Raw genomic sequence first — 144179 nt, 5'->3', positions numbered from 1 at the left:
GCCGAGTTTTCAAGAAAGGAAGCGCGAGCAAGCTGAATGATGATTTGATTGATTGGTATGTGGTGTTTAACGTCCCAAAACCACCATATGATTATGATAGACGCTGTAGTGGAGGGCTCCGGACATTTCGACCACCTGGGGTATTTTTAACATGCACCCAAGTCTGAGCACACGGGCCTACAACATCTCTGACTCTATCTGAAATGCAGCCGCCGCAGCCGGGATTTGATCCCGCGACCTGCGGGTCGGCAGCCGAGTACCTTAGCCGCTAGACCACCGCGGCGGGAGCAAGCTGAATGATGGTTACTGTTGTGAAACAAAAAAAAGACACCCTTTTAACTCGATTTTATTACAGTGTAGATAGACAAAGATACTCTCCGAATACTCAAAACTGACCAAAAACATGCACCCAAACTCGCAAAAGAAATTCTGGCTTAAAAAAAATTTGGTATGTTTAATTTTCACATTCAAATAAAACAAAACAACTAATAAAACCACTAACATGATACTGCAAAAAATTATGAGAAATTTTTTTAGTTTAGTAGTTGAAACTGTCGTCGCTAGGGGACTGCGATGCGCACGCGTTGCGGCAAGCATAAAAGAACGTGCGTTTGTTTATCTGTGGAAACTGTCAGATTCTCGATTTGACCTGTTTGATCGTGTTTGCAGGTATTTGTGACCGGAAAAGGGCTATTTTGTGTTCACAGGCTACGTGGGAAGTTACTGCACTACCTCGCTTCTTAGCCGATTCTAGAAGAAAGCGCGAACTTTTGCGGCACGCCGGTTTCGTCTGTGTGTGTGACCATATCAACGTGATCATGTCCTCAGCGACAGCAGGTGCAGACGCCGCAAAAGAACGGTGACGTTGAGCACAAATATTATTTTTACATTGCTGATGGCAAGTGTAATAGAGCTTAATGGTGTCACGCGGACACTCTTTGTCGCTATTTTGAGATTTAGTAGAAAATATTGCGAAAGGGCTCCAAGATAGATTTATGTCAACTGTACCACTGCACATTGTGAACCCAATGGCAGGCGAGGATTTCGAGGAGGTTACTTTAGATGAGCTGGCAGGGATAATAAGGCACTTATCTCCTTCAGCGCCTGGACCAGACGGGGTAACAAATGCAATGATAAAAGTTATATTCGAGATTTGTCCATCTGAAGTACTTAATCTGGTGAATTTTTCTTTGACAAAAGCTTGGATACCTGGGGAATGGAAGCTGTCTAAAGTGCCACTTCTTCAAAAGCAGGAAAAAGGATTCGCCTTGGACAATGTAAGGCCAATATCACTCACGTCGAATCTGGTTAAGCTGATTGAAAGAGTTCTGAATGCCCGGGTAATGAAATATATTGATAATAATGCAATATTACACCCCAGTCAAATTAGTTTTAGATCCGGTTGCTCAATATGGTGTGCGCAGGTTGATTTAGAGAGCCGAATACAACTGGCTCGGCGTCGGCGCCAATATTGTGCTTTAGTTACTCTAGATTTGGCTAAAGCGTACGATAGGGTTGAGCATTCAATTTTATTAAAACAGATGGAATATCACCACTTTCCCAACTACATCACTGCGTGGGTGTCGGAGTTTCTAAGAGGGAGAGAATATTACTGCTTTAAAGATGGGTACTCGTCGAATAGATATAAGCAGACACGTGGCGTACCACAGGGGGCTGTCCTGTCGCCAGTTTTATTTAACATTTTTTTAAGCTCCATTCCATCAACTAAGGATATTCAGTTATATGTGTACGCGGACGATATTGCTTTCTTTGCAAGTAATACCGACCTTCAATCCCTATACCAGAGTCTACAAAATTATCTTAATATCATAGAAAGATGGCTTAAAAACATTCATATGACCCTGAACGTAAAGAAAAGTGGGCTTCTTGCATTCTCTTTTCTGCAGCCTATCAACATCTCGTTAATGTACAGCAATGAGCTCATTCCGCAGGCGAATTCCCTTAAATATTTGGGCATCTTATATAATGACACATTAAATTGGAGAAGTCACATTGATGATGTGCACTCCAAGGCAACACGGGCCATGGGGTGGCTACGGAAGCTCGCAAACCGTAAAGCGGGTTTAAGAAGAGATGTGCTAATAATGATATGTAAACTTTATGTGCGGCCCATCATGGAATTCGGATGTATTATTTTCTGGCAGCGCAGCTTATAAAATGAGACCCCTAATACTGCTGGAAAGAGAAGCGTTGCATTTGTGTCTGGGTCTACCAAAGTTTGTTGCAAATAACGTGTTGTATATGGAAGCTCGCCTACCTTCTCTGCTAAATAGGTTTAAAATTCTTACTGTGCAAGCATTTTTAAAGATATACAGTTCACACCAAAGACTCTCATTTTACGCTTTCATTCAAGAACCGGCTTTATTTTTCGAAACCCATTGGTCGCGACTACACACCCCGCAAATAGTATTTGCACAAGTGCTACTACAGCAATTGAATGTAAAAATTAAGCATATTGGTCCAATACACAACCTAAAGTCAATGCTTAGCATACAATTTGATGATATATTTCCTCATAACGCGAAACAATTGGCACATAGGTATTTAAATGACCAGTTAGCAGATTATCTAGCTCACCTAGAAATAAGCAATATCATTGCGACTGATGCATCTGTGTCAAAAGAAAAAGCTGGGGTTGGCATCTTCTCTCCTTCTTTGGACTGGTCCTTTTCGATTCGACTCCCAGATTGTACCCCGGTATTCATTGCAGAATTATTGGCCATTGTTCTTGCCCTACGCAAATTGCCCTCAAGCGAATCATTAGCAGTTATCATTACAGATTCGTTATCAGTTTGTAATGCACTTTCTGCGGCAGTAAATGTAGAGCTGATGAATACGTTTCGGCATTTAGTACCGAAAAACGTAAAAAAAACTGCATTTGCTATGGGTACCAGGCCACCGCGGATTATATTCGAACGAAATGGCGGACTCTTTAGCAGCAGCATCCCTGGGAGGGCCCACCATCTCAGTTTTGCCAGATACGGCTTACGTGACAGCACTAAGGTTCCGAAACGCTTGCCTGCAATGGGGAAAAGGTAATTTGGATAAATTCAAAGATTTCGAGCATTTGAGCTATTGCTGGAATAAACAGTGGTGTGTATCTCGCCAGTTAGAGGTCTCTTATATCAGATTGCGCTGTGCAGTTCCACAACTAAATTATTACCTTAACAAAGCTCGACTCAAGGCGTCACCGCTATGCATTTGGTGCAACGAAATTGAAACAATTGAACATTTCTTCTTATTCTGCCGTCGTTATTCTTATCAGAGAAAAAGATTTTTAGTAGCCCCATTACAAAAGCTAGGAATACAAGTAAATCTACCAGTAATTTTATCACTTGGCGGAACTTCATTTGGTTACTGCCACAGCGATGTATGCTCCACTGTGTTTGATTACATCAATGCAACTAAAAGATTACTGTGCTAGTGAACCCCAATCTTTTCAGATTTTTAGTTTATAATTCGTAGTTATGTCTATCAAAAACAAGAGATGGTGTGACCGCTTGCTCAGCAAATAGTTTTTTTTTTTTTGGGGAGTATTATTTTTGAACTACTTTTTCAGATTGGCTTCATTTTCATTTTAGTTTCATTTAAGTATCCTGCTGCCCGGTTCTTGGCCCATCCCCCTCTGTGGGTGAGCGCCATCTATAAGAGGTCATCATCATCATTTTGAGACACGGCGTCCTTGTTTGGAGACACGACTGGACTTGACTTTTCATGGCCTCAAGGCAGCGCGTTTGAAAAAATTTGTGCTGCAGTGGCAAGTCAAGTTCAAGTCGACGAGCGTATCCGAATGCGGGGGTTAGGTTTGCCATTTATGCGCCCCTAATAGCAAGTTAGAGGCTGTGAACTAATGGTAAATCAAGCGTTCTTGTTGTCCTAAGTTCTTTTGTGTCATTTCTTGTGGGAATATCTTGCTTGTAGAAATATCCGCTACACATAATTGCTTTAGTGAAGGCAGTGCCGTGTTCAAGCTGTTTCACGTGCCGCGATTGTAGCAAGAAAAATTGCTCCGTTCGCTCCATTCGCAACCGTTTGTAATGGCGGTTTCGTTTCACCTGGGCTGAAAACGCTCCGCGATTTTCGCTGGCGAGTTCTTGCCACCTCTCTTTGTGGCAGACACTGCAGAATTTTCTTTAACGGAATGTAATGATCTGTGCATTATAATATCATTATTTTTATGCACGATAACGAAGGGCATGCTTGTTTTGTCATTTTAGAACACTCTCCTATCAAAATTCATTTTAAAATGCACATCATCGGCCATTAGTAAAACAAACACGTTGACCCGATTCCGAAAGCTTGGCAGGCCCGGCGCGGGTCACGACCAAAAATCGCTCCCGCCGCTGCGATCAAAGCGAAAAATTTTGACACGTTAGTAGCTCGCCGCAGGCCGCTTTTGCGTTTTCATTGACTTTTTGTGTCATGTGAAATGGCCTTTACGAACCGTTAGACGTGTGGCGTTTCGGCGGTAGTTTCCAATTAGTTTTCTACCTTTTTTTTTTACGAATATGCGCTGGCAGCTGATAACTATTGCATGTAAAATGAGGCGTTTAAGAGCGGCACTCTCTTATATAACAGAAGAGTGGTCACGACAAGTGAAGCGGCAATGGTGGAACCAGCCTGTGCACCGATGGTGATGGTGATGAATCCACAGCCACGGCTCGTACCCACTCAGGGGGATCGGCCAAGAATGAATGACTTAATTCAGTAACACTCCCCCCCCCCCCCCCCGAGCTAACCAAACGTCGTCGTCTTCACAGACTAAGTGATACCCTCTGCCCACGACCTGCTCTATAAACTTACGACCTGCTCATCGGCGCCACCTCTATGAAGGCGTGTGGGCCCAAAAATTGGTGCGTAGGGCCCGGAGATACCGTGAGGTGCCGCCACGACTTACCCTCATAGCAGATGACGTGCTGCCGTAGTGGTGCAGTCGTGTGTGCACGTTTCTGCAATTTTTATCTTATTTATAACGAGCCGATCGAGCAACCCACAGATTTAATGAATCGAAGCAACATTCTAGCTGTGAGAAGCACCATAGTGATTGGCTCCGGGATGTTCATTACAGGAACTCAATTTGCGTGAGCACTTTGTGTCCTGTTCTAAGCGCAGGCTAATGCGAGCAATATGCGACACACCACCATTTTGTTTTGTGCAGTGCGCCCCACCTAACCCCTGTCTAGAAGGTGCTGAGATAATTCGTCCGTGTGCAAAACAGCGATTTCGTAATGAATTGCAACCTGAAATCAGTGTGTTTCTGCGACGTAATAAAGACGCATACAGTACTAAAAATGCATGCGATGACCCGTGTAAGTTTTCATGCCCTGCATATCGTCCTTCAATGATACTGTTCACGGATAACAATAGAAGGGAGTAGTTGTGTTATCGTCTGGCGAATGTCTAATGATCGATGGAAGTGCGCGATAAAACCGGTGGATCACCGCAATGTTGTTACAGTGATTTCTCGCACCTGCAGCAGTTCGTTACAGCACTGTTCGAGCGCTGCTGGCGTTTTCGTGTGTGTCTCACCGGCGATGGCACCAAGCTTTTATCTCTGAAGCGGCAAAATACAGTGCATTAAGTGACAACAGCTTTTGTCACGCTCCATTTTTGTAAAGGCAGTAATGTTTTCTAGAAATGCGAGTATCAGTCTATACCATGCATTCTAACTGGCTAAATCACTTTGAACCGTCTCTGTTCTATTCCTCGAGCTTTTAGCATTGGCGCTGTCGAATCTAAGTGATGGGAAACTTGTGAAACGATACCCCAGTTGACCGCCGGCTGCTCGACTTGCAGAATGGAACGCAGCAGTACACAATTATGTGAATGGTGCTGTACCTGTCGTACCCTAACGCTCTCGAGTCTTGAACAAATATTCTGATGAACGCTAACCTTTAAATGGCACAAAAACGAGTCAACGCACGCACCGCCCAGGAAAGTGCTTTGGCGGCTGCAGCGATGAGGGTTAGTTGTGGCGCCATAGCGTGCTGCGGCACTTTTGAGAACTAAAAAAATTGAACAAGCAAAAGCAAACCTGGCGACATGGAGAGCGGTGGCATGAGCAGGTCGTAACTTTATAGAGCAGGTCGTGCCTCTGCCTTGCTGAATAGCACTCATCTTCTTCACTACATTTTCCTCCCCTCCGAAAAAGAGCCATCCTGGCGACTCATGGGCTGGAGACAGCAGAGGGATTGTAATACAGTTTTAGGTGGTCTATGTGGACGGTCTCACGTCCACGGCATCGTTGATCACGGGGCTGCTCAAGAGGTCCCACAATTTAATTGATGGGGGATGTTTGTTTAACCACACGATAAGGGCCGTGATACTTGGACAGAAGTTTCGTTGAGAGACCAGTACTGGTTGAAGGGATGCAAAGCCAGACAAGGTCATCCTATGCATAAGAAGCCAGAGGCGCCGGGCTATCGCGGTGGTGTTTCTGGCGTTGCTGTTCAGCACTTGTGAGGGAGCGGGCAAGCTGACACTCCTCCGCGTATTTAGCAGCTTGTGACATCGTCGTCGACTCAGCAACATTCGGGTGGTAAGGAAAGATGGTGTCTAATGTGCAAAAGGGCTCGCGTCCATAAGGGAGGAAGTACGGTGAGAAACCAGTGGTTGTCCGGACAGCAGTATTATGCGCGTACGTTACAAAAGTGAGAATGCTGTCCCAGTTGGAGTGACCGGTTGTGACGTAGATTGACAGCATATCTCCTAATGTATGGTTGAATCGTTCTGTAATGCCGTTAGTTTGAGGATGATACGTGGTGGTGGTGCAATGAATGACTTGGCATTCCTTGAGAAGCGATTTGATGGCATTTGACAAAAACACACGCTCTCCGTCACTCTGGAGTTCACCTGGTGCACCGTGACGTAAAATGATCTGATGCAATATGAAACGACCGACGTCTCTTGCTGATGCGGAAGGGAGCGGTGAAGTTTCTGCGTAGCGCGTAAGGTGATTGATAGCGACTATTATCCAGCAATTTCCACTCAGTGTAATCGGAAGAGGTTCAAACAAATCGATACCCTCACAGTCAAACGGTCGAGCAGGACAAGGTAAGGGTTGTAGTGGAGCTCGAGAACATGGATTGGGATTCTTCTGGCGCTGGCAAGCGAGACAGGAAGGTACATAGTGACGAACGAAGCGATACATTCCACGTCAGTAGTAGCGGGAAGACAGGTGGGTGTAGGTTTTTAACACTCCAGCACGGGTGAATTGTGGGTCGGCGTGAAAGGAGGCACATATATCCGGGCGGAGATGTCTGGGAATGACTAGGAACCATTGACGTCCTTCGGAGAGAGAATTTTGTCTGTATAGCAAACCATCTTTGATAACAAAGTGCTGTATTTGATGGCACATACCTCTAGGGATGTGTTGCGAGGGAGTTCGACTCAACAAGTTGATAAGTGAAGCGGCCCCGCCGCGGTGGTCTAGTGGCTAAGGTACTCGGCTGCTGACCCGCAGGTCGCGGGTTCGAATCCCGGCTGCGGCGGCTGCATTTCCGATGGAGGCGGAAATGTTGTAGGCCCGTGTACTCAGATTTGGGTGCACGTTAAAGAACCCCAGGTGGTCGAAATTTCCGGAGCCCTCCACTACGGCGTCTCTCATAATCATCAGTGGTTTTGGGACGTTAAACCCCACATATCAATCAATCAATCAATCAATAAGTGAAGCGATCCAAGGATCTTGTCGTTGCTCCTGTAGCATGTCGCTGACACAAAATGCAGATATGTTGGGTGCAGGGGAAGACGACGACTTGTCACCACATCGTAGAGGCGATCGGGACAAAGCGTCTGCGTCGGAATGTTTTTGTTCAGATCGGTAAACGATATGAATGTCGTACTCTTGTAGCCAAAGCGCCCAACGGATAAGCCGGCCGGTGGGGTCTTTTAACGAGGAAAGCCAACATAATGCAGGATGATCTGTAACTGCGCTGAATGGGTGCCCGTAAAGATAGGGTCATAACTTGCCTATGGCCTGTATGATGGTTAGGCACTCTTTTTTGGTGACTGAATAGTTGGCTTCTGCTTTTGTGAGTGCAAGGCTGGAATAAGAAATGACATACTCATCAAATCTAGGTTTACGCTGTGCGAGCCCAGCACCGAGACCAACTCCGCTAGCATCCGTGTGTATTTCCAAGAGGATCAAAATGGCAAGAGGATCAAAATGTCGCAGATTGGAGGTGGCGCAGTGTGGCGAATTCATCATCGCAAGCTGACGACCAACAAGAAAGGTCACTGTTGTCGGCAAGAAGGTCAATCAAGGGTGATATGATGGAGGCAAAGTTGCGAATAAAATGATGAAAATATAAACATAAGTTGAGGAAGCTCCGAAGTTTATGTAAGGTCTTCGGCTTAAGAAATTCGGCAACAAGAGGGTGACGCAGAGCAATCAACAGCGTCAGTAAGTAGCGTAGTCGAGTGGTCAGGAACTACACGTGCACTCAAAGGATTATCGTCATCGGCAAAGCCCAGGCACTCTCCGCACAGTAACTTGGAAGGCGAGGGAAATGGATTTGAAACATAAATTGCACTATACCATCGTGAATGTTCACAACGGTGAAAAGGATCAGGAAGCACTTGTGGCGGACAGCGGTTTCAGAAGGCGTAAAAAGAACAGTTGAGCCTTTAAGATGTCGCAGGAAAGCAGAACTATGGCGGATGAGAATGGGGGTATCGATGTGTCAGCGGCAACGAAAATTTTCGCAGGTGAAAGGGGCGAGTCGGGTGAAGCAGAGTCACATAATGGCGAGAACTCTACTTCGGCACCAGCGCAGTCGATGACGGCATGATGAGTGCAGAGAGAGTACCAGCCTAATATAATGTCATGGGAACACTGCGGGAGCACTACAAACTCGACAACATAAGATCGTCAGCAATAACGACACGTGCTGTGCATGCAGCTAAAGGGCGAATTCGTTGCTCGCTTGCAGTGCTCAAAACAAAGTCGTGAAGAGGCATTGTGACTTTTTTTAGTCGACGGCAAAGTTTATCAGTCATTACAAACACTGTGGCGCCAGTGTCGACCAATGCAACAACAGGTATACCTTCAACAGAGACAGCAATGACATTGGACGGCGAAAAACAAGGTCTTGTGGAGTTTGAAAGATCCGCAGTTCTTGCCCCCGGAACTGCGACTCCTAGTTTTCCTTAGGGACAAAGCGAGGTCGACGTAGCATAGAGGAAAGGGAACGGCGTTGAGGTGAAGGCGACCGGTGTCTGTTGAAGTTCGGGCGAGGAGAAAATGTGTCCATGGTGGCAGACTCGCCAGATACAGCAGGTTCAGGTCGCGGTGCGAAATCATAAGTCTTGGGCTGGACGTCGTCACACAGGAAGAACTCACGTCGTCGATGAAGCTGCGCCACGTGACCCGCAAATCCACAGGCGAAGCATATGGGGCAGTTGTCTTCAGTGCACCATAGGTTCTGAAAGCATGGTGGTTGTCGGAAGGACAGGCAGCCTGGTGCATAGGCTCAGGCTATACGACAAAGGGGCGCGTGGGCATAGGCGTTCGTGACAGGTGAACGTCGGGTTTGTTCAGTGCTGCGGCATAGGTCAGTGGGGTAGCCACAGGTGATCCGTGAACTTTTGGTAGAACCTCGGACACTTGCTTCTGGACGACTCACTGTATTGATGGCACTAAAGTAGATGGGGCACCTTCAAAGTTATAAGGCACGAGGGACAACCGGCGTGCGACCTCTTTTCGTACAAATTACTTCATCTTGAGAAGCAAAGTAGTGTGGTCTACAGCAATTCCAGCCGACGTTAAAGCGGAGATCTCTGCACATGGTGCGCCGGCACAACGAGCGGTGTCACGCTGTTTCCAGAGCTCGTCATATCTCTGACAAAGTTGAATCACTTCCGCTACCGTTTGCGGGCTCTTGGCGACAACCATCTGAAATGCGTCGTCAGTCACGCCTTTCAAGATGTGTTTGATCTTCTCGGCTTCTGTTATGGCTGAGTTGACACGTCGGCAAAGGTCGACCACATCTTCGACATAACTTGTGTGATTTTCACTATTCTGCTGGGTCTTAGTATGCAAGTGCTGTTCGGCCAGTAGTTTACGAAACGCTGGACGGCCAAACAAGTCCGCAAACGCCGATCAGAAGGCCGACCAGGTGGGAAGGTCCCTCTCGTGATTACGGTACCACAGACTGGCAACGTTACTTAAATAAAATTGGACGACAGTAAGCTTGTGCGCATCGTCCCACTTGTTGTGCTTGCTCACCCGGTCGTATTCGTCGAGCCAGTCTTCCGCGTCCTTGTCATCGGTTCCGCTGAAGGTTGGTAGATCGCTTTGCCGAAAGGAGCCGAGACAGACAGAAGCTGCAGTTAGCTGAGGTGGCCGCCTGCTGATCGTCGTCCGTGGACATAGTAGCAACTGGAGGCAACGTACAGTTTCGCAATTCCAGGATTATGCGTTACCCAGCACCTCCACCAATTGGTGGAGGCGTTTAAGAGTGGGACTCTTTTTATATAACATAAGAGCGGTCACGACAAGTGCAGTGGTAATGGCGGAACCAGCCTGTGCACCGAGCCAACCAAATGTCTTCTTCGCGGACTGAGTGATACCATCTTCCTTTCTGAGTAGCACTCATCTTCTTCACTACACATGCAGTTTTAATTTGTTGTTGAATTTGTGCAGTGGACACGTCGATTCCTTTGTCCTCCCATTTGTACATGTGAGCAGTTGAGTTTTTATTGATGTGAACATTAAAAAAGATATTTGAAGTGTAGTCTGGTTTAGCTACGCATTGCATTGCTTATATCTATTTTCCTCTTGGTTCACACGTCAGTTGTTGCACTTGTAGTGAATAAGAAAGACGCTGATACCATCAGGTCAGCTATCATCAGCACAAGAAGAAGGCACGAGATCGGCGATCAAGCACCGTCATCTGGGTTCGCCTGTGTGATGTTTGTTGGTGAGGTTCGTCGCGCCGCAGAGCGTGTGACGCGTTGCGGATGGAGGAGACGGTATCTGACGTTAACAAACCACACTACAATTGTATTTGACAGCATACACACACGAAATACATAAAGCGGCAGCGTACACTACTAGTCAATTGTCTCACGTGGCGGTGCTTGGGGACCAGGAGGCTGTGGGCTGGTTGAGTCCCTGTGATGACGTAATCGTCGTCGGGTAGATGTCCGGTGTGGCAACGACGTAGCAGCAGCAGGGGTTAAGGGCCGAGTGAACGAACCGTCGCTCGGTAGCCGGTAGCCAGACAGGGCTCGTCCGCGCCAGGCCAGGACCTTGCGACGCTCGTCTCGACGGCGGTGGACAATCTGGAACCTCGCGCGTAGGTGCGGGTTCTCCGAGAGCAGCAGGCCGCGTCCCAGGTCTTGCCAGGCGAGGACCGTGAGGCGCTCGCTGTCCCGAAGACAGGCGCCCTGTGTATGCGAACCTCGCGCGTAGATGCGGGTTCTCCAACAACCTGCCGCCCGTTCTGCCGGCGTTCCAAAAAAAAAAAACTGTCTCGCCTGCGCGCGCCCTTCTTAATCTTCTCTGCAGCCCGAGCTCCTTCGTTTTTCTCGCCTTCCAGCGATCGGCCACTCCGTCGTCTGCTCTCGCTTTCCCTGCTTCGTCACATTACCCCCCCACTTAAGAAGGTTCTTCGCTGTGAAGAACTTGCAGCTGCCACTGGATCCCTTGGGACACCGTAGTACACGCGCACTCGGAGCACTGCACTACACTTCCGAGCCCCGCACACTCGGCACACATAAGAGACACAAAAGTTGTCACCAGTGTTCAGGGCCCCGCACACCCGACACTCTCAAAGGTACTCGCAAGACGAGATGAAAGTTGGTCCGTCACGGTAAGTAATGTGCACCGAAAAAAAAAAATTCCATCAATTATACCCGACACTGCGAAATCCTCAAGCCGTGTAGCGATGATGTTCATGCGCTTGGCAACCGGCTCATATAGTCTGCTCCTACATTCTCACTGCCTTTTATATATTCAACGCTGAAGTCGTACTCCATGAGTATGAGGCTCCAACGTAGAACACGGCTGTTGATGTGTTTGGCGGAGTTGATGTAAACGAGAGGCTTGTGGTCGCTTTGTAGTATGAACGTTCGCCCGAACAAGTAAATATGAAATTTCTGGATGGCCCACGTGAGTGCCAGGGCTTCGCGCTCGATTGTCGAATAGGCAGTTTCTCGTGGTTGCAGTCGTCGGCTAGCGTACGACACTGGGTGTAGCATAGCACCATGCCGCTGCATAAGTATGGCACCTACGCTTGTTGACGAGGCGTCGGTGCGAAGTACAAAAGGCTGAGCGAAATCGGGTGCTCTCAAGACAGGTTGTGTAGACAGCATGGTCTTGAGTGCATCGAAGGCTTTCTGTTCCTGCACTCCCCAAATTACTTTGTTAGGGGCTCTCTTTTTAGTCAGTTCAGTTAATGGTCCTGCTATCTCGGAGTACTTGTGGACGAAATCTCTGTAATAGCCCGTAAGTCCAAGGAAAGAGCGTACTTCTTTTTTCGTCTGTGGGCGCTTGGCTGCCCGTATTTTATCAAGGGTTTCGATCTGGGGTTTGATGATGCCATTTTCGACGTGATGACCGAGGAACTTTACTGACCGCTGACCAATCTCACTTTTCGTTGGTCGAATCGTCAACCCGGATTCGCTAACTCGTTGAAGAAAGGCTTCAAGTGTGGCCACGTGTTCTGTCCACGTCTCGGTTGCAACGAGCACATCGTCGAAGTAAAAGTAAATATGGGGTATATCTGCTACCACCTTCCTCATTAGACGGTTGAAGACAGCTGGGGCGGTTTTAATGCCAAACGGCATGAAACGAAACTGATAAAGGCCTGCTGATGTAGAAAACGCTGTCATTGCTTTGGACTCTTCATGCATCGGGACTTGCCAATACCCTTTAGCAAAGTCGAACTTAGAAAAATATCGTGCCTTCCCCAGTTGTCCAAAAATAACATCAACTCGAGGTATGGGCTCATTGTCGTTCAGCAGTATCTTGTTGAGTTGCCGGAAGTCAATGCATAGACGTATTGTCCCGTCTTTTTTCTTGACAACTACTATCGGCGACTGGTAGGGAGACTCAGATGGCTCGATGATGCCTTGCTTCAGCATGTCTCTAATTTCTTGTTGAACTGCCTCTTTGGTAGCAAACGGTAGTGGATACGGCCGTATGTTCACTGGTGTATCCGTTGCGACATTCAACTTGCACTGGGTGAGATGTGTTCTGCCGGGAATGTCGGTGAATACATTCTCGTAGGTATGCAGTATTCTAGCGATCTGCGTGCGCTGTTTAGTAGAGAGTGCTTCCGATATGTTCACATCGGCAGCAGATTCTTTTTGCTGAAAAGGTACGCATGGTAGATCGTCGTGCTCAGTATCATCAGCCAGACACGCGACTGACGCTTCTTTTGTTGGCTGTGGTACCGATGGTCGTTCTTGATATTTTTTGAGGAGGTTGACGTGAAACAGAGATGTTCGCGTTCCTAAATCAATAACGTAATCCACGTCATTCTTCCTCTCTAGAACTGTGAAAGGCCCTTTCCATGTTAGAATCAGTTTGTTGTTGTCCGACGGGAGTAGCAGCAGCACCTTGTCTCCAACAGCTAAACGCCGTGGTCTAGTCTTCATGTCATAGTGCTTCTTCTGCACAAGTTTGGCTTTCTGCAGCTCCTCCTTGGCTAGACGACAAGTGTTTTCAAGACGTCTCCGCAGGTCAACTACATAGCCGTACGAGGTCTTCGTCTCATCATCTAGATGATTACCAGTCCACATCTCTTTCAATATTGACATGGGCCCTCTGACGTAACGGCCATACAGTAAGTCAAACGGGGCGAAGCCCAAACTTGACTGCGGAACTTCTCTATAGGCGAAAAGTAAAGGCGCTAAGTACCGGTCCCAACTTTTCGGGCACTCTTGACACATTCGTCTTATCATTCGTTTAAGTGTGCCATTGAACCTCTCGACAAGACCATTTGCCATGGGATGATATGGTGTCGTCGGCAACTGTGTGAAGGATAGAAGCCTGCTGAATTCGCGCATTAGGTGGGACGTAAAAGACGTGCCTCGGTCGCTGATGATTTCCTGAGGTACCCCCACTCGCGAGAACATCTCCAACAGTGCTTCAGCGATCCTTTCTGTTTCAATGCTTGGCAGCGCCACCGCATCAGGATACCGCGTTGCCATGTCCACCATTGTCAAAACGTATCTATTCCCTTTTTCTGACTTGGGAGATAATGGTCCCACAATGTCAATGGCCACTCTCTTAAACGGTGTATCAATGACGGGGGTTTTACCCAACGGTACTCGCCCAACTAAGTGTTTTGGGAAAGTTCTCTGGCACGTGTCGCACGATTTCACAAATCGTGTGATGTCAGAAAGTACCCCTGGCCAATAGAACTCCTCGAGGATACGGTCTGTTGTGCGTTTTATACCCTGATGGCCCGCAAGAATTCCTTCATGAGCCATTTGCATTACACAATGGCGGAGGGCTGTAGGTACAACAAGTTGTTCAGTTTCTCTCTTCGATCTGAGCTTGTACCTCCTGTATAGAATTTCTTCTTTTGTGAAGAAAAGAATCTCGGCAAACCTGGTCTGGATGGGTTTATCGACGGCCTCAAAGCATTTCTGTAAGCTAGCGTCATCCCTCTGACTTTTCTGCAAGTCACGTGCACTCATATCTAGGGGACTTATTGTTGGTACCGGCAGGCGACGAGAACTCCGTCCGACTGTCGCGGCGACTTCGTTTTCCTTTGATTGCCTCGCAACCGAAGTGAATGCATCTGTAGTATAAGATCCAGTCAGCGATCCGTCGTCCGCTCCCACCCTAGATGATATTTTCATCGGACTAGCTGGACGTAGGTGTCTTTTCCAATCTTGATCAGGATCGGAGGCGTCACGGACCCCTTGGACGTTTCCCAGAACGACGTCATACAGTGGGTCATCCATGCAGATCGCGCGAGTCTTGCCTGAGAAAAAGGGTGAAATAATTCGCACGTCTGCCTCCGGCAGTTTCAGTACCCTTCGATCAAGAAGACACACAGAGGAAACTTTCCCCGTCAGATTGCTGACTGGTACAAGGGACCTTCTCACAATAACCGAGTCGCATCCTGTATCCCGTAAGACCGTAACGGGCTGGTTTTCAAGGACGCCTTCGGCCGTAGGCATAGACTTGTCCTCCCACTTGATTCTCGTACGTTTCGAGCAATCAGTACCTTGCCGGGAAGCCTGTGTCTCCTGGTTTGATGCTTTCGGACCTTCTGCTTGCTCTTTCAGGCACGAGGCTTTACCGCTTCCCTTGTTAGGGCAGTCCTCTTTGCTATGCCCACTACGTCGACATTTTCCGCAGAAGGCTGGTTTTGTCCTTGGCCCTTTAGTATTTGCCCAGCAATCTGAGGCCTTATGACCGCGCTTTCCGCAAAGCAAACAATGTGGTTTGTCCTTTTCCTCTTTCCGTAGTGCGGCCTGCGCTCGATCTGGTGGCTTTTTATGGTCCTTGTCGTCCTTACCTTTACCAAGGTTGACGAAACCCTGCGCCTCCATATAATGATCAGTAGCTTCTACTAGCTTTTCAATTCCTCGGCAATCCCTTTCCCGCAGGAAGATTGCCAGCTTCTCGTGGCACTGCGTGATGAATTGCTCTGAAACAATAACGTCTCGTAGAGCTTCGTACGTCCGTTCGGTCTTGGCCATCTCTTGCCAATGGTCGAAATAACCTAGTAATCGCCCAGCGAACTGTCGACCCGTTTCGCAGTCCTCAGGCTTCGCCGACCGAAACTTAGTGCGGTAGCCCTCCTCTGTAAACCGGAAGCGCTGCAACAACGTTTTCTTTAACGTTGCGTAATCCATGGCATGGTCAGGTGCCATTCTGCCAACAACACTTAGCGCTTCACCTGTCAAACAAAGGCTCAGTGAAAGGGCCCACTTGTCTTGCGGCCAATCCTGGCTCCTGGCGACGCGTTCAAAGCGCTGGATGTACGCGTCCAGCTCGTCGCGAACTTCGTTGAAGGGCGGCATGAGTTTGTGCGGACTTTCGTAGCTTTGAGGAGAACCCATGTGCGGACCCTCTACTGATTGACCTGTAGTCACGCTACCCGTTGTCGCATCTAACTCTCGGAGCTTCAACCTTAGTTCGAGAACCTCCTTTTCTGCTTGTAGCCTCGCCAGTGCCTCGGCATCAGCTTCTTTTGCCGCATTGCGTTCGGCTAAACGTACTTCCCGCGCTTCTCGTTCACGTACGCGCTCCTCATCGATCCACTGCTTTAGCCCTGGACCGCTCAACCCCAGTTCCTTTCCAATTGCTGTGAGCTTGTCCGTCTCCATCGTCAACCGTCAGACCCGCATAAGCGACGCGCTGCTCTTTTATAGGATAAAAGCGGTCCTGTCGCGCGGACGCCAGATGTGATGTTTGTTGGTGAGGTTCGTCGCGCCGCAGAGCGTGTGACGCGTTGCGGATGGAGGAGACGGTATCTGACGTTAACAAACCACACTACAATTGTATTTGACAGCATACACACACGAAATACATAAAGCGGCAGCGTACACTACTAGTCAATTGTCTCACGTGGCGGTGCTTGGGGACCAGGAGGCTGTGGGCTGGTTGAGTCCCTGTGATGACGTAATCGTCGTCGGGTAGATGTCCGGTGTGGCAACGACGTAGCAGCAGCAGGGGTTAAGGGCCGAGTGAACGAACCGTCGCTCGGTAGCCGGTAGCCAGACAGGGCTCGTCCGCGCCAGGCCAGGACCTTGCGACGCTCGTCTCGACGGCGGTGGACAATCTGGAACCTCGCGCGTAGGTGCGGGTTCTCCGAGAGCAGCAGGCCGCGTCCCAGGTCTTGCCAGGCGAGGACCGTGAGGCGCTCGCTGTCCCGAAGACAGGCGCCCTGTGTATGCGAACCTCGCGCGTAGATGCGGGTTCTCCAACAACCTGCCGCCCGTTCTGCCGGCGTTCCAAAAAAAAAAAACTGTCTCGCCTGCGCGCGCCCTTCTTAATCTTCTCTGCAGCCCGAGCTCCTTCGTTTTTCTCGCCTTCCAGCGATCGGCCACTCCGTCGTCTGCTCTCGCTTTCCCTGCTTCGTCACAGCCTGCGTTCCTTTAGAGCTACCACCCGCTTGCTCAGTCCTTCAATAAACCCCCTTTACATTTGGTGGATCGTGCTGGGTAACTGCATCACCTACACCCTGGAACTCCGATCCCGCACGCTGCCGTCGACCATGCAAGTTGACGCTGCCCAACAGACAGCACCTCTCGCGGCTCCTACTTGCCCCGGCCCGGTTCACCAGCGAGACCCCCCGATCTTTTCGGGCGCCGAAGACCAGGACGTCGAGTACTGGCTGTCGTCCTACGAAAAAGTCAGTGGACCAAACAGGTGGGATGACGCTGCTAAATTGAGCACCGTCAACTTTTACTTGGCTAATGTGGCGAAACTGTGGTATACAAACCACGAATCCGAGTTTGAGAACTGGGCCACTTTCAAGCAGGCAATATCCTCGGTTTTCGGTCGCCCTGCCGTGCGGAAGTTGCGCGCCGAACAACGCCTGCGCTCACGGGCACAAGAACCTGGCGAAACGTTTACCGCCTACATCGAAGATATACTCGATCTCTGCAAGCGCGTCGATGCCGCAATGAGCGAAAGTGCCAAGATCCAGCACATTATGAAAGGTGTTGATGACGACGTCTTTCAAATGCTCGTGGCGAAGTCTCCTGGCACGGTGTCTGAAGTGGTAACTCTGTGCCAGAACTACGACGAATTGCGACGGCAACGAGCTCTCACCCGTCGTCCATTTCAGCCTAACCAACCACTCGCTGCACTGGACGTCGTACCTGACCACTCCCGCCTTCTAGCACAAATGAAAGACTTTGTGCGTGAGGAGGTCGCACGTCAGCTTTCCCTCCTGCCGTTTTGTCAGCGCCAAGAGCTCCCGCAGCAGCAGCAAGAGCAACCACCGACACCGTTAGCTCCCATGCTCCGACATGCACTTCAGGACCAGATTGCCGAGGCTATGCCAGTGCCCTTTCAGCAGCAAGTCGTCGCCGCGCCTCTTACTTATGCTGACGCAGTAAAGAGGCAGCAGCCACACCAGCCCTCGCCGTTCAATGGACTGCCGCATGTCACCGCTCCTACTCAGTCTTCCGTCGCATGGGCTCCTCCCCTCGCTACCACAGCCTCGACTCAGCCGTATGCCGCGTGGGCGGCGCCCCTTGCTACAAATGCCTGGCGAACGCGCGATAACCGGCCGATTTGTTTTGCGTGCGGCGGACCTGGCCATATCTCCCGATACTGCCGTCGTCGCGTGCCCGCCTACACAGACGTCCGACCACGAAGCAATTACATGGACCGACCACCTTTTGGTTATGAAAGTTCGGATCGTCAGTCAAACACGTCTTCCCGTGACTATCCGGCAACTTCGTCTCGTCGCTCACCTTCACCCAATCGACGCTCCTTGTCACCCATGCGTCCACGACCAGCCCCTCAAAATGAGGGAAACTAGGCGTCGCAGTTCAAGGGGCAAGAACTGCGCTATTGAAATGTTCAAGTCCTCGCACCTTGCCGTCAAATATCGTCGAAGTTTTTGTAGACGGCGCCCATGCATACGCTCTTGTGGATACCGGTGCCGCTGTGTCTGTTATAGACGCCAAACTTTGCCGCAAGCTCCAAAAGGTGACCACGCCGCTTGATATGTTCTTACGTGCAGCAAATGGAGAACCTGTTCGACCTATAGCCGCCTGCACTGCCCGACTCAAAATTGCGGAGGACCACTACATTGTTGAGTTTATCGTCCTTTCCTCGTGCTCTCATGACGTCATCCTTGGCTGGGATTTCCTATCCCGTAATCGTGCCGTTATAGATTGTGCCCGTTCCGAACTTGAACTGCTTCCGTTCTTCGAGCAGCCCTACGACCACACTAATCAAGCCGCGCACAAGCTAGTTGTCCAAGAAGACACTGACATTCCACCGACAACAGCTGTTTTGCTCCCTGTGGTATCCGACGGCATGCGTGATGAAGTAGCATTTTTCGAGCCATCACGCCTCTTTCTAAGTCGGAAACCACTTCTGCTCCCTTATTCAGCCCTCTCAATTTCTGATGGAGCCAGTGCTCTCTGCCTTACCAATCCCTTTCCGCATACCATCAAACTGTTTAAAGGCGAGTCTCTTGGATGCGTACAGCCCATTGATAACGGACAAATTTTTACAGTGCCGCAAGAATCATCCCAAAGTGACCTCGCCACCGTCAGTGCTCTTAACCACTCTCATCTACAGGCTTCAAAAGTGTTCGATTCGGAGATCGCAGACGGACTGTCACCATCTGAACGATCTGAACTCCTCCACCTGCTGTACCAGTACCGCGAATCTTTCGATGTTGTTCAACCTTCACTTGGCCGCACTTCTACCACTCTACATTACATCGATACCGGCTCCCATGCGCCACTACGACAGCGACCATATCGTGTTTCTGTGACGGAACGCCAAGTTATTACCGAACAGGTGAACGATATGCTGCAACGTGGCGTCATTCAACCTTCACAAAGTCCATGGGCATCACCTGTAGTGCTCGTTAAAAAAAAGGATGGTTCCGTTCGCTTCTGCGTGGATTACCGGCGCCTAAATAAGATCACTCGAAAAGACGTGTATCCTTTACCCAGGATTGACGATGCCCTTGATACTTTACAAGGTGCCGAGTTTTTTTCATCATTAGATTTGCGCTCAGGGTACTGGCAGGTCCCCCTTGCCGATGCGGATCGACCAAAAACAGCCTTCGTGACACCGGACGGTCTGTATGAGTTTAATGTCATGCCCTTCGGCCTCTGCAATGCGCCTGCCACCTTCGAGCGCATGATGGACTCGGTTCTTCGGGGTTTGAAATGGCAAATCTGTCTCTGCTACCTCGACGATATAGTCGTCTTTGCGCCAGACTTTGGAACACATCTCGAGCGCCTCAAACACGTCCTCACGTGCCTGAAGAATGCTCAGCTCCAACTCAACCTCAAGAAGTGTCACTTCGCTGCTCGCCAACTTACGATTCTCGGGCACGTCGTATCAAAGGACGGTATACTTCCAGACCCGGCTAAGTTACGTGCTGTCGCCGACTTCCCCAAACCAACGACTATGAAGCAGTTACGGAGCTTCGTGGGGTTATGCTCCTACTTTCGCCGGTTCGTGCGCAACTTCGCCTCTATCATTGCGCCTTTGACCGAACTTATAGGCAGCACCACTGATATTTCGGCATGGTCTTCTGAGTGTGACCAAGCCTTCTGTACCCTTCGTCGTCTCCTCACTTCGCCACCAATACTGCGTCACTACGATCCTACGGCAGCAACTGAGGTCCACACCGACGCCAGTGGTGTCGGCCTCGGTGCGGTTCTCGCGCAACGCAAGCCTGGATTCGCCGAGTATGTCGTCGCCTACGCCAGCAGAACTCTTACCAAGGCTGAATCAAACTACAGCGTCACCGAGAAGGAATGCTTGGCGATCGTTTGGGCGCTTGTCAAGTTCTGCCCATACCTTTATGGCCGTGCTTTTGATGTAGTAACGGACCACCACGCATTATGCTGGTTATCGTCGCTTAAGGACCCATCAGGTCGTCTTGCCCGTTGGGCTCTTCGGCTTCAAGAATATGACATTCGCGTGGTATATCGTTCCGGCCACAAGCATGCCGATGCTGATGCACTGTCACGATCTCCCCTATCCCCGGACATCGCATCTATTTCCTCGGACAACACGTTGTCAGCGCTTGACGAGGACACCATCTCTTCTGCACAACGTAATGACCCATGGATCGCTTCGCTTCTTGACGCGTTATCTGAGGCACCGACACTTCCAACCACTCGAACCCTGCGCCGCCAGGCTCCGCACTTCAGTATTCGGGATGGCCTCTTGTACCGGCGCAACTATTCAGCAGATGGTAGGAAATGGCTACTAGTCATTCCCCGAACGCTGCGCTCTACCATCTGCGCGTCGTTTCATTCCGACCCGCAATGTGCTCACGCCGGTGTTTTCAAGACCTACGAGCGCCTACGAAAAAGGTATTACTGGCGCGGAATGTTTACCTTCGTCCGCCAGTTCATTCGCGGCTGCCACGAATGTCAGCGGCGGAAAAGCCCGCCACATCCTGCAACAGGTTCATTGCAGCCACTTCCATGCCCAGACCGCCCATTCGACCGTGTAGGAATTGACCTCTACGGACCACTACCATTAACAACAGCAGGCAACCGATGGGCTATCGTGGCAGTGGATCATCTAACACGGTACTCTGAAACTGCTGCTCTCCCCACAGCTACAGCACAAGACGTCGCAACTTTCATACTCAATCGTTTTGTGCTTCGTCGTGGTCCTCCTCGAGAACTTCTCAGTGACCGAGGGCGCGTTTTCCTCTCCGATGTAATACAAGCACTTCTTCAACAGTGCCATATGGTTCACCGGAAGAGTACAGCCTACCACCCACAGACGAACGGCTTGACTGAGCGGTTTAATCGTACTCTGGGGGACATGCTCGCTACGCATGTCGCTTCTGATCAAACAAACTGGGACCTCGTTCTCCCATTTGTGACATACGCGTATAACACCGCTACGCAAGTCACTACAGGGTTTTCCCCATTTTTTCTCCTGTACGGTCGCGAACCATCACACACCATCGACACTTTACTCCCATACTCGCCAGATCCCTCCGAATACAAGCCTGTCTCGGAAGCCGCTCGTTACGCAGAAGAGTGCCGCAAGCTAGCCAAGCGGCTTACTACATCCGACCAACAGCGCCAGAAGGAGATCCGTGACGACGACCATCGTTCTGCACCGACGTTCGTTCCTGGAGCACTTGTATGGCTTCATGTACCGCCCTGCGCCCCTGGTGTATCACCCAAGCTACTCTCCAATTATCATGGTCCCTACCGCGTGGTCGAGCGTACTTCACCCGTGAACTACGCCATTGAACCCCTCACGCCACCGAGCGACCGTCGTCGGCGTGGACGTGATATCGTTCACGTAAACCGTCTGAAGCCGTACTTTGACCCGCTTGTCCCCACGTGTTAGATCGCCAGGATGGCTTCAACTTTTTCGCCGGGGGTAATTGTAGTGAATAAGAAAGACGCTGATACCATCAGGTCAGCTATCATCAGCACAAGAAGAAGGCACGAGATCGGCGATCAAGCACCGTCATCTGGGTTCGCCTGCGTTCCTTTAGAGCTACCACCCGCTTGCTCAGTCCTTCAATAAACCCCCTTTACACACTTAATGATGGGAACATAAGCTTTTGTAACTTACTTTTTAGAAGTTCCATTGGTTTTAGAATGAAAGTAAATTTTATTAGCTTATCTCTAGACTTTAGTTTATGTCAGCTATGGTGTAAACTAAAAATTCTCTTTCATCACAAAAATTCTGATGGTTTTGACTAGACATTCAATACTGATCGACTGAACTGGCCTACCACAAATTACATTACGAATTATATGTACAGTAAACTCTCAGTAAACGGAGCCTAAAGGGACTGGGAAAATGTGTTCCATGTAACAGGAGTTCCGTTTACAGAGAAGCGAACATGGGTGCACAATAAAAGCCCGAAACCAAGCAGTGCAGAAGCAATAGTTCTGTTTAAGCAGTAGTGCCGTTTAACAGATCTCTGTTTACTGAGAGTCTACTGTATATCATACTGGTAATATATATGTGTATCATATCAGGTTTATCCTTTTGCGACAGAACATCTTCATTGTGAGACTCCACTTTTGTCATTTCTGTAAAGTGTTGGCAAGGAAGAGACTACGGACACTGAACTTGTGGTAAATTAAGTATTCTTGTTGCCTGTAGTTATCTTATATCACTTATGAATTAAATATTTGTATAGTAAAATATGACTCGAGTCACCTATCTCGTTTTCTTTTATGCAGCTTCAGAGTCTTTCGTTCATCCGGCACCTACGGATTCCGTGAAGTCCTATCGGGGATGCTACCGCCGCTGCATCTTTTGTGACTATGAGATCGATTTCCTGTACCTTCTTAGGCAACCATAAGAATTCATTATGGATGAGCGACTATATAAATGTCAGCTTCTCACTTAATGACACACTGAAGAAACACATGCACGGTTACACAGGCGAGCATTCGTTAGCATGAAAAGTGGTAACCGTTTGAGTGCGAGTTTTTTTTTCTTCTTTTTTGTAGAGGCACATTTGTCTAGTTGATCCATGGGGAACTGTGGTGGCGCCAAGATACGTTGGATACCAAAAGAACTGTTGTGCCAGCAGATATGCTTGCAAACGTATGGAGAATATCATCTATTCATGAGTATGATTCGTAAGAGTGGCACTGTATATTCCCCAACATAGAGGTGCATAAGTTTTAATATTTCACATATCTACGTTCACACATTATACGGAACAGTCATGTAATTCAGTCACGTTGCTGACTAAGCAGCTGCTTTCGCAGCAGTAAATATGTAAGTGTGAAAGAGTGCAAGATGTATAAGATCCTGTAAAACAAATGTTTTTCATTGTGGGCACTGCTATGCCTTAAGGTTTTATATGTGAAGGAAAATCTGATAACCAATGAGACTATATACTGCTTATGCATACACAGTCAACGCTCTAAAAATGGAAAGCAGCAGGTTCACTGATACCGGAAAGAACTATTAAGAACGACTCAGAAGCAATATTTGTTATGACTTGTTTGAAGAGTAACTAGCATAACAAATGCAGTCTTGTACAAGTTAGTGCATATATTTCAGTTCTGACTTATTGTGTAGGTATTCTCATTTGGCCCAGATAAGGGCGAAAGGTCACTTGGAGACGATAGTTATAGCCCGAGAACAAAACGATGACACAGAGACGAGGACACAAAGGACTCTGTGTCTGGATTCTTGTCTCTGTGTCGTCGTTTTGTTCTCGCGCTATAACTATCGTCATGTCATACCAACTAGCCCAAGCTGCCACACTTCTAAGTCACTTGGAGGTCACCGACAACGGGTACTTGAAGCATTTCATGTTTACTGTCCGTCCTGAAAGTATGAATTGGTTTTTAAAATGTACCTAATTCAAAACTCAAGTTCATTTTATCTGAGCTATAAGCTCAAGTACATTTTATATTGTACCATAGAAATATTTGTTTGCCTGAGAATATTGTTCGTGATTTAATTCACTGTTGGTAATATTATGTGCCATTTTCTCTCCCGAGATGCATTTGACAAAATATTGAAGCATTCTGAGGTCACTGTTGACTTGCAAACATCATAATACTGAGTATATGTGCTGTTTGCGTTTCTTGAATGTGTTGTGCTAATATTCATTAATGGTTGCATATTTAATAATTTTACATGTTTGTAACTGATGGATATTATGGTTTGCTTTCTGCCGATTATCATTTGTTTTGTGCTTGAGATGCTATGTTTCTTCTAAGTTCTGGCATGTTCACTTGTTGGAGTTTTCTTATCATTGCTTTGTTGTTTGGGTGCTCAAAGACAATGGAGTTCATAAGACTTGAAAATTTCTGTATTGCAAGCGTTACTACAAAAACATTTGCTTAAAGGATAGAAAATCACTTAAACGTGATTCTGATTCTGCTGAGTGTTTGTTAAACTCTGTCTTTTTGTTTTGTTTTTCACTGTGTCATATTCAGTGTAAAAGTACACATTTTCTTGGTGTTCAATTATAGCACAGAAAAAAGAAAATATTTCTTACCTCTGTTATTGTACTTTAGGTTGGTCAGAGTAGCATTTATACTGGTTTACTGTCCTTTTATGAAAGGCTTATGCATATGCTACAGAGATTTCAAAAGATAAGACATCGTAGCAACACTGCATAGAATAAAAAAATTATGTTGAATATATTTTCTCAGCAAAAAAGCTTTTTCCTTTCTTGGTGTTCTAGATCTTTTGTATAAGGATATCGAGCAAATGTTAAAGGTCGACCCCCTATTTATTGTCTGATTGCCTTGAAGCCATTTGAGTGAGGAACTAGGGTCCATCAACATTAGTCTCTTCTCATTTCTTTGAGGTTTCATTACTATGGTTACAGTGGCTACATTCCTCTAGGGGTGAACTATAACAATTGTGTACTTGGATTTTAGTTCACGTTAAAGAAGCCTGGGTAGTCTTAACTAACTCTGGTTACCCCACTATATCGAAACTCCTAATCGTAGAGCAGTTTTGCCATGTATAGCCCTGAAATTTCAATTCCAATTTTATTCAGACAAAAGCATTACTCGAGCAACCTGTCTTGTTTTCTTTGTGCAAGTTTGGCATATTCCAGACGTCCAGTAGCTAGGGATGCCATGACGCCACATAAGGGACGTCACCACCACTGTAACTTCTGTGACTACTGGATCGGAGGCGACAAGTCAGAATCTGTACAGGTGATCGTCCGTACAAATGCCACCTGTGTCCCCGAAGCTTCTCGCAAAGCCATATCAATACTCTTCGTGCCCCCGGACATTTAGGCATCGGCCAAATCTCGCAAGACACATGCGTCAGCATAAACAACAGTGACCGTTTTGGTGGTAGTTCTGCTGTCCAAGCTTTCTTTTTGGATAGTTGCATTTCACTAGTCGCACTGCAGCACTGCTGGATTGCATAGGACTTCAGAACCGTCGGCATGGTAGTGACAACATAGCTTCATTATAAATGCAGTAGTAATGACTGGGGAAACATGGGAGAGGCTTTTTTTCCTGCAGTGGACGTAGTCAGGCTGATGATGATGATGATGATGTATGACATGTTCTAGCGTGTTTCTAGTGCTTATCTGTTGTGTTCTTCACTGACCAATGCAGTCTTTCACATCTTAGGATCTCAGTGAAGAGGTGTGTTTATACTGTTTAGCAGCCACACCTCTGAATTGTTGCCTTCACTCCCTTTGTACAAGCCACTCGCACGATCAAATGTTGTGCATTAACAGCATGGGCTATTACTATGTAGTAACTGCATATACGTGTGCTCATGTTTGCAGGGAGTCATGGAAAATACCTGTTTTGTGATGTCTCACCAACGGATTTTGTTTTAACATTCTCGTAAATCAAACGTTTTTACACGTTTACTCGAAAAACATGACTGTATGGGATTTTTCTGAAGTGCTAATACGTTTAGTTGTGGGGAGTTTGTGTGTGTGGAATGAAAACCATTCTGTTAGCCATGGTATGTGGGTGCCTAGTGCAATTTCCTAGCTTTTAGAAACATTATCAGTGCACAAATACTAATGTAAGTACATGTGCAATTTCCTAGGTTTTAGAAACATTATCAGCACACATGCACCAATCTAAGTACATATTTCATTATGCTATTCAAATCTCTTTTTTTCAGCCTTCACAATGCTTCTTAAGTCTATATATGCAATGGATGCTTCTCTTTCTGTTCTGTGATTTTATCATTAATGTATAGCATTTTGTTAAATAGCCCACCGGAACACTTGTCATATCACTGCAGGTTCACCTAATGTTTGTGTTATGCCTCACTTTTCAAATGGAAATTCGTGAGCTTGCCGCTGTGACGGTAGAGTAGTTATAGTGTATCAACTAGTATTTCAAAAAGTGGTGTTTGAAAACCGGCCACAGTGGTCACTTTGATGAGCACGAAATGCTAGAAGCTTGTTCTCTAAGGCTTAAGTACAATTTAAAGAATGCCAGGTATTCAAAATTCTTGGATCCGTGTACTATGCTGTGGTCCTTGTAATCATGCCATGGTTTTATTTATTTTTATTTTTTTTTGTTTCATTTTTTAATTTTTTTTGTTTTTTATTTTTTTTATTTGTTTCATTATATGACTACTGTGCATAAAGAGTCCTACAGCACCATCTCGCAGTGTAGCCTTGCTCATTGTTTTAGATGTGCAGCATAGTATTAAAATCTCATTTCAAAGGAAAGCTTTGCGAGAAATGCTTGTTTACGAGACATAAGCAGTGCACAGAAATTTCATTTAATAATGCTTGAGCTGTACTGTAAATGCTCTCAGAAAAAATAACTGCAACGAAAAAGCATAAATTGGTTTTTGAAACGCTCGTAGCATAGAATGAAAGTTCGATTCATAAATGCATATCGTGTTGTAGCAATGCTTGATTATCTTTTGGTGGCTATTTTGATCACTTTTGGTGATACTCTGTTCCCTTCTTTCTCTCTGTAGGTGCATTTCACAAAATATTGGAGTATCCTGAGGTCACCGTTGGATGTAGAGCATTATACAGTGAACCCCCTGCTGTCTACCTTTCATTAAATATTTTGTGTTACTTGCTGTCAATGGATATGTTTCAAAGTTACCTTAATTTCCTGCAACTGATTTTTTCAGCGGTTTGCTTTATACATGTTATCATTTCATCTTTCTCTGTGATGTTGATGTATTTGTTCTCTCTAGGTTCTGGCATGTTCACTTCTCGGAGTCTCTTTATCATTACTTTGGTGTTTATATGTTTGAAGAGAATGGAGTACATTACACTTGAAAGTTTAGGTATTGCAAGCATTACTACAAAAGAAAGAAGATTATTGAGAGTAATTTTCGGTTCTATGTATTTGTTAAATTTTGTCTTTTTATTTTCTGTTGAAAATTCCTTCATATTTGCTACCCTCTAAAGTAAACATCTTCTTGATCATCATAATGTTGAATGAATTATCGCACTGAAGAAAAAAGTGCTATGTTTTTATTTTTCATGTTTTACAGAGAAGCATACATCCTAGTTCAGTGTTATTTTTTTTTGCATGCTTAGGCATTAAAAGCAATGTCAAATTATGTTACGGCAGTATAGCAAGATGAGATTATGATCAATATATTTTCTTTTTAGCAATGTACGAAGTCATTCACCTATTGCATGTACATATATAAAGCCTATGTAAAAGATTAACAAGCTGGGTATTTTCTGAAATTGCCATGAAGCCTGTTTGAGTGAAGAGTTAGTGTCAATCAGCATTAATTAGCCTTATGTTATTTTTTGACATTTATTAACTATGATTACAGTGGTCGAGTTCACTTGGGGTTGCAACGTAAAAAAAAGTGTGTACTTGTATTTTGGTACACGTCAAAAAAGCTTATGTTGCTAAATTTATTAAGATTTCATTGCTGTGGCATGACTGATGATTATAGACTGGTGGTGTATTGTGAACTCGGTATTTAAAGGGGCACTAACGGGAAACATTAAGTTGAGCTAGATTTAAAGATTGTGCCTGTGTAATTAATCGCTCATCATTTTTCAAAACAACAAGGCATTTGTTTGCAAGGAAATGATAGAATTGAGAAATTAGAAAGTTGCCTCCTGTCATGCCATGCGCTCTACTTACCTCAGAACGTGATTTCAGATCCTGTGTTTTGATTTATTACTGGCTTACAGATAAAAAGTGACGTAAATATTGTCAATAAGTAAATGTGCAGTAAGCTGGAGCTGTTGCCACATAACACGGCCGTAGATTCACAGGAACTGGCAGCCAAGGTGTTGATGTCAAGTTCTTCACTCAGTACAGGCGATTGAAATTGAGCTGGGGCACGAAAAGGTTTCGTTGAATCTTTTTAATGTGAAAATAATTTATTGGTGTGCAGAAGGTGATGATACACTCCAAATCAAATTTTAAAAAAAATCAGTCTAACCAAACTTAATATTTTTCTGTAGCGTCCCTTTAATTTTCTTCTCTTAAAACAAAAAAAAAATGATATATGAGTAAACCATCTCATTTTCTTTGCGCAGCGTCACAGTCTTTTAGCCATCCAAGACGTGTCCACCACTGCGATGTGTGTGGCTTTGAGGCCGATCGGCTTTCTAAATTGGAACGACACTCGAGGGTTCACACAGGCGAGCGGCCGTTTCCGTGTCCTTCATGCCCCCGGCGCTTCACACAGAAGGCATCGCTGAAGACTCATCTTCGCATCCACAGTGGGGAGCGGCCGCACGAATGTCACTTCTGCCCTCAAAGCTTCACGGTAAAAGGCACACTGAAACAACACTTGCTTATCCACACGGGCGAGCGGCCAATTCAATGTCCTCTATGCCCACGGGCATTCAGGCGGAGACCCCACCTCAAACGTCACATGCTCCAGCACGGACAACAGTCATTTCAGTGCTAGTTCTGCAGCTTGAGTTCTTTAATAAAGGGAGTTTGACTGATGATGCAACTGATTATTCAAAAGCAGTGTGGCCTTGCTCACTCAAATATTGGAACAACAATAAAGGGAAACGTAAGCACTTGAAAAAAAAATGCATATAAGAGTGTGTGATAATGGTTTGACCTCTGCGGAATTTGAAAACCAATGTAGGAGTTCTCAAAAGCGGACACAAATGGCATTTTTTTTTTTTCAAAAAAGAGCAACTGCAGCTACGGTGCTTCCAGAGATGCTGAGTGGCTGCAGTGCCGTCATCTTTGATATGCCGTGCCTGCTTCAATAGCAGCACTTTTGAAGTGTCGCCTCCACAATAGGCTCTGGCTATGGCGCCGAGTTGAAACTTGTCACGGAGGCCACGCTTGATGATACGAGAGATGCTCATTCGTGTTGCATTCTGCTGTTTGTCAGTACGACTGAGGTTCTAACCTAGCTGTGGCATATTCAGGCTCTATGTACTTCAGCCTCCAGTAAATAAACAGCACTCCTGCAGTTCGGATCAGTGTGCAGACAGAACCTTCCATCGAAGTGTAGCGTAGCTCTGCCAAAGGAGCCAAAGATCACATACGTCTACACGTACTGAAACTTTTGCGCACACAGCACAAGGACACAGACAAAAGGTTCACAAAAACCAGTGCAGATATCAATGCACTATCGGCAGAAGTTTCAGTGTGCAGCCAGACCAACTAGAACGTATTATTATGTTACATATTATTATGTTTACATGGTCACACTTCCGGCGTGCTTGCGTAGGTGGAGTGAGACAAACTTTTCTTTCACCTATTGTAAATCTCCTGCTGCAACAACTGCGGGAAAGATTACTACATGGTCGGCAATAATGTCCGTCCTTGTTACCACGAAGCTTTACCTAGTTCTAAAACCACTTCAGCTTTGGGCCTTGTCGTGACAAGATTGTGGTTTTGTCAACTTTTGGTAATATGTTGTTCCTCTCTTTCTCTCCCTAGGTGCATTTCACGCATTCTGAGGTCGCCAGTGCATGTTGAGCATTACATAGTGAACCCCCTGCTGCCTACTTTCCATTGAATATGTGATGCGGCTTTTTATTAATGGCTGATATTTTGGCGCAGTGTGTGTGTACTTCTCTGTACAGGCCGTGGCCGTGTTGGACTATGCCATATGAGTCGCCTTCTGGGTAATCTGATCTCATCGTTTTCTGTGATGCCCATCTAGTTGTTCTGTCTAGATTCTAGCATGTTGAACTCTCGGGTTCTTTTCATTATTAGTCTGTTTATGTACCCAATATTATTGGACTTGAAGGTTTACGTATTGTAAGCATTGTTGTACGTGCAGATGCTTAAAAGAGAGTAAATCACTAAAAAGTGCTCTGTGTTTGCCTTACCATTGCTAAATATTACTCATGTTTGACTCGCTGTGGCAATCCAATGAAGTTATTCTTGATTCCATTAAGTACCTATTTAATTCTGTATTTATTTCTGTTTTTCCACTTGGTTTTACTTGGCATTCTTTACAATATTCATCCTTCCGGTATTTTAGTAATATTCGTAAGAGAATAATAAGTACTACGTATGTCCAGATTTTTTGGAATAGCATTGACCCTAGTATGGTTTTTTTTTTAATGGCATGCTTGTGAGAGCATGTGAATATGTTCAATATATATTGTTTTAGCAGTATACCTCAGCAACTTAATCCTAAACAATTGCATGTACGGAGCAAATGTAGAAAACTAGCCAGCTGTGTAATTTCTGAAACTGCCGTGCAGCCTGTTTGAGCGAATAATTAGTCACAAGAAGTGTTGGCCTCATTTCTCTTTTTTGACATTTTGTAACTACGGCGACAGTGGCTGCATTCAAATAAAAGTAGAACATGAAAGTACCCGTGTACCTTGACTTCGGTACACATTGAAGAACTTCGTATGTTTCTTGACCAATCCATGTTTCACTGCTAAGGCATGACTCGCTATGTAAATTTGTGCAGCAGTGTAAACCTAGTATTTGAAGGGACACTAAATATAAGAATTATGTCGAGCTATATTGAAAAATAGGCATGTGTCATTATTGATTCGCCATTCCTGGTGATAACAGGGGTTGCCAAGATCTTTTGGTATGTCACTAAGTTACGCCGGATCATCTATTCTGATTACTTGACGGCTTACAGATGAAAAGTGAATTGCATAGACTCTGACAATAAGTAGATTTGCAGGAAGCCAAAGTTGTTAAATATTATGGCCGTGCAGCTCTTAGGTGCCTGCTGATTCACATGAACCAGCAGCCAAGGTTGTGACGTCGGATCCTCCATTGAATTCTGGTGATTTAAGTAAAGTAACGTCTTTAGGAATTTTCGGTAAATTTTCTGACCTGAAATTTAGTTTACAGGGGTGCTAGAAGAGGTGATGCGCTCCAACCCAAGTGAAATGTTGGTATGACCAAACTCAATAGTTTCCTTTCGTGTTCCTTAAAATTTTTTCCTTTGAACAAAAAGCGATAGTAATCAGTCTCATTTTCTTTGTGCAGCATTGTGGGCTTTCAGCCTTCCCGCAACTGCGGCTGCCGAGAAACCGTTTCCGAGACGCTGCCACCAATGCGACTCCTGCGCCTACGCGACAGATTTTATTTCTAATCTGAAACAACACTACAGGGTTCACACGGGCGAGCGGCCGTTTCAGTGCCCTTTGTGCACCCAGAGCTTCACACAGAAGGCATCACTGAACACACACCTGCGCATCCACACCGGCGAGCGGCCGCATAAATGTCACTTCTGCCCTCAGAGCTTCTCGCAAAAGTGCTCACTGAAGGTTCACCTGAGCATTCACACAGGCGAGCGGCCATATCCGTGCCCTTTGTGCCCCCAGGCGTTTAGGCTCAGACACCATCTCAAAATACACATGCGTCAGCATGAATAACGGTGACCGTTTCTGTGCAAGTTCTGCTGTATGAATTTTTTCAACAAATACAAATTTGACTTATTATTCAACCAATAATTCCAAAGCAGTATAGCGTTTCTCAGTTAACTTTGTGGAACAACACTAAAGGGATAGTGTCACCAATTTTCAGAGCCGAATTTACTCCACCATACAAATCTCCTGTACACGGGAGCTCACTTATGCTTTGAGCATACGTGAAGCTGAATAAATGCTGATAAGATTTTGTAATGATATTAATGTGAATGTTTGTTTAATGCAATCACCCTCTAAAATTGAAACTAGCAGGTCATCAGGCAACAATGTCAAATTTAGTGACGTTACGCACCATTATGGCTAGTTGTGATGACATCAGGCACCAAAACGGAAAAAATGGCCGCTTGCACGTTTCTAATGGAGCACCACACCCGCGTGGCCATCGAAACATCACGCTGTCTTGTGCAGGCACATGACGAGAAGCTTGTATCATTTTGTGGTGTCAGGATACAGTAAGAACCAAAACTAGTTTTTAATAATGTGTTTCTAAGTAATTTTTCATGGTACATTCATGCTTACCAGTATGTTTCCTGGTGTCTTGAGGACCTGGTCTTTCATTTATCACAAAAATACACTAGAGAGCTTTTTTTATCGGTACTCTTTTGAAGCTGCCAGCCCAGTCATGACAAGATGGTTCAATTACTGTTACTAGAGCACTGTTATGAACGTATCAGTGATAATCTGTAGTTTTTTTATTGTTTCTATATAGTGTTCCTCAGTGACCGGTGAAATCTTCCTCATATTGTAGCTCGATGAAAAGTTCTCTATTTGCTGATAAACAACCATACATCTATGTTGTCAGCTTCTCAAGTTCTTTGCGGAAGCCTCTCACATGAACTCGCACGATAAGAGTACCATAAGGTGCACACGGTTCACGGATTGTAACACGACACAAATACTTTTAATGTAATGACTGGTATGTGCATTCGCTTGAAATAACTGCGCTATGTTGCTGTGAATCTGGTTGCTGAAAATAATGTTGGCTCTGATGTAAGTGTTCGAGCTCAAGTTATGTCGATATGACATGAATTGAGGATAGGCGAACCGAAAGTATGTGGATTACTTGGCTCTCGGCTGTTATGTCTGAATCCACGAGTACTGCACTTTTTTTTTTTTTTTTCAATTGGGGTCTGATTTGGGAATGTACATGTATACCATCATATATATGGTGTTTAATATCAATTCCAGTTGTGATAAGATGTTGTCATGCTCTTTACATTGTGGTGTCTTGATGAAAAGCATGTAGAAGAGCAAGCTGCGATTGTGCATGCACCTAAGCATGGGTGAGAGTGGAGGGAGAGAGGGAAGTGGGTCATTCAAATTAAGGAAGGCTGTGTGCACAGCTCCGTAAAAATGGAGAGTGTAGGCACACAGCATACTGGGAGAAAGTTGGAACCGAAAGCGTGGTCATTCTTGGAATAGTTTTGTTGCCCAAATACAAAGGCAAAATCAGTGCATGCACCTTACTAGTCAATAGCCTATGACCCATTAATTTTGCTGGTTGCGTCACTTGTGCTCTCTCTGCCTGCTTCTGTGGGTCTCTACAGTCTTGTAACACGAGTATTTTGCAACAGCGCAATCTCAGTAACACTGTTTTTTCACTTCTGTTACTCTATTCATCGTAACATCATTGCAGAAGCCAGAATTGACAGTTGTTGAGCAACTTTGGTGGCTGCTTGTACATGCATCACTCCATGTTGATTCTCAATTTTATAGCACAGTAGGCGATTTGCACAATATACAGTACCAATAAAACCTTCAACCTTTCCTTGTCTATGTGACTGATTGCTATTTGTACTGAGGCCTTATCTTTCAGGTTCAACTGTGACTATTGGTATGTTTTTTTTTTTTGGTGAAATTTATGTTCGAGCATATTGACACATATAGCCGAGGCCACTCGCATTGAATGCTGCTGGTTTTTATATTAAAATTAAAGTCATAGTGTCTGATTATGTGACATTACTTTGTAATGGTGCTATATATCTATGAACTCTCATTCATTAACTGCAGCTTCAAGCATATGTTGGCGTATCATTTATGACTAGTCGTACACAGTAGTGGTGATGTTCAATTCCTATGGGGCAGATGCACAGAGTTTCACTTTGCTTGTGCCAATTTTCTCCAACATTTGAGGAGCTCCTGATTTTTATAGTATTACATATTAACCACTTTGCAGGGGCAGCCTTGTAAAGCCGGTTGTGGTGGTGAAAAGCATAACATTCGAAAGCATTGGTATCACTATTAGCAATCTTTTGCCCAGTAGAAACGGGAAGCAGTGCGAGTGAAACATTGGCAAAAAACAGAGTTCTGGAAATATGACCTACAGAAACTCATCAGAGCAGTTTTGCACAAGCTCAAGACCAACTAAGCCCCTGTACCTGACAGGATATCTAACAAAATCCTCTGAAACCTGGACGATCAGGCAATAAAACGCCTCACTGATTCAACATATGTTGGAAGAATGGAAACATACCAGACGAACGGGAAAAGCTGGTCATGGTCCTCATTCCCAAGCCCAGAAAGCCGCCAGCCATTCAGCATATGAGGCTATCATCTCCTACCTCGTGTGTCGGCAAAGTTATGGAGCATGCTTCCCAACTAGAATCAACGGGTATCTGTAGGTAACTAACACATATCCCGGCTCCATAACAGGCTCAGACCAGGACTCTCAACCAGGAGTGTAGCCGGAATTTTTTTTCGGGGAGGGGAAATTTTTGATTTCAGCGAGGGCACTCCCTTTCACTCTATATGCTATGGCGATTAAAAAAATGGGGTGGGGGGGGGGGGGGTGTTTGGTGTGCTACCTCCTTGCTGCTTCGCTACTCTCCACCCACTGTGCCATGATTCAGATAAGAAAAGAAGTGATTGACGTTCACGCACGAGGATGAGAGGTCGGCAGTGTTCATCCCTCGATCATGCTAGAAATAGTGACACAAGTCGATCTAGGTGAACACTTTCTCACGGATAGAGAAGCCAGAATTTCACAAAATGAAAATGCAAGCGCGGGGACCCCACAAGGCTCCGTCACCTCCCCACCGCTGTTTAACCTCATAATGATTGGACTATGCCAAAAGCTCAACAACGTCGAAGGAATCAATCACACGAGATATGGGGCGGACTGTTCCCTGCAGATAAACAAAATATTTTGAATTTCGCGCGCTCATAAAGTTTGGAAATAGCTCATTGTGGGAGTCAATTTTCTACAAAATTTGTGCTCAGTTTACTGTTTATTGCAAAAGCGCATATTTTAGGGGGGGGGCGTAATTCAAAGTTGTGCAGAAATTTGGTTTGACAACTGCGGACTGAGAGTCTAACATTTTGCTTCCCGTCCCGCACAGGCAGGTGGCAGGTCGGGTTGTCGAGAAGTGCGGCAGCTTATAGTTGTATGGCATGACGATAGTTATAGCGCGAGAACAAAACGACGACACAGAGACAAGAAGGACAGAGTCTTGGGCTCGAGCTTTCGATCAACGACTGACGTTTGCCTGCTTTGAGGGTTTGGCCAAAAATTGAGTAGTTGTGATTGATTTTGTTTATTCTTTTTTTTTTTTTCGTAAGCGTTTCTATAGTGTCCTAATTGATTAGCGAGTGTATTTTCAGATAGTACGACCAGGCAGATGCCGTTTTCCTCACCTGGACCAGGGGCTTTCCTCTGGTCTGCTTCTCTTCCTTCGCAGGAATTGCCAGTAGACTTGTTTTTACGCAATGGCATCTCATCCGTTCTTGTGGCGTCGGTCCCAAGCAACGATGGTATTATACGGATGAAGAATCCAAAAATGATTCAGGCGGAGTTGAAAGCCGCTACAACTCACTACCAAAGCATCACAGAGGTCAGGCAGTTCGGCAAGGGTGGCATTCTTTGCTTCTCGTCTGACCAGCTCTGTGTTCGAGACCTACTAAAATGCTCGGTATTCGCTACCAACCCGGTGAGCGCATTCATTCCACCTCACCTAGCTTGCGTCAAAGGCCTCGTTCGGGGTGTCGATGTCAACTTGACCCCAACTGAGATATTAGATATGTTTTCAGAAGCAGGTGTGATAGCTATCTATAGATGTAGTCGAGTTGTGGACAAGAACAAGGTCCCAACGGAGTCCGTGATTGCTACATTTGCCGGGTCGAATCGCCCAACCGAAATCGAAGCGTGGCCTTTAATATACAGAGTGGAGCCACTATCACCTCGTCCCCTACAGTGTATTAAGTGTTGGCGTTATGGGCACACAGTGAAAGGGTGCAGGTCAGTACCTAGATGCAGAATTTGTGGTGAGACGCACAACTCGAACGACTGTAAAAGTAATGAAGAAAAGTGCTGTCTTTGCCATGAAGCACACTGCGCTGATAACCCAAACTGCTCAGCCAAGGCACGTGAAATCCAAATCCTTGAAATTGTAGACAGAAGGCGATGCTCCTGAAAGGATGCCATTGCTGAAATCCAAGCCCGAACTCAAGGGTATGCAGGAGCAGCTGCCCGCCATAATATATCAATGGAAGCATCCTTTTCCCTATCAATTGCGGACATGATCGAGAAGGCTGTGGATAAGGCTATGCAACGCCTTGCTACCACCCTATGTGAGTCGCTGTCGCACATGGTGAATAACCAAATCGCACAAGTCTATGGAGCACAGATATAAGTACGGCTGTAAAAAATGTTGAGTCTGCACACCCGACAAGTGAGGCAGAATCTGAGATAACTCCACCGGATGCACAGTCTGCAGAGCCCTCAGGAGAAGGCGTTCAGAGGCAAAGCGAGGGTGCACAGGAAGCTTCTCAGGACACGCAAGATATGGACATAGATCTCAAATGCCTAAAGCATTCTAGATCCCCTGCATCGAAAAAACCTAGCTCGCCGAAACATGTAAAAAGCAAGAAATACCAGAAAGACAACCTTTCAAAAACCGATGTTCTAAAAGAAAGTATTTTGCCCCGCCGCGGTGGTCTAGTGGCTAAGGTACTCGGCTGCTGACCCGCAGGGCGCGGGTTCGAATCCCGGCTGCGGCGGCTGCATTTCCGATGGAGGCGGAAATGTTGTAGGCCCGTGTGCTCAGATTTGGGTGCACGTTAAAGAACCCCAGGTGGTCTAAATTTCCGGAGCCCTCCACTACGGCGTCTCTCATAATCATATAGTGGTTTTGGGACGTTAAACCCCACATATCAATCAAAAGAAAGTATTTTAGATAAGGTGATTGCCGAAACCATTTTAACGAAATCATAGGGTCTCTAAAAATTATACATTGGAATTGCCGATCTTTTCACTCAGCCATAACAGATCTGTTATACCTGTCTTCCAAATTCGATCCGGTCATTATTGCATTACAAGAAACTTGGCTATCCACACATCATGTATTTATTTCACCTACCCAACTTCCAAACCTTTCGTCTAGACCGTCCATCCAAAGGTGGAGGTTTAGCTTTCTTTATAAACAATAAAATTAGTTTAAAAGTCAAAAACTCATACAAATGTATGTCTTCTGAATGCGAAATTTTCGCGTTAGATATTACCTTGCCAGGATACTTGCCTTTCTCGCTAATAAATGTCTACTTTCCTGTAGGCGTTCAAGACACGAGATTGTTAGATATGGCTGCTAATTCAGGCTGTAAAGAAAAAAATTATAGTTGGTGACTTCAACTCTCACCATACCTGCTGGGGTTTTAGAACAGATCAGTGTGGACAACGGTTGTGGGACTGATCGGTAGACAACAACTTATTGTGCCTTAACGCTAGAACTCCCACATTTATTCGAGGTCATTCACGCTCCGCCTTAGATTTAAGCTTTGTAAGCTCGGCCATTGCTAGTACATCGTGGACAGCCCTTGATTGCGCCTCCAACAGTGACCACTTTCCAGTAATGTTCAATATCGCTTGCCCCGTCAAACCATCATGCTTCCATGTCCGAACCTATATAAATTATGCAAAATTTCAACACGACCTAAAAACTGCTTTAGACGCTCCTTCTCAAGATGGAGATGACACTAAAGCTATGAAAATAAGCGCAGTAATCAAAAGGGCATACAAAAACGCTGAATTTGCTGTTAAATCGGCGAAGAGAATACCCTATAGCCCCTGGTGGAATTCCAACTGTTCACGAGATCAGACGAAGACAGGCAGCTTGGAAGAAGCTAATACATAATCAGTCCCCTAAGAACTGGTCAGATTATAAATTTCTTGCCGCTGTATTTAAACACACGGTGGCCCAAGCTAAAGAAGAATATGATAAAAGACAATTCGATTTTCTCTCAAAATCCAAAAATAAGAAAGCTTTATTTCAATATATGCGATCTCGCAAAATCCTGCCGTCTTCATTAAATACTGTTTATAAAAAACTATCATTGGAAGAAACGAAGAACTCATTAGAGTCAATTGGCAGAGGTCTAGAAATTAGATTTTCTTCGATTATGGCTTTCAACTGGCAAAAGTCTAGCATAAGCACTGACTTCGAAAACATAACGCTGTCTGAAGCCTCAAAAGTCATTCGAAATCTACCATCGTCAGCTCCTGGTCCAGATGGAATCACAGTTTCTATGATTAAAATTTTATTCAAGCTATCCCCCGGCGACGTCCTCAATCTTATAAACTACTCTTTAAAGAATGCCTGGATACCGTATGACTGGAAAACAGCTAAGGTAATCCCATTAATAAAAAAGCAAGGATTAGGTTTTACCATAGAAAATATCGGACCCATCTCGCTAACTTTGAACATGGTGAAACTCGTAGAGAGGGTTCTAAAGGGCTGAATAAACTCCTGGATGACGAATAAGGTCATATTAAAGCCAAATCAAATTGTTTTTTGTTGTGAATGCTCAATTTGGTGCGCCCATGCGGATTTAGAGAGTCGAATACAGCTTGCTCGTAAAAGGAAACAGTACGCCGCATTAGTAACTCTCGACATAGCTAAAGCGTACGACAGTGTCGAGCACTCTATTCTACTGACCACCTTGCAGAGTCTAAAGTTTCCTCAGTATATTATGAGTGGATAGCAGAATTCCTAAAATCAAGGGAATTGTATTACGTGAAGGATGGCTGTTGTTCGCATAAATTCAAACAGAAACGTGGTGTTCCCCAAGGGTCCGTCCTATCTCTAGCATTATTCAATATACTGATGAGCTCTATTCCAATTGTTCAGGATGTCAGTGTCTACATTTATGCAGATGATATCGCGTTCTTAGCTGCAGAGAGCGACATTTACTCACTACATCAAAAACTGCAAAGATATATTAATACACTAGAAGTTTGGTTGCAATCCATTTCATTGTAATTGAACATCAGTAAAAGTGCGCTCTTGGTGTTTCCTATAGCAGATACAGTTTCAATTTCTGTATTGTATAATCAGGAACCTATTCCACAAGTTGATTCAGTCAAGTACTTAGGAATGATTTATAATGAAAAGCTAAATTGGAGCCCACACATTGAATATATAACAGCAAAGGCACAACGGGCGTTAGGTTTATTACGCAGGTTAAGCAACAGAAAATACGGACTGCACAGACACACGATGTTAATGATATATAAAATGTATGTGCGACCAATATTGAAATTTGTGTGTGTATTATTCTCGGGGGCCGCTAGTTATAAAATTAAACCGCTAATAATGTTAGAGCGAGAAGCCCTGCGAATATGCCTGGTACTTCCCAGGTTCGTGGCGAATAATGTATTGTATCAAGAAGTGCGATTGCCAACACTCCTCTGTCGATTCCGCATTCTAACGGTTCAAACCTTCTTAAAGTTCTACAGTTTACCAGCGCGAAGATCAGAGTACGCATTTATCAGCGACCCTGACTCTTTCTTTCTTGCACATTGGCCTCGATTTCATACCCCTCAGATAATTTTCGTTAAAAAGAAACTGGATTGCATGAATGTAGACATTAGCACAGTAATTGAAACTAATTCCTCAACCATCAACATTAGAATAGAGTACGATGAAATCTTCCCCCCACAAGCCAAGTTGCAATCTCTTAGATTTTTGACCACTACATTAAACGATTACTTAGTACATGCAGAAACAAAAAATGTAATAGCTACAGATGCTTCTGTCAACAATGAAAAGGCAGGCGTAGGAATTGTCTGATTTCCTCGGCTGGTCTTTTTCAGTAAGGCTTCCAGATTTCACTCCTATATTTGAAGCCGAGCTAGTAACTATTATTTTAGCTCTTCGTAAAATTCCTACGACCGAGACCAGTGCAATCATCCTAACAGACTCACTTTCGGTGTGTGCAGTTCTGACAACCTCTGAACAATCTCGTGCCCTAGCAGCGTTCCACACATTAGCACCGCCGCATTTAAAACTCCTCAAATTAGTGTGAGTCCCAGGTCACTGCGGATTACAATTAAATGAAAAATGAATTGGCAGATTCTTTGACACGAGCATCACTCTATGGACTAGTAATTTCAGTACTTCCCGAGTTAGAATAGTTATCAGGGGTTAGATATAGGATATTCGCTATTTTTACAGATAGTTTAGAAAATATTACACAATGGACAGATTATCAGCACCTCGAACTTCCATGGAAAGCCCAGTGGAGACCGTTAAAAAAACTTGAAATTATAATCACCAGATTCCGGTGCCGTGTCCCCCCATTAAATTTTTATTTACACAGAGCTGGTCTGACACTTTCCCCCCTTTGTCTGTTCTGCGAAGAATCAGAAACTATTGAACATTATTTTGGCTCATGTCGTAACTATGCATTAATTAGGAAACGACTTTTAGATATTCCATTTGCAAAGCTAGGTTTAAATTTAACCACAGAAAATGTTCTAAGTTTTGGTGCCTCTGTTTTGGGAAATTGCCACAGAGATGCATTCGATGTGGTGTGTAATTTTTTTCAAGACTCTAAACGTTTTTCAACATAAAGCCCACGTTAACAGATACTCAAAAAAAAAAAAAAAAAAAAAACGGGTCGAAAAGTAATTTTCTATTCTGGATAAATCCGTGACATACCAAATTAATCGGGTTTGGCAAAACCAGCTGTCTGGTCGGCTCCCAAAACCAAGTTGTAGCTATTAGTGTCTACTTTGTTGTTGATTCTTTTTCTCACTATCTAAAACTTTGGTTTCTTTCTTTTTTTTTTTAACATACTGTCTTCACTATACAACTCCCCCCCCACCCCCTTTTTTTTCGTTGTAAGCAACAATGCAGTTATCGTCCATAGACTATATGTTCTCTTGGCCAATCCCCTAGAGTGGGTACGAGCCATGGATTAGAGGATACAAACAAACAAACAAACGAAAGACACGGGCGCTCGTGTCTTTCGTGTCCTTCTTGTCTCTGTGTCGTCATTTTGTTCTCGTGCAATAACTATCGTCATCGGGCTGTCGAGTTCGTTGTAAATGAGTTCGGCAAGTTTCATATTACGCTTGCGCAGTTGCGAGGTGTTCTGTGGTTGCGCTGTGTGCTCAGTGGGCTCGTCTCTCGCGTTTTGTCAGTGTGCTGTGGTGCTGCTTATTGCAGAGGCCCGCTTGTGGAGCATCCATGGAGCGGAAAGCAAGTGCGTATGCCTTCAGCACTTTCAATTTTCATGTGTAGCGCTCCATCGAGAACACGCGATTAAAAATCCGGTGTTCGTTTACTAAGGCTAGGGCCCTGTGTACTTTGCGAGAAAGATAACGTGGTGAAAGACCGGCGTGCAGTACACAAAAAGCACGTGAACCGCAAAAAAACCACGGCGCACATCTTCAGGTGCTCGAGCTGCGCGGGGCGTTCGCGTCACTAAAAAAAAAAAAAAAAAGAGAGAGAGAGAGAGAGAGCGTCATTTTTGTAACCACTCGAACTGTGCGTTCACTTTGTTTTCGCGTCGATCGCGTGATTAAAAAAATTACACCATAGCCCGCTATTGAGAACCATGTGTGGATACGAAGCAACGGGTGCTAACGCTTACACTCATCGCGGCGTAGGGCAGAAGAGAAACCTGGGGAGGCGTAGAGCGCGCAGCAGTAGTGATGGACCGGTGTTTGCTACTGGAACAAGCCAATGGCTGCTAATGGGCAATGAGAGACTGGAGATGCCGATCGGACGCAGACCCCCCCACAGTCAGCGTTCAATTCACGCGCACGCTGCGAATTTTTATTGTTCAGTAACGCACAGGAGAAATCGCCCATTGGCAGTACACATTGGAGGTCAAGATCTAGTGCCTATATATACGGGGTAGCCAGTGAACGGTTGTGCAGTGCAAACAGTCAGATCTTAAAAAAAAAAAAAAAAACTCGCTAGCATACGCTGCCGGCTTCGGCGTTGTGAAGTGTGGGAGAGGAGAAGGATACGCGCATGGAGATGGATGGATGGATATGGCTGTACCCTTTAGATCGGGCGGTGGCTAGCGTCACCAAGCCGTAATGGGGGCGCTCAGTCAACGCCACCTAGGTGGTGTTGGCTCAGTAGGGGTGGTCACGCCGCACACCGAATTGAACTCGATCATAACATACTCCGCATCTAAAATCAAAGGCGACCTCAATCGTTCCTTGACTTGGACACCTAGTAATGACGCGCGTTCGTGTACCATTGCGTCTTTCTTGGGTTTAACTCTGTGTCTAGGGTTTTTCGTTGCGCTGCTGAAGCAGATCTCTGAGGCCGCGCACGATGGGGTGCGTGGTTGGGATCTGGTCTGGTGGGTGCCACAGTGATCTCAGCGGCCTTGATGTCCCTGAAAAATTTAAAGTAGTGCCGACAGCGTCCCTTAGCCTATCTCTCTTCTCCTAGCAGTTACAGCGGCACCTCTGCAGGAAACAAATTTTTCCCATCTGTAGTTGCAGCTTTTCACTGCTGTGATTTTTGCTATTACTGGCACAGCAGGTTGGCTTACGCATCGAGAACCACTGTACGAGCAGGCTTAAGTGCAGTTGACCATGCACCAGGCATCGATCAAATAACACAGACACGTACGAACATGGTGCTCGCAGGGTCGTATAAACAGCTAGTGCAACACTCCTACAAAACAAACGATTTTTTAGTGCCATTCAGCTTTCCCTAACAAATGCTTCATTTACTTGTTTGAAGGACACATTTATACACAAAAGTGTGCACGTCAAAAATATTAAATCTGCAGCACGAGCAACATGCAAAGCGTGTAATTGAGGCACTTGTCTATGAATTGTAGTTAAACTCGTTCATGTAGTGACAGAGATGGGTGGCTGATAGCCTCACCCCTGATCTGCATACCCAGAAACGTCATTTGCTTCAGAAATTTCACACATAATTTGAACAGGATGCTGGAACAAAACAGCTGTTTTTTCAAACAGCAGTTGGCATTGTCACTACATGACTATGAGTTTAACTTAATGGATAATTCATAGACAGGCACCTTGAGCCACCGCCCGATGGGGTGCGTGGTTGGGATCTGGTCTGTGCATGTTGCCTAGGTTGCCGTCATAATCATCTTGGCACGCTCACTTTTCGCACGTATATGTATAAATGTGTCCTTCAAACGGGTAAATAAACCAGTTGTTAGTGGGCACTTGTGTGGTTTTTTCTTTGTCTGATCTCAGTTACTGTACTCCCAGTTCACTTAACGAAGATGAATTACCAACTAGACCACCTTTTAATCTTTTTGATTGCTATGGGTCTTGATGACTGCTATGACTCAAGTGAAAGGGACTATAGTGAAGCAATGTATCGTCCATCAACAATTTCAACTTATCTGCGATAAAACATGAAATCTAGGGTTTAGTAATAATTGGTGCTCTGTGTCCAAAACCTACTCTGTGTATGAGCCTGAAGCAAAAGGATTCTGTCCACGAAGTGCAACGGCAGTTAGTACTTCACCACACAATTTGGACGCTTGGGTAATACTCGCAATTTCTGTTGCTGGAAGTGAACTATCATGCTGGGTATTTTGAATGGTTAGAAATAACCTATTGTACATGATTGAAATGTACTCAGTGTGAGAAATTTATGTGTTTAAAACTTGTTAGAGGGGTGAAAAAGACACCAATTTGTGCATCACAACTTCAATTTCTCTGCAAGTGACATTGTTGGCCCTATCAAGCAGTCTACACAAAGCAACATACCTTGCACTTTTGCCTCTGGGCAGAACCATTCTTTTCTGTAGAGGCACAGTGTAGTGGAGTTTTTCAGAGTAATTGCATCACCAGAACGGACAGCCTAACGGGGGGAAAAAAGAAGCAATATTGAATTGAGGTGGGCCTGGCTAAAGTGGAATGCGACGCTTAAGCCCGTCTACCTTAGTGATGAGCATATTGTAACGGTAGGATGATTCCCGTAACAATATTTTCCCCCGTCAAGAGTGTGTAGTCTGTGGCCGCACTAGAGCGCGTAAATGAGCGCACATTTAGAGGGCTACAGTCGCGCACGTCTGGAGGCATACAGACACGTTCTCCCAGCAGCCAATGTCAGGGAACTTGGGACGGGCCCTGAAAAGTGATGCAGCTTCTTGTAGTGCTTATTGCAAAACTAATAATTTCCTTGTACTCATCATTTCTGACCCATTGAAACCTCTCGTTTGTTAGCATAGAGTTGTATGTTGACTCCTTGGCACTGAACCCATCAAAAATGGGCAGTGGCAACTTGTTGCAGAAAGGTCACCATGTGCTGCAGGGTGTGGCAAAAAGTTCATGTTCAAAAACTTGTCAAGATTAAGTACAAAGCTTCCATTAATACGATTAAATAGCATGCGGAGTTTAGTAGTTAATTGCTCCTTTGCATTTGAAACTTACTGCGTGCTCTACGAATTTGTTCACGCGTAAGCCTGTAGTGTTAAGGATTCTGTCCATATATCACGACAAAAGTTAGTACTTCACCACTCTATTTAAATGCTTAGGTTGCACTGACAGCACAAATAACAGCTCATTTAGATAGTGTACGAACACATTGCACTGGAAATTTATGCTACTTGTGCTTCTAGTATAGTAATCAAAGCATCATCGAGCAACAAATGTCAAGTATATTGCAGTCAAATATTAGCTGGCCTATGATCATTAGGCTAATGAAAGTTAACTACGTGCTCTCCACACAAAAAAAATAATGATGAGCAGGAAGTAAATTGCATCTTTTTAGACATTCTAAACATGCACATGTGTGTATATATCTATTTCATTAAATACTGCCACTAATATAAGATGGGCTAGTATTGTTACTTGCAGACTTGTATGTGCCACTGTCGAGAGGAAGATAAACACGAGCTTGTGGAAAAGATGATGCTGTCGTACTGCCGGTGATCGGACCAGCCTGACGTCCTTCTGTACAAATAGCTGCACGTTTCTGTTAAGGTATAACGTGACACTGGAAGGGCTTTGGAAGCCCCATGGAAGGGCTTTGGTGTTTGAAAAGCATTAAAAGGCCATGAAACTGATAGAGTCGTGGTCTGTTCAGTCTGGCTTGCCGTTGTCGCGCTTGCCATGGTTCTGGAGCGTTCTCGAAGAGGGCCAAATTGACTGGTCGGCCTAGTTGCCACTTACTCCATTAAAAGTCAGCTGATTCTTTCAAGGCATCAATGTTGAGGTCAGGATCTTCCTTGTGGTACCCTGCACTTCCACCGGTGTCACGTTATGCCGTAACAGAAACCTCTACCTAATGGTACAGAAGGATGTCAGGCTGGTCCAATCACCGGCTATACGACATCGTTTTTTCCATAAACTCGCCCTCATCCTCTTTTCAACAGTGGCACATACAATCCTGCCAGTAACAATACTAGCCGATCTTATACTAGTGGCATTATTAATGAGAACTCGCAGACAATGATGCCAAAGAAAGTGTAGGAGATGTTATAATGATAACTGTAATGTAAATATAATGGGGATGTAAAGGGGATGTATTAAATGTAAAGGGTATGTTATTATGATAACTGTAATGTAAATGTAATATAAAGAAGGCCTTATATTTGCACTTATTCCTCTTATTTCATCAAATGTGACAGAGCCACTTCAGCTTCGACTCAAATATTTGTGTTCAAAAATGTGTTACTGGTCACTGCTCCTTAAAGTTCAGTTCCTGCTCCGTGGTTGAGTTTAGGTGCTTCAGAAGCTCTGCAAAAGTGACTTTAGTCAAGTACATTGCTGCATAAGTTAACAGAAAATTAAATTAGTGAGTGTTAATTATTTGGTATGTGAGCAAATTAAGTGAGCACCGAGTTAATGTAGTGACAGTTGTTCAGTGGACATATGATGTCAATATTAAATGCATGGTAAAGTTACCACACCAGATGGATTTTACTTTCATCTTAGGCAAATGCATAATGGACCCTACGAGTTCCTTTTTCTAGAATGTGATAGGCAAGCCTTTGTAAGCATAGTGATGTGTATGTGCATTGCCCGCCATGTTGAACTATGGGGAGGTTTGAGCTCTGGGATCCAGTGTTCTGCGGAAGACTATCAAAGTGATTGTGTGCGAGGAGCTACGAAAATCATTACCTTCGTCGCAGCCCCAAATAAACTCGATTGCCGATATTGTACGCTAGGAAATTCAGCAATCACTGGGAGCGTCTCGGCCAGTGTAGCCTGAGCCATAGGTGATGAGCTGTGCTGCTGGTCTGCCATATTGCTTCTCTTATGCGCTTACAACAGGACGTTGCTGCCCTTCAATGCCGACACCAATCACTGCCAAAACCATTCCCCCATAGTGTCAGTCAGTGCTACATTCTGAGAAAAACCGACATGTGTCGTGTGCCCAACCACTGTCCACTCTGCTATCGCTGCGGAGAAGTCAGTCATACTTACCGCTGCTGTCAGTAGTGCGAGATGGCACTATGGAGTTTTAATTGATCATTTTTTAATATTTTATTTGATTTTTTGTTTGTTGGTTTGTTTGTCTATATATACTGCCATCTTGCATATAAAGATATTGGAGGAGTGAGTATGTACATACACATAAAATACAATATGAACAAGAGTTCATATATTCAAAGAACGAAAACTATATCAGGAAAGTATGCACAGTTGATGAGCGAACAAAGTTTAGCGATTGCTCCACAAATTTATCATTTTACAACCCACACAGGGAGCGCTAAAGACCATTTCATATGTCAGTAGTATAAGGAAAAAAAAGAAAAGCTTGTAGCAATCAACGGATGACTTCAAAGGAACCACGTTAAAGTGGTGACTTCTTCTGATCAGTCAAAAAGAACGTTTAGTAAAGACAATAGGCGCACTGATATGTTTTTCTGTGGGCAATTTTATGTAGCCGAACAAGTAGGTCACAAGTATGTCTGTGGGCCAAATGCTTTAGCTGCAGCTTTTTGGCATATAATGTTGGTGAAAAAGGGCAGCCTTAAAGGGGCCCTGCAACACTTTTTGAGCATGGTCAGAAAGCGCTGCCTATCAGTAGTTGAGGCTCTCGAGAACACGCGAGCCAAATATTGTAGCGCAGCGCACGACCTGAAATTCACGATAAATTGTTAGTCTGCCAAAAATGGCTTTCTCTTCTCTCGACAAATGAGATATTTGGCTGATTTGAACATGGCACACTCTGTCTTCATAGGGATCGCCATGAGAGACCGCCACTTGTCCACGTGGCGTATTCGAAGAAAAAAAAGTGTGTGTGGGGGGGGGGGGGGGGCTCAATGTCACGATGCACGTGCTTTGTTTGCCCGTGCCATCCCTTCCTGCCTAGATTCCAGCGCTTTCGTCGGGACGAAAGGAGAGAGAATACGATTGCAGCACGCGGCAAATTTTTGTAAGTCTGCTCATACTAGACGTATTTATTCTAAAAATTTTTGCAGCGTTGGATTCATGAGACAATGAGCTCTTTTAGTGAATTCATTCCGTAGCTACTTGAAAATTGTTGCGGGGCCCGTTTAACCATGACATATAATCAATCTAATGGCTTGCGCCCTTTTCTGAATAGACTTGAGCATATTTATATCTCTGGTATGATGCGCTTCCTACATGACGGACACATACTCAAATAGAGGCTTTGTTAGTGATCTGTACACCACTATCTTGCATTGGAATCGTAGTTGCGTCTTGGAGATATTTCCAAAGACAACCCAGCTTTTCTTAGTGCCTTGTTGGTTGTACAGTTGAACCTTGATTCAATGAAGTCACTGGGACCTGTCAGTCAGTTTGTTGAATCGGGGACTTTGTAATATTGAGAACGGTATTTCTGGGTCCTGCCAAATTTGAAATTGTATCACAGAAACTCACAAAAGCAACCAAGTCGGTGTATTTGCCATTAAATCTTGCCTACATGCTTTTAATATGCGCTTTCTCCATGTGTGCCTCTCCTGTGTGTTTTCTTTTTGCCATCTAGTGGAACTTATGCAAAGCCCAGAAAGAAATGAGCAGTCTGTCATTCCAAGCAGTTTTAAGTTTGTAGTTTCGTAAAAACCAAAACGAAAATGCCTCTCCTGCGCCGACTGTGCCACTCCTATGCTGACAGCACCACTGCCAGACATCCTAGATGCCATGAATTTGTAAAAACCTTTTTCCCTGCATGTTTTTTTCCCAAAATGCTTCGTTAAGTCTGATTTGATTGCAAAGTTTGTTTCATTATTTTTGGTTTGTAAAAGCATTAAGGCTTATTGGCAGTTACGGGGGGTAATCCAAATTTGTTCATTGAATCTGGAAATTCATAAAAGTGAGGTTTCGTAAAATCAAGTTTCAATTGTATGCCTAGTGTGAGGATGTTAATTCAGATTACGGGAGAAAGTAACACCAAGATATTTGAGCGTGTCGTGACTGGTGAGTTTGTGGTCCTTAACATCTGCTTTTCATTTGAAAAAGTCGTTGAGACTTGTCTCTAAGTTCAGTGACATCTGCCATGTTTTACTCTATTAACAAAGGTTGATAAAAATTGGTTTACCTCCAACTGTTCTTCAGCGTTAGCGACAGCAAAATGAAGGACGCAGTTGTTGGCACAGACTCGTGGTTTAACAGATGTCTCAGCAGTAGCTATCTTAACTATGTCATTTATGTAGATGATGAAGAGTAATCAACCTAGTTCAGCTCTGATTCAAGTGGTACTCTGGACATAACAGTGAAATGTAAAGAGTGAACATGTTTAAATCCAACAACTTGGACTCATGAGCTTAGGTAATACTGTATAGAGGCTATAAGTTTAGGGTCGTGAATTATTGCCCTGAGTTTATTATGACATACTGTGTCGAAAGCTTTACTGTAGCCAATAAAAATGTCATTAAGCTGTCTTCGAGCACCATGCGTAGATGCAATATCACGGGAAAACTCGAGTAACTGTGTTATTGCAGAAAAAGCCAGGGAAATCAGGTTGAGCATGGGACAGAATATTTAGAATGTTCAGACGAGCCCTCAGTGATATGTTTATGGATGACATGCTCCAGGAATATGCAGGATGTTGATATTAATGAAATTGGCCTATAGTTGCACACCAGCTGTTTATTGCCATTCTTATGTATGGGAACAACCTTGGCACACTTCCAGAGTAATGGAACAATAGATATCCCAACCAGCTAAAAAAGTGACTGATAAATACCAAGCAGTCCATTCAGAATAACATGTTAAAAATGTATCAGGTATATTATTTGGCCCTTTGCTTTTCATTGTATCAATTTTGTTTATTATGTTACATACTCCAGTAGCAGTGATTAGCATGTTGGGAGAAGGTAGTGGTGAAGAGTTGGTGCAAAAAGTAGAGCTGCGCCCATCATCACAAGTGAACACTTGTGAGGTATAGTAAGGTTATCCAAGTATGGTTTATTTATCTAAAATAATAAATGAAGGACAGCTCTGACTTGTTTGTCTGATGGCATTCCATAACTTTGATAGCTTGTCCTTTTGTGAACAAGAGGGTATAATTAAAATATAAGCTTTTCAAACTCAATATAGCAGATTTTAAGCTACTTTTGATTATAGTTGATATAGAAGATTCAATTAGATTGGCAATATTAGGTTGTTTGCAGAGATGCTTTGTATGAAAAATTGAATGTATATTATCAAAAGTGTACCAGGGATACTTGGAATTGTGCTTTATACACCTAGTTAGAATGTAATTATTAATACATTGATTAAAAATTGTATTAAAATGGTTCACTAATACATCAGCAGGATAATGGCTGGCATTACTGAAAAAACTCATCAAAAGAGGATGCTAGCATCTCGATCACAGAGTTCTCATCAGCGTGCTCTTAAGTTCAAAACAGTCTTCATGCTGAGATGGCTTAGGTACAGTCACTAAATTAAAACCGGCTGGTGCCCTTGTGGTCTTACAGGCCTTGGATAATCTCACAATAATAACCACATTGTCTGCGTTGCACATTAAAAAAAACAATACCAAGAATTTCATTTTTGCAGGTTACAGAAGAGAAAATTTGCGTCAGGGCAAAAGGAATAGCTACGTCAATCAAATAATCACAGGTAACTGTGCGATGACCACGTGCTGATAAATTTCACCAGTCTATGGCGAGTGTATTGAAGTCACCAGTGATTAACAATTTGGAACGGTTTACTTTTTGATTGGCTATATAATTGATAAAATGAAAGAAGATGTCGAAACCCGCATCAGGTGGACAGCTCCAATAGCCAACATGTGACCACAAATCCTAAACACCATATAGATTCATAGTTGGTGACGTCGGCTTTTGGCATCAGTGCGCCTCATTCACAGCTCTGCAAACGGCCACTTAAAGGAACACTAAGGTCAAATAACAACTTACATCAGCATGAGAACTCAATGTACGACAAGGTCTAAAATGACAATATTATGAATGGCAGTGCCCTACTTACCGAAACATTAAGGTAAGTGCATAAGAATATATTCGCCGCAGTAGGGTATTATCCAAATAATCCCGATGATGTCGAACAAATCGCCTATAATTAATCACTAGTAATTGATCTAGCTGCACTATATAAAGAACCTTCCATGCATCAAGAGACGTAATAAAATGCTGCTTGTTCGTTTCTGTTTGATTCATGGAAAAAAGAACTGCCAGACTTTACTATGTGGAATGATGCGAGTTGTTTAAAAATTCAATTTTCGCGTGGTTAAACTGTACAGATCGTGCCATCTAGCGGGGCCAAGTTGAACCAAACACACCTGTAACTTCGAAGACCATGGCTAAAAATTGTTCAATGGCCAATGTTGCTACTGTGGCTTCCGCTACTTTTCCTTTACTGCTACTATAGTGTCTGCAGCAGCGCATTAAAGCCGGGCAACATTGTGCACGGCTACAGTGATGTCATACGTTTCATTGAGGCAGGTAAATTGAAGTGCGCTAACCCAATGCGGACCACTAAGATGCAATTTTATATCATGATAAGCCCTTCCTCAGCTCAAAAGTAACACTTTGAAATTTCTGGACCGCTATTTCAACAATCAGCACCAACTTAATAGTTGCTTTTAGTGTCCCTTTAGCATAGTGGACCACTTTGCAGCATCTGAGGTGGTACGTTGATGGTTGTCGTGTTTTTCAACTACAGGGCTATACCTCTTTTAATTGTCAATGAGCAAAGCTTCAATTCAGGTTAGTTGGTATGGCATTGTAATGGGGTTGCTTCAAGTCAAATCGGACTGGACACGATGTCCAGTGTCGATCATACACTGGCCCAACCTGTGGCCGGTTGCATTGTGTATAACTGGAAAGCTCAAAGCAGCAGCTGATGGAGGTCCAATTAAAAGGCCTCCTGACACCTAAATTGCAATCTCTAAATTTTTATGTTGGCTAAGGTACTTCGCTGCTGCCCCGCAGGTCGCGGTATCAAATCCTGGCTGCGGCGGCTGCATTTCCGATGGAGGCAGAAATGTTGTAGGCCCGTGTACTCAGATTTGGGTGCCCCAGGTGGTCGAAATTTCTGGAGCCCCCCCACTACGGAGTCTCTCATAATCATATGACGGCTTTGGGATGTTAAACCCCACATATCAATCAATTAAAATTTTATGTTCTTTTGACTGTCCAGGTTACGTGAAGACTTCTGACTTCTTGATTGTCATCAGGCTCAGCATAAAAAAAATGCACAAAACTTTTTGCAAGTGTGTTGTGGGTACCACGTACCACGGTTCTGCGAAGAAAGACAAAGAATTGGATAGTGGAGGCCTTTGTTCTACAGAAAAATACTCTTTGTGGTGTAGTGGGTGCCCTTGAAGTGTGCTTGTAGCAGTTACCCAAAGAATGTATAAAAATGGCTCTTGAAGGGCTTCTTTTCCAGCTTTCATTGTGACAGCGTGTGCATTCTGCACAGGCCTGACGGTTTTTTTTTTTTTTTTTGGTTAGATTGGTAGGGAAATGGTGTCATTGAATTGGGAAATTCTGTGTTATAGTTGCTATGCATGATACTTCGGCGTTATGTTTTATTTGGAAATACTCTACATGAAAAGTGCTACAGTAGCACTGAATTATTGAGCCTTCTGAAGTGCATTTCAAATATTAGGCATAGACGTGCAGCAGAACTACAAGTTGTGATTTCAGAAAAAAAAGGGCTCTGAAAGGGGTGTACTGTATGAGCAAATATATTGTGCACAGTTTTTTTTTTTTTTTTGCTGTAGTTAATGCAGTAAATATAGCAAAAAGAAGCGACCACCTTAAAAGCAGTAACTATTTGTGTCAGCATGGTTAGCTCATAATTCAGTAGCAATTCAAAAGCTACATTTGATGTTACAAAGGTATTTTTAAGCTTGATAATATTGCTTGTCATATTGACCATTAATATCTTTTGCCCCTCTTTCTCTTCTTAGGTGCATGCCACGAATAGTCAGAAGATTCTGAAGACACTGTTGGATACAGAATGTTATATCGTAAACTGTGGCCTACATCCTGTTGAATATGTGATGTTAATTTTAGTAATTGCCATGTTTTATAATTATCTATGCATCTCTGTAATCAATGCTTTTGGTGGCTTTCATAGTACACAATAATATTTCCTCATTTTCTTGTTTTTCTCATGTACTTCGTCTCTATGTTTTGACATGTTCACACTTTGTATCATTGCTCTGTTGTTTGTGTGATCCAAGAGAGTGAAGTTGATTGCACTTAAAAGTTTACATATTGCAGTAAACATTTATTATTAACGAAACAAGTGAAATCAGCGAGAATTGGTATTTCTTTCAATAGTTCACCAGGCATTTGTCACATTCCCTCTATTTATTCTTCACTTTTTTTTTACGCCCATTAAAATAGGGATCCTCTTGCTCATTGAACTATAGTGCTGAAGAAATAGGTACTATTTCTGTTGTTCTACGGAGCGTTTTTGAGAGAGGCACTTTATTTAGAATACTGCATTTTGGGGTATGCTTGTATGTCTAGAGGGGTGTCAAAAGATGTCGAGACACTGTAGCAAGTCTGCATAGGGCATTAAATCATGGTTAACATATTTTCCACCTAATGGTGTGTTTCACAATTTCGATGCTTTTGCAATTGTATGTAAGTGTTGTTATGAGCAAGTGTTACAAAAAAACTCAGCATATCCATGAAATTAATAATGAGTGGGGCGAAGCGTCCACCAATCCATCCGTGCTTCCGGCCGTGTGTCCGTCCATATGTGTGCCCGTTTGTGCGTGCATCCATGCATCTGTTCATCTGTGCATCCACCCGTGTGTCTGTCTGTCCGTGCGTACATGCGTCCGTCCATCTAGTGAATACTCCAAGTACAGCCATCTCGCTTCTATTTACCATATATTCATCACATACAATTACCGTCATCCAGCGGGTGATCCAAGTACTAAACGAGAGTATTTACCACATTTCTGCTGTCAGTGCTTTGTTAACATCGGGAGTGTTACAAGGACACTGTGCTATGTTTTTCATAACATGTCAACATGCGTATGTGTGCCCAAGGACGGGTATGTGCCACAGGTTATGTACTTCGTCAACGGGGGACGCGCAAGCCATGCCATAAGGAGCTTCACCCCTAATTAAGCAGCTGCTTTTTATTTTTGAAATAAGGCTTCTTGATGATTTTAATTGATGTTTATTAATATTCATCCTATCTATTTTCTTTGATATTTTATAACTATGGCTATACTGACTGCATTCCTCGAGGGACAAAATGCAAGAACACGTGTGTGCAGGTTTAAGGACTTGTTAATGAACTCCAGGTCATTTCTAAATTAATTAAGATTTCCACTCTGCCGCAAGAATCACAGTCATAGGTACCTGGCGCTGCATGAAACCCTATAATTTAATTTCTTTTAAAATGAACCACAGTACTTTAGCTAAACTTATCCCATTTTCATTGTGCAGCGTCATGGCTGTCCAGTCGTCCAGCAACTACAAAGAATTTGCATCTGAAACGCTATCACCACTGCACCTTCTGCGGCTACGAGGCGGGTAGTCCATTCCACCTGAAACAACACATGAGAGTTCACACAGGCGAGCGGCCATTCCAGTGCCATTTGTGTCCACAGAGCTTCAAACAGAAGCCCGCACTGAACGAGCACCTGTTTACCCACACGGGCGAGCGGCCGTGTAAATGCCACCTGTGTCCCCAAAGCTTCTCGCGAAAGTTCGCGCTGATAAGGCATCTGCGCACTCACACAGGCGAGCGACCATATCAGTGCCCTTCGTGCCCACAGGCGTTTAAGCAGAGTAGCCATCTCAGTGCCCATCTTCATCAGCATGAATGCCGGTGACTATTCTGATGCAAATTTTTTTGTTTGAGCTATTTTGTAAAGGTTCGTAGGAGTGATTGTTTCAGAGTGCAGAGGCAGCGATGGGTCACATAAAACATTACAGCGATGTTTAAACCATTGTAGCCGGTGGTCGGGCCCCTCCCGACAATTCAACCTGGCCGCAATAGTCTGTGATTGGGCTCTACTCAACAAGCTTTTTAGTGGCTCACTAACGCTTGCCTTTTCCTCACTGCATTACATGCCATCTTTAAATGTACAATTAAAATTCTTTTTTTTTGTTTGTTTGATTTCTCCTGTTTCAGACCTGAATTGATCGAAGGTGGGTGAAGGTTTCGGACAGCGAAGGGTTTACGAAACTGGACAGTAGGTGCGATGGTGCATGCTCTTGGGAAAATAAAAGTGGAAAATTTGGCACATGCATAAGTTGAGGAACACAAGAGAGTAATGCTTGTCTTGTGTTTCCTAATGTGACATAATGAATGTGTATGTCTATTTTTGCATCTAAATTTTCGTAAAATTAAAGCTGTGGGTTTTGCAGTGACAACACGGCTTCATCATGGCAGTAAAGCATTGTTACGAAGTTAAGTGATGGGGCATTGTTTTGTTGATCTTTTAGTGCTTCTTTGCAGTGTTCTGCTCTAGCCAGTGAAAATTTTCATGTTGTGAGCTGAATAAAACTTGTGTATTTCTAATGATGAGCATCCAGACGTCTGTGTTGTCCACACCGAATCCTTTGTGAAAGCCACTCACATCAGCACACATAACAAAGAACTATTATACAAATGAGCAGATGATTGGCTTCGATGGTATACATCATTTAATTATTAGTCTGAATTGGTGATCTAGGTATAGGTATCTCATGCATTAAAGCTTTCCAGATCATAGGGGTCAACAAGCATTATTGATATAGCAATTATAAGGACACTTCAATTGAAATCTAATTGTTGGTGTGGGGGTTCACGTCAAGTACAACTTGATGAAGTTTTATTACTCCTTGCATTCGAATCTTGTGGTATCTCAAAGAACAGCATGCAAAATAGCATACTGCCATGACACATACGAGCCGTTGGGGAGAGCAAAGTGGCTCGCATTGGTCAGCGACAAATGTAAAGCTCACTCATAAAATATATTTTGCCCTTGGAGCTCACTTGGATTCGCAATCACTAAAATTTTTCTCGACCGTACCCAGTAGGACCCAGACTGGCTAAAATCTTTCTTGAACAGACTCACTCGAACTCACAATTGCCAAAATGTTGCTGACAAGTAAGAACGTCTTTATGGAAAGGGACAACCCCACAAGAAATTTTTATTAGGAACGTCCCATTAAGTTATTTCAGGGAGGGGGTGTCGGTTCACGTCTCCCACATCCTGTCGCTTGTGCCTCTGGTCAATTAATGTTGAGCTGGCTGGTGCATTGAGGTTCGTGTGAGTAGACGTGAGTATAAGTGTGAGCTGACGCTAGGCTGATAGTAATGCTGAAGTAGAGTAGTCAACGCGATAGATCGGCAAAAAAAATGTGGAGATTGCTCAGAGTCACTCAAGAAGTTGGTTTTGTGCTTAGGGCTCATTTAGACTTGGCCACCATTTTCCTCAATCGGACTCCCTACAATTTTAGCAACTGTGCTCGCCAAAATAGCACCCACCCGAATTCGCTCAGACTCGCGGCTCAATCTGAGTCTCAGTGATTGCTAATGAGTGGACTCATGAGAGTTTGCCAGACTGTGAAAGTGAGGAGAAAGAGGTAACTCAGGGAAGTGTGCTGTGCAAATTGAGGGAGGCAATGTACACAGCTGCACAAGAGAGGAAGAAGGTAGGTATGAGGAATGGGTGGAGGAAATTGTAGACGAAGCGTGTATATGCTTGCTGCTGTTTCTTCATTGAACAATAATTTTCCTAAGAGGCAATTCACACACCTTACTTTCTTAGTATGCTGTGGTCGTTCCAAAGCTTAAGCAAGCCCACATATCTGGCTGGATCATGTGTGCAGTTTGGTGGAACATTTGACAACATACTTCTTATTGCATGATAATGCTCATCAGGGACCTTTGCAATAATGGTTTCATGGAAAAGACTGATATAGATCTGCTTCTTTTGGGATTGCACACAAGGATTGCAGTTGTACTGGGCTAGGCCAGCTGATTATTATTACTTTTTATGCTGCATCGATGTAATTTTGACTTAGAAGTTTAAAGTTCAAACACTTACATCAGAGGGAATTTTACCTTTAGTGGCTGGATGTGCAACGACAGTACATAGTCGTCACAAGAATTGTTTACACCAGTCGTTATTCTAAAGAATGCATTCCACTCCGCAAGGACTGTACAGTGCTCTTGGAATGTAGTATGCCAATTCAGGGCTCATTTCAGTGCACAGTCTGTTTCCACTGGGTTCAGTGTGTGTAAAATCAGATGCAGCATCATCGTCACATCCAGCATTACCTTTAGTGGCCTCTTTGATGGCCACATGGCACTGCTATCTCTAGCAATTGCACTTACAAGCTGTTACGCTTGGTGTTTTGAAGCATTTTATTCTGTGAATATTGCACATAATGATGCCACAGCAGTGTCCTTGTCATGTAATTGTGCTTTGTGTTATAGATTTTATGCATACACAAGTAGCACTCACGTTAAGAACTGGTTTCCAAATGTAGCTTCATGTAAGGTGTAATGTTCAATGAAATATTTGCATAAAATAATATTTTGCTGATGATTATTCAGCAAATGCTCCGAAAGTTGCCAATCATGAAGACTCAAATTTATATATGACAGCATAGCCAGTTCACAGTTCCTGAGTACTTTGAAACTATGTTTTATTTCTTCAGCCCTGGTCTTTCTTTTGTTGTTGTTCAGTGTTGGTGATGTTTTTTTCCCTTCTTTCTCCTCATATGCGCTGTTCACTTAATATAAAGAGACTATTGCATTATTATTGAATGGAGAACATTACTTTATAAAATATTTCCTGTCTTGCATTGAATGTCTTATGTTACTTTTTGATGCCTTTATTTTCTAATTGCCTTTCACTTTCGCAACATGTTCGTTGAGTGGTTGGCTTTCTACGCAATATTATTTCATCTTTTTTATGTTTATGTTGTTATTTTTGTTTTATAATACTGGGGAGAAGTTCTTGGGGCTTTCGGTGGCCAGGCAGCTTGAGCATCCTTGGCTTTAAAAAAGAAAAAAGAAGAAGAATATTACTGAAAAGTGGTCATTAATTCTGTTATGTGTTTGTAAAAATCTGTCTTTTTTGCATTGTCATCTTTTCCCTTTAAGATAGGTGCATCCTTGCTCGTTGAGCCTTTGCACCCAAAAAATCACATACGCAAAGGTTGAACGGCTGCCAAGACAAGTTTGCTTGTTGAAACGCTGGCTCAAATGACATTTCCAGTTCAATGAATTCTCGTACTTTGAGCTTCCATGTTCTCCTGAACTTCAGTACCATAAAGAAATACAGTGAAATCTCGGTAGAAAGAACCCCAAATTAACCAACTTTTCAGATTAACGAACTTGTAAAAAAAAAATCCCGTGCCAACTGCTAATAGTTTTAATGTAAAAATTATTTCACTACTACATACTTCAGAATACCGAACTTTTCAAAATAACAAGTGTTAACTTAGTTCCACATTATATTAACAACGCCTCAGTACTACAAACTTATGTTCTGAAATTCATCGCTACCACCGGAGCAGTACGCAAGCAGACCACAAAGCGAACAGACGCCTTGCTTCTGGGAAGACGCCTGATGGTGTGGAGGGGAAAAAAAAAAACGAAAGGGCGACTTTCTTTTCTTTCTCTTTATTGAAACTCCGATGCTGCAGGTTTACGAGCGAGCGCAGAGGCAAGGGCAACACGAGAGGAAAAGGTCAGCGAGGCAGAGTGGGAGTTGCGAAGCAGGAAGCATGGGTGCGAAAAACCTAAGACAGTGAGAGAGCAGAAAACGAAACGCGAGGAATTTTTTTTTAGCACCTTTTTTCTTCGAAAGAGGCGATGACAGCCGTGACGCTTCGGGTTTTTCTTTGGAGGCCTTGTTTTTTCAGTCATGTTCATCTCTTTTCGGTGATTACTTATCGGGTTTGCAGAACAAGTCGGCATTCGCGCTGCAATTATACTACAAATGAGTTCATCTCTGCTTGCGACGAAGAAGCGGAAGCAGTTTTCGCTAAGTGAGACAATGGATATTCTTCAGAAACTGGAAGGCAAAAAGCAGGCTGTTATGACCAAAGAACCGAATCGCACCACAGGAATGTGTATGAGCTGGAGGCCTTTGCGCTGCAAAGTTTGTGCTGCTCGCGCTAAAAAAAACAAAAACACATACTTCTTTAAAGTAAACATGCATTTTTTTGTGTTTACTTGTGCATTTGTTTATTTCTCCTGAAAAACGAGTTCAAGGACTCATCGTTGTAAAGGTGAGTCGTTTTGGTCCGTGAAAAATAAGAAAAATAAGTATTTATGGTTAATTTTCCAGCTTTCACTATAACGACCTTTCAAAATAACAAACAAATTTCCATGGTCCCCTGAAGTTTGTTATACCGAGATTTCACTGTAGGAAGTTCTGCCTCTTTCACTCTAATCTATAAGTTTCATAGTAGCACAGATTGTGGCACGCTGCTTTTTAAGTCATTCTTATACATATAAAGAGATTCCAAGACATATTAAAACCTTTTTTTAAGACTATAGCAGGCAAAAGTTATCAGTATATTTTGTGAATAACTAACCAACTTGGTCCTTTAACATGTGCATATATGTGCACTGATCAAATGTAAAAGGTTAAACAGCTGTGTTATGTTTCTGAAACTGCCCTCAAGAGATTTAAATGAAGAACTAGTGTCAGGGAACATTAGCCTCATCTTACTAAAAAAAGTTTTTTTTATGTGTCGTAACTGTAGCTACAGTGGTTGCATCTCGCAGTGCATGAAACATAAAAACGTGTACTTGGATTCTAGTACATATTATTAAAGAACTGAACTGAATAAATCCAGATTTCTTCACTGTGATGAAACTCTTACCATAAGACCTGAGCTGCAGTGTGTGCTGGTTTTTTTTACATTCAATTGAAGAGAAAATAATGTTGTTTTCTTTGCACAGCGTCGAGATCTTTCAGCCTGTTGGTAACTGCGGATTCCCAGAAGCCGCAACTGACGCACTGCCACCGCTACCATCACTGCAAATTCTGCGACTACAAGACTAATAACCTGCCCAACCTGAAAAGACACAACAGGATTCATACAGGCGAGCGGCCATACAAGTGCCATCTCTGTCCCCAGTCATTTAAGCAGAGCGGGCACCTCAGATCGCATATGCGTCAGCATGAACGCCAGTGACCATTTCTATGTACTACCTGTTGTTTGAGCTGTTTTGAACAAGTGCACTTGAGTAGCTGTTTGAGTGCACAGTGGCAGTGCTTTGTTTCATACATGGTGTAAGATGTATACTCTTTAAGTGAGGACACTTGCGAGATGCACGCAACCATAGAGAGTAACAGCACTGTGGGCGCGTTGGTTCGATTATCGTGGCAGATACCTGTCAGCAGGACAAAGAAACGTTGATACAATAGAATGTTGCCGTAGAAGTCAGCGCCTCGCAAAATATCTGAACTTCCAGAACAGTGAACGTGGCCATGCCATGCTAGCTACTAAGACTGGAAATTGAGGTCATGTATTACTGCGTTGTGAGACTGAAAAATGCAATCACATTATTTAATATAGAAACGGTTCATGAAACGTTTGCTCACTTGAAGTCGCATTGCTCCACTGATATACATATCCGCTGCCATCATCAGACCATTGAATGTGTGCAGTTGTTACATTGCTTAATTGCACAGACCTCAAAAGCAAGCTGATAAAGGTCCCCGCCTAAAGAATATATATATATATATATATATATATATATATATATATATGACGCTTCACAAGTGAATGTGGGGAAAAAAGAGGAGGAAGACGAAGGGTCAGATTAAACTGGTGTTCTGACTGACTCCATGTCTCATTTGTTACATATATATATATATATATATATATATATATATATATATATATATATATATACACACCATGGTTTCATAGAGCCATATAAAAGTTCTGACGCTTGTAATGACATAGCTTCATTATTGTGACTACAGCGTTGTTGTAAATGTATTGTATAGTGACAATATTTTATTGCTTTTTCTATCGATTCATTGCACTGTTGTTTGCTGTCTAATCAAATATTTGTTATAAGGTCAATGAACACTTGTATATTTGTGTTATGATCAATGAAACTTCTGTCAGCTGCAAATTCTTTACATGAGCCGCTCTCATGAGCACACATGATAATATGGTACCAATGTATTATCAAATAGGTAATCAGCTGTGGAAGTGTCCATTATTTACCAGCAGGTTGCGGGATTGAGTCCCAGCTGCGACGGCTGCATTTTCGATGAAGGCGGAAATGTTGTAGGCTCATGTGCTCAGATTTAGGTGAACGTTAAAGAACCCCAGGTGGTCGAAATTTCCGGAGCCCTCCACTACGGTGTCTCTCATAGTCACATGGTAGTTTTGGGGCGTTAGACCGTACATATCAATCAATCGAGTGAACGTTGTTTGATAATAAGTCTGAATTTGTGATATACTTACGTGTACTTCATGCCAGCATTCCAGGTGATGGGGGGTATAAGTTACTGAAATAGCAATTATAAAGACACTAGAAGTGAAATCTTGCCATTGGTCTGGTATTTTATGTAACGTCTAAGTGCAATACGATCTTATTTTATCCGGCACTTGAAGAAAAACTCACAAGAGAGCGGGCGGCGTCATGCACCAGAGTAGTCAGGAGAGTGTAAGGTGAGGGGGAATTCAGGGAATTGCCTCTTGCAAATGAAGGCCATCCATGATGCATGCGACAGGGACTGTTGTGCTACGATTGCAGCAAGTTATAGTATCTGTGATCATGTAAAATTTGTAACAGCACTTGTGGGAATTGAGGATAGCCAGCCGGCATTATGCGGGCTTTGTTCCCGTTCTCATGCCTTAACATGACTCCCCCATTCTCTGTGGTCCGTCAGCCCTGGGAGAGCAAGAGTGATGTTAGGCCCCTCTCACCCGGCTACGGAAGTCGACTGTGGCGCTGCGCTCAAATCTCCCAGGACGTTTCGCGCACGTACGTCAGGAGTCAGTCAGAGACCTCTCGAAACAGCGAAAGGGTGAGCACACGTTTTCTTTCCATCCGTCGGCCTTTGCTTGGAGCTTGCTCAGAGTCGCCAATGGTGCCTTGCGACTCCGGCGAACGCTAGGCCGAAGGGCGGTGTGCAGTGCCCTTGTGCAAGATGTACTACGCCGTCTTGTACCTCTTTAAGCGAGCGCGATTGGAGTTTGCCCTCGCTCGGGCGATCAGGCCCTGCGTTCACAGATTGTTAGAGCACGCAGCATAGTCGCGAGGGCCCGTTACTTTCAGCGGTGTGTCACAGTGAATCCCTTTTTCCCACATGTGCTCGCGGCACCCTTTGTGTTCTACTTTTCGCTTGTGGCGTGGATAAGCCTCGTTTGCTTTCCCGTCGCCTTTTGCATCGGGTGCATAACTGCATTTTTGGTGTTGCTGCAGGCGATAAAGTTTTGCGACTTGTTTGGGAGTAGCACTGTGTACTTGCCACTCTGCGCTCGGCACCTTGGCTGTTCGAACACGCGTGTGCAGCAGTGTTAGTCACGCGAGGCGACGGTAAACGTGGCCCTGCAGTTCGCTAAGACCGAACCCACGTTAGTGGCCGTACTCCTTCGGGATACGCTGTACACTACACATTACATTTCATAGGACCCATTCGTTAACGACAACTTCTAGTTCCTTATGTTAGATACTATCTAAATAGAATACTTTATTCACTTTGTGTGGGCTGAAATTCTTGAAGATGCGCATATTTGGTAGAAAAGATGATCACGTGTATTGTTTTTCTCGAGTGCCAGTATGTTTACTCGCAGTTGATTCAGGTGTGCTAAATTAGAACCAACATGAATGATTTGTTAAGTGGTAGTGAAGCACCATTTTCAAGTTTTAAAATACACTAGCGATTGGCGTGCACAATCGCAAGTTATTCAAACTGTATGTAATGTAAATTTTTTTTTTCTTCAGCTCTGGCCATCACTTTAAATTTTTGTCACAGTGCACAGTGGAGGCTACTATTCCTTTTCTACGTGTTCGTCAATTACAAATAGGCTTTTGTTCTTTTAAATAATACATTGGAACACTGTTAAACCACTTCTTTAAAATTTCTTTAAAGTTTAAATAGCCTTTGTCTTAAGTGTAACTTTCTAAACTTAAGCAAAACTGACCCACTTAATAGCTCAAGGAGATTGTGGAATGTTACTTTTCATATCAGAGTCTGCTCTTCTTTATTATTGCTTGATGTGTGCTAAGATGGGGCCTTTTCATTTCTGGTTTTTTAACCTTTGTGTTCTGTGCATGTGAGCTTTTCTGACACTATTATTTTTTATTACCTATAAATATTACGGTTTATCTGTTTTCATTGTCCTCTTGCTTACAAGCACTTCATTACATGAATGAAGCTTGGGCACTGTCCTTCACTTAATCGCTTTTGTGAGGAGTTTCACTGCACTAAATAAACTACAATGGATGAAGCCCTCCTTTTCTTGTTACATGCACCATAATAAAGCCAAGGGATGCATAGAATTGGTTGAAGTGATAGAGCATCAGTTGCCTTTATCGAAGGCTGTAGGCTTCCTTCAAACCGACGGCAAGTTGCTCTTCATTTACTTCGTTTTCTGTGCTCATTTATTGTTGTAATTAGTACACCTTATTTAAAAACTACTGATTCAATTAGCTACTAATGAGAATGATTGCGGCAGCAGTCACGCACAGCCACACAGTAGGAGAGGGAAATCCGTGCAGCCGAAGGGGAACGACTGACCTGGAGGGTGTGTGCTGTTGTGCGCCTTACCAGTTAGCCTTCAACTTCTGTGGAGGCTGTGTTGTAGGAGTATTGTAGCAGTGGCTGTGTTGTAGCAGTGGCTGTGTTGTAGTAGTAGGCAAATGTAGCTACATTGAGTCTGATGCATACATTGTACGGCTTATTGCTGACATTGGTGCAAGATTAGTCGGCATCGGGATTTGTAGTTCCTCGACAATGAAATACAAGAGGACGTATTAAAGTGCTGTCGGCACACTTTGGTAGTACCAGATCGTGCAAATGAACACCATTCGGTCTCCGCATTCTCTCATTCTTTACAACTCAACTCGGGAACTCTATTGTGGAGCGCTCCTCTGCAACACCAACCTAGCCAAAATAACGCTCTCATGTTCCTATCTAATAAGAATACACTTCTCGATGCTCAGCAACTCCTCTTAGCACTTTTGCATTGAAGTATTGAAAAAATATTCGCGGAATATTTTTCAAGGTCGTGAGCTTGTTGAATGGTTTATACATGTTGAATGTTGAATGGTTTATACATAATTTTTTTTTCTAAATGTAAGCCTTATGTTTTATAATGCAAGATGTTTTATAATTATGTTTTATAATTTCAAGATAAAACATGCATAGTTTTTTTCTCTGTAACCTGCTCCAAGTTTGGATATTAGTGCTCCAAAAGTACCATTTTGCTGCTCCAAAAATTGCTCCAAATTGTATTTTGGCTTCTGCACCGCTGGCAATGCCACGAGATTTACTGCTTCATCAGTCTTTGCACTACTAGTATATAGCTGCCCCAAATATATATATATTTTTTTGTAAGTGCACATTTAACTGGCTATTCTCGAGGACAGTGGCAGTGCTCAGCACTAGTTGTGCCTATGTGCTGTGCGATGTCGGTGCATGTTAAGAGAACACCACCTGGCGAAAATTTCCAGACCCTTCCACTACGGTGTCTCTCGTAATGATATTGTGGTTTTGTGACGTAAGACATTGTATCTTATTATTTTTGGCTGCATTTGTACGTTAACGTTTAGGTTCGAGCAGTGACAGCATGGCTTCATTATTTTCACTAGAGAGTTTGTATGCATGGGGCAATATGCTGGGAAAACGTTTTATTCCTCCTAATGATTTCTTACAGTGTTCCTATGCTGGTGGTTGCTATGTCTAGTAGTGCTAGCATTACTTGTCAGGCTGACTTATGACATTTTGTGTGCTCTTATGCGTTGAACTTTAAGCTGGCTTCACAAGATGATTTAGCACAATCTGACTAGTTGTTTTATTGCATTAGGACTTTAGTGCTGTGACCCACATCTAATGCTGCATGGTCCTGTTTTTGTGAGACTATAGCTAATCATAGTGTCTATGATTATGTCATGTATTACTTCATGCTTGTGTTATGTTTAAGAGCACTCAGTTATTAACTTCACTATCTAAGGGGTCATGTCGAACTATCACATTTATGGTCTGCTGTCTGTGTGGTCATCTTTGAAAACGAACATTTACATGTACTCTATAAAAGCTAAATGTATATATATTTTTCTCAAGTGTTAATATTTTCAGTCGTTGGAGAGAGTGTGAGCGTGGACACCAAATATTCTGAAGCATCATTTCTAACTTTATGTGAACACTAACAATGTATGTACACAAATGCAAGTATGTTGGTCATTATGTTACTTTAATATTTTTTTTTCTGTATTAGTCATGCGTCTCTCATAATCATACGGTGGTTTTGGGATGTTAAACCCCAAATTTCAATCATGTATTGGCCATTACCTCTATATTTATTACTTGAATAGGGGCTGCCGGTTTTATACTATGACTTCTCATTAACTAATATCCCTCAGTAAACAAGACATTGAAACGCTGTCATATTGCTTCCAGCTTGCATCATATTTATATCATAAGCACACCATGTTTCTCAATATGACCATGTGAATTTGCTCATTGCACTCACGTGCCTATTGTTTTGCCATTGAATAAATTTGTGCTGAAGGAATCTCGTACATCTGGGCTAGGGGGGCTTTTTATATTAACATAGTGTCTTTTCACTTTAGGCCCACACTAGTGCTATGACTTTGTTTTGTACTACTTTGCTTCTCTGTAGCTCTTTTTGTTATTTGCTATTATAATTATGTTATAGCTTTCTTATTTGCTTACTGCATACAAGCACTTCTGTCCATGAAGAATCTAACGACTTGTTATTTGATGTAGGTATGTTTTATTGCACTCAATAAATTACTCTGTTTAGTGATTATTTTCATTTCTGGTATTTCACTGCTTGTACTAAATGATTTCAAGTAATAAGCACACTATGTTTCTCAATATGACAATGAAAACTTGCTCTTTGCTCTGATGTTCCTAATCATTTTGCCATTGAATACATTTGGACTGAAGTAATCTTATTAGCAATAATGATTAGTTTGAAAATGTGGTGATTTATCTAGTTTTTTTTTAATGCTCATTATAAATTGTGATTTATGTGCTGGGTTTGTACAAAAGCACTAAGGGCACTGTTTTCAAGCAATTAGGCATGTGAATGATTGAGTTCCATAAACCTGTAAAACCAATAAACAGAACTTTAATGAAATATACATCATGGGGCTTTAGTGTAGGTTATTTTAAAGCAATACAATTACTAAGGCAATGTTGCATGTATTAGTAATAAAGTGTCAAAGTTGCAATCTGTGTAATGTTGCGCTCATTCAAAATCTGGGCTTTTTTTTTTCTTTATACAATCATTGGCCGTTTTGTTAAGGGTATGGCATGTTACACCGACAAAAAAAGAATTTTTTTATTTCATTGCTAAAAATAATATACACAAGCAAAGCTATGCATTGCAAATGCGTAGGAACACTGGAAGCCATTTACAAATGGCGCCAAAAACTTAGCCACCTGACAAATGCAAGGGCTTGTTTTAGTAGTGTCTTTCATCATCACTTCTACATTTATGTATATTTGTGTAATGAAAGTGGCTAGCAAACATGAATAGATTAATTTCCCACTGTTTTTTTCGTAAGTTACGGTTGCAAATTTTTTTAACAGTTACGCATTTGAAGCTTAGTCATTGGTTCACGTTGTGAGCACTTTCTGCACTTGTTTTTAAACATAAAGGTGCATTTTTTAAACATAAAGGTGCAAAAACTATCTTGAGTGATTGCACTTAATTTTTTCATATTACGTTAGAATTGCTTCAAAATATTCTTAACCTAAAGCTATAAAACACTGGGTGAGTCATAACTAAAAAAAAATAATATTATAATTGAAAAGTCTCTTCTGCTGTACGTGATATCTGCGGACAGTATTTTTTTTTCTTGTGAGATATATGTAGGAACCTGGTTTTAGAGGTCGGAGCTAACGCTGCCAATATGTAGAAGAGAGCGGGAAACAAGGGGGCAGAATTCAAGTATAAAACCAAGAGGTTGGAGCTAACGCCGCCAATATGTAGAAGAGAGCGGGAAACAAGGGGGCAGAATTCAAGTATAAAACCAATTATCTTAGAGGCAGTTGTTTCATTCAAGCGGCAGTTCTGTTTAAAAGATTTTAGTTTACTGTATTGCCATGGTGCTATTACTTCTGCATTCACTCACGTATGTGTGCCATCTCTGCTGTGACCAGAAGCACAGTCCACAAACGCACCAATTTAAGTTGATTGGTAGTTGAATCAGCGGCATTCGCTTACTTGGATGTCTTGTGAGACTTTTGGTTGGATTTCATCTTTTGGTTAAAATTTCACCTATGGAGAATCTTCGAGAGTTGGTGGAATTTTCGCATAAAGGGCTTGAAGTCTCCCATTTGGCCAGATCATCTGTCTGCACTAAGGTTAATCAGTTCATTTCTGTAATTTCTGTTTTAGGTATGTCTCTACTCCACTTCATGTGTGTGTCGCCACAGAAAAAGTAATTATGAAGGCTTCGAGCAACATTCAGTATAGGAGCAATGCTGGTAGACGTGGTGATTTTTTTCCTTCTGATTTTGTTCACTGCTGGTAACAATTTCTTCACCTCTTTTTGGCTTCTATGTGGCCCTTTTGATTATTGCCTATTACAACTGTGATAGATTCTTTATATTCCTACTGCATACAAGCACTTTGTTGCATCCATTAAGAATTGAACGACTTGTTATTTTATGTATGTTTTATGGTATTCTATAAATTTATCTCTTTTATAATTTTCACTTGTGGTATTTCAATGCCTGTACTAAAATAATTCAAGTAATAAGCACACGATTTTTCTCATTATGGCCATGTAAGTTCGCTGATTGTACTGGCATGCCTAATCGTTTTGCCATTGTGCACTCTTGTGCTGAAGAATATTACCAATAATCATTATTATGAAAGTGTGGTAATCCATCTAGGGATTTTTAAATGTTCATAATAAACTGTGATCTACTTGCTGTGTCTGTACCAGGGCACTGGAGGCACTCTTTTTAAGCGATCATGCATGTGAACGATTAAGCTCCCTAAAACTATTGAACCAGTACACAGAATTTTGATGGAACGTGCACCATTAGGCTTAGTGCAGGCTATTTCAAGGCAATGTAATTAGTGAAGTTTTGTGTAGTGTTCATGAAGTATCAAGGCTACAACCTATATAATGTTCACTTCATTTGATCTCTCTTTTTCTTTATACAATCAATGGTCATTTGTTTAAGGATATGGAGTAGATAGAGGAAAAGCATTTTTCAAATTTCACTATTTGAAATAATGCACACTATTTATATAGTGTGCTGTTTAGAAAGGGCACCAAAAGCAGCTCTTCAGGACAGCTGCAACGGCTTGTTTAAATGTTGTTTATCATCATCGCCTCTGCATGTATATATGTTTTTGTAATAAATATTGCTAGATAAGTTAAATGGATTAAATTCCTACTGTTTCCATAAATTCTGATTGCAAATTTTCCCCAGCAGTAAACCTTATGAAGCACACTCATTGATTCATGCTGTGGGCACTTTCTGTGCCTGTTTTTAAACATAATGCATTTTGTAACTATCATTGAAAAAACTTTTGAAACCTTTTGTGCCTTTTCTGGAAAACTATCTGGGCAATTGCACTAAACTTTGTTCAGATTACGCTTCAATACTTTCCGGATATTCTTAACCTAAAGCTATGAAAAAGTGTGCAATTCACGAGTAAGAAAATAAATTGTTAATTGGAAGGCCTCTTTTGTGGCATGTAACATCTGAGGCTAATATATATATTTTTTTTCTTGGGAGATGAATGTAAGAATCCTATTTTAGAAGCAGGTGTAAATGCTGGTAATATGGAGAATCGGAGTGCTATCCTTCACGCTATGCTGTTTGCCATATCTGAAAAAAGGTACATTTAATTTTGCACCTCGCTAAAGAATTTGGTATCTTAGAACAAAATAATGCCTAAAGCTACGTAGTCAAGATTGGCGGGTTCAAATCCCGGCTGCGGCGGCTGCATTTCCGATGGAGGCGGAAATGTCGTAGGCCCGTGTACTCAGATTTGGGTGCACGTTAAAGAACCCCAGGTGGTCGAAATTTCCGGAGCCCTCCACTACGGCGTCTCTCATAATCATATGGTGGTTTTGGGACGTTAAACCCCACAAATCAATCAATCAATCAATCAATCAAGATTGCACAAAATAAATGCCAAAAGCTTTCTCATTGAGCGCTTATAATTTTGCAATAAACGATGGAAGAGTACCTGAGATATAAAACTGAAACCAAGATTAATACTTTAATCTGCCACACACCTTTAAAACATGCTGACAGTGGTGTTCCTGGTAATGTACTGCAGTGTCACTTAATAGGATCAGGGAAACAAAGTGCCAGCTTTGCTGCTTTGATCTTTACATGAGAATGCAATTTATTGCACTAAGGAAGCTTCTGCCATAGAAAACCAGGAAAGAATGAGGACATCCTGCAGGGGCACTTGCTGCCTACATGTGTTTGGCGTGTTGCAACACCACGGACCCGAGCAAACGGGGGTCTGTCGCCCCCATGCCCATCCTTGTATGGCTGCACATTGTCCAAGCTTGCAGGAATAAATTCAATGAACTCGGCTGATGCTTTGAACCGGGACCCTTAAGTGCCCCTCATCACGTTGCAGAGCAAAATTTCAGTTGCGCGCTGAAAACTGTTAATTACCCCGTAGAGAGCATTCACCCGCTGGCGTGGGCTTGACTGCTGACCAGCGGGTTGCGGGATCAAATCCCTGTGGGAGGATCCGCATTTCGGTGGAGGAGAAACGCAATGGGCCCGTGTAGTTAGATTCAAGTGCACGTTAAAGAACACCAGGGGGGGTCAAAAAGTTTCAAAGCCCTTTACTAAAGCATTTCAAAATCGTATAGTGGTTTTAGGGCATAGAGCCCCAACAATTTTCTAATAGCCTTGTAAGAAACATTGTACTGCAAAAATTTTTGAAATTGCTCATTCCGAGGTAATGCTTACTGTTTTCATAAGTTCTAAAGCAACTGCACGACTCTGCAATGATTGCAATGCCGTAGAAACTGAACAAAACAAATCTGCTTCACATCCATGAAGCTGGCCTTCAAGTGCAGTTTAGCAAAACATTTTTCTTGCCTTTTTTCAGACATGCTAATGCTCAGTGAGTAAATTTGTGAGTGGTGCATAATAAAAGAGGCAACGGTGCACCTTTTTAGACCACGTACAAGCACAGCAATTTTTCTCCTCTAAGCTGTCTAATTATAACTCGTATTATGCTTCACATCAAAACACTTTGAAGGCTACTGAAAGATAACTCATGATTATCAAAGTAGAATGTTTCAAATTAAAATGGCTCCATGATAATGCAGTATATCCTCTGAAAAAAACTTACCAGCATGTCAATGTAGATTACGAATGATGAAATAGCCAGCTCAGAACGCAAATACAGTTTAAAAATGTATATTATGTTAGAACAATATTTGTAGACCTGATGATTTTGCCTGTGATTTTGTTCATTTATGGAGAATTCTTGTTTCCTTCTATCTCTTCCTAGGTAAACATCGTGAAGTATCGAAGGACTCTGAGGTCCCAAGTCAATGGAAGAATGTTATCTTGAACCCCATGCTGTCTACCTTTCTTGTAATATGCTGGTTACTTCATGTTATTGGCTGTGTTTTGTAATTTTATTGCAAATTTCTTACTGACCTTTGTATTACTTTACGTTGTTGAGTTCAGCATACATCGTGGCATACAGTTTTCTTTATAGATTACGCATCTAAAAAGATGTCAACTGATCTTAAAACATTGCAGCAAAACTGGAGAGGGCTGGGTGTTATGCTCCATGTATTTTTTAGCAACAATGTGTTTCACTAGCTTGGTCCTTGGGTAATTGCATACCTCTTATTTGAGCAAATCTGCATGGTAACCAGCCCTGTGTTTTGTGAAATTGTCTTAAGGCCCTTTTCAATGAAGAATTACTATTAATTATTATTAGTTCTCCTCATTTTTTGGTATTTCATAAATACGGCTCATACCTTAAAGCGTGAAAGCAATTGTGTGCGTGGATTTCTGTATGTGTAAAACAACTGTAGATAATTCTAAATTTAACCACCTTCCTCCATTATGTTATGCTTCATAATCAAGGAGTGCGGTTGCACTATAAAACCCTTTGATTTGAGCTTATATTCTTTTCGAATGAAAATCACCATTTCACTGAGCCAGCTTGTTTGTTTTTTTGCGCAGCTTCATCGTCTCCCATCGATCTATCGACTACGGATTACGAGGAGTCACAAGGGGGGCTCTGTCACCACTGCTACTTGTGCGACTATGAGACTGATTATCCGTCTCACCTGAGACAACACATGAAGATTCACACAGGCAAGCCGCCATTTCATTGCCACTTATGTCCCCAGAGCTTCAAACGAGGCTGCGCGCTGGATTATCACCTGCGCACCCACATGGACGAGCGACCCTTTAAATGCCTATCATGCTCTGAAGGCTTCGCCGAGATCTCCTCATTAAGAAATCACGTGCGCCTCCACGGGCACCAGGATCTGTTTAAATGCCCTTCGTGCTCCAAAGCCTTCGCAGTGAAGGCCGCATGGGATCATCACGTGCGCACTCATACCGGCGAGCGTCAATTTAAGTGCCCTTTGTGTCCACGAATCTTCGCGGGGAGGTCCTCACTGAGACCCCACCTGCGCACTCACACAGGCGAGCGTCCATATAAATGTCCCACGTGTGATATGAGCTTCGCCATCTGGACCACATTGAGGAATCACATGGTCATCCATACGGGTGAGCGGCCCTTCAAGTGCCACCTGTGTCCAAAGACCTACACCAGAAAATCCAGGTTAAGTTCCCATCTACTCATCCACAAGGGTGAGCGGCCGCACAAGTGCCCCACCTGCTCTCGAAGCTTTACGGAAAAAGGCGACCTGAAAAAGCACATGCCCATTCATCTAGAGGAGAGGCCATTCAAATGTCCTTCATGCTCCCACGGCTTCAATCAGAAAGCTGCCCTCAAAAGGCACATGATTCTGCATCAGCAAAAATGACCATTTACGTGTAAGGTCCTCGTAAGAGACCTGATTTGGCAGGAGCAACAGGGATGACTTTTATCAATGTTCTGGTGTAAAAGGGTGTTTTCTTGTTTCTTTTTCTTCTTTTTTTTAACAGGGATGATCGATTGTTCTCAGAGAGCTGTGAGAGCGCTGAGCTGCATGAAAAAAAATTATGCGGTGGTTCAAGTAGTGATGTTTAGACTTTATTATTGTCACTATGACATGATTACGTAAGCAGTATTAACATGGGAACAAATAGCTCTGGACATTGCATTGTGATAGAACGATATACATAAGTGCCTTGTCTGTCATTTTATTATTGTCCCATGTGTAGTGCTGTTTGTTTCTATCTTAAGTTGAAGTACCAACTAACCTCGTTAGATGAACTGCTGGTATTTGCAGTAAAATGTGGTAATTGCAGTAAAAGCCATAATTCATCATTGTCGTCAGCTACTGCATGAACAATTTGCACAAAATTCCTTGCAAGTGTTTAGCAGATACCACGCTTCTCAGAAGAATCACGAAGAATAGCATAGGGCATGCTGGCCTACTACCCGAAAAATTTCTTATTAATGCCCTAGTGAGTATCAAGCAAGTGTGCTTACAGTAGTTACCCAATTAGTGTTTTGAAAAGGCTCTGAAAGACAGCTCTTCTAGCTTTCGCTGTGACTGTGCTGTGCCTCCCGCGTAGGCCGGGCATTTTCTTTCTTTGATTTCATTTTTAATTTTTTTTATAAGTGATACGTGTAACCTTTCACCTGTCAGTGTTTTTGTTATACCACTCCCAAACAGAGTTTTTCACATTTAATGTTGTATACTTTCTAAAACTATTTTTTGTAGTATTTGGTAGCCACCTAGCAACATGTGCATTTTTTCACGATAGACTGTATGCCGTTCTTTGTATTCCTTGTTGTTTTTTCCATTTCTGTTCTTTGTTCATTTATATGTAAACCTGAAACTCTGAAGTAATGAACTGCTTTATTTCCTGTTTTTCTAAAGTGTGCAGATCAATGTCATAAAGGGCCAGTAAACAGCTCTGAGGTCCAAATTTTTTTAAGAGATATATGTGCAGTTTTTTTTTTGCGAACATGCTGCCACAAGAATTTTGCGAATAGGTGTTATATTAAGGAAGTAACAGGGGTTAGAACGTCGGTCTAAGCTGGTTTCAAATTTTCACGCGGCTTTGCCCCCCTTCTCTCTTTCATGAAGGGAAAGGCGTAGCCCATCGTTGTGACTCCGCGCACTTCAGCAACGTGACACCACGTCAGCGATTGATGTCATCGGCGAACTCGAACGGTCACAACGCGCTTCCACTTGCTGCAAAGCGTGGTTGTTTGTTTACGGTTTGCCGCATCAGTCGCGGGTCAACCTTGTAAGCGTCAGGTGCGAAGTGTCGACCACAAACGATCAGGTCTCCGACGTACGTCGCTCGATGGCCGATTTGCATCAGCCATGCAGCGCGCAGGGCCCCATCATCGTGAGGCACCTGGTGCCCATGCTTCTCCGCTGCCCAGTCGCATGATTTGCAGCCAACAGAGCAACGCTTTTTACCCGTGTTGCTCATGTCAAGGGCGAAGTACGTTTGTACGTGCACACAGGCGCTATAGTTAAGCGAGGAGTGTACATGTGCACGCGACAACTGTAAGGCTGGTTCTTTCACCGCAGTGCCGAGAAACAAGGGACCGTTTCGTAGCTGTGGGTGGGAACAGGAACTGACATTGACTTCACTACTGTTTTTTCACACCTGATTTAAACCAATCGGCGAGCTGCGTGCTACGTCACGTCACTGATCGCCGAGTTGACGTCACTGCGCGTGCAAGGGGGTCGGTCAAGTGTAGGAAAGATGCGCGGGAATCGTTTTTCGAAATAGAGGCTCTGCGCGGCGCGCAGCGCTGTAATATTCAGAAAATGTGATCGCTGCGGTCTAATCTACTAGTTGCCGAGCTTGTATGGGGGGGGGGTGTAAAAAAAGTCGGAGCCTGTTTTTGGCCCTTTAATGTCTTCATATTTGTACTTTGCGGATTATTGATGCCATGGAAGAAGGGATAGAAGCCTTGTCAATATGCTAATATAGCAGCTTTTAGCTCTTCTTCTTGCATTTTCTTCCCACAAGTTTTGTAAGAAATATGCTGAAATAAATTTAATTAAATTATTCAAGACATTTTATTTCCCTTAATGATTCTCGGCAGTGTTCTTTCCTGACCACATAACATCAACCGCGGCGTCACAAGTTGAATAAAAAGTTAGTTATTTGTTCTCGTGAACGACCACAGCTTTACTTTGTCAACTCCAAACCCTTTTTTTTGTGCACCACTTACTCAAGCACGCATGAAAAAAGCACTTTTATGTTAGTAAATCACTAACTGTAGGTGTGCATTTTGCAATAAGAAGAGTCTCATTGGGGTATTTCAATATGGATGCTTAATAATTAATGGTGTTTTGGTGAACTGAGCAGCGTTACTCCAATTGAGTACAGTTGAATCTTGTTATAACGAATGCTGGTCGAGCAAAGTATCGGTTTAGTGAATCTAATGCAAGCGTTGATTGGTCACACCTGGTTTCAGTGAAATATGTTTTTAAAATGAAAATGTGAGAGAAGCTGTTATATTGACTTTAGTGAACAAACATTTGGCACACTGTGCAAGGCTTAATACCTCAAAAGTAGCATCAAAGTAAAAATAAATATTGAAACACAAGCACATTGTTATAGTCTGCAAAACTGTTAATAATCATTGTCATTCATATAAAATAAAGAAAAGGCACATTCGACTGCTTGCTTCAACAGATGAACTTAAGATTCAAATATCTCAAGGGTACAGGCAGAGATTAACTATGTGGGGGTTTTGAAGCCTAAAATAATGCGTTTTTGTATCTAGCATTATTATACAAGCCAGACTGTCGCTAATTTTCATCTCTACCATTGGACTGAATATCAGGGTTAACAAATTGATTGTCTTGATGCTACTTCGTAACGACAAGTTCTGACTACTAATTTATATAAGGGCACTGCATACACGATCTCATAATTCATGTAGTGATTCACGGAAAGTGCGACCGTAATAAAATCTGATAACGCCTTACACTCGGCTCTTAAGGAATAGCTTTGAAGAAAGCATGCCGCCATTACACACCTGACTAGTGGCGGTGGGGGTGGAGAAATTGAGTAGAGTCTCTTGTATGAATTTCGGAAAGCTAAAAGTGCGGCAATGCTGTCTGTTCGGTTCTGTGGTTTATCATGGTTCAATTGTGAAATTAAGTATTTGAATTTGTCATGAGAAGTTCGTGTTTGCTTGTGCACGCGTGACACTGCTTGCTAATGCAGTCAGTATTGGAACATCTGCTGCTCTATAATGTGCTTAAACTACGTGCCTTGCTTTGTATAAAGCATTCTAATGAGTTGCTGTTTCTATCAGCTCTTGCTTCGCCTTTCAAATAGAGTTATGAGTTTTGATTTGCTCTTATGTGTTACTTTACGCTGACTTCACAGGACAGTTTAGCTGTTCCATTTAGTTTGTAGGGAAGTATGTGACAAGTTGTTTTATTTGTATTAAGACTGATGTTGCCACCCACATATAATGCTGCAAGCTCTTTTCTTTTGATGGTGATGTTACAGGGTCATAGTGTGTATTATGGAATATTACTTTGTACTGGTATTACATTTGAGAGCACTCATTCATTAACTCCGCTCTCTGAGGACTTATGTATGTCTTTAGTCAATACCAATTGTATGATATCTAACTTGCAAAGTTAACTGTCGGTGCTAACATTGTAGGTAATCGGATATATACATTTTCACTAGAAAAGCTCATGGAATGTGGTTGTGCGTTTCTACAATAAGATGTCATTCTTTTTCACTTTTAGCCTCTACTAGTGCTCTGACCATGTTTTTGTGCCTATATGCTTTTCTGCAGCTCTTTTTATTTTATTGCTTATTAATAATCTGTGTGAAATTTCTTGTATATTTCGGACATATAAGCACGCTTATCCTGTGTAGTTCTCAAATTACACCCGCTTGTAACCATTTTGTTCAATTCATTAAGCATTTAATCATTTGTCACTTGATGTAACTGTTTTATTTAGCTCAATAAACTACTGTTTCATGATTACTATTCATTTCTTATGTTTTAATGATCATGCTGCAAGTATTCTAATAATAAGTACCTTATTTTTCTCAGTATTTCCTTGTAAGTTTGGTGATGGCATTGATATGTTCATTTGTGTTGCTGTTGAATGCATTTGTGCAGCAGGAATTTTTTAGTAATAATCAATACTCTGCAACTGTGGTGCTTCGTGTGGCTTTTTTTGTTTTTGTAAATGCTCCGAACTTTGTTTTGTTTAGCTGCTGCGTCTGTATTAGGGCATTACACCAGCGGCGGATCCAGGCACTCTTTTTTTTTGGGGGGGGGGGGGGGGGGGGGGGAAGGGGTTCGCTGAAGTAACATAGCAGAGGGGGCGTAGTCATAACCTATTATTTTTACTAGCAGAAAAATCTTTTCCTAGCATAAACACTGTTAATATGTGCTCAAAGTGGTTTCACTAATTTGTCTGATTGGTGATTGAAGGTGGACTGCGAGCACTGAATAGAGGGGTGGGAGGTGTTGACAAAGAGTTAAGGGAAAAATGATTGCCCCTCCCGCCCCCCCCCCCCCCCCCCCCCTCTACATCCGCCATTGCATTACACACACGGTTTTCAAGCAGTCAAACATGTGAACAGCTGAGCTCCGTAAACCCGTGAAACTGCTTGGCAGAATGTTCATGTAATCAACGCCATCTATCCTAGTAGGGGCTATTTCATGGTAAAACTATTACTATGGCAACGTTATGTTTGTTCTTTATCAAGTTTTAACATGGTATTAAAGTGACATTTTTTTCGTATACCAAGTAAATTTACATTAGTAAATTAGTTTTTTACAATTCTAAAATTACTGCGATTGTCGTGAAGAGATGCTTTGGTAAACGAAAGAACATGCAAAACGAAAATGCAGTTTGAAATGCAACCTTTAAATTCCCACACCAGACACCAAGATTTCAAAGATTCTGACGGCATCTGCTGGTCTTGCGTAGCTTGTAATAAGTAAAAATAGAGAACATTGTCCTCTGAGAGAAGACATAAACTTGACTTACCAAGTTCTGGCAAATTTTTTGGTGCCGAAATCACCACATTAAGACAAATACAAATTGAAATCTACACGCGACCCGATTTCGGTGTGCAATTTAAAAATGAAATTTCAACCTTTCTTTTTTCCTCTATTAATAAGTGTATTGCACTAAAATTAATAACATTTGAGTTCTCGTAGTATAATATCTCTGTATAAACCAATTCATTCTTTTACTTTGTCCTGCTTTATTTCATTTCGTGCCAGTTGTGTAGTGTGCAATAAAACCTTTGTTTGTTGGCATTCCTGATAATGCACTGCTGCATCACTGGATCAAAACAGACAAAATTCAAGCCCAAGTTCTTTAGTAATAATCAGCTCTCGCTTCACCTTTCAAACAGAGTTATGAGTTTTTATTTGCTCTTATGTGTTGAACTTTACGCTGGCTTCACACTATGCTTTGATTTTTACATGTGGCGTCGCGACACTATGGACACAAGCACGTTGGGGTCTGGCATCTGTCCAATCTTGCAGAAGATTCCTTTAAAAGTGTGTTGATGCTTTGGATTGGGAGCCTTTAGGCATCGGGTAAGGAAAGTAGATGCACTGTGGCTTCTGGTTTGTTGTACAACTGTCAGACTCGCTATAGTATGTGTTTGCCAATGTTTCGAGGATTTGCAGCGAATGTTCTAAATGCATGCTTTATGCATGTGAAACAAGTCTGATTCACATGCGTAAAGCTGGCTTTCAAGTAAAATTTGGTAAAACATTTTTTTTGCCATTTACATGCTTATGGTTATTGAGTATAGGTTCGTGAGTAGTGCATAATACAAGCTGCGACTATGCTTCCTTTTACACCACATACAGGCATAGAAATTGTTCTCCACTAAACCGTCTCACTTTAACACAGTATAGCAAAGTAACATCTCACAAGAAAATAAGTTCGTTATTACAGAAAAATTTGTTATAAAGGTATATTGCTAACAAGTTTTCTATTGCAAGACTATTCTCTATTACTTAGTTATAACCAATATTTCATTATTTCTGGGTTCGTTATATCGAATTCTGAGTGTATTATACTTTATGTCAAATCACTTTGAAAGCTTCTGAAAGATAACTTGCGTTTATGAAAACAGAATGCCTCAAATGCTGTCCCCGTGTTGTCTATCATTCTTGAAATATGTCATAATCCCAGCTGCGGCGGCTGCATTTTCGATGGAGGCGAAAATGCTGTAGGCTCATGTGCTCAGATTTGGGTGCATGTTAAACAAGCCCACGTAGTCCAGATTTTTGGAGTCCTCCACTACGGCATCTCTCATAATCATATGGTGGTTTTGGGGCGTTAACCGCACATATCAATCAAATCAATCAATCATGGAATATGTCGTGTTATTTCATGTTAATGGCTGTGTTTTGTAATTTTATTGCAGATTCCTAACTGACTCTTTCAGTGGTTTTCTATTTACGCAATACGAGTTCATCTTTTTCTGTGTACTCACGTATTTGGTCTCTGTAGTTTCTAGAGTGTTCACTTTCTGGTGTGTCTTTTAAAGTAATGCTATCGCTTGAAGACAGTGAAATGTATTGAACATGAAAGTTCATGTATTACAAGCACTATTATACAAGCTCTTGCTTAAAAGAATGTAAATTGTTGATAAAAGGTCTTTATTTTCACTAGGCGCCAAATTTTTTATTGTTTTTAACTTAGTCATACCTATTGCCCTTTAGAACACTTTCCTTTACTGTTTCAATAATAGCATTGAAGGACTATGAAGTACTACTTCTGTTGTACTTCACGTTGTTCAGTTCAGCATACAATCTTGTATACTTTATGGCATACTTACGCATCTAAGGGAATGTCAAGGGATCCTAAAACATTGCAGCGAAACTGTAGAAGGCAAGGGATTGTATTCTGCATATTTTCTTAGCAACAGTGTGTTTCATTAACTTGGTCCTTTAGTAATTGCATACGTGTATGTTGAGCAAATTTACATGGTTGATTAACCAGCTCCATCTTGTGTGAAATTGCCTTGAAGTGTTTTTCTTTGAAGAATTAATCTCAGTTAACATATGTCAGTTAACATGTGTCAGTTAACATGTGTCAGTTAACATTATCCCCCCCCCCCTCTCATTTCCATGGTACTATTTCATACTTAAGGCTCTGAATGTAGAAGCAATTGTGTGTGTGGATTTTTGTATCTGCAGAAGACCTCTAGGTAGTACTAAATTAACCCCACTTTGTCCATAACATTGATTTATAATCAAGTCATGCTGTTACCCTGTAAAACCTTTGAATTGGATTTTATATTGTTTTCAAATGGAGATCTATACAGTGAACTCTTTTTAAACAGGGCCTGAAGGTACCAAGAAAATGTGTTCCCGTTTAACAGCAGTTTCGTTTACTGAGAGATGAACAAAGGTGGGGAAAGTAAAAAAACAATGAGAGTCTACTGTATTTGAGTAAACCGACTCATTTTCTTTTCACAACTTTGTGGTCTCTTACCCATCCAGCAACTACGTATTTTAATAAGCACATTATAGTATTATTTGTACATTATTAGCAAAAGTATTTTTAATAAGAACATTATTATGCTCAATGTTGCCATGTAGGTTTGGTGATGGTATTGATAGGCTTATTTGTCTTCCCTTTTAATGCTTTCTTGTTGAAGAAATTTTATAGATGAGTATAAATACTGTGAGAATGTTGTGATCCTTCTAGCTTTTGTTTATGTGCACAAATAATTGCGATTTACTACCGCATTTGTACTAGAGCATTAAACGCACTCTTTTCAAGCAATTACGCTTGTGCACTATTGAGCTCCATAAACCTGCTTAATACATTCAGGGCTCGATATAACGAATTATCAGTTATAACGAAGTAAGTAACCAATAGCTTTCTCATAGATACAGTGTTGCAAATAATTGTTTATAACGAATTTTTTGCTATAACGAAGTATTTTTGTGGCATATGTGACTTTGTTATAGCGACGTTTGAGTGTACGCAGATTTTCAAAGGGCCCCTCTACAACTGACATCACAAATTTTAGCTAGATGCTGGAAGCTTCTGCGTGCCCGATAGAGAACATTATGCCAGATAAATTTTTCAATTGGTTCATTATGAGCTGAGAATACACAACGTTCTGGAGCGGCATGAAACCATGTTGCAAGGAGCCGAGCTCGAAATATTTGCAACTCACCCCTCATAGCCTTTGCAAGCTGAGTTTCTTGCCTGCCTTCTTAATCATCAAACTGGAAGGATCACACACACTATGTGACGTATACGTGACGTGCCAGAGCAAACCCAAGCCCCCAAGCTCGAATCCGGTGTTTTCGTGTTGTATCGGTGTTCTCTCTGGTTGACTTCCTGTTATGGGCGTGAGAACAGCGATATCATGAACCAGGGTCGCATGAACATTTAGTTATATGCATGTGAATAAATTAGGGTAACGAGTGATTGAATGTGCCATAAAATTACTTCCGTTGTCAGGGCTGGTGTCTGCTCAACGTGCAAACCGCTAGAGCACGAACACATGCGAAACAAAGGCAAATTTTGCATCTCGGCGTAATTCGCAGTATTTCATTTGTGTGTCTTATCATTCCTCTCAAGTTTCATTATTTATTGAAGCAACAAATTACACAAATTACACATATAGCATCAAATAACTATCACAGTATCATGTGCTACTTTGAGCAATGCCAATGCAGATGTCTATGTAGGCGAGAGACATCAAGGCACTTTTAACCGCTTAAGGCTATTTTTTGTCGCACATCATCCACTCCTCCCTTTGGTGCGCTCCCATGAGACCAATAGCAAGCTGAATCCAGCTTTGAATTTGACCTATTTTCAAGGCACAGAGCGTTCCAAATTTTCCTAGATGTGATTGTGAACATTCAGTGTATGCATTCAGTTTATTCAGTTTATTCATTTATTCAAAATACAAAATTTGTAGAATGTAGTATGCAGACGAGGGTGCCAAAGTCAAGCGACTGCAGTGGGACCCTCGGTTAACAATAACAATAAAATAATAATTATAACAGCACGTAAAATACGCAACATAAGTGAAAAGTAAACAGTGAACTTACATAAAATAACATCAAGTAAACAAAAAAGGCAGTCAGAATGCGACACAAGAATAATAGTAATAAGTTATACAAGTAAAACATAATCACGCCATAAAGCAATAACCTAAATTTGCAAAGGCTTACCAGTTTCATGCCCGGAATACATAACAATCGTTAAGTAATCATCGTTGTCAACCTAGTTATGCAAGATGAAGTTTTTAAGTTCACGTTTGAATGCATGAAAAGATGATGATGATTTTAGTGTACAGGGCAGGTTATTCCACAATTTAATGACCGCGAAGGCGGACGTCATTTTGCCATAATTGGTGTTACATTTAGGTAAAAGGAAGTTGTGACTGTGGGCGAATCTAGTGCTATTGGTGTTAGTGAGTAAACTAGCATCAATAAAATCAAACACAAGCTGTTTGTTAAGTTGTTTATATAACAATATGATTAAGTGAAAATTAAATAAGCCAGACACAGTAAGAGTACAGTTAGCCTGAAGGAGTGGGGTAGCATTAGAATAAAATGAACTGTTGGTAATGATGCGAATGGCCTGATTCTGAATGTGCTGTACAGATGAAATATGAGTGTTATATGTATTTCCCCATGATGTGATGCCATAGGTGATGTGACTATGCATGAAGGCAAAGTATAAAGACAATAAGGCTTCAAGTGAAAAAAAAAGGACGAGATTTGATGAGTGATCTTATACCAAATGCTGTTTTTTGTTTGACGTAAAGAATAAGATTGGTGAACTTTAAATGAGGGTCTAATTTTACGCCCAGAAAACACACACAGTTAGACGCAGGAATGAAATGATTGACAATGAACACTTGTGGAATGAAAGGTAGCATTTTTTGTGATGTTTTAAAACAAACCATGAACTAAGTTTTGAGCGGGTTTAAAATTAAGTTGTTTAAGCGACACCGTTCAACGACATTAGTCAGTTCTTTGTTCAACATATTGATCAGAGTAGATAATGATTTATGATTGATGCTTGTTTTCAGGTTAATCCAAAAAAATCTGACAAACACCGGCTTGTAAAATATTTGGCCATTCAAATTAATACAATAAACTCTTGGTTTGCAAGGGGCCTTCTCAATATTTAAAGGGAATTTTCAAAGATAAGAATAATCATGCGACAGAAGTGCACCTCTATCAGTGGCACTAACCTTTGAAAGTATGCTTGCATCTTTTACAACAAGCTTCGAGGCTTCGAGGTTACAACAAGCTTCGAGGTTCAATACAAACAAACGTAATTATTTTGTATTGAAGTAGTTATACTTGTGTGTATACTTGTTTTTGTGGTCTAACCCTTCATACATATTGAGTACACTTACTGGGTTCATACAATATTGTGGTCAGGTTTCATCTAAAGGATTCATCTAAAGTTTTGGTATATTGAGAAAGATATTAAAAACTAGGCCCTCTGATTTGAGGACCAGCTTGACTAGCTCCAGTCTCCCAAATGTACAATTTGGTGATAATATACAGCGACATCAAAAACAGCCCTATTAACAGGGTAAATAAACAGTAAGTGAGAAAGAAAAATGAAAGAATGAAGAAGCATGATTATCAGTAACAACTTGAAGCAATTTCACTGGAAATTATTATTGCTGAGTCCACATTTCAACACCTTATTATGCAATATTAAACACCTAATTTTAGAAAATTGATGATTTGCTAGAAATCAACTATAGTAAATGCCAAACTTTTTCCCATAATATAAGCTCTCGAAAACAACCTGCGAATTTCAAGAATAATTAACTCCGATAATATGGAGCCCTAATCTTAGCAGATCAAAACCATCGAGAGTAGGTATCATGTTTCCTTCAATACAAAGCTGTTGACAAGAGGTTAAGATATTTTAATTTGACTGATGTTGATATAGTCATTGAGGTCGGAAATGCAAGAAAAGAAAAGCTTGATAATTTAATAAAAAAAAGAATACAGGTTGCTTTTGTAAAAACAAAATAGCAGCGCGATCATATAATAATTTTTCTGTACAAATCACATACACAGAGCACCAACATATTGGAAACGGAATAAGTTCCTTAAGCAACATGAACACCGACACATAGAGTTTATATTGGAGTGCCAGATTACCTTTTGATCTTTGTTTTTTGACCACCACCTGCCGAACAGGAAATGCATCCCTTACCTAGCATGTTTGTTTGCGACTCATGTGGTCATTAGCATGGTGGTTACATTGTTGATGAGCATGGTCGAGATTGGCACTTCGTGAGATATGAAGTTATTCGAAAATCATTGAAACGGCATCAGCCTTAAGCATTGGCTTTTTGCCTTTCAGGAACATAGGTTCTTCATTCGTGTTAAGGAGGTATGATAGGGTAAACCCCCCAAAAATTGAATTTGCAATTTTGAGCCCCAAAAATCCTCTGTACTCTGAGCAACAAACCTATGGAAGCCTGTCGTCGAGCGGCCGCTCTAAGCGGTTTAAATGCCGTGCCGAAGTGCGCCACACATTTCCTGGCGTAAGCAGTTTGCACACATAAAACTTCATTTTTCTAGAATTTTGTTTCCTGTAAATTTTTCAACTTCAATGTACCTTTTCTAAAAAAGTATTGAAGCAATTTTGATGAAACTTTGTATGCATTAGCTACAACAAATTAGAAGCAATCTGAACTAAAGAAATTGCTGATTTCATAAAAAGGTGAAGCTGTAAAAAAATTACACAACAATCCACAACCTCCCTGGTGTTGTGAAAGCAGTATTTTTATTTTTTTTACAAGGACTTCATAAAAAATGTAATATTTTTTTTGTTCACATGTAACCTGTGAGTCTTTACAACAACACAGCTAAATACAGTGACATTCCTTGCAGTAGTTGTAGGGAAGAGGTACATTGAATAAGTGAACCTCCTAAATTTGGGAGTTGACCATAGGAAGGATAAGCAACCTAGGCATAAAAAACTGTCACTTGATACCCTGTGGCATTTTTTGTGAGCACATAAAATTTTATGTGAATACTCGCAGCCGTTTCTAAAATAATACACTAAAATTGACATATATTTACCCTAGCACACCCCCTTAAATGGACCCTAAAATGGTTTTGGCAATTTTGTACAAACACATTGGACCGGTAGGCCAAGTCCTAAAAGTCATTTAGAGGTGAAGAACTCTGTATACATAAAATCAGGCAACTAGAATGTGACGTCACAAATCGGTTGAGTTCAACGAACTACATAAGGCGGGCGTTTTCACCGAATCAGCGGGGCGTGGAATCGGCATGGCTTCCGCGATGTCGTTCACGTATTTTCTGTTGTTTTTGCAGGTCAGTGGCGAAATTCTTGATCAAAATTATGAAGTGTTTATTTTGCCGATTCCATGCCAAATGTTATTTGATTGTGTTGTGTAAACTGATTTGAGCTTAATGTGTAAGCTGTGTAATTTATTACAACGCTTTAAAGCTGCGAATTGCTGCATATTTGTGCAGATCGCTGAGTCCCGGCCAAACGAGTTTTCAACAGCCCGTTCACAGAGCGACATGCTCTGGCCATTTGACGTCACTGTGGCTGCTGATCTCATTCGCTGCCATGGGCTGTAGAATGTGCAGAAGTAAGAACAGCTGGTAGGGTGGCGGCACCTGTCGGAGCAGATATGAAGCACTCTGCGACCTTTGTCTCTGTTGTTAGACGACATGCGTGCAACCTGTCGGTGTGATTTCGAAGGTCTAGGTTGGTAAAAACTCAAATCATCAAGCGCGCTCATGAGAGCTCTGTGATCGCCAGCGTTGCCAGTGTACCTCATGAGTTGAGGAAGCCCAGCGGAGGTGAGGAGGAGGGTATGATACAATTTAATTTTCTGTAGTGGCCTTGGTGCAAGTCTTGTCACTATAAATTGGTGCAAATGGTTTGATGATGCTCTAGCCGAAATGCTGACAAAACTGTGAAAAAAAAAAAAAATTAGGCTTGTGCGAATATTTGAATGCTTCGAATATTTGAACAAATAGTTGAGTATTCGAATTCGCTTTGATTCGAACTTAAGTTATTGAATATTTTCGAAGTATTCGCAGTGAACGAATAAACGTATATTAATTCGCGTGTCATCGCCTGTAAAGGTGGTTTCACTGCAATGTAGGGGTGCTAACTAGTGAAAACACCTACAACAAAAATTTTTTTTTTTTGTGAAGCCCCTCTTCAAATTTAAAGGGGCCCTGCAACATTTACTGATCATGGTCAGAAAACGCTGCCGATCGGTAGTCGAGGCTACCGAAAACACACGAGGCAAATATTGTAGGGAAGCACGTGGCCTGTAATTCACAATAAATTTTCAAAGCTAAAAACTCCTTTCTTTCCTCGGCAAAGGACACTATACAAGCTCAAAAATCACTTGTTGCAGCCAAGAAGAAATATAAGGCTCTGGTCACAGGCGTTGGCAGTTTTGAGCATGGTGCGCTCGTTGTTACCGGGGCCGCCGGTTGCCCACGAGTACGTGCACGATCTCACTGGAAAGCTGCGTATTCGAAGAGAAAAAAAAAAGGGGGGCTCAAGGTTACGAGGTGCATGTGGAGTATTTTCTTTCGCCGTGCCATTCCTCCCTGCTTATCTTTCAGCTATTTCATCAAGACGAAAAGAGCGAATGCAATTGCAGCGTGCAACAAATATTTAGAACTTCGCTTGTACTAGACTGATTCTAGAAACATGCGGAAGTAAATTTGTGAGGCAACGGCATGTTTACTGGCTGCATGGCTACTTGAAAAAGTGTTGCTGGGCCCCTTTAATATAACATGCTACCATCAAATCAATTCTTCATTTTATTAAGCTTGTTATGATGGCTTATATGGCCCAAGTATAATAAATTTTAAAACATTAAGTATCTTACAGGTTATTACTCACATCCTACCGAAACTACTCCTCAAGGTTGTTTTGACTTCCTTTGAACGAAAGAATAAATGGCATTTGCACAGAGCTCCTATGTTAATTCAAAATAAATATGGTGCAGGTTAGTTGGGTCATCATATTCTTTTTTTTATATGTCATACATACTATTCGCTTCGAACCAAAAATTTACTATTCCCACATGACTAAAAAAAACCATTTCATGGTCTCTTCAAAATCATATGCAGTAACATTGCCCGTGGAATCGAAATGATTCACTCACACTTGTCTGTACTTTGACTCGAAGTTAAAATCCCCACTTTCCTGTGGCGGTGTGGCCCACTTCCATTTCTCGCACTGCTGCTTGCCTAATGGTAAAGAATAACCACATATTTTTGGTTCCCTTGTAGCCAGAGCCACACCCCGACACGCAGCACCTGATATGCCTCCTCGTCCTGAGATAATGTTTTCGCTAACATAAACACACCATATCCAGTTGCTTGTCTCACACTTAACGGGCATTTTCATCCACGGACAGTGCCAGTGATCGTCTCTGTGGCGCCCTGCGCCGAATTGTGTCATTTTCGAACAGCGTATGAAGCTGGCCAAGAGTGTGACAGCGCAGTTTCGTGACCATAAGGAGTATCGAATGACTGTGGCATTAGTAAAAGTAAACTATTGGAGATATGTGTGCCCAAAAGACGTTTGGCAGTCAGCAGAGCCACATTCTGTCAAAGTGTGATCTCTGAAAATGCCACAACTTTCTATATAGTACATTTCTAGGAAATTAGTTGTGTTTTGATGAGTAGTAAAGCATTCTCAACTATAGAACTCAACAATGATTACAGTGCCAAAGGCATGGAGCCAAACAAGTCTGCTTAACATTCATAAAGCTGGCTTTGAAGTGCACTTAAGTAAAACATTTTCTTGCATTTTTTGCACATTCTAATGCTCAGTAAGTAGATTTGCGAGTGGTGCATAATAAAAGTGGCAACTATTATCCCTCTTAGGCCGCGTACAAGCATCACATTTGTTCTCTGCTAAGCAATCTCGTTTTATTTAACACATTTTGTATTTCCACAAAAGGACTTTGAAAGCTAATGAAAGATGATTCATTCTTATCAAAGTAGGATGTATCAAAGAGAGCTTACCACCATGACAGTGTAGATTACTCATGATTAAATAGCTAGCTCGAAATGTAAAAACAGTTTAAAGTTCAATTTGTATTAGAGCAATATTCGTAGACTTGATGATTTTGTCTGTGATCTTGTTTCCTGATGGTAATGTCTTGTTGCCACGTTTCTCTCTCTAGGTGAACGTCGTGAAATATCGAAGAACTCGGACGTTCCCGTTTACCGGAAAGATGTTAAATTATGAAGCTCATGCTGTCTATCTTTCATGGAATATGTTGTGTTACTTGTTATTTATGGCTGTATTTTGTAACTTTATTGTGTAATCGTTACTGACCCTTTCAATGGTTTCCCAACACTTTAATAGTTTATCGTTTTCTGTGTTGCTGACGCATCTGTTTTCTGTAGTTTCTAGAGTGTTCACTTTTTGGAGTTTTTTTAATGTAATGCTGTCATCCTAAGACAATGAAATTTATTGCACACAAAAGTTAATTCATTGTCAGAGGTGTTGATTGTGCTTTTGCTTAAAAATGTAAGTCATTGAAAAGTGGTCTTTGATTTTGCGAGGCAAGAATTGATTGTTGCTTTTTCATTGTTTTCTACACAGTCATACATATTGTCCTTTAAGACATATTCTTTTGTTGTTTCATAATAATGTTGAAGGACTATGAAGTATTCGCTCTGTTGTACTTTACATCGTATAGTTATGCATACATTCTTGTATACTGTTTTATTTACGGCATACTTATCTATCTAAATTTATGTCGACATATCTTAAAAAATTCAAGATCATTGCAAAAAAAACTGTGGAGGGCAGTGGATTATGTTCTGTGTGTTTTCTTAGTAACAGTGTGTTTCACTAACTTGGTCTTTTAGTAATCAGTTACCTGTATGTTGAGCGAATCTGAATATTTGGTCAGCCAGCTCTATCTTGTGCGATAATGCTATAAAGCCGTTTTCAGTGAAAAATCATTGTCAGTTAACATTAGTACCATCTCATTTCTATGATGTTTCATCATTACGGCACTGAAGGTAAAATGTGAAAGCAATGGTGCGCATAGATTTTTGTATGTCTAAACATACTGTAGGTAGTTCTAAACTTGAGTCAACTTTTCCCATAGCTTTATGATGCATAATCAAGCAGTGCTGTTGCCCTGTAAAACCTAGAATTGGATTTTACTTTCTGTTCATATGAAAATCACTATCTAATTAGGGTGACACTTTTTTTTTCAGCTTCATCGTCTCTCATCTATCCAGCAACTGTGCATTCTGAGGATGCATGGGGAGGACTCAGTCACCATTGTGACTTGTGTAGCTATGAGACCGAATATCCATCTCACCTGAAACAACACATCAAGATCCACACAGACAAGCCACCGTTTCAATGCCACTTATGCCCACAGACTTTCATACTAGGCTGTGCATTCGATGTTCACCTGCGCACCCACACAGACGAGCGGCCGTTTAAATGCCTTTCATGCTCTCAAAGCTTCACAGAGACATCCGCATTATGCGAGCATGTGCGCCTTCACAAGGAGAATTATCGTTTTCAGTGCCCTTCGTGCTCCCGAATCTTTGCAGCAATGTACTCATTAAGGAATCACCTGCGCACTCATACAGGCGAGCGTCCATATAAATGTACTTTGTGTCCACAAAGCTTTGCATTGAAGTCTACATTCAATGTTCACCTGCGCACCCATACGGGCGAGCGTCCGTTCAAGTGTCCTTCGTGTCCACGAAGCTTTGCGGCAAATGCCACATTGAGGGATCACCTGCGTACTCATTCGGGCGAGCGTCCGTTTAAGTGTCCTTCATGTCCACAAAGCTTTGCATTGAGGTCCACATTGAAGGGTCACCTGCGCACCCATACGGGCGAGCGTCCATTTAAGTGTCCTTCCTGTCCAAAAAGCTTCACGTTAAAGGGCATAATGACAGAACACCTGCGCACTCACACAGGCGAGCGCCCGTTTAAATGCCCTTCATGCTCTCAGAGATTCGCCGGCAGGACCTCTTTAAGAAATCACCTCAAAGTGCACATCCCCTCAGACGAGAGGCCATTTAAATGCACCTTGTGCACCCAGGCCTTTAAGCAGGGACAACTTCTCAAAAGACACATGAATCTGCATGAACCGAAGTAACCATTTACATATACGTTCTAGTGTCAGAATTTTTGTTTTGAACAGATATTGTCATGGTAAGAAAATGAGTTCAAGTAACAGTGCAGCAAACAGCAGAACAGCTTTTATCGAGCAGCATAAGTTCGTCGTTGTCTTTCTCCAGCCCAAAATCTTTCGGCACACACAAGTAATGATGACACTAGCCGCGCAATGGCCAGAAACTCACTACATGCCCGTGCCACTACTCCCCCTCTCCAAAAGCATCCACTCGATGCTTTCATATATTTGAAAGCAAGAGCAAGTCTTCAGCGTGAGTAATATGGCTTTATCCTGGTCACGTGGACAATGTCCGGCTGTGCACCACGATAAAAGAAGCACACACTAAGCTTTCTGATAACTTCGTAGCTGACACCGCTGAGGCACTGAAGAACGCGTTAAGGGCCAAAATAACGACGCAAGAGTTTCTCAGAGCGTCCGCGTTGGCGTACAGTACTCCAGAGCCATACTTTTTCTCCTGGGTGGTAGGTGATTTCTCTGTGGCAAAGGTGTTACCTGTCAGCATTGTATTTTTGCTGAGAGCGAATGCGCAAGCGAGCTAGTTGTCGAGCTTCTTCGGCACGCTGCGCATAGTGGTCAGCATTTTCGGTGGTAGTCATAGAGGTGTCACGTAAAAGCATGGCGCCTAACATCGTAGTAAGTTCGCGGCCGTGAAGCAGGCGGAAAGGTGTAAATCCTGTAGTTTTGCTCAGCGGTGTGATATTCGAAAGTTACAAAAGGGATGACGCTGTCCCTGTTCCTTTGGTCCACTTTAACATACATGGAAATCATGTCTTTGATGGTCTTATTGGGGCATTCTGTTAAGCCGTTAGCTTGCGGATGGCAAGCGTTCGTCCAGCAATGTAAATTGCCGCTGAGTGTCATTACTTCTTCCAGCAGTCGGGCGGTGAAGGGCTGTGCCTCTGTTTTTTAGAACCACGGCCGGTGCACCATGGCAAAGGAAGACAGCATGAATGAAGAAGTTCACGACATCGCTTGCCGTACCCCGTTGGAGTGCTCGTGTTTCACAGTAATGGGTTAATTAGTTCGTCACAATTATTCAGCGATTACCAGCTGAAGATTTCGGAAGTGGACCTGGCAAATCCATGCCAACTTGTTGAAACGGAGCTCGAGGTGGCTCCTTAGGGTGTAAAAGACCAGAAGGTCTCATGGGCAGAGTCTTGCGACGCTGGCAGTCTCGGCAGGTTTTGACGTAGTGCTTGACGGTATAAGACAGTTTGAGCCAGTAATACTTGTGGTGGATATGAGCTAGGGTGCGCGTGAACCCTAAATGCCCGGAAGATGGTTCGTCATGGCACGCCTTGAGGATGTCGTCTCGCATCACATATGGTACAACCAGTAGAATGGCTCGAGCGTTGGGATCAATGCTTCGCTTTTACAAGGTGTTGTCACGAAGAAAAAATAATTAAATAGTGCACCTGAATGTTCTTGGTGGCTGTTCAAGCTTGTTCTCGAGATATTCGATGATTGGGCAAAGTTCTGTGTCATCACGCTGTTTCTGAACCAAGTCGGAGGCTGTGACGGCCATGCGGAAAGTTTCATTGTCAGGTCGATCAAGGGCAATCGACTCGACTGGGGCACGTGGTAGGCAATCAGCATCGATGTACTTGTGTCCTGACTTGTAAATTACCGTAACGTCAAATTCTTGTAGGCGGAGACTCAATCGTGCGTGGCGGCCTGAGGGGTCTTTGAGGCCTGCAAGCCAACACAAAAAATGGTGGTCGGTGACCACTTTGAACAGTCGCCCATACAAATACAGTCGGAACTTGGCTATGGCCCACACGACAGTGAGGCATTCCTTTTCTGTGTTGGAATAGTTCCCTTCAGCCGATGGCAACATACGACTAGCGTTGGCAGTCACTCGCTCGATGCCTTCACGGCTCCAAGGCCAACATTACTTGCATCTGTATGCACCTCAGTGTCGGCATTTTCGTCAAAATGACCTAAGATTTGAAGAGTCTTGAGGCGTCGTCGAAGCTCACAAAAAGCTTTGTGTTGTTTTGGGGCCCACACAAAAGCAACGTTGTCTCTCGTGAGTTGGTGTAAGGGTTCTGCTATTTCTATAAGTTCATAACGAAGTGACGATAGTACGCACAAGGGCCCAGAAAACGGCGTACGTCGTGTTTGTTCGTTGGAGTTGGGAAGGCAGCTACAGCCAGTGTTTTCTCGGAATCGGGGCGAATTCCGTCACTGTTGACGACATGGCCGAGAAACTTGAGCTCCTCGTTGCCGAAGTAGCATTTTTCAGGCTTGAGTGACAGGCAAGCTGTTCAGAGTGCCTCAAGCACTGCACGAAAATGCTAAAGGTGCTGCTCGAAAATCGCTGAAAAAAACGACGTCATCTAAATAGACAAGACACGATTGCCTCTTGAGATCAGACAAAACCGTGTCCATCATTTGTTGAAATGTCGCGGGAGCAAAGCGCACTCCAAAATGAAGCATCTTGAGTTCGAAGAGCCCATCAGGAGTAATGAATGCGGTCTTTTCCTCGTCGCGCTCATTGAACTCAATTTGCCAATAACCACTGCTAGATCCATGGATGAAAAATATCGGGTGATTCGAAGTCGGTCGAGTGAGTTATCGATGCGAGGAAGCCGATAAACGTCTTTCTGTCACGATGTTCAGTTTGCGATAATCAACATGGAAACGGAAAGTGCTGTTTTTCTTTTTCACCAACTGAACCGGTAATGCCCATGGGCTTGTAGATGAGTGAATGATGTCGTCAGCTTGCATTTGGTGCACTTGGTCGTGAATGGCATTTTGTTCTCTGCGAAAAATATGACAAGCATGTTGTCAAATAGGCCTTTCGTTGGGCCTATTCGACAACATGCTTGTCGTGCATGTTGTCGAACTGGCCCAAGTAACAACAGTGCAGCAAACAGCGGAACAGCTTCGATCGAGCAGCGTGAGTTCTTCGTCGTCTTTCTCCAGCCCAAAATCTTTCGGCACACACAAGTAATGATGATACTAGTCACGCAAGAGCCAGAAACTTGCTACATGCCCGTGCCAATGTGACCAATTGTTCTGGAGCACTGAGAGAGGGCTGAGTTACATAGGACAATATTTATTGAAGTCGTGGTTCGAGCAGTGATGGCAAGGCTACATTATTGTCACTGTAACATGATTATGTATGCAGTACTAAGGTGGGGACAAATAGCTCTAGATGTGGGACGGTGATAGAGTGACAGACAGCAGTGCCCTGTTGTCCTGCTATCATCAGCCCGGGTCTAGCGCTGTTTGTTTCTGTCTTAAATTCCAATCAGCCCAGTTAGGTGCACTGCTGATGTATAAGTAAAATGTAATCAGAACATTTCACTCCTTTTAAGTGCTTGTTTACACTGTTCTTTGCTGGCCAGCTTTAACACAAGGCTTTAAGGAATCGTCGGGATTAACCCAGTGATATGCCCGAGCAAAGCACTATTAAGCTTAGCTTTCTAACTGTTTGAAGTGCTCGGGTGTAATTTTTTTTTTTTTTAGTAAGAGCACATTGTACCAGTTGTTCTGAAACACTGTGAATTTGCTGAGTTATCTAGGGTACTAATAAGTGCGAATTATTCTGAGGACACTGTACACATTATCTCGTAACTCATGTAGCAATTCACATAAAGCGCAAGCACAATAAGATGCTTTGACACCCCACACTCGGCCCTCAAAAAATAGCACTCAAGAAAGCATGCCGCCATTACCGACTTGAAGAGTTGTGGGGAAGGGGGCAGAAATCAAGTGGAGTCCACCATATGAATGTTGAAAAGCTATTAGTGCGGCGATGCCATCTGTTTGCTCAGCTCTGTTATAATTTTTCATCGTGTCTGAATTGAGAGAGCTAGTGTTTGCATTCGTCATGTGCAGTTCGTGTTTGCTTGTGCACATGTGACGCTGCTTGATAATTTAACCAGTATGGGAACATCTACTGCTATGTATTCTGCCGCTAAAACTACACGCCTCGCATTGTATGAAGTGTAGTGAAGAAGATGAGTGCTACTCAGAAAGGCAGGGGATATGACTCAGTCGGTGAAGAAGACGACGTTTGATTGGCTGGGGACTCGGGCTAGTTTCGCCATTACCGCTTGACGTGTCGTGACCGCTCTCCTGTTTTATAAATGAGTGCCACTCTAAAACGCCTCATTATAATTGGTGGAGGTGCTGGGTAACGCCTAATCCTGGAATTGCGAAACTGTACGTTGCCTCCAGTTGCTACGATGTCCACGAACGACGATCAGCAGGCGGCCGCCTCGGCTCCAACTACTGCAGCTCCTGTCTGTCTCGGCTCCTTTCGGCAACGCGATCCGCCTACCTTCAGTGGAACCGATGACAAAGACGTGGAAGACTGGCTTGACGAATACGACCGGGTGAGCAAGCACAACAAGTGGGACGATGCGCGCAAGCTTACTGTCGTCCAATTTTATTTGACCGACGTCGCCAGTCTGTGGTACCGTAATCACGAGAGAGACCTCCTCACCTGGTCGGCCTTCCGAACGGCGTTTGCGGACTTGTTTGGCCGTCCAGCGCTTCGCAAACTATGGGCCGAACAGCGCTTGCACACTAGGGCTCAGCAGAATGGTGAGAATTACACCAGTTATATCGAAGATGTGGTCGACCTTTGCCGGCGTGTCAATTCGGCCATGACAGAAGCCGAGAAGATCAAACACATCTTGAAAGGCGTGACTGACGACGCATTTCAGATGCTTGTCGCCAAAAGCCCGCAAACAGTAGCGGAAGTGATCCAACTTTGTCAGAGCTATGATGAGCTCTGGAAACAGCGTGACACCACTCGTCGTGCCAGCGCGCCATGTGCAACAATCTCCGCTTTAACGTCGGCTGGCACTGCTATAGACCACACCACTTTGCTTCTCGAGATCAAGCAATTTGTACGAGAGGAGGTCGCTCTCCTACTTTAGCGCCATCAATACAGCGAGTAGTCCAGGAGAAAGTGTCCGAGGCGCTACCAACAGCTCACGCACCACCGGTGGCTGCTCCATTGACCTGTGCCGAAGCACTGAACGGAACCCGACGTCCGCCTGTCACGAACGGCCACGTTTCTTTGTCGCGAACGCCTACGTCCACGCACCCCTTTGCCGTACCGACTGAGCCTATGTACCAGGCTGCCCGTCCTTTCTCCCGAAAACCACCTCCACGCTTTCAGAACCCTTGGCGCGCTCAAGACAACCGCCCCATATGCTTCGCCTGTGTAATTGCGGGTCACGTGGCACGATTTTGTCGACAGCACGAGTTTTTCCTGCGTGGCGACGTCAGGCCCAACAATTACGATTTCCCAGCACGATCGGAGCCTGCTGTATATGGCGACACTGCCACCATGGACACATTTTAACCTCGCCGGAACTTCAACAGACACCGGTTGCCTTCACCCCGACGCCGTTCCCTTTCCCCTATGCTACGTCGACCTCGCCCTGTCCCTGAGTAAAGCTAGGAGCCGCAGTTCCGGGGGCAAGAACTGCAGATCTTTCGAACTCCACAAGACCTTGTTTTTCACCGTCCAACATCGTTGCTGTCTCCGTTGAAGGTATACCTGTTTTTGCATTGGTCGATACTGGCGCCGCAGTGTGTGTAATGACTGAAAAACTTTGCCGTCGACTAAAAAAAGTCACAATGCCTCTTCACGACTTTGTTTTGAGCACTGCGAGCGAGCAACGAATTCGCCCTTTTGCTGCAAGCACAGCACGTGTCGTTATTGCTGACAATATTTATGTCGTCCAGTTTGTAGTGCTCCCGCAGTGTTCCCATGACATTATATTGGGCTGGGACTTTCTCTGCACTCATCATGCCGTCATCGACTGTGCTCGCGCCGAAGTGGAGTTCGCGCCGTTATGCGACGCTGCTTCACTCGACTCGCCCCTTTCACCTGCAAAAGTTTTCGTTGCCGCCGACACTTCGATACCCCCGTTCTCGTCCGCCCTAGTTCCGCTTTCCTGTTACGTCCCTAGTAGCTCAACTGTTCTTTTTACGCCTTCTGAAACCGCTGTTCGCCGCAAGTGCTTCCTGATTCCTTTCGCCGTTCTGAATGTTCACGATGGATCAATTGCAATTTATGTTTAAAATCCGTTTCCCTCGCCTTCCAAGTTACTGTGCGGAGAGTGCCTGGGCTTTGCCGATGACATTGATCCCTCGAGTGCACGTGTAGTTCCTGACCACTCGACTACGCTACCTATTGACGCTGTTGATTGTTGCGCGTCATCCTCTTCCCCATCATTCACCTACGCAATTTCGTGCTGCATCGACACCAACCTTACGGCTCAGCAGCGCACCGACATCATCGCCCTCCTCGAGCGCTTCCGCGCCAGCTTCGACCACCAGCAACTGACTTTGGGCCGTGCTTCCACAGTATCTCACGAAATCGACACTGGCCTTCACGCTCCTTTACGTCAGCGTCCGTATCGGGTATCGGCATCTGAGCGTCGCATAATCGCGGAACAAGTTGACGACATATTGAAGCGAGGTGTTATTGAGCCCTCTAACAGCCCGTGGGCCTCCCCAGTTGTTCTAGTCAAGAAAAAGTATGGCTCAATAAGATTCTGCGTCGACTACCGCCGGTTGAATAAGATCACGCGCAAAGATGTTTACTCGCTACCTCGCATAAACGATGCCCTTGACTGCTTACAAGGCGCGGAGTTCTTCTCGTCACTAGATCTGCGTTCAGGTTATTGGCAGGTTCCCATGGCTGAGGCTGATCGCCCCAAGACGGCTTTTGTTACACCTGATGGCTTATACGAATTTAACGTCATGCCATTCGGGCTCTGCAATGCGCCTGCCACTTTCGAGCGCATGATTGACAACATCCTCCGTGCCCTGAAATGGCAGACATGTCAGTGTTATTTAGACGATGTCGTGATATTTTCAAGCGACTTTTCAACGCATCTTCAGCGGCTCGAGACAGTGCTTACTTGCCTCGCCGCCGCCGGTCTACAGCTCAACTTGAAGAAGTGCTGCTTCGGCGCTCGAAAACTCCTAATTTTGGGCCGTGTTGTATCTAGAGATGGCATTCTTCCGGATCCGACGAAACTCCGTGCCGTTGCCGAACTTCCTAAGCCGAAGACCTTAAAAGAACTTCGCAGCTTCCTCGGCTTATGTTCTTATTTTCGTCGTTTTATTCGCAACTTCGCCTCCGTCATATCGCCCTTGACTGGCCTTCTTGCCGGCAACAACGACCTTTCTAAGAGTTGGTCGTCAGCTTGTGATGATGCGTTTGCCACACTCCGCCACCTTCTTACGTCACCTCCTATACTGCGACATTTTGATCCTCTTGCCCCGACGGAAATACACACGGATGCTAGCGGAGTTGGCCTCGGTGCTGTTCTCGCCCAGCGTAAACCTGGATTTGATGAGTACGTCGTCTCTTACGCCAGCCGTGCACTCACAAAAGCCGAAGCCAACTATTCAGTCACAGAAAAAGAGTGTCTAGCCATCATATGGGCCATAGGCAAGTTTCGACCCTATCTTTACGGGCGCCCATTCAGCGTGGTTACAGATCATCATGCATTATGTTGGCTCTCCTCATTAAAAGATCCCACCAGCCGGCTCGCCCGTTGGGCGCTTCGGCTACAATAGTACGACATCCACGTTGTTTACCGATCTGGCCGAAAACATTCCGACGCAGTTGCTTTGTCCCGATCACCTCTACGATGTATTGACAAGTCGCCGTCTTCGCCTGCCCCCGACGTGTCTGCACTTAGTGTCAGCGACATGCTACAGGAGCAACGAAAAGATCCTTGGATCGCTTCACTTATTAACTTGTTGAGTCGAACTCCCTCGCAAAATATCCCTAGAGGTATGCGCCGTCAAATACAGCACTTCATTATCAGAGATGGTTTGCTATACAGACGGAATTATCTCTCCGAAGGACGCCAATGGCTCCTAGTCATTCCCAGACGTCTCCGCTCAGACATATGCGCCTCCTTTCACGCCGATCCACAATGCGCCCATGCTGGAGTGTTAAAAACCTACACCCGCCTGTCCCACCGCTACTACTGGCGTGGAATGTATCGCTTCGTTCGTCGCTACGTACGTTCCTGTCTCGCTTGTCAATGCCGGATGAATCCCACTCCAAGTTCTCCAGCTCCACTACAACCCTTACCTTGTCCTGCTCGACCGTTTGACCGTGTTGGTATTGATCTGTATGGACCTCTTCCTATTACACCGGCTGGAAATCGCTGTGTAATCGTCGCTATCGATCACCTTACGCGCTACGCAGAAACTTCACCACTCTCTTCTGCGTCAGCCAGTGATGTCGGTCGTTTCATACTGCATCAGATCATTTTACGTCACGGTGCACCACGTGAACTCTTGAGTGACCGAGGGCGTGTGTTTTTGTCGGACGCTGTCGAATCGCTTCTCAAAGAATGCCAAGTCATTCATCGCACCACCACCGCGTATCATCCTCAAACTAAGGGCATTACAGAACGATTCAACCGTACATTAGGAGATATGCTGTCAATGTACGTCGCAACCGATCACACCAATTGGTACAGTATTCTCCCTTTTGTAACCTACGCGCATAATACTGCTGTCCAGACAACCACTGGTTTCTCTCCATATTTCCTCCTTTATGGTCGCGAGCCCTCTTGCACGCTAGACACCATCCTTCCTTACCACCCGGATGTTGCCGAGTCGACGACGATGTCACAGGCTGCTAAATACGCGGAAGAGTGTCGTCAGCTTGCCCGTTCCTTCACAGGTGCTGAACAGCAACGCCAAAAACACCACCGCGATAGCCCGACGCCTCCCGCTTCTTATGCATCAGATGACCTTGTCTGGCTTCGCATCCCTTCAACCAGCCCTGGTCTCTCAACGAAACTGATGTACAAGTATGACGGACCTTACCGTGTGGTTAAACAAGCTTCACCCGTCAATTACATTGTGGAGCCGCTTGAGCAGCCCCATGATCAACGACGCCGTGGACGTGAGACCGTCCACATAGACCGCCTAAAACCGTATTACGATCCCTCTATTGTCTCCTGCCCATGAGTCGCCAGGATGGCTCTTTTCCGGAGGGGAGGAAAATGTAGTGAAGAAGATGAGTGCTACTCAGAAAGGCAGGGGGTATGACTCAGTCGGTGAAGAAGACGACGTTTGGTTGGCTGGGGACTCAGGCTAGTTCCGCCATTACCGCTTGACGTGTCGTGACCGATCTCCTGTTTTATAAAAGAGTGCCACTCTAAAACGCCTCATTATAGAAGCATTAAAATTGGCTGCTATATGTATCAGCTCTGGCTGCACCTTTCAAGCAAATTATGACTTTTTGTTTGCTCCTCTGTTTTTAACTATAGGCTGGCTTCACTAGACGATTCAACACAAGCTAACAAGTCGGTCCATTGTTTCCATTGTATTAGGACTTAAGTGTTGCCACCTATGTTGAATGCTGCACGGTCTTTTCTTCGGATATTGAGACCACAGCTAGCCACAGTGTCTCTGATTGTGTAGTGTTACTTTGTACTGTTATTACATTTGAGAGCACTCACTCAATATCTTAGTTTTCTGAGGACTTGTGTATGTGTTAAGTCTATACCAGTGGTCTTCAGCACATTCAATGACTGCTGTCTGTCTGACATTCTCAGATATTAGATGTCTGAATTCGTGCTAGAAAAGCCCATTTTATATGCTTGTATGTGTAAGAATAACATGTTACATTTTTCACTTTTGGCTTATACTAGTACTTTTGCCATGTTTCGTAGTTGTAGAAATGTCTGCAGCTTTTTTTGCCTATTATTAATAATATTTGGATTTTTAATATTATCGCTGTATTTAAGCATTCAGCAAATTATCTATTTGTTGAATCCATTAGGCAGTTAACTATTTGTCACTTTGTGTAAATATGTTTTATTGTGTTTAATAAATTACAGTTTTGTGATTATATTTTTGTCGTATTTTAATGATGATGTCAAATATATCATAAATAAGTGCTTTTTTTTTTTGCTCAATATCGCTATCTAGGATTGGAGATGGTATTGATAAACTTATCTTTCTTTCCATTGAATGCACCTGTAGTCGGATTTCAATTCATCTAAAGTCTTGCATAATTGAGAATAATAAACATTAGGCCCTCTATTTTTCATTAGGACGATGAGGGAAGCTGGGAGAAGAAGCCGAGGAGCAGCTTGATTAGCTTCAGACCTCTGGGAGTACATTTTGGCAATTACAGTTAAACCCGTTTATAAGAGGCATGATCTGGGTTGCGATAATTGTCTTTTATGAAAATGTCTTTTGTAAGCAGGAGACCTTGTATGCACTTTCATATCCCCAGTATTTTACTGTAGGCATACTGGTGTCTCGTATACCCATTTGTCGCTTACATCAGTGTCTCCTATTAAGGGGTTTGACTGTATACAGCAAAGTCACAGCTTTCTTAACAGGGTAAACACCAAGTGAGAAGAAAAATTAAAGAATTGAGTAGCACAATGAGCAGCAACAATGGTAAGCAATTTCACTGGTAATAAGTATAAATGAGACCACATTTCAACAACTTATAATGCGAAATAATTGCTTTGTTTCGGAGGATTGGAGATTAGCCAGAAATAGATTACAATAAATGCCATTCTTTCCCCATAAAATAAACTCCTGAAATTACTCTGCAAATTTCAACAATAACTCCACAATATGGAAGCCCTAATCTTGACAGATCTAAACAATTGAGAGCAGCTATCTTGATTACTTTGATACAAAGCTGTTTACAAGAGGTTAAGGTATGCTAATCTCACAAAAACTTGATAAATCAATTAAAAAATAAAGACAGGTTGCTCTTGCAAAAACGAAATAGAAGGATGATATAATGATTTTTGTACACAAAGCACCTGTAGAGAGCACAAACGTAAAAGGTCCGGAATGAGTTCTTTAAGCAACATGAACACCCATGCATAGAATTTAGATTAGTGTGCCGAATCGTCTTTAAGTGTTTGGTTTTACCACCACCTGCCGGACATTAAGTGCATTCCTTAGCTTGCATTTGTTTATTTGTGACTCACGTGGTCGTTTGCGTGGTGGTTGTTTTGTCGATCAGCGGAATTGGAGTTTGCACTTTGTAAGATACGAAAGAAGTGCTTCGAAAACCTTTCAAATGGCATCAGCCTTCAGCGTTGGCTTTTTGCATTTCAGTGACATGGATTCTCGATTGATTTTCATATGCAGTGAAGTTGTCCAAGGGGTTGAAATCGTTCGCTCCCACTCGTGTGCTTTGACTCAACGTTAAAATTGCCACTTCAAAGCGATGTTACCACTTGTTTTCACTTCTCGCATTGCCGCTTGTCACTTGGTAAAGAGATAACTTTTTGGTCCCCTTATAGCTGGATCACCCCATGTTAGGCGTCCCCGTCTCGAGACGTTTCGGCTAACATAAAAACATCATATCCAGCAGCTTGTCTCACACTGCACGGGCATTTTAATGCTTGAACAGTGCAGAGGATCGCCTTTTTGGCACTGCGGCACCACATTGCAGTGTTTTAGAGCAGCATGCGAAGCTCATTCATAGCGTTACGATGCAGTTCTGTGACTATCAGAAGTACTGAATGACTCTGGTGTTAGTAAAAATAAACGACTAGACACATGTGTGCCCAGCAGTAGCTTAGCAGCCAGAAGAGCCACATCTTGCCATAATGTCATATCTGAAAATGCCATACCTTTCCATAATGTACATTTCTAAAGTTTTGAATCAACTTGACCCCGGACCATTTTGTGTGCAGAAGATACTAAGACCTTAGGCATCTGCCTCAGTTGCGCAGAAAGCAACTAAATCACTGCTACTTTACCTAAAGTTAACAAACCTGAGCGACCGCCTGTAGACTGTGTGTGCTCCCCGAGTGTGCTCGTGATTGTGTGTACCTTCTCATCTCTCTGCAACCTCTTTTCTCCCCTTTATCCCTTCCCCAGTGCAGAGTAGCAAACCGGATGTGCGTCTGGTTAACCTCCCTGCCTTTCCTTGCATCCTTATCTCTCTCTCTCTCTCAAAGGAATCCTTGGTGTTGCTGATGCTGATGACCTCTGATGGATGGCGCTTACCCACAAAGGGGGATGGACCAAGAACCGGGCGGCAGGATACTTAAATGAAACTAAAATGAAAATGAAGCCAATCTGAAAAAGTAGCTTAAAATAATACTACCAAAAAACAAAAATGTTCTGATAGTGTTCTGATGAGTTGTATAGCATTCTCAACTACAGTCGAACCCCGCTACAACAAAACTGACGGGGCGCGAAAAAAAAAATTTGTTGAAGCGAGAATTTCGTTGTAGTGAAATCGAAAAAAAAAAATATAGCTGATCTGAGCTACCAAACAATGGAACGTTTATTCTCAAAATTCAAAAAAACGTCCGCTGCTTCCTATTCTTTCCCAGCAGCGTCACGACGTGATTTTCACCCATGCGTAGCGAGGCCGTAGTGAAAAGTACGCTGAAACAACGCCTAAAACCGCTTTCGTGAACGAACCAAACAGTTGCATTAACACCTTAACACCAGCAGCTGTCCACTGTCAAAAGTATCTGAGAACGCCGAGATGGGAGGCAGGGTATCATGGAGCGCCGACTTTTGCATTATTCTATACCATTCTTATCATCCATCACTCGCGGCTAGCTGATTTTGTTGATAATTCGGACGAACAGCCACTTTCATTAGATACCATACTGGCCAAGCGCGAATAAAATGATAAGCATTGGAATCGGGAAAAGGCGTCGCGCGCGTTCGCACCCAGCAGCTGTGTGAAGGAAACCATGAACTGAGCGAATGGTGTTCTCAGTTCTGTGACTGAGCCACGCCACGGAACACCTACCAGTACGGAGGAAGGAAAGGTAGAGCCACAGAACACCTATGACTGAGTAGAGTGCCTAGAATATTCTAGGCACTCTAGACTGAGCTTCAGATTCGGTCACGGTGGCTACGGTATAGCAAGCCAGGGGCAAAACAAAAATAAGGCAGTCTCATTGCCATCGCTATCGAGCGATGGCGGTGCCCATGTTTGTTAAATAGCAACGGTATAGCAGCGATTTCTGATGGCGCCAACGCGTGTTTTAGACTTCGTTGACGCATTTTTAGGTTCTGAAGATGCATTGAAATGTTAAGGATTGGATTTACTGAGTAGAAATAAGTATCTGAGCTTGGAAATGCATTGTAAAATTTTGTTGAAGTGAGGCTATTGAAGAAAAATTGTTCGTTGTGGCGACAATGTTCATGCATTAACTTCTATGGACCGCTGACGGGGGAATCGTGAAGTTTTTGTTGTAGCTGAAATTTTGTTGAAGCAGCGTTTGTTGTAGCGGAGTTTGACTGTACACGACTCAACAATGATTGCAGTGCCAAAGGCATGGAACCAAACATGTCTGCTTAACATTCATAAAGCTGGATTTCAAGTGCACTGTGTTAAAACGGTTTTCGTGGCTTTTTTACTCATGCTAACGCAATGTTAGTAGATTTTTGAGTAATGCGTAATCGAATTTGCAACTATGTTGTCTCTTAGGCCACGTACAAGCATCACACTTGTTCTCTGCTTAGTGATCTCGTTTTAACACATTCTATATTTTCCATCACAGGACCTTGAGAGCTCATCATCGACCTGACGAATGTCCACTTTAGGACAAAGGCCTGTCCCATGTTCAGCCAGTCCACTCGGTCCTTTGCTTGCTGCTGACACTTTATACCCGCAAACTTCCTAATCTCATCTGCCCACCTGAATTTCTGTCTCTCCCTAACCCGCTTGACGTTTCTGGGAATCCAGTCAGTTATCCTTAATAACCAGTGGTTATCCTGCCTTGAGAGCTAATGCAAGATAATTCATTCTTATCAAGGTAGGATGTATCAAATTTAGATGGCTCCATGATTGATGCAGCACATGCTCTGAAAATAACTTACCACCATGACAATGTAGATTACTAATGATCAAATAGCTGGCTCAGAACACAAATACAGTTTAAAGTTGCATTTTGTATTAGAAGAATAAGTGTGGACATGTTATATTGCCTGTGATCTTGTTTCCTGGTGGTAATGTCTTGTTGCCACGTTTCTCTCTCTAGGTGCAAGTCATGAAATACCAACGGACTCAGACGTTCCCGTTCATCGGAAGAATGTTATATCATGAACTCCATGCTGTTTACCTTTCGTGGAATGTGTTATGTTACTTTTTGTGTATGACTGTATTCTGTAACTTTATTGAATATTCGTTACTGACCCTTTCAATGGTTTCCCAATAGTTCATCGTTTTCTGTGTTGCTGACGTATCTGTTTTCTGCAGTTTCTAGAGTGCACTTTTCGGAGTTTTTTAATGTAACGCTGTCATTCTAAGACGATGAAATTTACTGCACATAAAAGTACATGCATTGCAAGAGGTGTTGCATGCACTCTTGCTTAAAAGAACGTGAGTCGTTGATAAGTGGTTCTTGATTTTGTGAGGCAAGAATTGATTGTTGCTTTTTCATTGTTTTTCACATAGTCATACATATTGTTCTTGAAGACATATTCTTTTGTTGTTTCAATAATAATGTTGAAGAACTATGAAGTACTAATGCTGTTTTACATTACATCGTTTAGTTGCGCATACATTTTTGTATACTGTTTTCCTTGCGACATGCTTATCTATCTAAATTTATGTGAGTAGATCTGCAGAAAAACTGTGGAGGGCAATAGATTATGTTTTGTGTTTTTTTAGCAACAGTGTGTTTCACTAACTTGATCCTTTTGTAATCACTTACATGTATGTTGAGCAAATCTAGATATTTGGTCAGCCAGCTCCATCTTGTCTAATATTGCTGTAAAGCCGTTTTCAGTGAAAAATTAATGTACCTTATCAATTTTGTGATGTTTGATAATTACAGCACTGAAGTTAATATGTGAAAGCAATTGTTTGCATGGATTTTTGTATGTCTATATGTACTTTAGGTAGTTCTAAATTTACTCAACTTTCCACATAACTTTATGATTCATAATCAAGCAGTTCTGTTGTCCTGTAAAACCCAAAATTGGATTTTACCTTCTATTAATCACTATTTAATTAAGCCGTCTTTTTTTTTGTTTTCAGCTTCATCGTCTGTCATCTATCCAGTGACAGTAGATTCCGAGGATGCACGTGGAGAACTCCGTCACCATTGTGACTTGTGTAGCTATGAGACCGAATATCCATCTCACCTAAAACAACACATCAAGATCCACACAGACAAGCCACCATTTCAATGCCACTTATGCCCACAGACTTTCAGATTAGGCGGTGCATTGGATGCTCACATGCGCACCCACACAGACGAGCGGCCGTTTAAATGCCTTTCATGCTCTCAAAGCTTCACAGAGACATCCGCATTATGCGAGCATGTGTACCTCCATGAGGGGGAGAATCTTTTTCAGTGTCCTTCGTGCTCCCGAATCTTTGCACAAATGTCCTCATTCAAGAATCACCTGCGTACTCATACAGGTGAGCGTCCATTTAAATGTCCTTCGTGTCCACGAAGCTTTGCATTGAAGGCCGCATTCGAGGGTCACTTGCGCACCCATACGGGCGAGCGTCCATTTAAGTGTCCTTCGTGTCCACGAAGCTTTTCATTGAGATTCTCATTTAAGACTCACCTGCGTACCCATTCGAACGAGCGTTCATTTAAGTGTCCTTTCTGTCCACGAAACTTCAATTTAAGGTGCATTTTCAGAGACCATGTGCGCACTCACGCAGGCGAGCGTCCATATAAATGCTCTTCGTGCTCTCAGAGCTTCGCCACAACGTCTTCATTGAAAAGCCACATGGTCATCCATTCAAGCAAGCGGCCCTATAAGTGCCCCCTGTGCCCGCAGACCTACACTTCACAAGGCAGATTGAATGCTCACCTGCGCATGCACTAGGAATAGCGGCCGCATGTCCTCGAAACTTCACAGAAAGGTGCAACCTGAATCTACACGTGCGCACTCACTCAGACGAAAGGCCATTTAGATGTACTTTGTGCTCCCAGGCTTTTAAGCAGAGACCACTTCTCAAAAGACACATGAATTTGCATGAGCCAAAGTGACCATTTACATGTATGCTCTAGTGTCGGAGGTTTTTTTTAACACATATGACCAATCGTTCCGGAGCATTGTGAGAGTGTAGAGCTACATGTGACAATAGTGATTGAAGTCGTGGTTCGAGCAGTGATAGCAAGGCTACATAATTGTCACTGTAACATGATTATGTATGCAGTACTAAGGTGAGGACAAAAAGCTGTAGACGTGGGACGATGATAGAACGACAGATAGCAGTGCTGTGTGTCCTGCTATTATCATCCCATGTCTAGTGCTGTTTGTGTCTGTCTTTAGTAGATTGGCCATTCAGCCCAGTTTGGCACACTGCTTATGTATGCAGTAAAATGTAAGCAGAACATTTCACTCCTTTGAAGTGCTTGTTTTTAGTGTTATTCGTTGGCCAGCTGAATATTCAGTACGGTATAGGTTGAGTAAAAAAAATGTGTATCCATAGTCATGAGTAACCCCCCCTCTACGTTGTCTATTCAGACTCCTTTTTGCAAGCCACTCACTCGAACACTGATGGGTACATATAGCACTATTATAAAAGTAGGCCATTGAATGTGTAAGTTTACATTTCGTAATAATCTTAATCCTAACATTGATGCGTCATGCTTCATGGCAATCCGAATAACTGGGAAGAACATTATCGCAGTTGCAGTTTTTGGGACACTACTTATTAATGTTCGTCATTGGAGTTGCAGTCTATGTAATGTCCAAGTGCGATATGATGCTTTTGTGCCACTCATGTGGTGTGCAGCGTACCACAATGAAAAAATTTCAAGACAGTTTGCGGTCATCATTTTCCTGAGTGGTGGGGAGTAGGAAATTGAGGTGGGCGCACCGTAGGAATGTAGGAAAGGGGTTGAGGGTTAGTGCACATTACTTTATGGCGATTTCTCTCCACAACAACATCGAGTGTTTGTCTATAAAACGAAGTGTTTGGGTCTGGTGAATATACGTTAGTTCAATCTGTACATATTGTTGCGAATGTATTTACTACTTTAGAGTAGAAAAGTACTCCAGCAGTCAAGATGGCAGCCGTTGTGTATCTTCGAACAGCCCAAAAACGTCGTCGTCTTCTTCTTCGCACCGCCCGCATAGCTGCATAGCCGCGAACCCGCAACATCGACCTCCGGCGGCGAAAAGCGCCGACCCGGCGCTTGTTAGCAGGTGTTGGACGAGATGTACGGCTTGAGGCGAGCGACGTGGACGATGTCGGAAGATGTGGAAGGTATCGAAGGGTTTAGAGGTGCTATTTCATAGGTAACATCAGTTACCTGCCGTAGCACACGATAAGGTCCGGAATACTTGGGTAGAAGCTTTTCAGCCAGACCAACATGTCGCGACGGAGTCCACAGAAGAACGAGGTCACCTGGACTAAAGTGGACGTCCCGATGGTGGCTGTCATAGCTACGTTTCTGACGGAGCTGCGAGTCCGAAAGGCGCTGGTGGGCAATCTGACGGGCTTTCTCCGCGGTGCTAATAGCGCGGCGAGCATATGCTGTGGACAGGTCGGCAGGGTTGGGTACAAGCGTGTCGAACGGCAACGTCGGGTCTCTTCCATACAAAAGGTAAAAGGGAGAATATCCAGCAGTGTCGTGGCGTGAGCTATTGTAAGCGAAAGTGACAAAGGGTAGCGCAATGTCCCAGTCACGATGATCCGTCGACACGTACATGGCGAGCATGTCAGTAAGTGTGCGATTCAGACGTTCTGTGAGGCCGTTTGTTTGAGGATGGTAGGCCGTCGTAAGCTTGTGCTTGGTTGCACAAGAACGAAGTAGATCGTCAATTACCTTAGATAAAAAGTAGCGACCGCGATCGGTGACCAGTTGACGAGGAGCACCATGATGTAAGATGACGTCTTGAATCAAAAAGTCGGCGACATCTGTAGCGCAGCTGCTTGGAAGAGGTCTCGTAATTGCGAAACGGGTCGAGTAATCTATGGCGACGGCGACCCACCTGTTACCGTCGGTAGAAAGAGGGAAAGGGCCCAGCAGGTCGAGGCCGACACGATAGAAAGGCTCGGCAGGTACGTCGATCGGTTGAAGGAGCCCGGCGGGGTGTACCGCTGGCCTTTTGCGGCGTTGGCACGACTCACAAGACCTAACATAACGTTGTACAGAACGGTAGAGGCCGGGCCAGAAAAAGCGTCGGCGGACACGGTCGTACGTTCTGGCAACACCAAGGTGGCCAGCCGTTGGTACATCATGTAGTTGCTGAAGTACGGTCGAGTGCAAATGAGTGGGTATTACGAGTAGTAGTTCGTTTCCCACATGGTGCATGTTGCGGCGGTATAAAATGCCGTCTATGACAACGAACATGCGAAGCGAACTGTCTGTACAGCCTGTGTTCAGGCGGTCGATTAGCTCGCGTAGGGACGCGTCACGCCGTTGCTCACATCCCATGTTGCCGAAAGCAGAGAGCGAGGAAATACAGATGGACGCGTCGTCGGTTACTAGATCTGGAGCGTCAACGGGGTACCGAGAGAGGCAGTCGGCGTCTTGGTGTAAACGGCCAGACTTATAAACCACTGTGTATGTGAATTCCTGGAGGCGCAGAGCCCAACGAGCAAGGCGCCCCGTTGGATCTTTGAGGGCTGAAAGCCAGCATAGAGCGTGATGGTCAGTGGTAACTGTGAAAGGCCGGCCATATAAATAGGGGCGGAATTTACCAACTGCCCATACAAGCGCCAGGCACTCGCGTTCCGTAATAGAGTAATTGCGTTCGGCAGGAGAAAGGAGCCGGCTGGCATACGCAAGAACTCGATCGTGACCGGATTGACGCTGGGCTAAAACCGCGCCAATACCGTAGCCACTAGCATCAGTGCGGACCTCGGTTGGAGCAGACGGGTCGAAGTGGGCGAGAATCGGTGGCGTGGTCAGAAGTGTTATGAGCTGGGAAAAGGCCGTGCCTTGATCAGGACCCCACTCAAATGGTACATCTTTCTTCAAAAGATCAGTGAGGGGGCGTGCGACCTCTGCGAAGTTTCTGACAAATCGTCGGAAATATGAACATAGGCCCACAAAACTTCGAACGTCCTTGACACAAGTCGGTACAGGAAAATCCAGGACAGCTCGGACTTTGTCGGGATCGGGGCGGATGCCGGAGGAGTCTACGAGATGCCCTAGAATAGTAACTTGGCGATGCCCAAAATGGCATTTCGAAGAATTAAGTTGGAGCCCAGCCTCTCGAAATACTGAAAGAATTGAGGAAAGGCGCTCGAGGTGAGACTTAAAGGTTGGGGCAAACACAATCACGTCGTCCAGATAACACAGGCAGATAGACCATTTAAAGCTGCGCAAAAGCGTGTCCATCATCCGCTCGAACGTTGCCGGCGCATTGCACAAGCCAAACGGCATTACCTTGAATTGGTAGAGACCGTCAGGCGTTACAAAGGCGGTCTTCTCCCGGTCGAGGTCGTCCACGGCGATCTGCCAGTAACCGGAGCGTAAGTCTATCGAAGAAAAATAGGTTGCGCCATGAAGGCAGTCCAGGGCATCATCAATACGAGGAAGCGGGTAGACATCCCTTTTGGTGACCTTGTTTAAATGCCGATAGTCCACGCAGAAACGCCAGGTATTGTCCTTCTTTTTAACTAGGACTACAGGGGACGCCCACGGACTCGATGAGGGCTCTATGATGCCTTTTGTGAGCATCTTATTCACCTCCTGTTGGATAACTTGGCGCTCTGATGGTGACACTCGATAGGGACGCCTGTGAATTGGAGCTGCATCACCGGTATTAATGCGATGTTTGACTTGCGATGTTTGACCTATGGGCCTACCGTCAAAGTCAAATATGTCCGAATAGCTCGTGAGAAGATCAGTGAGGTCTTTGACCTGAGACGGCAACAGGTCTGAGGCAATCATCTTAGTTACATTGTTGAGCCGTGTAGAGTTGGCTGCGTCGGTGCTATGCGGGTTCGGCGAGGCGACTGTGGCCAGTTCACGTGACACTGATGAGATCTGGCACTCGTGTGACGGTGAAAGAGTGGCGAGAACAATGCCTTGTGGTAGGATTTGAGGGCTGAGTCCGAAGTTCAGAAGAGGAAGGCACGTCTTGTTCGCTGTGACAGTTAATATGGTGTACGGGGAGGAAACGTTGCGGGCCAGTAAAACACCGGGAGAGGGAAAGACCACGTAATCCCCATCCGGAACACTGGGATATGGTTCAACTGTGACACAAGTTAGGGCTTGGGGTGGGAGGCGAACAAACTCAGCGCACGAAAGCTTGTTCTGTACCATCTTCGACTCTTCGGTGGCCGCAGGCAAGTCAAGTTGCACGACGCCGGCTGAGCAGTCAATTACAGCGGAGTGGTCGGACAAAAAATCGAGTCCAAGGATGACGTCATGTGGACAGTGAGCGAGAACATGGAATAGAACGGACGTCTGGCGGTCGGCGAATCTCACACGCGCGGTGCACATTCCGAGCACAGCCGGGGTCGCTCCACTAGCGACACGTACAAATAGGGACTCTGGCGGCGTAAGGACCTTGTTTAATCGTGCACGGAGGTCAGAGCTCAGAATTGAAATATGTGCGCCGGTGTCAATAAGGGCAGTAACAGGAAGGCCATCCACTTCTACATCAAGCAGGTTTTTGTCCGTAGTCAAGGTCAGCAGAGGGTTTTCAGGTCGGGAGTCCAATGCAGCGTCACCTCCGGGAGCTGCATTGCTCAGTTTTCCGAAGAAGGGCGTCCACTAGGGTGGGGCGACGAATAGCGGCGGTGCTGAGGTGACCTGGAGCGACGGTCATGCGGGGACGGCGAACGGCTGGACCGGCGGACTGGTGTCGCAGGAGTGCCATTGTACGGTCCATCGTCACGAGCGCTGTACTGCAGGGGCCGGTGGTTGTCGTCACGTCGATAGCCAGGAAACGACCGAGGTGGATACGTGCGGAAACGACAGTAGCGGGAGATGTGTCCTACACCATGACAATGAAAACATATAGGCTTGTCGTCCTGTGTCCTCCACTGAGCAGGATCACGATAGCGGCGGAATCTTTCTGGTGCAGGAGAAGGCGCTATGGTACTGACCCGAGGTTCCGTCAACGAACATACAGGCTGCAGCCCAACGTTTGCCAGCTCCTCTCTCACGACCTGTTGGATCAACGAGATCGTTGGTCGATCATCAGATGGGCGGGTCAGAAAAGACGGAGACGCGGCCTCGATTTCTCTACGAACGATGCGAACCACACTCTCGTTGTTATGTGGTTGACTGCATGGCGGCTGAAGGTCCTCGCAAGATGACGTAGCGGCCGTGTTCGGAAGACGCAAGAAATTCTTGGCGACCCGGCGACTCTTCAGCTCTTCGAATCGGCGGCACTCTTTGATGATGTCATCAATGGTGGAACAGTCTTTGGAAACCAGTATGTTAAAAGCATCATCTGCAATGCCTTTAAGTAAATGGCTTACTTTGTCTTCCTCGGACATGTTGGGGTCGGCACGATGGCAAAGGGCGAGAACGTCAAGGATGTAGGTGACATATGATTCGGTCGTAGTTTGTGCCCGACCAGAGAGTTCTTTAGAAGCGGCCCGCTGGCGTCCGACGGCCTTACCAAACAGGTCACGAAGCTTCTGTTTGCAAGTATCCCAGCTGGTTATGTCCGCTTCATGAGCCTCGAACCACGCGCCAGCTGTTCCGCAGAGATAGAAGCCAACGTTGGCGAGCATCATCGTAGGGTCCCACCGGTACACTGCTGCAAACCGCTCGAACTTCGGAATCCAGTCGTCAACGTCAACATGGTCGGTGCCGCAGAAGTTGCCAGGGTCGCGCGGTTGCGTCAATACGACCGGCTGTACAGGCTGCGCCGGAGTCGCGGCTGAAACAGGAGCGGCAGAATTGGTTTCTGTTGCCATGGTCGGGCAGTCGAGAACACGTCCGCTTCGAAGTTCCGTCTTGCGTCGTACCCAGCGCCACCACCAAAATGTTGCGAATGTATTTACTACTTTAGAGTAGAAAAGTACTCCAGCAGTCAAGATGGCAGCCGTTGTGTATCTTCGAACAGCCCAAAAACGTCGTCGTCTTCTTCTTCGCACCGCCCGCATAGCTGCATAGCCGCGAACCCGCAACAATATTAACGAAATTCGTCTGAGTAGTTTTCTTAGCTGTCGACACACCATCGCCGACTTGAAACCCATGCTGGACAGCTCTCAAAGTCTGCCACCAAGAGCTCTGCCTAAAATTCTGCTATAGCATGTTGAATGGCAAGAATAACATTGAAACTGTGACCTTTCAGGCTTCTTCTGACATTAGGGAACATGGAGGAGCCTTCTGAGCTCACATCAGGGCTCTATCGATAGGTTCTGCATCATCCCTCACGTGGGCCCAGGAGACCTCTCCTGTTCCCGAAGCTCGAGAGAAGCCTGAAAGGTCACCGTTTTGATGTCGTTCTTGCCATTCAAAGGCTGGTCGCAGAGTCTCTGAAAGAGATTATTACAGTCGACCTATGGGGAGCCTGTGCAGCGTGGGAATCGCATATGCAGTAGGTAGCGACAGCCAAGGAAAGCTATTTGGAAGAATTTCGATTCTATGCACTGAAGCATGTCACGAAGTTCTCACTACTGGAGCCACTTTCATTGCGTTACGAACAAAACCAGTAAAAAGCAATGCCCTCACCCTACACTGCGAGCCATCTGGGGAAGCTCCAGAGGCAGACCACACCAAGACGTCTGTTGCTTCATGTTACCTTGTTAGCAGCCTCGTATCTGTGCATGCCCAGTTTTAGGGCTTGCAATATTTCTGCAGCGAGAGGAAGTGCTGTGTGTTTGCTTGTGTCTCTTAGCATTGATCATCGTGCCAACTTTATGAAAAATTGATGTCTGCAGTAACTGAGTAGTGTTCTTAGTTGCTTGTGCACGTGTGATGACAAGGTTAATAACTTAATTAGAATGAAAATGATTCCTGCATTACATAAAGTGAACAAATGTAAAATTCATAGTTTGTGTGCAGTAACTCCTTATTAAGTTCTTATTATCACAGGAGAACTGTCAGTTCGCCTTTGTTCTTATTTGTTGAACTTAATATGGCCTCAGATGATCATAAAGCACAGCCTAGCTAGTTCTTTCATTATATTAAGTCATAGGAGAGGCCGCCAGTAATATATGCTGCAGCAATTTTTTTCTGTGATATTGTGGCAAGCCATATGGTCGGTGATCAAATGATATTGGGTTGTTCTAGCGCTCATTTGTTAACTACACCTTAGCCCTCGTAGTGGCTGTGAGTCACTTGTTAATTAAAATATTTTCACGTGCAGTTGAAAAGCATAATTGTGTTTTAGCCACAAGAGATGAGGCAGAGCCAGGGTTACAAACATATGTGGTTTCTTACTGTGCGAGTGCCAAGTGGCAAGAAAGACGGAGTACAGAACACACAGCAGTTACACACTCAAACCTGATTAAAACAAAGTTACATCTTTCACAAAAGTGAGTTCGTTATATCTGAAAACTCTATATGAAGGTTTATTCCTAACACTATATGTATTGCTAGACCATATTTTCATTTACTCCGTTATGACCAGTATTTCGTTATGTCTGGGTTCGTTATACCGAGGTTTTAATGTATAGGGATGAGCGCTGCACTTATTGGTGTGACACGTGCTTCACCGAACACCACGTTTCTCATGGCTGCAACAGATTTCTGGTGGTTTTTCTGAAGCTTCAGGGTACTGTCTTGTATGAAAGTGGTATCCTGACCTTGAACCAACGTGAATTCCTTGTTGTGTTTTGGCTAACTGCTACTTATGAGTTTTTGGGAAAGTTAGTGGTGTGTACGCACAAATGCAAGCACCCACTTTATTGTGCAATTGAAATGTTTTTCTCTATGCCTATTTCTTTTAAAACCGTCCTTGAAATACATTTGACCGCCAATATTTTTCTGTGGTTTGGTCATTAACGAAAGACCTTTTGTTGAAGGAGACGTCGGCATGCTGTTGTATAGCTAGAGGCACATTTGATGTTTGTTTTGGTGTCGTGCTATTCAAACGCAACTTAACAAGCTGGTAAAAATTTACCCATTTACTTGTTAAATGCGTGAGCGTGGGTGCCTTATTGTGGGCATTGCGAATCATTCTTTCCAATTTTGTAGGAAAATTACAGACATGCACACACAAATTCAAGTATGCATCTCTTGATGTTGAATCTTTTCTTCTGCCTTGGCCATCTCATTTATATATGTAATCTGAGTGGACACCACTCATTCCATTCCATGATTACATCATTAACGAATGGCTCTTTGTAAACAAGGCACTGAAACATTGTAAGATCACTTCAGCCACACTTAATGTTTGTCTTATGTGTCATTGTTCAAATGCAAATTAATGGGCTGTTAAAGGTGTCCCATCTTGTTAGTGAAGTGTTACATTTCATTGGAGACTATGCGTTTCTCCTCTAAGATCGTGTTAGTGGTGTCTTCTGTTACGCTGTTTGGTGAACAAGAATATGTGGTCTTTTCATTTTAAGCTTGTACTTTTGCAACAACCATGTTCTGTACTTGTAAGCTTTCTGTAGCTTCTTTTGTTTTATTCTATGATTAATTTCACTATAGATGTATTCGTTGTCCACCTGCGCACAAGAATTTTCATTGTACGAGTTAAGCATTCGAACTATCTTTCGCTTGCTGTAAATCTGTTTTTTCACACTCAATAAATTACTGTTTTTTTTGGTGAGTGGTATGGATTCTATTGTCACCGTAAAAGTCCTCAAATTACATCAGGAAGTTTAGTGGTAGCTCTTATATATGCTCATTTGTTATTGCCATGACGTACATCTGTACACAGAACTTTTATAAGCAACTGATCATTACTTGAAGAATGTGGGGATTCATCTTGCTGTTTAAATGTTTTTAATTAACTTTGCTGTAATCACTGTGTACCCAAGCTTAAAATACACTGTTTTCAAAAAATCAGGCTTGGAAACAATTGAGTTCCATAAACCCGTAGACACATAAGACAGCCTTTTGATCGCATCTGCACCATTTTTCTTGCCGTAAGCTACGTCAAGATAATACTATTACTATGATAGTGCTACCTGTGTGGTCCATAAAGTACCAAGGGCACTACTTGTATAAGGTTAGCATTTCTTTTTTTAAAGCAAGATTCGTTAAAGCTTTCCTTGATGCCATCAAGGGCTGCTTGTTTAAAGGTTCCTTAAAATATTTATGATGATGTCTTCACATTTCAAGTAAATACATGCCTAGAGTTCAGAATGCCATCTTGATCAACGATGCCAAACGTGTCAGTGCTGCGAGCCTTCTCCATGCCACTAATTCTGAGAAACAATCCCTGTGTTCTTCAGGCCATTTGTTTATCCCCAGCATTCACCGTCACCTAAACATTCACCTGTGGTTGGGTTAGGAGCCCTCTAAAGTGCTATGATGACCCAGATTACTGGATCGAGTCTAGGAAAAATTCAAGCTCTAGCTTTGCTGCTTTAAAGGGCCAGTAAACAACCCCGAGGTCCGAATGGAATGAAAAAACTTTATTTCAGTTCCGCAGGACGCGCTTAGCCCATAGCGGACGTCTCCCATGTAGGGACCTACAGGGAGTGCCTGGCGGCCGCTTCGTGAGCCTGCTGGACGGTCCATTGCTGGTCGGCGAGAATTGAGCTCCTGGGGGACCTCTCCCACTTGTTTGAGGTAGAGTCGGGAGGAGTGTTTCTACACTCCCAAAGCATGTGTGCGAGTGTCGCCGGGGTATGCATCAGGATAATAAACGTGAAGCGTGGCAAGGTTTGAGTACGTGTGTGTCTGTAATAGGCATAGGGTTAATGCCTGCGGTCTGTTAAGTTTCGGATGGGGGGGTGGTGGAAAAATGCGGTATTCAAGGTAAAAAAGGTCCGAAAGTAGTTATAAAAATAAATATGTGCACTTTTGCTTTGCGAACATGCTGCCGCAAGAATTTTGCAGATACATGCTATATTAAGGAAGTTACAGGGGATAGAACATCGGTTTCAGCTTGTTTCAAATTTTCACACGGCCTCGCCATCCTTCTCTCTCACAGGGCGGGGAAGGCGTAGCTCGTTGTCATGTCTGGCTTAGATCAATCGACGAGCTGCATGCTAGGTCAATTTGCCGATTGGAAACTTTGTGTCAATGCGCGTGAAAGGAGAATTGATCGGGCGAAGTAAAGGAATGCGGGAATTGTTTTTTGAAACGGAGGCACTGCGCGGCACGCAGCGCTTTAATATTCGGAAAATGGGATCGCCATAGCTTACTCTACGAATCACTGAGCTTCTTTGGGATGCGTAAAAAAAAAAGTTGGAGTCTGTTGACTGGCCCTTTTAACTGTCCACATGATGTAGCCTATTGAACACAAAAAGCATTTGCCACAGAAAATGGGGAAAGAACAATGACGTCCCGCAGGGGCACCTGCAGTCTGCAGGGGATTGGTGTGTTGCGACACCACGGACCCAAACACGTGGGGCCTGGCAGTCCCATGGCTGTCTTTGAATGGCTAGGCATTGTTCAACCTCGCTGAAAACATTCTTTCTAACTCTGTTGATGCTTTATATTGGGACCTCTAAAGGGGTCCTGCACCACAGTCCTCGAATGACCTCGACAGCAGAGTTTATTGCCTTACAAATCGATCATAGGTAAATTTTATTTAATCTGTCAAGTATGAGCATAGTTGCAGGTATTATTTTCGCTGCGTAAGTGCCGTCTTGTTTCTCTAATTTTAACAAACGTACTGCGAGCTTTATGTGGAAGGATGACAGGGGAGAATGAGGCTACATAATGGTACGTGTCATCAACTTGAAAGTGTGCACTGCGAAACACGATCTTTTGCTTTCTATGTTACTCCAGCGGGTGCAAGTGTCACTACAGTAGACTCTCGGTAAACAGAACCTAAAGGGACCGGAAAAATATGTTCGATTTATCAGGTGTTCCGTTTACAAAGAGGTGAACATGGATGCAGAATACAAGCCCGAAACCAAGCATTGCAGAGGCAATAGTTCCGTTTGAGCAGTAGTTCTGTTTAACATATTTGCGTTTACTGAGTGTCTGCTGTACTTAGCGGACTACAGGTTGGGTTGTCCGGCACATGGCAGAACCGCATAAAAGAAATTCTATATGATCCAAATGCCGCTCTTGCTTTATGTAAGCATTGGAGCATAGCAGCAATCTTCTTGGTGATGCAGTATTTGCCTTATGATGGCTCTCCGAAGAGCGCGAGTACAGGCCTTTCTACTGAAGAAACGCACTTGATAAAGTGGCTTCTTTGTGCCCCGCTATCGAACCTTCTTTGCTGCTTCCAACTGGTTGATTTGACTGAACTCTTCACAGCAGCGCCTGTTTTCTGCTGTGTGTCAAGAACCGAGCCAAGACGAGGTGCAGTTCTTGGTCCCTTTGAGGCATCACAGTAGAGAAAATGGACCGCTCCAGCTTGTCGTTGATTGCGTGACCCTCAGATTTTCTGCAGTATGTATTTGCAAATGTTGCAAGGATAGGCAACAAATGTTCGAGGTATTGTCGTCTAGCATGTAGTATACATGCTAGACGACAATAGCACTCCGACCTTCAAGCTAAGCTTGGAGTCCGCTGAATATTTGTTCTAGATGGCTGCCAAAGGAAGAATAGTGGTTTCACACTTGTTATTACCGTAAAGAATATGATAATGTTCCTTCTATGACACCGTTGTTAATTGTACCAAGTTTTATAAGAACTTTCATTTTAGCTGTTTGGCTAATCTGTCAAGGATTGTCACAAAGAACTCCACTGCCTCTGGATAACTTAGGTACTGTTGGCAGAGCATCATTTATGACAAGCTGTCATTCATAGTTGCATTGACCACATTGACCAGTTCCTTGTTAAAAAAAAATGAGCAGATTTAAATAGGCCAGACGCTCACACGCCCTCATGTTATCTAGAACACATATTAGCATCCTTTTGTGCTGAAGGCCAAACAACTTTTATTTGCAGCAGATTGAGAAGCAAATAAAGGTTATAACTCCAAAAGGTTCTAAACAGATTTTTTTCATTCTGAATAATCCGATGACTCTAGTGTGTTAAGGCTGTAAACAGCAAGGAAGCCAGTGCTGGTGTTTGTGATCAGTCCAGAGCGGCTCAAAGATTCAAAGGTTATCTTTTTCTGGGCAAATGCATTACCACGGCAGACTTGTACTATGTATATTACAGACGGTAAGCGGTGTTTGAACGTGCAACATTTTGAAATGTTAGTAAAATTTAAACTGTAGTGCTTACTTGTGCCCCTTGGGACCATAGCAGTGAGACCTGTTACCTCTTGTTGAAGTCATGTCTCTGGAAATGCCTTATCTCCCTGCATACGTGCCATCGTATATCTCAAGGTTACCATTAGCTTTTTGATAACACCACAGATGTACACGGGTACATGACTGACCCTGCAGTGATTGGAACATCTGAGCCGCAAAACAAAATTCTGCTTTGCATTATAATGGTGGCTTCTCAGTGCTGTATGGTGGTGAAACATTTTCTTCCTCTTTTTCCGCATGATAATGCTAAGTGAGTAGTTTTGTAAGCACTACATGGAAAAGGTAGCTGCACCCTTGCTTCCTCTAATACCATAATGAAGATGGCAATTGTTCTCAACTAAGCCATTAATTTTTTTATTTTGGATTGTGCATCAAAGCGTCTTTAAAGCTACTGAAAGAAAACGCATGCTTACTGAATCATTATGTGTCTACATTAGATGGCGCTACAATGATGCAGTGAGTGTTTTGATAAGACTCTAGCTAGGTGGGAATTCAAGTGCGATTGGCAGGCTCGATAATTTTACTTGTGGTTTGGTTTAGTGCAAATAATATTTTGTTCCTCTTTTTCTCTTTCTAGCCACGCATCGCAAAATGTTAAAGGACTCGTGAGTTCGCAATTGGATGAAGAACATCATATCGTGAATTCCGGCAGCCTACCTTTCATGAAATCTGTGATGCTAATTTGAGTGAATTGCTGTATTCAGCTATTATCTTCTATATTTTCTGCCGATGCTTTCAGGTTCGCTTAGAACACAATACGATTTTATCTTTCTCTGTGATGCTAATGTGTCTGTTTTCTCTAGATTTTAGCATATTCACCTTTTTGAGCCTATTTATAATTGTGCTGTTTTCTTTCGGTGCTTTTCGAGTGGAATTAATTTCCTTTAAAATTTTATGTATTGCAAGCATTGTTATCAATACAGCCACTTTAAACAAAGACACTGCAATTTTTTTTTTTTAATTCTGCTAAGTATTTACCAAGTTCTGTCTTTTTGTTCTGTTTCCCACTTGTTCGTGTTTGAAACCCTTTAAAAGGGCACTAAGGGCTAATAACAGTTTGTGCTTAATTGAAAGGTTGATGCTTTAGAACCTTCAAAATGTCAGTATTTGCACTACAGTGATTGAGAAAATAAATGTACTACACAATGCACACCATCACCTGGCTGCTGTGGTCTAGCCATTATGGAGTTTGACTGCTAACCCGAGAGCCACGAGGTCAAATCCTGGACAGGCGACGTGTTGGAGGCCCGTGTTCCTATACTTAGGTGTGGTCAAAATTTTCTGAGCCCTCCACTACAGTTCGCCTCATATTCAGCTCGTGGCTTGATAATTGGCTTTATTTTTCTCATATAAAAGGGGTTAGGAACCCCAGACCAAAAACTACAAAACTAGCTTGAATGCGCCTTAGGCCCAACAAAAAACACTGTAACGTGACAAAATGGCAGAAGAAACTAGACACAGTCAATGAGCAAAAATTGAAATACATTGCACATATGGGTGTGCCGTAACATACAAGAAATAAATTGAAAGGATAGAAATGCAAGTTGCAACAAAAGCAAAGTACTCTGCTAGTATTACAAGGTCCACACAGTAACAAAAACAAGGGACCTATACACTATATTCTTTAGGTGTTTGGGTTAGTAGGTAACTATTGTCTTTTTCATATTTGTTCAAAATTGTTGGAAGTAGTGATTGAGGACATGAAACAACGACAGTTGTTACTATTTGCACCATAGGTAGGACATTCTAGAACAAGAGCCTCCTTGCTTGAATATACTTGGTACCATTATTAACCATTGCTCAAACTACCTATGATGAAAAAGAACATCGCAGTGCATTACAAGACGGAACAAAATTTGGCTTGTGCATTTCTATTTGATACATGGAAGGAAACAACTTTGTGTTATCGTGGGGAACGAGGTGGGTGGTCCAAAAGCTATGTTTTCACCTGGCTCTGTTCTGCTGGCACGGTCCTGTCTCAATTGTTATTTTATTACTGACCACAGATGCGTAGTGGAGCGCGGGTGAGAAAAATGCTGTCACTAGGCCTTTCGAAGGTGGGCGGATTGAAGTGCACTGCTGGTATGCAAACCACTACAATATAGTTTACTTTCAAATTAGGCATTTCCTTGGCATGAATCAAGTTCACAATGTCCTTGAAGCTTTATTTCAACAGTCCACACCGACCTGACATTTGCTTTTGGTGCCCCTTTAAAAAATACGCATCCTGATAATTCTAGTGCTGAAGTTCTACTGTTCTTAATTATGTTATTCAAAGTTCAATACGTTCTGCTATGTTTCTTTTTTAAAACATGTTAATGCATGTAATGTCTAACCAAAATATATCGAACCTGAAGGAGATGACAAGAAAGTTATGTATATGTAATTCTGTATTTATAGATTTCATATGCTTCAAAATATATCACAGGTGATTTTGCAACTGTTCAGTCTACACGATACTTTGTTTTACGTGGGTTCTGTTGTAAAGGGATGTTAAAATATGTTGTTGCACTTTATCTGGGCTGTAGAAGGGCAAGAGTTAATATTTAATGACAATGCTCTTTGTGACAATGCCTTTCACTGACTTGGTCCTTTAGTAGTGGCATGGATGTATGTCGAGCAAAGGTAAATTTCTAGCCAGCTCTATCTTGTCTGAAATTGCCTTGCAGTCTTTTTCAGGGAAAAATTAGGGTCAGCAAACATCAGAATCTTCTAATTTCTTTGATGGTTTCTAACAACAGCTACAGTGGCTGCATTCCACTGATGAAAAAAATACGAAAACAATTGAGTAGTTCAATTTTTATACACATTAAAGAACCCTAGGTGGTTTAAAGGGAGTACTGACTCGAGCTTTAAAACTTTTTTTTGTTCATTGCTCAAAATTAAAGCACGGTTGCTGAGAATAATAAAAAGAGTATCACTGTACTTCGGAACGCATTTGAATATATTTTTAATACAGCTTCCTTAGAAAGGCATTTTTTTTTTTAAGGGGGGCTTGTATGGCAGTGACATGTAAACACAGTGAGGTGTAAATCTAGATTATGTGGGGACAGCAACTGCTGACATATTAGCAGTCCTCGAGTCTGCTGTCAGTGGTATGTGTTACACGTAAACGAGGAGCAAAATAATTTTTAACAACTCTGAGAGCAGTTTTGGCCACATCCAGGAGGCATAGTTAGTAAACCAAACAAACTTCATCATGGTTGTCAGCAGAAGTTTCTCTAGGGAGGCCCAAATGAGTGTTTTATTGAGGTTAATAGAGAGAGAGAGCAGTGGTGTAGATCGGGTGAGGGCAAGGGCTGACGAGGCTTTAGGAGGGGCACAGACCACTCTTGCATTCCCCTGTTGATGCCCATGAACTGCATTGATTTGTCATGATGAAGTCCATTGTGGTGGGGTTGATTTGTAGATGCTGGGCAACAAAAACTGTAAAATTGATGTGTTTTTCTGGCTCCGGTATGTAGAGAGTGTCAAGGCTGCTTGCCAAGAAAACCAAAAATATGCCTTTTGCGATGCCTAGAAGTTGTGTTGATACTCTTTTAAGTTCACTTAGCTCTTCTCGCTGGGTCATGATTTATAATCATAGAGTACTGCAATTGCTGTGTAAATCCATAAAATTTTTTTTCCTTTTTGAATAAAGAGCAGTACTTAAGTAACATGTCTTTGTTTTCTTTGTGCAGCTTGGGCATCCAGCCACCCAGCAACGGTGAGTGCTGAGAAGCCCCAAGGGGAACGCCGTTATCGCTGTAACTTGTGTGGCTACAACACCCACAATGTAGCCCACCTCAGACGACACATCAGGGTTCATACGGGCGAGCGGCCGTATAAGTGCGAATTATGCCGTGAGGGCTTCAAGCAGAGGTCTGCACTGGACGTTCACCTGCGCACCCACACTGGCGAGCGGCCGTACAAGTGTCACCTGTGCTCCCAGAGCTTCTCACTGAACTGCTCACTGAAGAACCATGTGCGCATCCATACGGGCGAGCGGCCATATGAGTGCCCATTATGCCCCCAGACATTCAGGACAAGACACTGCCTCACGAGACACATGCGCCAGCATATGCGGAAGTGACCATCGAAGTGTAAGTTCTGTTCTCTGAGTTTTCTCAAGACAAGTTTATAATACCTCACAACAGTAGCTAGACACTCAATTAATGAAATATAACAGGCAATCATGCCGAGGAAAGTACATTCAAACCTCGATATTATAAACCTAGGTATAACGAAATATTGGTTATAATGAAGTAAAAAAAAAGACTTGCAACTGATAAAGTGTCAGAAATACCCCTTTATAAGAAATATTAAGACATAAAGAGCTTATTCTTATGTAAAATGCAACTTTGTTATAATAAGGTTTGAGTGTATAGGGAATGTTATTAGAAGTAACATTAAGGTAAATTTGAAGAAATAAAAGTGGACAAAAAGATAACTTACCGTGGCCCTGCCCACTGCAGGTCATCGTTTCGTTCACTTTTCTTTCTTCACATTTACCTTACAATTATTTCTAATAACATCCCCCTATACATTCCTTGGCATGATTGTCTGTTAGATCTCATTATTATTGTGTCTAACGAAAGGAAAACGAGCCCTTATATGTACACTTATTTCCCTGCAAGTGTTGTTGGCGTCGTACGTGTGACGGCAGAAAAAACCCAGCACATGTGAGTGCATAGAAAAGCAACCTTAAAAGATATGACGGTCGCATGTGTATTTGTAAGTGCCATTTTCCAATAATCTATGCTCTCGATCATGGGCTTATTGCTGATCAAATTGTAATGATATTGAAATGCGATCTTTTACTGAGTTGACCTTTTGTGCCGCGTTATCACATTTCATTATTACGTTGATATGAACGCATGACCATCGTTGTTATCAGTAGTAACCAAAGTGTTGCACTGTTAAAGGGTCGACTGCAACACTTTTTCAAGTAATTATCGAATCGCTTCATTAAGGGAGCTTATTATCTCACAAATTTATTTCCACAAAATATTTTAGAATCTGTGAAGTGGAAGCAGAGTTGCGTGGATTTGTTGCGCACTGAAAGCTATGCGAGGGTGGGGGCAGGCTATGAAAAAGGGGGCAATGGGCCACGTTCATTTGTCAGTGAACATCTTGACCTTGAGCACTTTCCTTCCTTTTTTTTCCCCTCGTGCGTAGCATACTTTTAGTGTGATCACGAGCAAGCACGTGGACACCTGGCATCATGCCGCGGTGGCTGCTATGCAGCTTGTGATGCTTGAATCAGTCAATGGTCATGGAGTTCTGGATCTGTCCGTGCCTTCATTTGTCGAGAAAATAGCTAGCGATTTTTAGTGGACTTAATTAATTGTATATTACGGGCCACCGGTTATGCCATAACGTCTGGCTCGCATGTTTTCTGGAGCCTAAACCACCGAGAGGCAGCATTGTCTGGCAGCACTAATGATTTTAACAAAGCTCCAATTCAGGCTAGTTGGTACGTCATTGTAATGTAGTTGTGCTAAGCAAAAGGCATGAGCGCCTAATGAAACAAGAGGACAAGACAAGCGCTGCACACCAGCTGTCTTGATATATACTGAGTACTTGCAGCGCTCAGCAACGAGGACAAAGAACACACCAGAGAGATGGACTTGTGATGCCTCACTCCCTAAGTATATATTGAGACATGTACCTACCAACCACCAACCAACCCATCAACAAATTTAAAATTTAACCTGTTCTGTAATCTCGTTTCAATAGCTGTTCATACATTTCGCTCAGTGAAACTACATAGGCTCAAACCTCATTATAACTAAGTTACATGTTACACGAAAATAAGTTTGCTCTAGCCAAAAATTTGTTGTAAAGGTATATTCTAACATTGTATCTGTTGCGAGACTGTTCTTTATTTACTTCATTATAACCAATACTTTGTTATACATGGGTTCATTATATCGAGGTTTGAGTGCATTAAAAAATTTTAAAAGTGTTGCAGGGTCCAATTAAATGTTGAATAATGGTCCAATTCCTGGCATTGTGCAATGCTACACAAAAAAAGAAAGAAAGCTTGTACATCAGGTGCACGCACTTCGCTTGCCACGCATTTTCGTGATAAGGCAATCAAGGCCTAGCTCCTGAGTTTTTTTGGGAAGACGCATTTCACAATTTTTTTTTTCCGTTTTCTTCACCGCTCTACCAAGCATAATTGCATGCAATATGTACATAAGCACAGACCTTATTAGCTATTGGCAGTCACTCAAGTCAGTTGCCAACAAGAATAGTAAGTGATACAGGGGTTTTACGTGCCAAACCCACTACACGATTATCAGGCATGCCATAGTGGGAGACTCTTGAGTTAATTTTTTGGTTGTTTAACATGCACCCATTTGTGGTTGTTAACATGCACTTTGGTTGTTTAATATGTACCCAAATATAAGCACGCCCTGCAGGTGTTCCTTACACTTTGTTCTTGTCGAGATGCGACTGCAGGGCCCGGAATCTAATTCGCGCCCTAGAGTTCTAAGAAGGGCTGAGCTGCTTTCTTTTGATGCGCTCACGTTTAACCAGAAAAGACATTTAGCGACGCTCGACACGGAACGTGCCGCAATGTATTAGAAGCTTTGGGGCTGTTTGAGCTCATTTTGGTAAGATAGCATGCAGAATGTGAATAGTCAGGTTTATTCGAGAGCTTACATGAGCAGCTGCAAGAAAAGCGCTGTTCAATGTTGCATGTATAAACGCTGACACACCCCACCACAAATCAGATTATCGACAGGCAAAGCTCTGTTCGCCGCTATCAGTTTACAGCGTGTACTGCGTGCAATAAGACTTTTGGTTTCTTGGGCACATGTTCGCCTGATTAATAAGTTTCGTCTGGAAACAGCCGAGTGCTGTCTTCTTCAGTGTGTCTTCTTCAAGACTATTTGTCTTCTTCAAGACTATTTGCATGAACAACAGACTTGTGGAGTCTTTACAGACTGTTAATATTGTTGCAGTTTTATAGCGATGAAGACAAGATGCTTGCTAAAGCATTGGCAGAAATTCTACACTTGGGCAGTATTGCGTCTGCCGGACTTGGGCCAGCCGGACTTTGGCCATTTCTATGTGCTATTGGCAAGGAAAGTACCACAAATACTGAGCTAACAGTAAATTAGGCATCATTGTTACCCAAGAGCATTGCTGTGGTTAATAGTACATTAGACAGGGAGCATTTTGGCACAAATTTCAGAATAATTTTGCCTTTTTTTTTATGGATACTTGCTGCCACCAGATAACTATTGCTTTTCATATGAGTGGGCTGCTGAATACGATATTGGAATTAGTATAGCGTGATTGACTACAGTAAGCGGATAACTGTGCACATTGCAATTACAGTTACTCTCTGTAAAATAGACCATAATTTATACTAACACTTCCACATTCTTCAGGTTTGGTCTCCCAAACCTTGGCACCAAACACATCGCAAAAAGTTTACGTAGGGAGCTCAGAATTTCAATGATATTTATCTATTCCTTCACACTGTATCAACATCTTTATGGCTGTTTATATTGCATGTCCTTTTATTCACTTTTGGTAATATTTTGTTACATCTTTCTTTCCGCAGGTGCTCATTACCAAATATCAATGGACTCTCACTCACAGTTGGATGGAGAACATATACTACGTAGTCATGATGCTGCCATTTACTTTTTGCCGAATATGCCATGCTACTTTGTGTTAATGGCTGTATTTTGTAATCATCCTGCATATTAGTGACTGGTGCTTTTAATGGTTTGCTTAGTGTGGGATTCGATTTCATCTTTTCCTGTTATTCTCAGGTACTTGTTCTCAATAGGTTCTACTACATTCACTTGTCGGAGCTTCTTGAATATCGCTTCATTGTTTAGATGTCCCAAAAATGTGGAGTTGATAGAACTGGAATGTTTGTCTTGTAAGCATTACGGTATTAATCCAATTGCATAAGGAAATGCAATCCATAAATTGTGGTCTTTGACTCCATTAGACATTTGTTTAATTCTGTCTTTTTGTTTGTTTCTTGACTTGCACACTTCCTTGATGTTTGATGACAACTCCAAAATGACGGCATTGCCATTGTGGGTAATATGCAAAATTATTTCTGCGCTCACATATAGGTACACTACTTTAAAGAAAACTGTGTGGCCTTATATTATGATTCCCCTCTATGGCATGACTGATAACAATAGAATCACATTGCCCTGTAAACCCAGTATTCGAATATTTTTCTTTACACTTGAAAAGCAATACTTGATAAAATGTTGCTTTCTGTTTTTGTTTTTTTCTTCTAGAATCGAAGCCTTTTAGCCATCCTGAAATGACAGGCACTGAGACACAAGGTCAGGGATGCCGTTACCACTGTAACATTTGTGGCCTCGAGGCTCGCTATCTCTCTCATCTGAAAGCTCACATGAGAGTTCACACTGGCGAGCGGCCCTATGAATGCCACTTGTGCCCCGAGAACTACTGCCGAAAGTCCGCGCTGGACTATCACCTACGCACCCACACGGGCGAACGGCCGTACAAGTGCAATGTCTGCCTCCAAAAGTTTTCAAGAAAGTCTATCTTGAATGACCACGCGCGCCGCCACACGGATGAGCGGCCTTATAAGTGCCACTTCTGCGCCAAGGCCTTCAGGCAGAGGTACTCGCTGAATGTGCACCTGCTCGCGCACACGGGTGAGCGGCCGTACCGCTGCTCTTCGTGCCCCTTCACATTTAAGCCAAATGCATCTCTCAAAAGACACCTACTTGTGCATCATTGACAGTGTCTGTTTTTGTTAAAGTTCTGGAGTCCGAGCTTTAGGAAAATGCCAGGTCTGTGCTGAAAGCACAGCACAGTCTCATTGAAAGCTGGAAGAGCGGCATTTTTAGAGCCTATTGTAGACTATCCTGGGGCAACTAATGCAAGTACGCTTGCAAGCTACCCCCTATGACATAAAGCATGGGTGGCTGATGACAAAGAACAATTATGGCTCAGCCCCTTGTAATGGGTTGGAAGCATTCAACGACTGACGCAAAAGAAGGTATTGGGCTAGTTGGTTTTTAACGGTCAAGATATACTGTGCTACAGTTACTGCGAAATACGAAGTTAACGAGGATACATGAAACGAAGTGGACACTACAAGCGTAAACTATCAACTGTATTTATATATTAAAAAAAAACTTGAAGGTTAGAAGACTTTCAGGAAGGGGGAAAGATCGGTTTACAATTAGGGTGGGGGGTAGGAAGGTAGACGGGAAACTTGCTGAATTGTCTTCAGCTGCTACACGTCGGATGATTATGATTACCAGATGTGGTGATGACTCAAAATTTTTTCCAAGTGTGCTGATTCAATTGCTATATGGGGCTTCTGATGAATTTGATTTCCGTAGGGGTTAGTAGAATGGAGCCTGAAATGATGCATGCTTTTTCTTGGTCCAATATGTGAAAGGCTTCGCGAATTTCGCGTGTAGTCTTGTTCTTTGATTTGGCGAAAACTGACTTTTTTTTTTTTAACATTGGGCTGCACCAACACTCTCTGCAGTGCATGGAAAGGTTACCTGTCATTTCTGCTTGCTGGCATGCATAGCGATGCTCTTTGAGCTGTTCATTGAGGCTTCTTCCCAATTGCCCAACATATACCTTGCCACATATTAGTGGGATAGTATATATGATGTCTATTTCACGTTCAACATATTAGTGTAGGATGAATTTTTTTGGCAACAAAGAAGCTTTCTTTCTGAGAAATCCGTGAGGGTTTTCATGTGGCCTCATTCTACTAATTGGTGGCTGTCAAAACCCTTATTCTAACCCTTATGCCACGTTGTGGGATTCCGTAGAAGTTATCTGCAGTAATGTGTGTGAACTTTGTGTTTTTGTAAAGGCTTCTTCTTTTGTAAAGGTCCTTCTCTACAACATCGTGTGCTATGTTCACTGACTCCGCCTGATCTTCACTCATCTAATGTTGCAACTTGCAGTATCTCAGAGAAATGAAAAGTAATGCATTAGCTCACGTCTGTTTGCATACTTCACCAGTGCAGCATTGTGAAATCGAGTCTTTGATGTCGTCGAGTTACATTCGTGTTTTCTTGTACACCCGCAAAACCATGCTAATTATATGGAAACATGTAATTCCAATGAAACTACAGATCTTAGTTTGTAGATTCAAAGACAAAGATGCCAACCACAAGAAAAAATAATTTTATTCACTGGTTCTGTTGTATTTAAATGTAAACAAGGCCACCTTTGTTAAATGCTGCAGTGTTTTGTTTTACTAAGATTGCAGCAAGTCATAGCATCTTTTCATCATGTGACATTACTTCCGAAAGGCACTAAATTTAATACTATAGCTTTAATTCAACTCTTTCAGGACTCATGCATGTATTCTACTCATGGTAAATACTTAGTTCGGTATCTCACTAGTACATTCTCTTGACTTTTGACCATGTTAACATTCCTAGAAATTAGATGTTTACATTTACATTGTGAGTGCATGTGTTTTTCGAAACATTTAATGTAGTGATTTGTAGGAAAGTCGTGTGTTGACTTATAACCAGCACAGATGCCTTATTGTGCGTGAGACAAGCACCATCTCCTGGCTTTCAAGAATAATAGTAAATTTAATAATAACATGTAAATTAACTCGTACAAAAATGCAAATTATAGAACTGCTAAAACTGATATGCTTATTTGTAGAATGTCAATTTTTCTTAGGGACTGTGTCTTTGTTACTTCTATATATGTATGATGAGTGCCGTCTACTGTGTTGCTTGGCGAAACATAAGATGTGGTATTATAGTTAGTTTCTTTGCCTCTGCATTATGTACATGTCGGTCGTGTCAGATTTTTTTTCACATATTATTATTATATTATTATGTTTCAGCTTTGTGATTATCCTCTTGCTTACAAAATATTGCTGCACATATTGACTATCTGTTATGTGATCGTGCTGTAAATCTGTCACCTGACACTAAATAAATTACTGTTTTGTGAATATTAAATACATTCTTGATATTTCATTCCTCATACTAAATCTATATGAGATCGTTAGCACTCCATTATGCTCAATGTCACAAAGGAAGTTGAGTCATTGTTGTACTTGCACTAGCAAATTTCTTTCAATTACAATCACTGTTGTATAAACCATAATTAAATATGATTTAATTAGCATAATTATGCAAAACACTATTTTAAAGCAATTGGACATACTAAGCACAACAAGTTGGGCAATGCAGTAGTGTGTCGTATCTGGTGGTAGCATGGTGGGCTTGGCTGGTTCATATTCATTATAATTCCCTGTATCAAGACTGGATGGAAGAGGAGAAAATATTCAAGCGTAAGGTTTACTATAGTGTAGTGGCCATCGGCCCAGTGTCAAACTGTTGACAATGGACATGCTATAACTGCACATCAAGCATAATTTTGGCCTAATGATTGCCATAGTGCTTTGCCAAAACTGCACCATTGCAGCTTGTCATTCTAGTGTTCACCCACTTCTTGCTGTACCAGGAGAAGAATAGTGTGCTTATGCTGCTCACTGTTACAGGCTGTTAAACGTAGCGAAGCATCTAAGCTTCTTCAAAAACTCACTGAAGTTGCAGCGTTGGAAGAGCTGATTGCAAACTGGCACTGAGACATGATTGACTGCATGGTATTTACTGCCGTGATCGCCAAAAGCAATTCTTATGCAGCTTCAGCCTTCAGTTCAGACGTTGCTGCTGCGACTGGAGACTTCCACATGAAACCTTGCTCTGTGCATGACGATAATTAGGGCACGAGAGCAGAACGACGACAAAGAGACACGAAGGAGATGATCTGCTATCGCGCTAAACTATCGTCATGTCATATCAACTAGCCCTAACCGCCACACTTCTATGCTCTCTGCAGTGCAGGTAATGTACGACTTCTGGATTATAATGATGTGGATAGCGAGTATGCCTTGATGAACGATTGCCATTTACATGCTCCGGTACATCAGTATAAGCTGCTACAGATTCCTCACCAATGAAGCTGAGGAGCACACGGCACGGAAGTCACCTAAATTTTGGCAAAAAGGGACAGAAAGGCACAAATTTTCGTGAAAGTTTTACGTTTGAGAAGCACGCATTCTTTTGCTTCTAGATGAGCAGTCTCTGGCTTGTGGCATGCACTTGGCATTTTGTGCAAAATCTTGATATGAGGGTGACCTCCCCAGAAACATATTGGTCCTGATTCGATCCCTAGACCAGGACGCACTTTTCCACAACAAAGAAGCTTTCTTTCCAATAAATTCGTATGTATTTCTTTCCTTTTGTGCTACATTCTGCTGGTTGCCAATTTCTCCTTCTTAACCCCTTTACCACCTTGTGGGATTTGACAGAGCCAATCTGCAATCTTGAGGAGCCATCTGAACAGCATACATCCTTTTAACGCGATAGCGTTAAAGAGCTCGCGTCGCAGAAAATTCGGCGTCGACGCCGTTGGTTGTGAGCGAAAAACTGTCTGTGCGTCTGTGACCGAAAAATCAAGTTACCGAGATAGCCGCGGGAGACCGCTACTTCTCCACGCGTGTGCGCGCGATCACACTGGAAAGCAGCGCATTGGCAGAAAAAAAAAAAAGTGCTCAAGGTCACGCGGCGCGGTAGTTTCTTAGCCCTGCCACCCCGCCCTGCTTAGCTTCCAGCGCTTTCGTTGGAACGACAGAAGAGAGAATGCAATTGCAGCATGTGACATACCTTTCTAACTCCACTCGCACGCGACGGATTCTTAAAATGTTTGCGGGGTTGAATTCGTGAAGCAATAAGCTTTTCTAGTGAATTCATTCTATTGTTACTTAAAAAAGTGTTTTAGGACCCCTTTAGCGCATTTTTTTTTCGACAGGTGTCCCGACGAAAACGAGCCCATTCGGCGATAATAGCGCGCGCTGTCCTATCTACTGTGTGCGTGCGTGTGTATGTGCGTGCGTACACGTCCTTCGTCTCCTTCTTGTCTCAGTGTCGTCGCTCTGTTCTCGCGCTATAACTATCGTCATGTCACACCAACTAGCCCAAGCTTCCATACGTTGGGGCGCTTGCTAAAGAAGTGAGCCACAATTTTCTAGCTCACGGTAGTTGCATCCATTATTGCTTTGCGCTTGTGGTGAAACAGACTTTATTTTAGTCGCCGAAGCATTGGCAGCTAGAAGGCTGCGATACACCGCATAAATTATTTCATTTTTGTTTCATTTTCTTCTATTCTTTTTTTTTTTCGCTTAACGGGAAAGCATAATCATCATTATCACCGTGGAGGTCTTCTGTGGTGTAGCGCGACGAGCGTTTGGTTCTTTTTTTCCGTTAGAGCTGCGAGATACTCATTTCGACGAATTTGTTGGTGATTCTGAATATTTATGACCGTACATACGGCTGTTCTGTGTTCACCCGCTACGTGAAGAGCCAACGAAAAGGTCCCACTTCACAAGCGAATCGAGAAAGAAGCGCAAGTTTTGCGGGAATCGGCAGAATCAGTGCGTCAAAAACGAAGGAAGGAAAAAAATGTGGACCACGAACGCGGTCACCCCTCAGCTGCGAGTGCGAGCAACGTGAAAAACGGCGATTTTGAGCACGACGCCTCTTTTTTTCATGTTGTTAGTGCCGAATTTGCCGGAGCTGTAACACATATACCGTGCCGATCCGGATCGGATCTCTTGATCTCGGTTGGTGGTTGCTATGTGAGCATCCGTCAAAGAGCGATCTGGCTGCTGGATCGTGATGCCCAGATGGCTATCCTATCGATCCTGATCGGGTCTGATCGCGGTTGTTTTTTTATTAACTGCGCAGTTTTCATATTGGTGGCTTACGATGCCCTACTGCCGACCCGAAGGTCGCGTGATCGAATCCCAGCCACGGCGTCCTCGTTTTCGATGGGGGCAGAACCCGTGTACTTAGATGTGAGCGCACTTTAAAGAATCCCTGGGGGTCGAAATTTCCGGAGCCCCCTTATATGGTGTTTCTCATAACCATATCGGGCATAGGGACATTAATGAAATCGAAATTTAGACGTTAAATCTATAAGTCATCATTAATATACAAATATAGCGGGTCTAAACTGCATGTGTAGGATTTTTTTGGAGGTTGTGTGAGCATGCTTACTTTTAGATTTAATGTTGATGGAAGGTGTAGTTTGCACAACATAGTCGAGCATGCCCTCGTTGCATGCCAATAGAGAACTAAAATTTTCATCTCGAGGGGTTTCAGCAGCGTTTAAATGCACATGTAGGAAGGATAGAATCACAACGACGTTGCTAATTCTTCGTCCGTGCATTTAAATCTTGTTGCAACTACTCGGCACACCAGATCATCGACTAGCCCAGATGCAAACTATTCTAAAATATTAATTCTGTGTAAAAGGCAGGGCCGAAGGGACACTTTGCAAACATGTGCAAGGCGCCTTTCCTGTAAGGTTGTTTTCCAACGAAAAACCCTCGTGCACAGACTGCTTTTCTCGCTCATCATTGGGAGTACAACAAAAATATCATTTTTTTGTTCCCAACAACTACCATGGGGTAGTGCCACTTTCTACGTACTCTCAGGCATCACATATGGTGGACGACATAGCAACTGTTGTTCGTGAGGAAAAGGGGAAAGGCAAAAGCACAATGAGCGAGAAAAGTAGTCTGAACGAGAGTTTTTGGTTGGAAAACAACCTTACAGGAAAGCTGCCTTGGAGATTTTTTGACAAGTGTCCACTACTTGTGTCAACAAGTGCGAGATCTCTCGCTGCAACCTCTCCATGGCAGCTCTCATATTTCTCCACCATGTTCACTCCACTCTGTAGTGAGATGATTAAATGTCACACGAGGTTGTCAAAACATTTTGGCCAATTTCATTCCTATGTGAAGTCAAATGCTGTGTTCTAGGTAGTGACATAATGTATGTTTCTACAATTATGTGTATAAAAGTTCACATTTGGACTGACACCTGCATTGCAGCTTGCATTAAACAATGAAACACAGGTTTATCCTATTTCTCTTTTACAGTTGAGGGTAAGGGCTTCGGAATTCCACTTGTACTGTCCTTAAGTAGCACTGCTCTGAATGAAAAAAAAAAATTAATTTGCTGCATCATGTGGTGGTAACACACTACCACTGATTCGTCGTAGTGTGTTGCGCAGTTTGTACCTTGCAATCCACCCCAACAAATGATGGGGTTTGCTTAAGCATACGAGCTAATTGTTTAAGAGCAATGCTAAAATGCACAGAATGTAGGTTTTAAGGGGCTTAAATAAGGAAAGGCTTCGTGCCAGAGCATAGATATTTCACCATTTATTCCACATCATTGATGTTGAGACAAACTTGTACTAGAATGTGTGAGCACTTTCAAGCTGCCTTACTGTGCTGTCCAGCATTATTATAAAGTGAACCTTTGTGCCTGTGCATAACCTAGCGACTGTTACCACAGTGTTGTTTATCACTTACTGTCATCTGGAGCCTTTGCATTGTTGAAACCCCATAGGGCATATATGCAGAGTTTAATATTCCAGACATTTACATGCAGACATCTTGCATGAAGTACACTTTTGACTCCCCCCAATTCTGTTATCTCAAGCAATTTCAGACCAGTTATAATTTTTGGTGTTATGAATTTTTATTATTTCATCATTTAATTGTGCTACAGCAGCAGCATTGACTTGTTTAGCCTTACTAGGCAAGCACTGAATTTAAGGCATAAATGTGCAGTGTGTATGCTTCAATCTGGTTTTAGAAATTGGCTCGGTAATAGGTGCAATGTTATGACAAATTCAACGACCATAGAGGTTTTATTTTACCTAGATTTATCAAGCAAACGCTTTGAGAAGAAATAAAACAAATCCTTTGCCTATGATGGCATTGCCAGCTCAGAATTCAAGTGTAATTTAAAAGTTCATCTGATGCAGTTACAATACTAGCTGGTTAGATAATTTTGCTTGTGGCTGTTCACAGTTGGTTACACATACCTTGTTTCACCTCCCTCCGTAGGTGCATGTCACCAAATGGTAAAAAGACTCAAACACCACTTTTGGAGGCTTAATGTGAAATCATCAGTACTGCTGTCTGCCTTTGACTGAACTTGGTGTGTTACTTTTTTGCTGATGGCTGCATTCTGTAATTGTCTTGGATCACTGGAAGTCATGTTTTCAGTTGTTTAATGTGCTGTACAATTTTCACTTCTTGTTTCACACTGATTGCTTTGTTCTCTCAAGGTTTGAGTTAATTAATTTCTTGAAGCCTCCTTATCATGCTGTGTTGTTTATCTGTTCCGTTACACTGCACCTCGTAGCATTCGAAAACTTATATGTTGCAAGCATGAAGAAACAAGGATCACTGGAAAAGGTTCCTTGATTCTGCTGGACATTTGCAAAGATCTGTCTTTTTATTTTTTGTTTTTTTTTCACCTGTTTTTTGCTCATCAGAAAAGGCACTCTTATCACTGAACAAATGAGTAGTGCATCTGTTGTACATTACATTGTTCAGCAAAGCATAAATTCTGGCATGCAGTGGTTTCTAGGTCACGTGTATGCATATAGAAGGACTTCTGGCTGCTTTTTCTGCCTCAGTGCTAAAGAAACACTGAGCACTGCTTCTGCTTAATTTGTATTTAAGAGTGGCATACATTCTAGTATATTATGTTTTTGAAAAAATGTTTATGTGTCAAACAATCTCAAAAAATATTAAGGTATCATATCAAGACAGTAGAGTGCGAGAGATGATGTTTCATGCATTTTCTCATAAGAACAAAAGTATCTTTCACTTGCTTGGTTTTTTAGCAAATGCATATAGAATGAGGCTGGCACACACTGATGGTATCTACAGATCAGGAAATTATACAAATGATGATGACACATCCAATTAATGAAGAAGAGTCAGTGACTGCTCTCACAATATGTATAGTGTCAATTTTTATGAAAGAGAACACGGCGATGCGTGGCCTGCGCGTTCCGGCGGCTGCTGCAGCGCGTTCAAGCGGGAGCGAGAGCAACCACAGTCTCTTTTCGCGTCATCTCACGGCAAGAAAAACAACGATTCGTTGCTGATATAGAACGGCGAAATTGCAACCCCTCCTCCTTCAAGGGAATTTCCGGCTCTCGCGTAATCGCCTTAAAGGGGGAGGGGGTCGCAATCTTGCCGCTGGCTCCTTATCAGCAACGAATTGTTTTGCTCGCCACGAGATTACGCGAAAAGAGACTGTGATTGCTCTCGTCCCCGCTTGAACGCGCTGCCAGCTGCCGCCGGAGCGCGCAGGCCACGCATCGCCATGTTCTCTTTAATAAAAATTGACACTGTACATTGAGCAAATGTAAAAGACTCACACGTGGTATTTTATTCTAAAGTTGTTTTCAAGACTTTTTCATTTAAGAAATAGTATCGATCACTATTAACCCCATTTCATTTGTTTAGGTTTTATATTTATAGCTACTGTGGCTTCTTTGCTATAAGGATGAAATGTAAAAATGCTCACATACTCATGTTTATATACGAATTTAAAAAAAAACACTAGATGGTTCTAAGTTAACCCGAATTTTCTTCCTATAGCATGACAGAATCGTAAACCGCAGTTGCCATACAAAACTCCAGAACTTGGTTATTTTTCTTATTAAAGAAAAGCAACAGAGTAATCGGCCTAAGTGGAACCTGAGGGAACCAAAAAGATATGTTCTGTTCAACAGGAGTTCAGTTAACTAAGAGACGAACAAGGGTGTGGCATTAAGGTACGAAACCAACAATACTAGACGCAGCTACATTTAAGCTGCAGTCACACTTTAAAAGCCCCTAAGCCACCTCCGATAATTTTTTAACACTTCAATTAAACCCACACATTGAGTTCAGAAGTGCCGTCATAATCAACATCACCATACATGGCTGTGTTGCTGGCCGCACGCGCCTTGCAAATTCCAAGAAGCAGTCCCTTCTTCTCTCCGTGCCTTTCGGCATTGCTCAGCCCTTCAGCATTCATTGTGAAATCAACACTGTTATCTGCCTGTATTATTCATAAAAAGTACCTTTGTCTGCATGCAAGTACATACGCTCACTGCTCTTCCGCCTTGTATGGTGAGGAGGAGCTCTCTTTACAAAAGAAAGACGAGCCAACGAACGGAGCATAGAGAAGAAAAGAGGGAAATAAGCGAGGGGCCTCCCCTTGATCATAGAATGTGCATAACTCCGCTATTATAGCACTGTTTCAAAAACTTTTACGGCAATGTGTTGGTTATTGACTCGTGTGAAACTGCAATACCAAGTAAATTTTGGGTGGGTTACAGGTCCCTTAAAAGATATTCATTTACTGGGAGTGTGCTGTGTATGAGTGCTCTGTCTTGTTCCCTTTGTGCTGCTTCAGGGTCTCTCATGGATCTATCCACTATGGATGCTAAGATGTCACATCGGGGATGCCATCGCCAGTGTAACATTTGCGACTACTGTTGAGTAATCCAACCTGACACGACATGTCAGAGTCCACTCACATGAGCGGCCATATTAGTGCCATTTGTGCCCACAGAGCTTTAAGCAGAGGTCCGTATCGATCGTACACCTGCGCACCCACGCAACCGAACGGCCGTATGAATGCCACTTGTGCCCCCAAAGGTTCTCACAGAGGTCTACTTTAAATGATTGCCAGCGCACTCACACGGACAAGGGGCCGCATCAGTGGCATTCATGCAGCCAGACGTTTAGGTTCAGCGCAAACTTTGAGAAGCATCTGCACCTGCATAAATGCCAATGACCATTTCTACGCAGTTTGTGCTGTGCAAGTCCCCCTCCAAGGCTTGATTGCGTAGTTCGAGAGCACTGCGGTAGCACAGAATGCAACGTACAATGTTAGAGCTGTACTTCTAGTAGTGATACCATGGTTTCACATTTGCGTTATTGTGCATGCAATAAATTACACTCACATTTTATTAAATTTTAGTGCTTCTCGGTCTACGCTGGTGCTACAGTAGCTGTGGTGCTCAGCTGCTCACCTGAAAGTCGCAGGTTCAATCTTGGCCACTGTGGTCGCGTTTCAATAAAGGAAAAATGCTGAGAGAGTGCTTCATCAGGATGTCAGTGCGTGTTAAAAAATACAAGAAGGTCTAATGTTTCAGGACCTTCCATTATGGCACCCCTCACAATAATATTGTGGTTTTGGCGTATAAAATCCCAAATATTATTATTGTTATTAATGTTTCATCTTGGCGTTCTGCACAAGTCATGTATTTCCAATGTTATAGGCTGATCTCTTGTGTTCACATTAATGATGACCTAACATTTTTGTGGTGAACTCTGGTGTGATGAGGCCTTTTGCACTAGCTCTTGGCCATTCACTCGAACATGCATGAAGACATATGCATTATTATACTACCAAGGAGGTCAGAAGCTATTTAAGTATGCAGTCTTTCCTAAATGAACCCACCAGATGATAAAGCCCAAGAATGTATAAAAGACATTAAATTTACTGTTTTTAGTGTATTGTAGGAATTGTGATATCGATGAAAAGAAAGCAAAGTAGATTAAAAGACAACTTGTTGCTGGCAGCAACCAAACCTGTAACCTTCGGATCCGAAGGTTGCATGTTCGGTGTCTGGGAGCTGGGTGGAGATGGAGAGAAAAATGCAAGCTTTACTGCATTGCCTGTCGATAGGAACTGGAGCTGTAGAGTTCTGGCAATTAGAGATAAGGTAAGCATTAGCACATCTTGCAGGGGCATCTGCACTCCCAGGAGGCATTTGGCGCGTTTCCACACTGTGGACTCGAGCACGTAGGTGTCGGAACCCCCTGTTACTACTGTTCGTGTAAGGCGTAGAAGGTTCACAGCTGCAATGTCAAATGCATTGAACCAAACAAGCCTTCTACGAGTCCGTGAAGTGGGTCTTCTGGAGCCTGCTTTATTTGCAGGCATGATGATTTTGCTTGTGATCTCCATCGTTGGTAATGTTCTGTCCCGCTCTTTCTCTCCCTAGGTGCGTCGTGAAATATCAAAGCAATCCAATGCCACTGTTGGATGAAGGACATGATAGCATGAAACTCTGCTGCCTATCATTACCTGAATCTGCCATGTAAACTTCAAGTGAATGGCTGTCTTTTGCAGTTATCTCGCTTATATGCTTCTGATGCTTTCAGGTTTCCTTAGTGCACAATATTTTATCGTTTTCTGTGGTGCTCATGCAATTGTTCTCCTAAGTTTCGGCATGTTCACTCCTCGGAGCGTCTTCAATATAATTCTGTTGTCTAGGTGCTCCAAAAAGTTAAGTTCGTTGTACTTCAATGTTTATGTATTGGAACAATATTGTAGATGCATTTACTTGAAAAAAAAAAGGAAGATCAGTGCAAAGTGGTATAGTTATTTGTTGAATTCTGCTTTACATTTTACTTTTGCCTCGAATTTGTTGCACTTAAAGATACACATTTTCTTGGTGTTATAATTATAGCACTGAAGAAATAAGTGCTACTGCTGTTGCTGTTCTTTATGGTTTGCAGAGCTGAGTACATTCTGTTTTACTATATATTTTGGGGAATGCTTGTGCATATAAACGGATGTCAAAAGATATTAAGACATTGTAGAAAGCCAGTGAGGGCAATACATTTTTTCACTGTATTCTCTTAGTACCGCTGTATTTCAATAACTTTTGCAATTGCAGATAAGTGTATCAATCAAATGCAGATGGTCAGTTACCAGTGCTGTCTGGTCTTAGGTGGCCTTAAAGCTTTTCTCAGTGTAAAATTAGTGTTATTTACAATAGTCTTATCTCATTTTCATGGTATTTCGTAGTTATGGCTGCAGTGCTTGCACTCCTCCGGGGCTAAAATGCGGAAGCAATCGTGTACTTGGATACTTGTAAGTGTAAAATAACTGTAGGTAGTTTCCGAGTTGAACCAGCGTTCCTGATAATATCATGATTCATAATCAAAGAGCACTGTTGCCTCGTAACATCCTAGAATTTCAGCTGATATTGTTTGAGTGAAAAACACCGAGTGGGCTGTCTTGTTTCCTTTGTGCAGCTTCGGCGTCTCTCATCCTTCAGGGAACCCTGATCTCTGAGAGCACCTATCAGGGAGACCAACACCAGTGTACCTTTTGCGACTATAAGACTGATCGGTCATTTCTCCTGGAACGGCACATCAGGATTCACACGGGCGAGCAGCCGTATCATTGCCACTTGTGCCCCCAAAAATTCTCAGTGAAGTCCACGTTGACTTATCACCTGCGCTCCCACGCGGGTCAACAGCCGTACGAATGCCACTTGTGCCCTCAGAGGTTCTCACAGAGGTCCACATTGATTGACCACCTGCGTGCCCACACAGGCGAGTGGCGATATTGATGTCCATCGCGCCCCGAAACATTTAAGCATGACACAGTGCTAAGAAGACAGCTGCATCAGTATGAACGGTAGTGACCCTGTCGGTGAAAGGTCTAGCTAAATAAAACTTCCCGCTGGTCGAGCTGGCGCATACCTCCAAGGAAAGCTTGTTACATGCAAGCTAGGCAACAATAATGCTTCACATGTTGACTTTTTTTTTTTACGGTACGTGAATGACTATCAGTGTCTTTTGTGTTTTGGTTAGTTTTCATGCAATAATTTTTTCCCGAAAGTACTTCTTGTGAAGACACCTGCACGTGCTGGATTGTTATAAAATGTACCAAGTGTTCCCTCAACCATCTCGAATTTCGCTGAAGGCATTGTTATTTACCATTAGATAGTTCAAGGAATTTTGTCCCCCCCCCCCCCCCTCCTAAATTTCTTATATTTTAAGTGTGTTTGACTGTGCAAATAGATGTGACATTATTGTGTACAGTGTAACTGACAAGATACAATTACTGTGATTTATTGCTGTAAAATGTTTTGTTGCTGTTTTTATCGGTAGCCATAAAATTGCGATCAGTTGTGATTGTAAGTTTATTACTTGTTTCAATGTACATTACATGGTGTTTAGCTGCTTGAAAACATGTCCAATTGTTTCATTATGAGTGTTCTCTAGAAACACAAACTTTCTTGAGTGGTTGTGTATCATATTTGCTTTGAACAAATTTTTATACTACATAATGAAGATTACCTACAGAGAAATAGAGGTTGAATGCTGTATCAAAATGGCAGAAAAGTTTTGAAATAGGCATTACTCATGTGGCAGCAGTCTATATTCTGTCACCAAATTGTTTAGAAAATTTGGAAAGAGCACACCTTGTTTCAGGCAACAACAATTTTAACTTAGTATTTGAAAGGCTACTCAGGGGTTGATATTCAATTCTGGCCAGTTCACATGTTCACTTTTCGTTATGTAAAAATCAAGTAAGAGAGAAAAGCTCTTTCAAGAGCCTATGTTCTTATGTCATTTGTGTACTCTAGATAGTTTACATCAAGCTCGTATGTAGAAGACAGCCCCATGAAGTATAATTTTCGGGGCCTGTTACGCGTGACTTGAACAGCCGGCTAATTTTTATCTAGTGCAATAAATTATCATATGATAATTGGGATTTAACTGATACTCCAAACTTAGATATTTTAGAGTTGGTACATTCAAACAGTGTGTACAGCTCATTCAAAACCTTTGAACTTAAAAAAATGCGTTTTCAAGGCCCTTGAAAGTACTGAAATTTTTTCTCTTCCTTGAAAATGCTTGAATTGCCTGAGCACTGCACTCGTATACCGATAAGGCAAACTCATTGATGTGGTAGATCGTGACGTAAACCTGATAGGCTTGCCCATTTTACAGGCGATAATGCGGCGTGAGCGCACATGGCTCCGTTTTTCATAAGTGCACCTGAAAAAATTAGTTTTGCGGTGAGGGTGAATCAATGAATGCGATAGCAAGACATCGCTGCAGCACCCTGCTCAAATACTAAGGAAGACATTTGGAAAAGGGCTATACATACTCCAAGGAAGTCCCCGTGCTTTAGCTGCAGCATGGATGAGGCGAAGAAAAAATTGTTTCGCACTACTAAACGATCTTGCACTGACTTGGAAATTATAGATTATTATGTACAGCAGTAATGATAATGTTAGAAACCACACAAAAACATAGATTTGCATTTAACATGGTGTGCCACAGTGGCGACATCGAAATATCTTTTCCGTTGCGCAGAACGCCAGTGCGGCGTCTACACAACGTTAACAGCTCAAACGCTCAGTTCAGGCAGCGTGTGCACGTTACGAAAAAAAAAATCGAGTGAAGAGCGCCGTTAACTGAGCCGACCAATTTTGTCACTTGACATAAGTCAAGATTTCTCCTTACAATGCTGCCACTACCGGGTATGGCACGGCCAGACTGACCTGCAGAGAACATGAAACCTGTGCTTGCATAGCTTTCCAGTCTCTTTAGCATAGTGCTTTGTACTCTCTTGACGACTTCCAAACTACATTTAGAAAGTGCGCAAGCGCGGGCTGCGAGTCTTTTGCGAATGCTCGTACCTGAAAAATGGTGACCGCGCTGCAACGCTCCTCGCAGGTAACGTCAAGTGCATACCTCTTAGACATTTACTTATCTCTGTATAAGTCAAATAATGTTGCGCTGAATGTTTTTAATGTTTGGTGAACTTCACCAAGCTCACACTGGAAAAATCTCAACTGTTGTAAGAGTTCAATGTGTGTTGTGACCATTTTTTTTTCTTTCCACTGTTGAGACTTTCAAGGTGATCCAGGGTAGTCATTATTAAAAACATTGCAATATACATCTATTTATCTTTATATAAATGAAATAACACTACACTGGACATTCCAAATATATTTGGTGAATTTGGTGAACTTGAAGCATATAACTGGAGAAATATAAACCACTATTGAAAGCATTCATTATCCGTTGCGATCATGAGAAGTCATCGAGACTAAATGTTTTCATCATAATTATGATATTCATTTAATTATTGTGTTATAAAATTAGTCCATTTTTTGAAAATTTTAGAGTAAGGAAATTCCAACTTTGCATACGGTGGGAAGTCCTTGAATATCCTTAAATGCTTGAGGCAAATAGAAAACTCCAGTCAAAACTGTATTCAGAAACTCCACGTTTCGAAGCCAGACCAGCTTCTTCCTCAGGGGCTTTCTCTCCTGAGGAAGAAGCCGGGCTGGCTTCGAAACGTCGAGTTTCTGAGTACAATTTTTGGTTGGAGTTTTCTATTTGCATCATTCCTCCCCCAACCAAGCAGACTTCTGCCAAATGTTCACCTTTAATACTTAAATTTTTTTGCTTTGGAAACCTCTATGAACCCTCGTTCAAACGCTTATGTGAACCACCTCGAAACTAAGTGTAATAGATATGCTTTCCTGTTATGAGCACCTATTTCCCATGATGTACTGTGAAATAAACTCGCAAGAAATGTTGAATACTGTTTCTGTACATATTGAGCTATAAAGTAACGTACGTTCACGCTTTCTTTTATTCACTGCTACTGTCTGAGAACTGATGCTCGGCAAATTTGTTTGCTGCTGTACAAATTATACGATAGATGTGTACTTGCGTACATGTGCTCAATGTGGGACCCTTAAACTGCAAGTAAAAAACGTGGACTAAAATAAAAAAGTTCAGTACATGGCCGCCAGATATGTACACTTGGATGCATTATTGTTGGACGTGCAGTTTAGTGCAACCAGATCTAGGGTGATCTTAGGATGGTAATCCGCGGTAGACCAAAGTGTGTCGTGTAGTCGTCGTTTACTCATGTTGCCTGTATCGTGTATTTACCAAACTTGCCACATGTGTCCTCGCAGAGACCATGAAAACAAGATACAAGAGCGCGAATGCAGTATTTCAGTATTTAGCACCTCTTATTTTTCGAAGACCCATCCGATAGTGGGACTGCTTTCCGTCCTTGCGTGTAGGAATTTCAGTAACAATGTTTAAACTGCATTCAAAGTGTTGTGTTTTAATCAGTAAAATTCCACATGCTTCACCATGGAATATGGAAGAGCACCATATGTTCTATAGAAAATGCTAATGAGGCATTGCACGCTCTCTTTGTGTGTGCATTGCCTTTGTTGTAGTCTGCCTTTTCATTATAAATTCTTGTTATTACCATGGCTTTTGGAATATCACTGTGTGCTTCTCGCCTGTTTTACCCCTTAAGTGCCGACTTAAGTACGAAAAAATTGTTAGAAAATTGCAGTTATTTTTTTTACGACATCTAATGCTTCAGTAACATGTTAAAAACTGAGAAGTACTTGCAAAAACTTTTCTCGATAGGTAATGATCCTGCATTCGTAATTTTTTACCTAGGGGTACTTAATTGAGGTGTTTTCCGAAATAAATTTGGAACATCATTTGAATAATTAAAGACAGTACCAATATCCTCAGCACTTGCGCTTTCGTCATCTTAAGGACAAAGATTTCATGCACGAGAAAGATGCATGGTTGTGACCATATTCATTCATTGAATGTGGCAAATAAGCTGAGAGTTTCGTTGTTTACTGTGCGAACTCTCCCATTCAATGAAAGCTTCAATTACAGCACCCATGCTGCCATCTATGCTTTAAACATAAAAATACCTTTTGGGCTCGTCGAAAGCCTCTCAACACATTGCTGCAGTGCAATGGTGAGCTCGGGTCCTCATAAGTGCTTGAGGGGTTTATGTAGGTCACCCAGTTTTCTTTCGCCTAAATTAATGTAACCTGTGGTTTTTGCTTTTCTGATCTCGCCACGTGCTATGATGCATAATTAGGCACTGCTGCTACTAAATAAGTAATAATTGCAATATTCAGTTCTGCTGAAAGCTCACATCAACTTCTGTGGCACTTTTGGATTCCGGTATTTCCATCTATTCTAACATGTCCAGTGTTACAATAATGTACATTATTACAAGCCTGCAATAATTTCGGTATATGCTTCACTACTGATGGCTGATGCTGGAGGCGTGACATCCTCTTAACCTTCACAATACTGAGGAATGTGGTATTAAAAGGGCAATGATGCCACCAACAACTTTTCTTGAATTGTCAATGTGATAAACAAATACATTACAAATGACCTCTTGATATAGAAGTAATTGGTTGTTTTTGATCTGTAAAACTTGCCTTGCAAATTTAATAAGGATAAGGCTGCCCTGCAGCAGATAAGAAAAGAAAAGTAAGTAAAAAATAGAAAGGGTCAACTAATGTTACTGCTGAACCATGGTGTAATTTCAAAAAGGCATGAATAGGAAAATGCACGCAGGGCACTGCATTGGGTGCTGTATGGCATATCTGTTCATTACTTATAGCATTTTACTGTGCGAATTTCCGTTTTGTTGCAATGTTGTGTTGTTATTCGAATCAATTTTCGCAATGACAAATGAAGTGCTAGTATCTCCTTCATGATGCAAACTTTCAGTCTACTGTCTTGTCGCTGACTTCCTTGACGGCATATCTTTCACAAGATTTACTTCCATAACTGCCATCTGTCAACGAACTAATCACTAATCTGCCCTATCATGCTGAGTGCAATTACCACTACCACAAAGTTCAAATTATTTCTTGTAGTACTGACTACCGTTCACACCACAGTATCAGAACTGCATCTCGGAAAGCATCTTGGAAAACCATCAACTTTTTGAAACACCACCATTAAATACTGTACAATTTAGTGCCGAAGAACTTGCATCTTTATTGTGTGTTGCATTTTTTTGCTTTTAGATCTATTTTGCCCGCTCCTTTCTGTAATGCCATTGGCCTTGAGGGTGTCAACGAATGAATGATGAATGAAGTCCAGTCGTCAGGCAACTCATCAGTGCGGTTTAAATAAAGTACTGCAACTTAAACATGAAGAACGAACGTGTCTCATTATATTACACCCTCTATTAAAACTATAGTGCGATTTAATTAAGCTTCTCTGAAAGAGGGTTACGTTGAAATAATCACGTTCGTAAATTTGAAAATGGCGCCATAAAATCAAGGTTACAGTGTTTAGAATAGGGAAAGTATGCAGACCGCGCCGCCGGCTCTGAGGCCGCTCCGCGATGCATCGAAAAGAGAACTCTAGGGGGCGCT

General features: G+C 43.0%; 3 protein-coding genes and 1 non-coding gene across 5 annotated transcripts; all 4 read left to right on the top strand.

Annotated features, from left to right (window-relative positions):
• Positions 1-35483: 35483 nt before the first annotated feature.
• Positions 35484-55140, top strand: LOC119168318 (uncharacterized). Its single transcript, XM_075867021.1, has 3 exons — positions 35484-41450; positions 54060-54444; positions 54751-55140. Exons 1-3 carry the CDS (start codon positions 41435-41437, stop codon positions 54773-54775), a joined length of 426 nt encoding a protein of 141 aa, XP_075723136.1. The 5' UTR covers positions 35484-41434; the 3' UTR covers positions 54776-55140.
• A 13227-nt stretch (positions 55141-68367) lies between these two features.
• LOC119167143 (uncharacterized) lies at positions 68368-98981 on the top strand. The gene is made up of 4 exons (XM_075867916.1): positions 68368-70387; positions 70991-71803; positions 85334-85384; positions 88110-98981. Exons 1-4 carry the CDS (start codon positions 70345-70347, stop codon positions 89078-89080), a joined length of 1878 nt encoding a protein of 625 aa, XP_075724031.1. The 5' UTR covers positions 68368-70344; the 3' UTR covers positions 89081-98981.
• A 10848-nt stretch (positions 98982-109829) lies between these two features.
• On the top strand, positions 109830-128263 carry LOC119168321 (uncharacterized). 2 transcript variants are annotated; one of them, XM_075867018.1, is made up of 3 exons: positions 109830-119390; positions 120989-121390; positions 124870-128263. In XM_075867018.1, the coding sequence occupies exons 1-2, from the start codon at positions 119315-119317 to the stop codon at positions 121378-121380; spliced, it is 468 nt and encodes a 155-aa protein (XP_075723133.1). In that variant the 5' UTR covers positions 109830-119314; the 3' UTR covers positions 121381-121390; positions 124870-128263. The 2 variants fall into 2 exon arrangements, with proteins under 2 accessions (XP_075723133.1, XP_075723134.1); XM_075867019.1 differs by having other exon boundaries at positions 109831-119390; positions 125573-128263.
• A 1950-nt stretch (positions 128264-130213) lies between these two features.
• Positions 130214-143959, top strand: LOC119168322 (uncharacterized). Its single transcript, XR_012884350.1, has 2 exons — positions 130214-130322; positions 138229-143959. It is a non-coding gene; the product is annotated as an uncharacterized LOC119168322 (transcript).
• Positions 143960-144179: the final 220 nt, after the last annotated feature.

This window comes from Rhipicephalus microplus, chromosome 6 (assembly GCF_043290135.1).
Source record: "Rhipicephalus microplus isolate Deutch F79 chromosome 6, USDA_Rmic, whole genome shotgun sequence".
NCBI classification, from domain to species: Eukaryota; Metazoa; Arthropoda; class Arachnida; order Ixodida; family Ixodidae; genus Rhipicephalus; species Rhipicephalus microplus.
The sequence above is the reverse complement of the archived record's forward strand: the minus strand, read 5'-3'. Positions and strand labels throughout refer to the sequence as shown.

Bases quoted from the DNA above. Each gene is read 5' to 3' on its own strand.
- LOC119168318 (XM_075867021.1), top strand. The intron at 54,445-54,750 runs GTGACTATTCTG...CTCCTGTTTCAG, and splicing joins CTTCATCAGCATGAATGCCG to ACCTGAATTGATCGAAGGTG.
- LOC119167143 (XM_075867916.1), top strand. From the start codon at position 70,345: ATGGAAGAATGTTATCTTGAACCCCATGCTGTCTACCTTTCTT. The intron at 70,388-70,990 runs GTAATATGCTGG...TTTTTTGCGCAG, and splicing joins CCATGCTGTCTACCTTTCTT to CTTCATCGTCTCCCATCGAT. The intron at 71,804-85,333 runs GACCATTTACGT...CACTTGTTGCAG, and splicing joins GATTCTGCATCAGCAAAAAT to CCAAGAAGAAATATAAGGCT.
- LOC119168321 (XM_075867018.1), top strand. From the start codon at position 119,315: ATGCGTAGTGGAGCGCGGGTGAGAAAAATGCTGTCACTAGGCCTTTCG. The intron at 119,391-120,988 runs GTATGCAAACCA...TTCTTTGTGCAG, and splicing joins CGGATTGAAGTGCACTGCTG to CTTGGGCATCCAGCCACCCA.